The 122,889-nt window shown below is 45.4% G+C and overlaps 4 protein-coding genes across 7 annotated transcripts; 3 read left to right on the top strand and 1 right to left on the bottom strand.

Annotated features, from left to right (window-relative positions):
• Positions 1–5,442: 5,442 nt before the first annotated feature.
• On the bottom strand, positions 5,443–44,100 carry MORN5 (MORN repeat containing 5). 2 transcript variants are annotated; one of them, XM_068133775.2, is made up of 5 exons: positions 43,901–44,100; positions 43,475–43,622; positions 29,196–29,307; positions 14,730–14,861; positions 5,443–5,811 (listed from the first exon to the last, which is right to left on the bottom strand). In XM_068133775.2, exons 1-5 carry the CDS (start codon positions 43,945–43,947, stop codon positions 5,681–5,683), a joined length of 570 nt encoding a protein of 189 aa, XP_067989876.2. In that variant the 5' UTR covers positions 43,948–44,100; the 3' UTR covers positions 5,443–5,680. The 2 variants fall into 2 exon arrangements, with proteins under 2 accessions (XP_067989876.2, XP_078623201.1); XM_078767075.1 differs by having other exon boundaries at positions 5,562–5,814; positions 14,733–14,861; positions 43,901–44,037.
• Positions 44,101–47,959: 3,859 nt separating this feature from the next.
• On the top strand, positions 47,960–51,478 carry LOC144888594 (uncharacterized). The gene is made up of 3 exons (XM_078767074.1): positions 47,960–48,347; positions 48,655–49,150; positions 50,723–51,478. The coding sequence occupies exons 1-3, from the start codon at positions 48,212–48,214 to the stop codon at positions 50,754–50,756; spliced, it is 666 nt and encodes a 221-aa protein (XP_078623200.1). The 5' UTR covers positions 47,960–48,211; the 3' UTR covers positions 50,757–51,478.
• Positions 51,479–51,798: 320 nt separating this feature from the next.
• LOC137438594 (mitochondrial adenyl nucleotide antiporter SLC25A24-B) lies at positions 51,799–119,632 on the top strand. Of its 3 annotated transcripts, none has more exons than XM_068133774.2 (11): positions 51,799–51,989; positions 63,676–63,809; positions 63,957–64,083; positions 72,060–72,147; positions 82,955–83,066; positions 83,252–83,410; positions 86,414–86,566; positions 89,596–89,706; positions 96,656–96,823; positions 102,080–102,227; positions 118,290–119,632. In XM_068133774.2, the coding sequence occupies exons 2-11, from the start codon at positions 63,678–63,680 to the stop codon at positions 118,478–118,480; spliced, it is 1,389 nt and encodes a 462-aa protein (XP_067989875.2). In that variant the 5' UTR covers positions 51,799–51,989; positions 63,676–63,677; the 3' UTR covers positions 118,481–119,632. The 3 variants fall into 3 exon arrangements, with proteins under 3 accessions (XP_067989875.2, XP_067989874.2, XP_067989872.2); XM_068133773.2 differs by lacking the exon at positions 51,799–51,989 and adding an exon at positions 52,352–53,956; XM_068133771.2 differs by lacking the exon at positions 51,799–51,989 and adding an exon at positions 52,352–53,956 and having other exon boundaries at positions 63,580–63,809.
• LOC144888595 (uncharacterized) lies at positions 53,982–56,472 on the top strand. Its single transcript, XM_078767076.1, has one exon. The coding sequence runs from the start codon at positions 54,094–54,096 to the stop codon at positions 55,315–55,317; it is 1,224 nt and encodes a 407-aa protein (XP_078623202.1). The 5' UTR covers positions 53,982–54,093; the 3' UTR covers positions 55,318–56,472.
• Positions 119,633–122,889: the final 3,257 nt, after the last annotated feature.

The raw sequence follows: 122,889 nt of genomic DNA, 5'->3' as shown, positions 1-122,889 counted from the left end.
ATTATTTGAATAATTAATTATTTGAATAATAATTTTTAATAATAATTTTCAATATTATTTGCAATATTCAATATTATTTGAATAATTATTATTATTTGAATAATTATTTTCAATATTCAATATTATTTGCAAAATTCCATGACATTTGGCAAACCTGCAATATTCAGCCAGGTGGGAAAATGGGTTAACTTATCCAATCCAATGGCGAGCAATTGACGTTTTGTTGCTTTTAAATCAAGTAAGGTTGTCTTGCCTCCAGTCCATGTCTTCCCAACTTCCTTTTCTTTTGCCACTTATTCAACTCGCTTTTCCTCTTGTTTTTGTCACCAATCCACCCTCTTACCTTTCTTTTCTTACACTTTTTATGTCAACTTACCCTGTCCACATCCACCAATCTCACACAATAACTCACTTTTGTGCAGTCTATCCAGAGATTGAATCCATCTACTTTCTTAACAATCCTCTTGAAGTAGTTCAGTCAAACTTTTTTTTGGGCCTCACTATCAGCCGTGACTTTTCTTTGGCAAACCAAATATCTAAAAACCAAATATCTAAGTCATTAACTGGGCATCTTCCGTCGTACAAAGTCTTTCCTTGGTACATTTGAACACCTATCCACCTACAAGGCCTTCATCCGCAGCTGATGGAGTATGGCTGTCCCCTCTGGGCTGGCGCCCCTACCTCACATCGTGCTCAGCTTGACACCATGGAAAACAAGGGCTTCAGAATGGGAGATTCATTGAAATCTCCCACGATGAATGTGAATCTCTGGGCCTATCACTTTCACATTGTAGACACGTCGGTCGTCTGTCTTCTGCCATCTCCATTCTGGTCTTGCATCCTCTGGCCTCTCCATGCTCAGTCCCCACCCCACTCAACCCCAAGGTTTCTGTAGGGTGCATGCAGTCAGCCATTAGCCCTGTTTTCGTGAAACCCCCAAAATCCAGGTTCACTGCTCACCTTCTTTTTTTTTTTTTTAATACAAGATCGAGGCTCGTGTAAGAGCTAACATGAATCACAAAAAACAAGATGATAACTTAATGATGATGATGATGATGATGATGATGATGATGATGACAAAAACAAGATGATGATAACTGACATAAGATAAAGGGAGCGGGAAACAAGATGGGGAGAGAGGGGGAAGCACACAAGTGCAACAATTGAGATCAGAGACATCGGAAGATCTGTGGGAGGGAGAGGGCTTGGGGGGAGGAGGCACGGGAAGGGGGGGGGTGGGAGGTATAAAACATATGAACACTGCTAGGACTTCCAGGAAAGAAGTCGGAATTTCAAAATTGGATCTGGGGTGAATTGACGGGGGCAGAAAAGATCAAGGTTTTGGATGGGGGAAGATAAGAGATGGTGGTGGACAGGTGTTTTAAAGACCTGGTGGGAGGAGTGGGATTTAATAGAGCGAGGGAGATTGTTCCAGAGGCGGGAGAAAAGAGGAATGAAAGAGTGAAGGTGAATAAAGAGTCTTGATTTTGGCAGTTTAACCATGAGAGGGTTGCTGGCAGATCTTGTGCGACCTGCAGGAATATTTGGGGAACAGAGCACAGACAGAGCTGGGGGAGCAAGGCCGGAGAGGAGTCGGTAGAAGACAGAAAGACCACCAACCTGCCTGCGGGGAGTAAGTGAAAGGCCTTCAGAGTTAGCTTCATCACGGGAGATTCCAATGATTCTGAATGCTTTGGTTTCAACAGCGTGAAGACGAGCAAGGTGTGAGGCAGGAGCACCAGCCCAGAGGGGAGAGCAGTATTCCATTGAGCTGCGGATGAAAGCCTTGTATGTGGTGAGGAGCTCAGTACAGGTGTGCCAAGGAAGAACTTCGCACGATAGATGATGCCCAGTCGGCGACTGGCTTTGGAGGCCAGCTTGGAAATGTGGTTTTCCCAGGAAAGATCATGGCAGATAGTGAGACCCAAAAGCTTGAGCGACAGAACTTCTTGGAGAGGATTGTTCAGAAAGTAGATGGGAGGGTTTTCCAGACGATCTTTTCGGAGAGACATCGTAAGAGTGTGAGATTTGTCAGGATTGAAAGACATGTTCCACTTGTTTGCCCAGTCTGTGATTTTGTCCAGGTCTGCAGAGAGTGAGGAGGCTGCAGACTGCCTATCTGAGGGATGAGGAATGGAGCGGCAGAGAGTGGAGTCATCAGCAAAGAGATAGAGAGGATTTTCCAGAGTCGGAGAGATCATTGATGAAGACCAGAAAAAGCACAGGGCCCAGAACAATACCTTGTGGAACTCCAGCCTGAACAGGAAGGGGAGACGAGCGAAATCCATTGAGGGCCACACGTTGACTACGACCAGAGAGGAGGTCCGCAAGCCATGCGTGGAGATTTCCATGGATACCAAAGGAGGAGAGTTTGGTGAGCAGAGCGGGGTGCCAGACCGTATCGAAGGCACGTGATATGTCAAGGTAGACGGCTCTAATTTCCTGTTTGGCATTGAGGACCTCAATCCATTGTTGAGACAGCAGAAGCAGCATGTCCAGAGTAGAATGACCTCGTCTGAATCCAAATTGATGATCCAAGATCAAGCCATTGGAGAAGAGGAATGATTTAATATCAGAAGCGATGATGGATTCCATGACCTTGCTGATTATTGGGAGCAGGCTGATTGGTCTGTAGTTGCAAGGATATGTTTTTGCACCTTTTTGTGTAAAGCGGTAATGTTTGCTGATTTCCAAGCAGATGGCAGATGACCTTGAGCAAAAGAGAGGGTGAAGAGAACAGAGAGAGGGTGAGGTAGAGCGGAAGAGCAGGATTTTAGGACCCATGGGCTGATGCCGTGTGGTCCAGTTGCAGAATCAGAGTCGAGGTTTGACAAAAACTTCTCCACCTTGTCAGGAGAGAAGGACACAGAATCCTGGAGCAGTTGGGTTCGACTGGGAAAGGTGGGTACAGAGAGAGATGGGTTCAGGACACAAGATTTTGAGGCAAACACAGAGTTGAGGCATTCGGCTTTTTCACGTGCGGAGTCAACTGTGTAGCCATTTGAGGTGAGGGAGGGGATGGAGGGGGAACAAACACCAGAAACAGATTTGACCAGATGCCACCAGGATTGGAGGAGGGAGACAGGTTTGAGAGTAGAGAGATATTGTTTCCTGGCTCTCCTGAGGGTAGACACACACTTGTTCCGAGCTTTGTGAAAGGAACTGAGATTTCCTTCAGTTGGATTTGCCTTCCAAGAGGCAAAGGCAAGTTGTTTCAGGGCAACTGCCTCACCACAAGATTCCGTGTACCATGGATGGGAGGAAGGGTAAGACAACTGAAGACGAGATCGGATAAATCTGTGCATGAGAGAGAGCAATTTACTTTGGAACTCACTCACTCATTCAGGAAACTCATTAGTTCACCTCCACTCATTCAGTGCTCTTTTTTATTTCTTTTTTTTTCTCTTTTCTTTCTTTCTCTTTCTCTCTCTCTCTCTCTCTCTCTCTCTCTCTCTCTCTCTCATTCATTGCCTGTGGAACCAACTTCCTCAGGCTCTTCAATGTCATTTTTCCCTCCAGAGTTTCAAGACAGCTGTTCACCCCCATCTTCGGCATCCTCCACTTGCCCTCATTCTTTCCCACATCCCTTATTTCTCCAAGTCTCCCTCTATTTTATCCCACACCCTGGTATTGGTGTGCTCCTCCCCGTTCCCCCACCCCTCCTTCTCTGTTATTCTTCTCGTATGTCCTGATCCGACTGTATTCTCGCTCTTCCATGAGCCTCATCACTGTATACAAAAATACAGTATTTACGTGCAGATTATATTCAGAAATACATTTGAATAATGGACTCTTTTGGGACGTATGAATACGATTTCGATTTCTTTTGTCCAATTTCTTGTTGTGCGTCTATGTTCAATACAGGAATTTACCCAGCAATCAATGGGATATTTTCTGCTTTGTAAACCAGCTGCAAAATTGTTGGTGCTTATTCTGAGAGGGTGCAGGTGTTTCTCTTCCCCTGTCGCTCCTTTACCCGACCACTTGATCTCCCCTGAATGGTTTTGATCTGCTTTCGTCGAAGCAAGACGACTACCTTGATACATTTGTGATTCTGTTTGTTTTTGTAACGCTCGAGTTGGTATACAATGGCTGAGACGAAACCATAATGGGTCAAACAGCCTTCTCTATAATCTTGTTATATATTTTTTTATTTTTCATTGTCATGATCTTTTTCAGTGCCAGATGATGTAATCGTGAAGATATTATTGTTATATCTTGTATATTGTCCGTTTTGAAAACGTTTTTCTGGTAACACCATGTATTGTGCTACAATGTTCCGAATTAAAAATGTAGTTCAATTCTAACTGGGATAAACAGTTTACATGGTGTGTGTATCTGTGTATACCGTCCATATGTCTATATCTAATAGGTTTCAACTGCCAGACTCTAAAGCATCAAAGAAACCAAAATCAACCACGTCATACTAAAATACGCCATTTCTGTCTGTCTGATGAATTTTTGACCCCGATACATTCCGTCGTTACTTATCCAATCTCAACCAAACTTGACAGGATGACGTAGGGTTACATAATGAAGGTTGTAGCGTATTCATTTGCCCCCCTCCCCAAGGGGGTTTTCTCCCCCGAGCGGGTTTTCCCCACCATTGCCGTCAATGGGGTTGCGTGTTGAGGTGTATTGCCATATTAAGTTAGCTTTATCGTGGCGTTTTTCCAAGGCCGCTTCGAATAACAAAACTAACGATAATAGCGTAATATTGTTATTACAAAACAATATTAATACCATTAATATCCCACCTCCCCAAAGTATTTTCCTGCTTGAACAAACATCGAGTCAACGTTTATAAATAGCTTATCATGGCGTTTTCGTGGGAGCAACGTCCCAACGGCCTCCACCGTAAGTACAAAAATATTATAAACCACAAAAACGTATGATTAGCTTTTTAAACAGTCGCTAATGTTGTTTATAACACTAAACAAAGAATTTTGGAGGAATCCCGACATCCGTGAGGTAAGTTTTACTTCCAGACCTGAGCGAAGATCTACTGTACTCTATATACTCCACAAGGGTTGGGATAACATGACAATTTCTGGTGATAACATGGCGTTTTTCATGGGAGCCCTTTGAATCTCGCTCCTGCTGTTCAACACCAAACCAAAAGGGAGGAGCTCAGGTTGTGCTCCTTTACCAAGCAGCTAGCTAGCGCTTGCCAAGCCAGCCGTCCCTTAACGGTTTTGAATGGAGTGCTTGCTCAAATGCTTAAACCACTTGGCGATCTCTCCACAAGAAACCTGGTAAATGAACACACACCAAATGTTATTGAGACCCGACCATAGATCGACTGTAATCTATGTACCCCAAAGAGGAATGAACCTTCCTGCCGTTCCCGTAGTGTGCAGGTGTACTTGTAACCTAAAAAATCCAGCACGAACTGGAAAGGGACACTTGAAGATGAAGATAGAGGATATGGAATCCGCAGACCAAGGTCATGTATCGTTTATAAAGTATGTCTATACAAATCGAGAGTAACGAACAATTGCTATTACTGTATATCTAAAGTAATTAATCGTATACATTGCTTTAAACTGAAAGGACAAGCTTCTTTACCTTTCTCAACAAAAATTGAAAAGCCCAGGTAAACATAAATAAGTAATTTACACTGTGCAGCAAAACCGTGGGTTTCCCCAAGAGTGCACATGTGCACGTGCTCCAGCGTGTATCATTCCAACTTCGTGAGAACCGCCTCAAGATCCCGCACTTCCTGAATGCTGGTCTGACGAGGCTTGAAGGGAACAATCTCATCCCAGGACTTGCGGCAGAAGCGCAGAATCCACCGATGTTCAGTTTCACCTGGTGCAAAGGAAAAATGGATCAAAGTGTAAAGGGAGAGCGCGTTCGCATAGACGTAGGATGCTTAGAGTGTATTTACAAACATACAAAATGCCTGCGCACAACATCCATAGGTTTCACACAGGATATGTTATATATAGAGTGTCCTGTGGTTCACTTTATTTATGGGAACACAGACCACAGTTCCATCTCCAACTTGGTTCCATTTCAGAGAGGCTTGCCCTTGACTAGTGCAAACAAGGCCTACTCATTATGGTCCCCCCTTCGTTTATCCATCTCCATCTACCTTCTCCCTCCGCTTTGCTATTGGCGTTTTCCCTTTCTCCTTCTGTTCCCTTTGCTATGTTGTGTCCTGATCTGTTCTGTGTCCTCCCTCTTCCACTGGCCTAGACCATGTATTAAAAAAACTGTTTTTAAATATCTAATCAGCTAGACTACGGATTTTTATGTTAAGAAAATAGGCCTTTTATGTTTTGAAAAGCGGATTTTTTTTTTTAATGTGAAAAAATCCCGAAATATTTTTTTCCCCCGTTTTATTCATTTTTTATTATTACCAAGTTTTTCAGAAATCAGTCAAAAAAAGAACAAAAAATGGTAAGCTTTTTCCTGCACAACATTAAGCACTCTGGGCTAGTAAACAGGTAAAAAATGACATTCAGGTACCTTTATTGCAACCGCATTGTTTGATAAGTAGAGGACTAGAAGAAATTGACAAGACCCTTTTAGGAACGGTTAAAGTAGGTGTTTGAAATCATTATCTTGGTAATGTTCTCCTTGGTGAGGCGGTGTCGGCGGTCGGTGAGGACGTTTCTGTAGACGGAGAAGGACCTTTCCACGTCGACGCTGACGATGGGGCAGTACCTCAAGAGGGGGATGTCGGCAAGCTTGACTCCAGCCGGCACACCAACCTCAGATCCGTGCTGATCTCCATCCAGGATCAAAGCCACTGTCCTCAGCACACCAATGTCGGGATTGCGCTGCAGCACCGCCTTGAACTTGGTGAGCAGGATCTCCTTACGGCAGCCTCGGATCTTTGCGAGCTCCTCCTTGGCCTGATCAAGGAGCTGGAAGGCCTTGGCCAGCTCCATGCCGGCCTCCTCCAGCTGCTTAAGGATCTTCGGGATGAACGACACGTGGGCATTTAAGAAGACCAAACTGAGCTTGATGTCCGCCTTTCCGAACAGGTCCTTGGCACTCCGGATTGCCATCGCGTCGTCATCGTTCAGCTGGTCCACAATGTCCTTGACGGCCTCGAAGTGCTCGGCGTAAAACACCGCGGCGTCGATCCACGTCCCCCACCGAGTCAGAATGGGCTCCGGGGGGAGAGAAAGATTGGGCTGCTGCTCCTTCCAAAAGACGACACGCGACGGGGCTTTGACGAACACCTTCTTCGTCGTGGCAATCAGGTCGTTGACGTCCTTGAACATTTCTCGGACTGTCTCGCAGACACGGTGGAGCGCGTGGGCAACGCAAGTCACATGCAGCAAGTCCGGGAAGAAATCCTTCAGGGCATGGCCGGCCTTGATCATATAGGCCGCGGCGTCGCTGACGAGGACCTTGAGGCACTCCGGCTTGAAATCAGGCCAAAGATAGCGCAGCGTGTCATTGACTGCACGCACGATCTCCCCGGAGTTGGTCTTCTCCAGAAACATGCACTGGACGAGGTGGGGACGAAAGTACCCCTCCTTGGACAAGCGTCCCGCGATGATGTTGGCCACATATCGACCTGCCGAATCGGTCGTCTCGTCGACGGACAGCCAGATGGGCTGCTGTCCGAGGTCGGCACGGATCCCCGCCAAGGCCTCGTCGTAGCACTTGTCGAGGTAGTGCTTTCGAATCCAGCTTTCATCGGGGATCTGGAGAGTGATGTGCTTCTCCAGGAACTACTGGAGGGCAGGGTTTTCCAATTTCGACCATGGGATGCCAGCGGCCAGCATGGCCTGGCACAGCTCCTGAGCCACGACGTCGCACTTGTGCCTCTTTCCGCCACCAAAGTCCTCCAAGGTGGCTTGCGTGACCGTCCTCTTCTTCTTCAAGCCAAGTTGCTCTTGTGGCGGTCTCCTCGGACATGTTGGGCCAGCTCAGACTTCTGCTTCGCCCGGAAAGTCTTTTCACAAGCTCGACAGAAAGCCGTGTCACTCGACACGTACTTGAAGGTGGCCCCATCGCCGCCAGCGTTGAATTCCTTCAGCCACTTGTCACGAAGAGCAGCACTCATCTTGATAGGAGACTTGTTCACACTTTGTGTACACTCTCTCACTGTAGTACACCGCCTCACTGCTGTACACGCTGGGGACGCAACGCACGCAAGTGGACGCAACGTTTTGTTTTTGAGATCGATCGCAGTTAAAAATTTCGATCGCAGTTTAAAATTTCGAAAAATTCCCTAATTTTTTTTAGCGTTGCCAGACATTTTCGACCAAAAAGGGCATTTTATTTTATTTTTCCCGAAAAAGGGCGAAATTCTTTTTTTCTCCGAAAATAGCAAAATAATTTTTTTGCGTGCAAAAAAGCCGTTTTATGTGAAAATTTTTTTTTTATTTTTTCACATAAAAATCCGATGTGCACTAATCACATATATAAACAAGAAAAAGAGCAATCAGAGATTGCAAACCCTCGCCAGGATGTATTTTCAGTGGTTTTTAAGGATTTTGTGTTAAAACGAATATGGCGGCCGAACCACGTGGCCGATGACGTCATCATTAATTTTTTCTGAACTAATTTATTCCTAGAATATGCTCAAGAAATTTCATCTTGATCGGATGAAGTTTTGTACTTGTCGAATTATGACGTCATAATGGAGGCACCTATGACATCATCATTAACATATTTTATTCCCCATGGAGAGTTCTTTACAATGAGCCATGCCTCAATTTTTTCTATTCAGCACTTTCAGAGATAGAGGTGCAATGTTTTTCGGTTTTTTCAAGATGGCAGCCAAACCACGTGACCTATGACGTCATAATTATCATTAAAACATTCTACAGGTGGAGCTGCACCTATGGTGAAAATTTCCTGTCGATCGGACCAACCGTTGCAGAGAAAATCATATTTATTCTGTGCGGACAAACAGACAGATAAATAAACAGACAAACAAATGAAAAATCGGTCAGAGACCGAGGACTTGCTGGAATGTACTTTTTAAAATCGGCCATTTTGGACAAATATGGCGGCCGAACCACGTGACCGATGACGTCATCATTATTTGTTTTCTAAACTAATTTATTCCTAGATTATGCTCAGGAAATTTCATCTTGATCGGATGAAGTTTTGTACTTGTCGAATTATGACGCCATAATGGAGGCACCTATGACATCATGAACATATTTTATTCCCCCTGGAGAGTTCTTTACAATGAGCCATGTCTCAATTTTTTTCTATTCAGCGCTTTCGGAGATATAGAGGTGCAAAGTTTTTCGGTTTTTCCAAGATGGCGGCCAAACCACGTGACCGATGACATCATCATTTTTTTTTCCCCACTAGTTTATGCGGACATGGCGCTCAGGAAATTGCATCTTGATTGGATGAAGTTTTGCACTTGTCGAATTATCGAATTATGACACGTCATAATGGGGGCCTTGGGCCTAGAGATTTAAAAATTGGGCACAGTCTATTCCAGGGCAAGACAAATATGTGTGTAAAGTATGGCGATGCTGTGTGCAACGATGCAGACGTAGTACTGCGAACAAACAGACAGACAGACAGACAAACAGACAGACCAACCAACCAACATACTTGCCAGAATCTTTTCCGGCAAGTAACAAATGGCCTCAAATGCAATACCCTCTCCTGTGGCGCGGGTAATAAACAATCACAGCCTCGGCTGCCTCGGCCTAAATACATCTTGGAATGCCCCCAACCCTTTGGCCAAGCTGTTTCTGGAACACAGTATCTGTCCTGTATAGGAAAGGCCTTCCGTCACATCTCCGGCTGGACAGGCCCAGAAAATATGGGCGAAAAAGAAGAAATTAGAGATTTAAAAAACTGTTGGCTGGGACAAATAACAAAGATGGCGAGCTATTCGACAGCCTGTATGTGAAGTGGTCGATAGCCAGTGTTACTCCAGGAAGTATCCAAAATAACATTTTAGAAAACTAGGGCATGCCCGTACGTGGGTGCCCGTTCCTTGCCAAAAAAAAAAAAAAACGCTACCCGTACGCTCTACCCCGCCCGTACGCCCGTAAACAAAAAAAACAACGCTCTTCGCTTCCGCCCTTCGCTCTGACTGAATTGGGAGAAATAATGCGCATAAGAAATCGAGAAATTATTATTTTCTCCGGAAGAAATCGAATTACGAACCGTAATGGCGCACGCGCTCGGCTCGGCTCGCTCTCACAACCGCAACAACGCGTTCTGTGATTGGCTGCCGGAAGTGCAGTCTTCACTGTCCGGAAGGTCGCAAATCGCAGTTACGATGAATCGCAAATTAGTTTTAATTAGTTTTAAAACATAGTTTAACGGCAACATAGTTTTCCAACGTGAAATAAATGAATACGCTCTCAAATGTGCCGTCCGAGGCAGAGTCTGTTCGCCACGTTCGGCACACGTGATAGCTCGCTGCTCTCTGATTGGTTGAATCGTTTTTTGGACATAGCTCGGTAACTACTTCTCCGATTAATATGAAACCTTGAAAAGGCACATCCTCGGGTCCCCAGCAATATACCTGGCAAGTTTCAAGTATATCGGACCGGTAGTTGTCGAGAAACAGCGGTCACAGACAAACATACATACATACATACATACATACAAACATACAAACATACAAACATACACACAGAGATTACTGGAATTATAGATAGATGCAATACCATCCTGGGGAGAGGTGCAAAGTTGATTTCATTCCACAACAAAACCTGATGAGCTTCCGGTCATCAGTGCGCATTGTTGATGAATGATAAAAAACACACCTGGCTCAGAATTATTCCGCACAAGGAAAGAAGCGCTAATTAAACAAACATACTTAAGCATCCATTCCTGATTTCACTTATTATTCATGTACATTTGCATGATCAAGCTGATTTCTAGGCACCGTTCGAAGGGCAATGGCCCACGCGGTTTTGGCACGGTGTGCCAACAGAACAACAATGATTGTGTCGCTCGCCATGCCAATGAGGCAGCACGAGTCGAGGATGGAATGACCAGATCACACAGACGAACATGCTAATGGATCTTCACAATGAGGTGCAAAACAGTGATTTATGTTCAGCAGCCACGGAAATCCATCCCAGGCAGTGAAGGAAATGCACCAAGGCTTTACCTACTCCACCACCAATAATCCACTCTTATTTAAAGGAACTCAAAACTGGCTCGATTGAATGGAAGGTCCACGACCATCAGTTTGGATCATGTCCCAATTTGATAATTTTCAATGTTCACAGAACCTAAATCTCAAACAAGAGGGCAAGACTATCTAATGGGACACATGTCGAGTATGTGACAGTCTGGCATCCTGCTTTGCTTGTTAAGCGCACGGTCTACGGCATTAAAAGGTCACCTAGCTTCCTGCAGGATTCCTGGCTTCCACCACTGTTGTCATCAATGGAACCCTCTCCTCCCTTCTCCCAGTGGAGGCTGGAGTTCCCCAAAGCAGTCCATTGGGCCAAGTCCTGTTCTTCATCTATAATAATGACCTCTCACATGCTCTCTAAAAACCCTATTACTTTTTGCAGATGGCGCCACATTGTGTCATGTATTACTCCATCTCCCCATCCCACATTTTGTAGATGCTTTCACATCACAGACACGTCAGACACATCTGTGTTCGTTGCTGATTTTCCTCTTCCTCTCCTCTATCAGCCCTTTGATCACCTCAACTCCTCCAGTATTCTTCATGTCCTTCCAGTAACACCTTCCTGCTTAAACTCTCAAAATCCAGGCGTATTGCACACCTCAACTCTTTTGTTCTTTCCTGTTTCTGGAACAGCCTTCCTGATGTTGCTCAATCCCACTCTTCCCTCCAGGACTTGGGGCAGCAGTGCACCTCCATCTCTTGTCATCTCCAATTCTGATCCTTCATCTTTATTACCACCATTAACCTTTCCTAACCCAACCCTCTTACTCGCAGGTCACTGTGGTTTCTTCCCTCCGCTCTCTCCTCTTTTTATGTTTGTTCATCCTTTACATTTCTATTTTCCATCAGTTTACTCTTCCCTGAGCCTCAATCTTTTATTGAAAAAAGTTTAAATACTGAAGTATAAATATTAAAGTCCTGGCGCCCTGCCAATTCTTTCAGCCTCGTGAGTCTCAAATCGAGTTCCGGATTATAAATAAATGATAAGTCTGACTTCAGTAGTCTGCATCGCCAACAGTAAAGTACTGTATAGTCAATAGAGAATAGATATTAGGATCGTCATGAGTATACAGTGCATTCAGAAAGTATTCAGACCCCTTCACTTTTTTCACATTTTGTTATGTTGTAGCCTTATGCTGAAATCGTTTAAATTCATTTTTTCCTTCATCAATCTACACTCAATACTCCATAATGACAAAGAGAAAACAGGATTTTAGAAAGTTTTGCAAATTTATTAAAAAGAAAAAACTAAAATATCACATTGACATAAGTATTCATACCCTTTGCTATGACACTTGCAATTTAGCCCAGGTGCCTCCCATTTCTCTTGATCATCTTTGAGATGTTTCTTCACCTTTATTGGAGTCCACCTGTGGTAAATTCTATTGATTGGACATGATTTGGAAAGGCACACACCTGTCTATATAAGGTGTCACAGCTGATAATGCATATCGGAGCAAAAACCAGGCCATGAGGTCGAAGGAACTGTCTGCAGAGCTCAGACACAGGATTGTGTCGAGGCACAGATCTGGGGAAGCAGACCAAAAAATCTCCGCTGCATTGAAGGTTCCCAAGAGCACAGCGGCCTCCATAATTCTTACATGGAAGAAGTTTGGAACAACCAGGACTCTTCCTAGAGCTGGCCGCCCGGCCAAACTGAGCAATCGGGGGAGAAGGACCTTGGCAAGAGAGGTGACCAAGAACCCGATGGTCACTCTGGCTGAGCACCAGAGATCCTGTGTGGAGATGGGAGAAACTTCCAGAAGGACAACCATCACTGCAACACTCCACCGATCTGGGTTTTATGGCACAGTGGCCAGATGGAAGCCTCTCCTCAGTGAAAGACTAAACTCCTTCTCCCTGACTCTCCCTAAACTCCCTCACTCTCTTCAATCCCACTCCTCCCTCCAGGTCTTTAAAACAGCTGTTCACCACCATCTCTTATCTTCCCCCATCCAAAACCTTGATCTCTTCTACCCCCGCTAATTTCACCCAAAATCCACTTTTTTAAAATACCAACTTCTGTCCTGGAAGTCCTTGGTGTCCTTGTGTTTTATACTTCTCCCACCCCCCCCCCCCCCCCTTCCCACGTCTCCTCCCCCCAAGCCCTCTCCCCCCCACACATCTCCCGATGTCCCTGCTCTCAAATGTTGTGTTTGTGTGCTTCCCCTTCTATCCCCATCTTGTCTACCGCTCCCTCCTTTTATATATTTTGTTTGTCTGTTTGATTTGTTTGTGAAATAAATGTTAGCTCTTTCACGAGCCTCGATTCTGTATACAAAAAAAAAAAAAAAAAACATGAAAGCCCTCTTGGAGTTTGCAAAAAAGCACCTAAAGGACACTCAGACTGTGAGAAACAAGATTCTGTGGTCTGATGAAAACAAGATTGAACTGTTTGGCTTCCGTCTGACAGAGAGAGGAGATGAAAGGATTCCGATGAAAGCCACACGTTGGTGACGAGAGTAGAGGAAGTCAGTATTATGCATATGTGGAGTTGGCCTTGGATTCCATAGGCAGAGAGCATGGAGAGAAAGACAGAATGCCAGACTGTATCAAAAGCACGAGATATGTCCAGAGAGACGATCCAGATTTAATGTCTCACATTGCAGGTCTCCATCCATTGTTGGGTGAGTAGAAGCAAAATGTCCAAGGTGAAGTGACCTGGTGTGAAACCAAATTGGTGATCTGAGATGAGGTTATTGGAGAAAAGGAATGATTTCATATCAACTGCGATGATGGATTCCATGACCTTGCCGATGATTGGAAGTATGCTGATCGGTCTGTAGTTAAGGGGATCCGTTTTTGCACCTTGTTTATGTAATGCTGTGATGTTGTCTGATTTCCAAGCAGATTGCAGATGACCTTGAGCAAAAGAGAGAGTGAAAAGGGCAGAGAGAGGGAGTGCAAGACCAGCAGAGTAGGATTTTAGGACACATGAGCTGATGCCGTCCGGTCCAGTTGCAGAATCAGAGTCGAGGGTTAAAGAACCTTATCCACCTTCTCAGGTACAAAAGGCAGAGTCCATGAGCAGTTGGGTATGACAGGGAAGGAACAGTACCGAGAATGAAGGGACGGGCACACAAGATTTGGAAGCAAACACATAATTGAGGCATTCGACCTTCTCACGAGTGGAGTCGGCTGTGGTGCCATTTGAAGAGAGGAGCATACTCCAGAAACAGACTTTAGATGGATGGAATTCCCAAAGCATCTCATTTTGTACACATTTGATGGGGTGGTCATTTTTTCCCACCCCATCATTACATATTTAGTGCTTCCGTACTCCGTGCTATGCTGACCCCCTTACATTATGCTGCATAAATGACAAAGAAAAGAATTCATTTCCGAATGCTAAAATTCTGTTAGCACCGCAAGACACAGGAATTATTTATTTTGTACACTAGTATTTATTTATTTAGTATACTATGAATTGCAATATCAATGCCTTTTACTGACCGTTGGGTTTGCAAACATTTTGTAAAATGATAAAAAGGTATCTGCACATGAGGCCAACAACAAGTATGTTTCTGCTAAAGTTTTGATTGGGTACCCAATAAAATAAGTTTGGGTTGGAATTTAATTGGGAATGTGAGGTTTGTGCAAACGTGTTTGCTGAAGCTACAGTACGCACCAGCGTATCGCAATAACTTGTGTTCGTACGTGCTGACTTCCCGGGTTTTGGGGTCGTAGAAGCCATCCTGGCACTCGTAGCAACCTTCGGGAATTTCTCGCACCGATGGTGAATTCGTCAGCTGGGTCAAACCTGTCCATGGATGAAATAGACGTGGAATACATAAGATGTGAACAGTCATACGTTTTTCTTTCAATTACCGACCAAAAGGTTTACGTTTATCTTTTCGCTGCGTGGTTATTCGAGGGGGGAATGCTGGTGTAACAAGAAAGACTCCTCTGGGAGAATCCCAGAAGTGACTTTTCAGACATCTATTCACCATTGGACAAATGTGGCTAATCATGTACAGTCAAGTGAAAAAGTAAGTACACCCCATGTAAAGTTTTGACTTTTTCAACATATTTCAACATACAGCTATTTGATCTTCATTTCAACAATATTGACAGATAAATGTGATATTATATAACAAATATCATGAAACATTTACATTTTGTAGTCAATTGTATAATTTAAATAAACATAAATGCAAATTTCGAATGTGGAAAAAGTAAGTACACCCCGACATTTATCACTACTTCAAATACCTAAAATTAGAATCAGGTACACCAGCTCAGGTGCAAATGATTAGAACATCGTTAGAGAGGATCTTGGAGGAACCTGTCTTATTTAAACCTCAGACATTTACTTTGGTTTGCTCTTTGTTGTTGAAGTGTGCGGCGTCACCATGCCTAGATCAAAAGAGCTCTCTGAGGCCTTCAGAAAGAAGGTTATAGATGCCTACGAGTCTGGGAAGGGATTTAAAAAGATCTCCAAACAAATTGAAATCAATCATTCGACTGTCTGGAAGATCATCTACAAGTGGAGAAGATTCCAAGCAACTGCCAACTTGTTCTAGCCAGGCCGCCCCAGCAAGTTCAGCCTGAGAGCAGACCGCAAAATGCTGAAAGAAGTCTCTAAGAACCACAGAATGTCATCACGGGACCTACAGGTAGCTCTTGCCACTGTTGATGTCAAAGTGCACGAGTCTACCATTAGAAAGAGGCTGCACAAATTTGATCTACATGGGAGGTGTGCCAGGAGGAAACCTTTGCTGTCCAGAAAGAACATCAGGGAAAGACTAAAGTTTGCCATTGAACACCTCGGCAAAGACCAGCACTTCTGCAACAATGTGCTCTGGACAGATGAGTCAAAGGTAGAGCTATTTGGCCACAGTACCAGAAGACATGTTTGGCGAAAACCAAAGACAGCATTTGACCACAAGAACCTGATACCAACTGTAAAGCATGGTGGTGGAAATATTATGGTTTGGGGCAGCTTTGCTGCATCAGGGCCTGGGCAGCTCACCATCATAGAATCCACTATGAATTCTTCATTGTACCAGAGGGTGCTTGAGGACAATGTGAGGCCATCTGTCGGAAAGTTGAAGCTCAACCGAAGGTGGACCTTGCAACATGACAATGACCCTAAACATACCACTAAATCCACCAAGGAATGGCTGAAAAGAAAGAAATGGAGGGTTCTGGAATGGCTAAGTCAAAGCCCGGACCTAAATCCCATCGAGATGTTGTGGGGGGATTTGAAACGAGCTGTGCATGCAAGAAACCCCTCAAACATCGCACAGCTGAAATAATTCTGCATGGAGGAGTGGGCAAAAATTTCTCCCAGTCGATGTCAGAGACTGGTAGACAGTAAAAAGAAACGCCTACTTGAGGTTGTTTCTGCCAAACGGGGCAATACCACCTATTAGAGCCAAGGGTGTACTTACTTTTTCCACATGCAAAATTTGCATTTATGTTTATTTAAATTATACAATGGACAACAAAATGTAAATGTTTCATGATATTTGTTATATTATATCACCTTTATCTGTCAATAATGTTGAAATGAAGATCAAATAGCTGTATGTTGAAATATGTTGAAAAAGTCAAAACTTTACATGGGGTGAACTTACTTTTTCACGTGACTGTATCTAAGCATATGGTACTACCCCCACTTGTATATTAGAGACATAACAATATACCATCCCTATAGTAAGCTATACCACAAAAAACCATTGTGTTTAAGTGTTGCTGTGGTGATTATATGCGATACCCACAAAATATCATGAAAATTTGTGTGTTTGTGTGTTTATTTGTTTGATTTACATGCACTCCTCCAGCACTGTATGGAATGAGGAGTTGAAAACTGCTTTATTCCCTGTTGGAAACATTCTCTACCCTGTTGGAAACATTCTCTTCCCTGTTGGAAACATTCTCTACCCTGTTGGAAACATTCTCTTCCCTGTTGGAAACATTCTCTACCCTGTTGGAAACATTCTCTTCCCTGTTGGAAACATTCTCTACCCTGTTGGAAACATTCTCTTCCCTGTTGGAAACATTCTCTTCCCTGTTGGAAACATTCTCTTCCCTGTTGGAAACATTCTCTTCCCTGTTGGAAACATTCTCTTCCCTGTTGGAAACATTCTCTTCCCTGTTGGAAACATTCTCTTCCCTGTTGGAAACATTCTCTTCCCTGTTGGAAACATTCTCTTCCCTGTTGGAAACATTCTCTTCCCTGTTGGAAACATTCTCTACCCTGTTGGAAACATTCTCTTCCCTGTTGGAAACATTCTCTTCCCTGTTGGAAACATTCTCTTCCCTGTTGGAAACATTCTCTACCCTGTTGGAAACATCCTCTTCCCTGTTGGAAACATTCTCTACCCTGTTGGAAACATTCTCTACCCTGTTGGAAACATTCTCTTCCCTGTTGGAAACATTCTCTTCCCTGTTGGAAACATTCTCTTCCCTGTTGGAAACATTCTCTTCCCTGTTGGAAACATTCTCTTCCCTGTTGGAAACATTCTCTTCCCTGTTGGAAACATTCTCTTCCCTGTTGGAAACATTCTCTTCCCTGTTGGAAACATTCTCTTCCCTGTTGGAAACATTCTCTTCCCTGTTGGAAACATTCTCTACCCTGTTGGAAACATTCTCTTCCCTGTTGGAAACATTCTCTACCCTGTTGGAAACATTCTCTTCCCTGTTGGAAACATTCTCTTCCCTGTTGGAAACATTCTCTTCCCTGTTGGAAACATTCTCTTCCCTGTTGGAAACATTCTCTTCCCTGTTGGAAACATTCTCTACCCTGTTGGAAACATTCTCTACCCTGTTGGAAACATTCTCTACCCTGTTGGAAACATTCTCTTCCCTGTTGGAAACATTCTCTACCCTGTTGGAAACATTCTCTTCCCTGTTGGAAACATTCTCTTCCCTGTTGGAAACATTCTCTTCCCTGTTGGAAACATTCTCTTCCCTGTTGGAAACATTCTCTTCCCTGTTGGAAACATTCTCTACCCTGTTGGAAACATTCTCTACCCTGTTGGAAACATTCTCTACCCTGTTGGAAACATTCTCTTCCCTGTTGGAAACATTCTCTACCCTGTTGGAAACATTCTCTTCCCTGTTGGAAACATTCTCTACCCTGTTGGAAACATTCTCTTCCCTGTTGGAAACATTCTCTTCCCTGTTGGAAACATTCTCTACCCTGTTGGAAACATTCTCTACCCTGTTGGAAACATTCTCTACCCTGTTGGAAACATTCTCTACCCTGTTGGAAACATTCTCTACCCTGTTGGAAACATTCTCTACCCTGTTGGAAACATTCTCTTCCCTGTTGGAAACATTCTCTACCCTGTTGGAAACATTCTCTTCCCTGTTGGAAACATTCTCTTCCCTGTTGGAAACATTCTCTTCCCTGTTGGAAACATTCTCTACCCTGTTGGAAACATTCTCTACCCTGTTGGAAACATTCTCTACCCTGTTGGAAACATTCTCTTCCCTGTTGGAAACATTCTCTACCCTGTTGGAAACATTCTCTACCCTGTTGGAAACATTCTCTACCCTGTTGGAAACATTCTCTTCCCTGTTGGAAACATTCTCTACCCTGTTGGAAACATTCTCTACCCTGTTGGAAACATTCTCTACCCTGTTGGAAACATTCTCTACCCTGTTGGAAACATTCTCTACCCTGTTGGAAACATTCTCTACCCTGTTGGAAACATTCTCTACCCTGTTGGAAACATTCTCTACCCTGTTGGAAACATTCTCTTCCCTGTTGGAAACATTCTCTACCCTGTTGGAAACATTCTCTTCCCTGTTGGAAACATTCTCTACCCTGTTGGAAACATTCTCTACCCTGTTGGAAACATTCTCTTCCCTGTTGGAAACATTCTCTACCCTGTTGGAAACATTCTCTACCCTGTTGGAAACATTCTCTACCCTGTTGGAAACATTCTCTTCCCTGTTGGAAACATTCTCTACCCTGTTGGAAACATTCTCTTCCCTGTTGGAAACATTCTCTACCCTGTTGGAAACATTCTCTACCCTGTTGGAAACATTCTCTACCCTGTTGGAAACATTCTCTACCCTGTTGGAAACATTCTCTTCCCTGTTGGAAACATTCTCTACCCTGTTGGAAACATTCTCTTCCCTGTTGGAAACATTCTCTTCCCTGTTGGAAACATTCTCTTCCCTGTTGGAAACATTCTCTACCCTGTTGGAAACATTCTCTACCCTGTTGGAAACATTCTCTACCCTGTTGGAAACATTCTCTTCCCTGTTGGAAACATTCTCTACCCTGTTGGAAACATTCTCTTCCCTGTTGGAAACATTCTCTTCCCTGTTGGAAACATTCTCTTCCCTGTTGGAAACATTCTCTTCCCTGTTGGAAACATTCTCTTCCCTGTTGGAAACATTCTCTTCCCTGTTGGAAACATTCTCTACCCTGTTGGAGACATTCTCTTCCCTGTTGGAAACATTCTCTTCCCTGTTGGAGACATTCTCTTCCCTGTTGGAAACATTCTCTTCCCTGTTGGAAACATTCTCTTCCCTGTTGGAAACATTCTCTTCCCTGTTGGAAACATTCTCTTCCCTGTTGGAAACATTCTCTTCCCTGTTGGAAACATTCTCTTCCCTGTTGGAAACATTCTCTTCCCTGTTGGAAACATTCTCTACCCTGTTGGAAACATTCTCTACCCTGTTGGAAACATTCTCTTCCCTGTTGGAAACATTCTCTTCCCTGTTGGAAACATTCTCTTCCCTGTTGGAAACATTCTCTTCCATGTTGGAAACATTCTCTTCCCTGTTGGAGACATTCTCTTCCCTGTTGGAAACATTCTCTTCCCTGTTGGAAACATTCTCTTCCCTGTTGGAAACATTCTCTTCCCTGTTGGAAACATTCTCTTCCCTGTTGGAAACATTCTCTTCCCTGTTGGAAACATTCTCTTCCCTGTTGGAAACATTCTCTACCCTGTTGGAAACATTCTCTACCCTGTTGGAAACATTCTCTTCCCTGTTGGAAACATTCTCTTCCCTGTTGGAAACATTCTCTTCCCTGTTGGAAACATTCTCTTCCCTGTTGGAAACATTCTCTACCCTGTTGGAAACATTCTCTTCCCTGTTGGAAACATTCTCTTCCCTGTTGGAAACATTCTCTTCCCTGTTGGAAACATTCTCTTCCCTGTTGGAAACATTCTCTTCCCTGTTGGAAACATTCTCTTCCCTGTTGGAAACATTCTCTTCCCTGTTGGAAACATTCTCTTCCCTGTTGGAAACATTCTCTTCCCTGTTGGAAACATTCTCTTCCCTGTTGGAAACATTCTCTTCCCTGTTGGAAACATTCTCTACCCTGTTGGAAACATTCTCTACCCTGTTGGAAACATTCTCTTCCCTGTTGGAAACATTCTCTTCCCTGTTGGAAACATTCTCTTCCCTGTTGGAAACATTCTCTTCCATGTTGGAAACATTCTCTTCCCTGTTGGAGACATTCTCTTCCCTGTTGGAGACATTCTCTTCCCTGTTGGAGACATTCTCTTCCCTGTTGGAGACATTCTCTTCCCTGTTGGAGACATTCTCTTCCCTGATGGAGACATTCTCTTCCCTGTTGGAGACATTCTCTTCCCTGTTGGAGACATTCTCTTTCCTGTTGGAGACATTCTCTTCCCTGTTGGAGACATTCTCTTCCCTGTTGGAGACATTCTCTTCCCTGTTGGAGACATTCTCTTCCCTGTTGGAGACATTCTCTTCCCTGTTGGAGACATTCTCTACCCTGTTGGAAACATTCTCTTCCCAGTTGGAGACATTCTCTTCCCTGTTGGAGACATTCTCTTCCCAGTTGGAGACATTCTCTTCCCTGTTGGAGACATTCTCTTCCCAGTTGGAGACATTCTCTTCCCAGTTGGAGATATTCTCTTCCCTGTTGAAAACATTCTCTTCCCAGTTGGAGACATTCTCTTCCCAGTTGGAGACATTCTCTTCCCTGTTGGAGACATTCTCTTCCCTGTTGGAGACATTCTCTTCCCTGTTGGAGACATTCTCTTCCCTGTTGGAGACATTCTCTTCCCTGTTGGAGACATTCTCTTCCCAGTTGGAGACATTCTCTTCCCAGTTGGAGACATACTCTTCCCAGTTGGAGACATTCTCTTCCCAGTTGGAGACATTCTCTTCCCTGTTGGAGACATTCTCTTCCCTGTTGGAGACATTCTCTTCCCTGTTGGAGACATTCTCTTCCCTGTTGGAGACATTCTCTTCCCTGTTGGAGACATTCTCTTCCCTGTTGGAGACATTCTCTTCCCAGTTGGAGACATTCTCTTCCCAGTTAGAGACATTCTCTTCCCTGTTGGAGACATTCTCTTCCCTGATGGAGACATTCTCTTCCCTGTTGGAGACATTCTCTTCCCTGTTGGAGACATTCTCTTTCCTGTTGGAGACATTCTCTTCCCTGTTGGAGACATTCTCTTCCCTGTTGGAGACATTCTCTTCCCTGTTGGAGACATTCTCTTCCCTGTTGGAGACATTCTCTTCCCTGTTGGAGACATTCTCTTCCCTGTTGGAGACATTCTCTTCCCTGTTGGAGACATTCTCTTCCCTGTTGGAGGCATTCTCTTCCCAGTTGGAGACATTCTCTTCCCAGTTGGAGACATTCTCTTCCCAGTTGGAGACATTCTCTTCCCTGTTGGAGACATTCTCTTCCCAGTTGGAGACATTCTCTTCCCAGTTGGAAACATTCTCTTCCCAGTTGGAGACATTCTCTTCCCAGTTGGAGACATTCTCTTCCCAGTTGGAGACATTCTCTTCCCAGTTGGAGACATTCTCTTCCCAGTTGGAGACATTCTCTTCCCTGTTGGAGACATTCTCTTCCCTGTTGGAGACATTCTCTTCCCTGTTGGAGACATTCTCTTCCCAGTTGGAGACATTCCCTTCCCTGTTGGAGACATTCCCTTCCCTGTTGGAGACATTCTCTTCCCTGTTGGAGACATTCTCTTCCCTGTTGGAGACATTCTCTTCCCTGTTGGAGACATTCTCTTCCCTGTTGGAGACATTCTCTTCCCTGTTGGAGACATTCTCTTCCCATTTGGAGACATTCCCTTCCCTGTTGGAGACATTCCCTTCCCTGTTGGAGACATTCTCTTCCCTGTTGGAGACATTCTCTTCCCTGTTGGAGACATTCTCTTCCCTGTTGGAGACATTCTCTTCCCTGTTGGAGACATTCTCTTCCCTGTTGGAGACATTCCCTTCCCTGTTGGAGACATTCCCTTCCCTGTTGGAGACATTCCCTTCCCTGTTGGAGACATTCCCTTCCCAGTTGGAGACATTCTCTTCCCTGTTGGAGACATTCTCTTCCCAGTTGGAGACATTCTCTTCCCTGTTGGAGACATTCTCTTCCCTGTTGGAGACATTCTCTTCCCTGTTGGAGACATTCTCTTCCCTGTTGGAGACATTCTCTTCCCTGTTGGAGACATTCTCTTCCCTGTTGGAGACATTCTCTTCCCTGTTGGAGACATTCTCTTCCCTGTTGGAGACATTCTCTTCCCTGTTGGAGACATTCTCTTCCATGTTGGAGACATTCTCTTCCCTGTTGGAGACATTCTCTTCCCTGTTGGAGACATTCTCTTCCCTGTTGGAGACATTCTCTTCCCTGTTGGAGACATTCTCTTCCCTGTTGGAGACATTCCCTTCCCTGTTGGAGACATTCCCTTCCCTGTTGGAGACATTCCATTCCCAGTTGGAGACATTCTCTTCCCAGTTGGAGACATTCTCTTCCCTATTGGAGACATTCTCTTCCCAGTTGAAGACATTCTCTTCCCAGTTGGAGACATTCTCTTCCCTGTTGGAGACATTCTCTTCCCAGTTGGAGACATTCTCTTCCCTGTTGGAGACATTCTCTTCCCAGTTGGAGACATTCTCTTCCCAGTTGGAGACATTCTCTTCCCTGTTGGAGACATTCTCTTCCCAGTTGGTGACATTCTCTTCCCAGTTGAAGACATTCTCTTCCCAGTTGGAGACATTCTCTTCCCAGTTGGAGACATTCTCTTCCCAGTTGGAGACATTCTCTTCCCTGTTGGAGACATTCTCTTCCCTGTTGAAGACATTCTCTTCCCTGTTGGAGACATTCTCTTCCCTTGTGGAGACATTCTCTTCCCTGTTGGAGACATTCTCTTCCCTGTTGGAGACATTCTCTTCCCTGTTGGAGACATTCTCTTCCCTGTTTGAGACATTCTCTTCCCTGTTGGAGACATTCTCTTCCCTGTTGGAGACATTCTCTTCCCAGTTGGAGACATTCTCTTCCCAGTTGGAGACATTCCCTTCCCTGTTGGAGACATTCCCTTCCCAGTTGGAGACATTCTCTTCCCTGTTGGAGACATTCCCTTCCCAGTTGGAGACATTCCCTTCCCAGTTGGAGACATTCCCTTCCCTGTTGGAGACATTCCCTTCCCAGTTGGAGACATTCCCTTCCCTGTTGGAGACATTCCCTTCCCAGTTGGAGACATTCTCTTCCCTGTTGGAGACATTCCCTTCCCTGTTGGAAACATTCCCTTCCCTGTTGGAAACATTCCCTTCCCTGCTGGAAGCATTCCCTTCCCTGTTGGAAACATTCTCTTCCCTGTTGGAGACATTCTCTTCCCTGTTGGAGACATTCTCTTCCCTGTTGGAGACATTCTCTTCCCTGTTGGAAACATTCCCTTCCCTGTTGGAAACATTCCCTTCCCTGTTGGAAACATTCCCTTCCCTGTTGGAAACATTCTCTTCCCAGTTGGAGATATTCTCTTCCCAGTTGGAGACATTCTCTTCCCTGTTGGAGACATTCTCTTCCCTGTTGGAGACATTCCCTTCCCAGTGGAGACATTTCCTTCCCAGTTGGAGACATTCTCTTCCCTGTTGGAAACATTCTCTTCCCTGTTGGAAACATTCTCTTCCCTGTTGGAGACATTCTCTTCCTTGTTGGAGACATTCTCTTCCCTGTTGGAGACATTCTCTTCCCTGTTGGAGATATTCCCTTCCCTGTTGGAGACATTCCCTTCCCAGTTGGAGACATTCTCTTCCCTGTTGGAGACATTCTCTTCCCTGTTGGAAACATTCTCTTCCCTGTTGGAGACATTCCCTTCCCAGTTGGAGAGATTCTCTTCCCTGTTGGAGACATTCTCTTCCCTGTTGGAAACATTCTCTTCCCTGTAGGAGACATCCTCTTCCCTGTTGGAGACATTCTCTTCCCTGTTGGAGACATTCTCTTCCCTGTTGGAGACATTCTCTTCCCAGTTGGAAACATTCTCTTCCCTGTTGGAAACATTCTCTTCCCAGTTGGAGACATTCTCTTCCCAGTTGGAGACATTCTCTTCCCTGTTGGAGACATTCCCTTCCCTGTTGGAGACATTCTCTTCCCAGTTGGAGACATTCTCTTCCCAGTTGGAAACATTCTCTTCCCAGTTGGAGACATTCCCTTCCCAGTTGGAGACATTCTCTTCCCTGTTGGAAACATTCTCTTCCCTATTGGAGACATCCTCTTCCCAGTTGGAGACATTCTCTTCCCAGTTGGAGACATTCTCTTCCCTGTTGAAAACATTCTCTTCCCAGTTGGAGACACTCTCTTCCCAGTTGGAGACATTCTCTTCCCTGTTGAAAACATTCTCTTCCCAGTTGGAGACACTCTCTTCCCTGTTGGAGACATTCTCTTCCCTGTTGGAGACATTCTCTTCCCTGTTGGAGACATTCTCTTCCCTGTTGGAGACATTCCCTTCCCTGTTGGAAATATTCCCTTCCCTGTTGGAAACATTCCCTTCCCTGCTGGAAACATTCCCTTCCCTGTTGGAAACATTCCCTTCCCTGTTGGAAACATTCCCTTCCCTGTTGGAAACATTCCCTTCCCTGTTGGAAACATTCCCTTCCCTGTTGGAAATATTCCCTTCCCTGTTGGAAACATTCCCTTCCCTGTTGGAAATATTCCCTTCCCTGTTGGAGACATTCTCTTCCCTGTTGGAGACATTCCCTTCCCTGTTGGAGACATTCCCTTCCCTGTTGGAAATATTCACTTCCCTGTTGGAAACATTCCCTTCCCTGCTGGAAACATTCCCTTCCCTGTTGGAAATATTCCCTTTCCTGTTGGAAACATTCCCTTCCCTGTTGGAAACATTCCCTTCCCTGTTGGAAACATTCCCTTCCCTGTTGGAAATATTCCCTTCCCTGTTGGAAACATTCCCTTCCCTGATGGAGACATTCTCTTCTCTGCCAAAATTATTGAGATGCACTTCATTGAATTCCAGTTAAAGACTACCATCATGTGATATATCTGTCAGATTCTCCGTTTGCTTACCTGATAAGTCACCTGACAAGGTGTTTTACTTCAATTGGCTCACTATCAACAGACTAAAAGAGATTGTCCCAGCCATACAAGTGAAAATATTAAGTCAGCTCACCACCCTTGTGGGGATAGAGGGGCAAATTGGGGGATATTTTGCCCACGACCAGACACTGGGCACGTATGCAAAATTTGGAGGAGATTGGCCCAGCCGTGATTTTTTTGGATGATTTTCGGACGTACACACACACATACACCTTATTGCACAACACATCACACTCACTGAACAACATCCCTATCCCACACACACACCAGAAAAAGTAGGCGTCACTTTTAACACATCCATGTCATTCTCATATCACATCACAAACATTAAACCAGAACATTGTGATTTTGTCGCCAATATGCCTCCGCATAGTCCAACAACGGGTAGATTCCCTCGTCCACTGTCCTAAAAATAAACAAGTTTGATTTAAATCCCTTCAGCCGTTTTCAAGCATCACATTTTCACCAGCCATGACAGGTTTCACATCGATCGGTGAAGCTGTTTCAGAGAAGGGAATTTTTTAAATATCGGCTTTCAAGCTAAAATGCTGCCATAACCACATGACATGTGACCTTAAAAATGTACACTCTGCATATGTATGGGTAGGGGATCACGTTTGTGAAGTTTCATAATGATCGGATAAGGTTCGTTTTTCTATCCAAGATGGCTGCCAAATCACGTGACCTACGACATCATTTTCAAACTATATGCAACAATGTTGTTAGATGATATTTGTAAAATTTCGCATCAATAGGGTAAGCTGTTTCAGAGATATAATTATTTAATATTTTCCTTCAATCCAATATGGCTGCCACACCATGTGACCAATTCATGTTTTCGTGATCATCCTTTAATCGCCATGCCTAGTCAATGACACACGTAAAGTTTTGAGTCAATTGATTTGGTGGATTGAGAGAAGATGTTTTTTAAAGGTTTTAGGTTAAATCCAATATGGCTGCCAAGCCATGTGACCTATGATGTCATAAATTTAATATTTCAATACAAATGGGTCATAGATTATGTACATGAAATTTCAGATTTTTAGGATATGGAATTAAATTAAAAAAATTATAGCTGGTATACCACTTCACCTATGATATCATTATCATGCTTTTGTTCCCCGTTGGGAGTACTTCACAATGTGCCAAGTTTCTAATTTTTCCATTCAGCGGTTTCTGAGAAATCTTTTTTTAATTATTTGCGTTTAATCCAAGATGGCTGCCATACCACGTGACCTATGACATCACAATTATCATAAAAACATTCTGCATGGATGTCACTCTTACCCTGAAAGTTTTGTCTCAATCGGACATATGGTTGCTGAGAAAAAACGAGGTTTAGCCCGTACGGACGGACGGACGGACGGACAACCCAAAAACATAATGCCTCCGGCCACCTTCGGGGGCGGAGGCATAAAAAACATGCACACTCAGGATGAACACACTTCAGGCACTCACAGGCACCGACTTCGGACACCACGAAGAAACAACATCACTAACGTACAAACAGCGCATTAGATCAGGCATCAACTACATCAGCTCATCTTGAACCTCCAGGCTATCAAACACACATCTCAACACCTGCAGACCGACCATACAAAACAAAGCCCTTCGCATAATCACAGGTTACACATTAACAGCATCCATCGAGCACCTACACACAGAAGTAAAAATGCTAAAAATCAAAGAACACTTGGATTTGCAGCTGCAAAATGCCAACCACAATCACCCATGCCACAACATGTACAACCACCTCCAGGCTCCTATTCACATTAAAACTCCACCACAAAGACACTACAGTGACATCCTTCGTAACATCCCCCCACCAAACAAGGGAAACTACAAAAAACACATCCACACCCAAATCACCATAAACGCAATAAACAACCTGGGCCCAATCAGTACCTTGGGCACCAAACCCCCACCCATCGATGACACAGAGAAACTACTCCCCAGGTCTGATCATGTTCACCTTTCATGCCTTCGCTGTGGACACTACCCACAACGTTTACACAACAAGATGTTTTACAATTTTATCTCCATGAATCGATGATACCTGGTGTTTTGTTATAGGTAACTCGAGGGTCTTGCCGATTGAACGTGCATTCTCAGTTGAAGCAAATCTTAAGCGTACTTTGTGCGATGCATTCAGAGCCTGAAAATGAGTGCGGTTGTTGTTTTCCCACCATCTTGGAAGTGTTTCCGTTGTGTTGTGACTAAATTGAGACAGTTGTCTTGTTCAGAGTTGTGCTTTATATCGTCCACAAAAGGTTTAGCAACAACTCTTAGATGGTGAAATTAACTATGCACTCATTATTCAGAATTCTCTTAGTGGTATGTCTGCATTTCATAGCTATTGAGGAAAGAAACTTCACTTCATTCCTTCACTTCATTCCTTCAAAGATTCATCACTTCATTCCTCATCAAGCCTCTGTTTGGCCTCAGTGCGTTTTATATTTTAAGAACCAAAAGTGATAAACTCATCCATCGTAAATAATTCAAAATTATCAACTCGTATGGTCAATGTTCAATCTTGGAATCTCTTGATACAGGAACTCAAAGTTTTCTTTATTTTCAGGTCTGGCGGTTTAATGCAAAAGAAAATGGCGACTCTACAGGAGAAAGCTTAGTGCGTCGAATGGTTCATAGAGACCAGATCCGACACGCAAGTTCAGCGTAATTTCCGTACAAGGTGTGAAGGAATCCGCCATCGCGGACGAGTATCGGAGAGTGGTACGAGAGGTTTAAGGAGACGAGGTTTAGCCTCGTGGTCAGAAACATAAAAGTACCGATCGACCAAGCACAAGTGCAGCAGACGTTGAACAAGTGTGTGAATCATTTTAACAAAGTCCCAGAAAAATCAATCAGACGCTCATCCAGCGAACTGGCACTACCAACCATCACTGCACACAGGATTTGCATCCAGAGAACTGGGAATACCAACCACCACTGTACACAGGATTTGCATCCAGAGAACTGGGACTACAAACCACCACTGTACACAGGATTTGCATTCAGAGAACTGGGACTACCAACCACCACTGTACACAGGATTTGCATCCAGAGAACTGGGAATACCAAGCACCACTGTACACAGGAATTCCATCCAGAGAACTGGGACTACCAACCACCACTGTACACAGGATTTGCATCCAGAGAACTGGGACTACCAACCACCACTGCACACAGGATTTGCATCCAGAGAGCTGGGACTACCAACCACCACTGTACACAGGATTTGCATCCAGAGAACTGGGACTACCAACCACCACTGTACACAGGATTTGCATCCAGAGAGCTGGGACTACCAACCACCACTGTACACAGGATTTTGCATAAAAGACGGAAGCTTTTTACCTATAAGGTGCACATTCTGTAGGAACTCAAACCAAATGACGGACCCAAACACAAGTCGTTTGTCTTGGAAATGCTCAGTTGCATAGAGAATGACGAAGATTACCTGAAAAAGGTCATGTTCACAGAGGAAGCTTGCTTTCATATATCGGAGAAGGTCAACCAGCACAATGTGAGTATCTGGGGCTCTGAAAACCCCCATGTGGTCATTGAACACATTCGTGACAGTCCAAAGGTTAATGTGTGGTGTGGCCTCTCCATGGCCGCTTGGTGGGCCCGTTTTTCACAACATTATTGTATTCCTTGGCCGCATGCACTCCGCTATGGTATATGATGGAACTGGGATTATAAAATGGAGAATCAGAATTGTTAAGTTATCAAAATGCTGAAATTCACCACTTGTATGTATCGTACCGAATATGAAACTCAATGTGTGGGAAGGATTGACTCATCCAGGCATACCTGCCGGCTTAAACCCATCGCATATCTCGGAGTAATATTGACGTTGGCGGCCGTCGCAATATGTCCAGTCACTCTCGTCATACACGAGGCCATCTGCAAATATGTGCACGCCCTGCAAAACCAGAGTCAGATAATTATTGTATACAAGTTCAACCTTATGACAAATGTATTTGCTTTAACTTATTGTAACAAATATAAACTAGAATGGCACTCGTAGAGCGCATAGTGAAGCCTCACGCGCAAATACCATCGTTAACTGAGCTGTAACATACGTTCCCATTATCCGTAGCTTTATTGATAATTATCGATTGATTATTAGGATATTTAACAACCACTTTTGTGCACATTAAGGCTAAATTGCATCAATGAAGGTGAATATGAAAAAAAAAATTCAAACTATATTCCCCATGGTGAGTCGATCATATGCATGAAGTTTAGTCTCAATCTATGAAGCAGTTCTGGAGAAGAAGATTTTCTCACGTTTTTATTTTCCATCCATATGGCCACCAGACCACGTGACCGATGACATCATAAATTTAACTCATCACACACATCAGATATATTAGGTTAAGCATTTGGATTCAACCAATTATGGCTGGAATACCACTTCACTGATGATGTCATAGTTATCACCCGATATGCCCCATGGGGAGTTGATGACATATGCCAAGTTTCATTTTTTTTTGTTGAGCGGTTTCAGAGAAAAATATGTCCAATTTTTTTCCTTTACTTCAATATAGCTGCCATACAATGGAACCCATGATATCAGTTATCAATTAAATAATCTCCATGAGGAGTCCCTTCTATGTTTAAAGCTCCACATCGATCGGACAAGTGGTTGCAGAGAAAAAAGTTTTTAAAGGGAAAACTTTAAAAGAATATTGTTGCGGATATGAGATTGGCATCCATCCATATCCGCTTGTAAATATTCCCCTATTTCCTCAGTACTTCCCAACTATCCCCAATTCCCCATTCCCTAGTCCCATTTTCTGTAAACAACACTCTGTAGACCCGACCTTCCCCTATTTCCCCCATTAAATGTCGCATCCAGGTCCACCGCATCTCACGTAGACAACTATAGGACATCTTGCTAGTTATTCTTAGTCTATGTCAGTTAAGGACTCGTTTCCATTAATTCTGACTCTTCGTTGCACCAGAATGTGATTGTATGGCACCGTTAGGAAGTTTAGGACCTCCCAATACCTCCCCGCAGCTCTTCCTCATGGTACAACAACAACAACATCAACAACAACAACAGCGGCGGCGGCGCGGGGAGTGTGCGTCCTCACTCCGGCTTGGTTGGTAGGGGGAGTTGAAAGGGCACCAAGCCTTTCCAACGAGCCGCCATCGAGCATGTGCTCGACGGGGTTACCACGTAGGGGCTCGCTGTCAGCCCCTCGTCAAGGGCGGAGCCCGGTAACCCCCCGCACCCAATAGAAGCGGCGGACCGCTCCCATCTTGGGCGGAGCCAACGAGCCGAGGGCGTGTCACTCCCCGCTGAGCATGCGCAGGAAGAGGGAGGTGACGTCAGATGCGCCCTCAGCTTGGGGAGATAAGACGCCACCTCCGAGCGCGGCAATACCTCCCCGCATCTCTGGACTGGACCGAGCTGTATCCTGTCCCTGAGCCAAGGTGCACCTTGTGCTATCGACTGCCTGTCCTTCCCTGCCATCAATCCCTGTGTAAGTCAGTCTTGTTCCGTTTGTCTGTGGTCTGTCGGGAATAAGATAAGACTGTGTCTAAGTGCCCATCTTTTCTGTGCTTTACCTCTTACCTTGTAATCTACCCCTTTTCTGCATCACCAATTATATCCTCCTCCGGAGGTCTTGAGAACTGTACCCCTTGTGTCGTTTCATTTATCCCAGCCGTTGTGTCCTTTCCTTCATTGATTTAGCATAGCGCGATTTGGTCAACGTCGGGTGGAATCGGGTAAACTGTGCGAACACGGCGGCCATTCCGCTCGGCCCATCATAACATCTTAATCAGCCGTGTCCGTAACAATTGGTGTCGGGAAGTGGGATTGGACCCGAAGCGCGCTTCACGCGCTCGAAATTATTAACGGCGAAATTTGATTTTGTTTTACAAAAATAAAAACCCGAATTTTGAAAGTCGCGCTATGGCGGATCAAGACGGCTGGGTTCCGGTAGAGGAGTGTGAGGCAGGGTCGATCCAGGACCAAATTGAGGGACTAGAGGAGAGCGAAGCAGTGAGGGCGGCAGGTTCACAAAATGGCGCCTCGCACATGGCTGCGGCGGCCGCACCCGCTGCACAAGTGGGAGGGATGGCCCAAATGCAGGCCCTCATGGAGCAATTTATGGCGCAAATGCAGGCGTCCCTCAACCTGCAGAAGGACGATATGAGGGCTAATAGTGAGCAAATGAGGGCTGATAGTGAGCGATTGGGTGAGCGATTGGAGGGCCAAATGGGGGTAATGGGGAACCGGATGGATGCTCAGGGTGAGCGATTGGAGGGCCAAATGGGGGTAATGAGGGACGAAGCGAGGAGTACCGGTGAGGGGTTAGAACAAAGGATGGGGGCCCAGATCGGAGGGTTAGGGAGTAGAATAGAGGGATTAGACAATAGATTAGGGGAAATACAGGACGGGTTAATGGGGGTAGAAAACAGAATGGCCGCTCAAGAGAATCAAATGGAAGGGATGCAAAAGGGGTTAGAGGGGTTAGAAAACAGTATGGAAGGCAAATTGAGGGACATGAGGGACCAAGCGGAAAGGGAAGTTAAACAAATGGGGCAGCAGATAGAGGGGGTCAGAATGGGGGTAGAAACTAAATTGGATGCTCACAGGGAGGAAATGGAGCAGATGAGGGTGGCATCTGGGCAGGAGATGCAAGTGATGGGAGAAGAGATCAGAAGAGGTGTGAGTGAGGAGGTCGGAGGAGTGCGCGAGGAGGTGAGGCACTGTAAGGAGCGCATGGAGAAGGAGGTGAGAAAGGGGACTGTAAAATTGCAAGGTGGTATAGAGGAGTTGACGCTGGGAGTAGAACAACTGACAGTGGGACAAAAGGAGTTGGGGGACCAGGTAAAGAAGAACACAGCGGTAATAGAGGGTTTTAAATCGACACAGAAGGAGATGAAAAAGGACGTAGGGGTAATTAAAAAAGAGTGTCAGACGGTACATGAGGACCTGACGAGGAAAATGAACAAGGTGGTAGAGGTGATGGAGGTTAAAGAGCGGGAGGTGCGGGAGCACATAGAAAAAAATAAGGTGGAGTTAGAGGAAGAACTTAAGGGGGCGCACGAGGAGATGAAGGAGGTGAAGCAGAAATTAGAAGAAGTGGAAGAAGGGGTGAGCGAAATTAAGAAGCGACGGAGAGAGGATAAGAAAGAGATAAAGGAGGAAGTAAAAGAATTGGTCCAAAGTCTGTGTTCGGATTGTGATGATGTGCTCATTAACCGGATGAGGGATTCGCAGGTGATGGAGGAGAAGCGAAGAGGAAGAGGACCCGGTGTAAGTGGTGACCAATATGGTCGTGCGTATGATGCGCCAGGTGATTTAATAAGCTTGGGGGTCGAGATAGACCCGGATGTTCGTGAGAGGCCAAGAGTGAGGTGTATGGCTGGTCCGGAGGGTATGGAACGAGGATGCGAGCGAGAGGGTCCGGTGATGGGAGAGGTGCGAGGTGTGAGTGAGCAAGGTTGTGGTGGTATGGAATGGGTAGCGGGTTGCGGAAGTGTGACCCATGCATCGACACCAACAGGGGTAGTTTTTAGAGGGACAGGGGAGGCACGGGAGCCCCTTGGGGGTAATGTACTGTGGGGGCCCGGCCGGTTCGGCCCCGCGCTGACTCCGCAAGGGGCGACGCACGGGGTCCGGCAGGCGGGCAACGACTCGCATACGAGGTGGTCCCACAAGGTCCCACTCGCGCCGTATGATGGTGGCTAAGGGTGGCATCCCTGCCACCCTTCCCATGAGGTGGGGCAAATGCGCTATAGATTATGGGGTTGATGGCAGTGAAAACTAGCCCGGGTGGGTTAGGATATTGTGTGTAGGGCCCTAGAAGATGACATTAGGTAACGTTAAGGTTTAGATAGTGACTGATACCTGTAGTGGGGACGCAGGTAGATTAGAGTGGATGATAATGACGAGGGAGCGCAATAGTTTAAAGGGACGACTGGGAAGCGCAAGTTTCAGAGGGGAGTAGTTAGATGAGATGATGCTGTGTGGGAACTGGACAGGTGTGTGGAGCAGTGTGTGAGTAGTGAGTGTTGTGGATCAGCGCGAATGCGCTTGGTGGAGAGAAGGGTGCAGGCGGCACCAAGTATGAGAGCACAGGTGTGCAAGTACAGGTGTGTGGAATATATGGAGCAGAGAATGACTGGTGTGGAGAGAGTTGGAGTAAGTGGTACGGAGTGGTGTGCATGGTGCGAAGGTGTGGATGGGGGAAGAGTGGACCCCTTTTCACGAGTACCCGGGGCGGGTAGTGTAAGTGTTAGGTAGAGGGTATAGGTAAATTGTGGTTGGATATTGGCATTTGTGGTGCGGTTGCAGAATGGTATTGTGGATGGGTGCATTAGTGTTGTGGAAATGGCTGGGCGTGTAGCCTGTTAGTGTGTGTAGTTGGTTTGGGCACTCCACCACTGTGAGGATGTCGGCCAGGTGAGGCCGCAGGTGGGCTCTGGGAGCCGTTAGTGTCAGTGGGTGCCTGAGGATCCCGGGTGTGGATCGGGCAGCCCGTGCCAGAGAGGGCACTGAGGGGTGAGAGTGCGAGAGGGCCTTCCCCAGTTAGTTAGGTTAGGGTGAGGAGCAGGTAAGCTCGGGTGGCACCTACAGTGGTGGAGGTGTGCAGGTGGGTAGACCTGCTGGGAGAGCTACACGTCACAGCCCAGAAATTGTGCGAGGGCACCGAGAGATGAATCGGGGGAGTGAGACCCCAAATTGAGAGGCACCACAGTTTGGTCAATGGGAATTGGTTTTTAGAACCCATAGTGTAAGTTGGCCAATGGATTGGCAGGGAAAGACCCCGGGTAATGTAAAGTTGTTAAAGTCATTTAGGAAATAGTTAGGATTGATGAACCTGTCGCACCATACGCAGCCACTTACCTGTGGTGATGATGACTCCACACCTGTGTTCCTTTGTTCTGTGTTGCAGGAAGGGAGAATTGCTGTGTGGATTTGTGAGACGCATCACGACGTGGATGAGACATTGGGGTGATTCCATCTCTCCCTCCTTAGGAGGGACTGATGATGAATTGGTGATGGCAAATTTGGATGTTGAGTTGGAGATGGCAAATTTTGATGAGAGTTGGAAATGGCAAATTTGATTGGTTAGGAGGGAGAGAAGACGAATTTGGTTTATGGGAGGAACGGGGAAGACAGTAGGGACGTTTGTTGATGTGTAAAGTAGATGTTTATGGGTAGTGTTGTGTTTTGTGGCTACAGTAAGGGGTAAGGGAGGGGCAATGTAGGTTACCTGGTGGGGGGGGGGGGGGCGTACGGTAGGAACGTACCTGTCTCACCTGGTTCCCATGTGCCCCTAGTGTGCATTACCTAATATTGCGTGCACTTTTGCGCCCTTACCACCTTACTCACTTGTCTTTTCTTTTGTCTCCCACCTCCGAGGATCTGGCTTTGGGGCAGAGAGAGAGGAGAGAGAGGTGCTGGCTCCGCAGTTGTGGGCCTGTACTTTCGCTGCTTGCTGCCTGGATCGATACACCATATGGACCGCAATTTTTGTGGCCGCCCACAATGGACCGCAGTTCTTTTGCGGTCAAGCACCACCCGTGGATGGACCTCTGGGTCAACGTGGCACCTATGCCATCCAGGTGAACCACTTTTAGTTGGCCCCCCTGACGGCCACAGTTTAGAAATGGACGCGGTTGGCGCCTTTCTTTATTTCTAAAGAAGCCAGAAGGCCAAGGCACTCCAAGAAGGCAAGACCAGCGGCAGAACATCGGCCGGCTGCGACACCACCGGTGACTATGAACACTTTATTGGTGCACCGGATGGTGCTGACTGTACATGATGGGGTGGTGCTTTTGGTGCTTGGATGGGGGTGCTCTGCACATTATTAAAGGCCGTAAGGCCAAAGAGCACTCGTGGGTTGGTGTATCGATGCTGGCATGCGTGCTCTCTCTCTATGCATAACATCTGCATGTGTTCCTCAAAGAACAGGTCCTGGATCGTAGTGTAAATATCAGTCTTGTATAAATAATGCTCCCTACCAGCTGTATGTTTAGTTTGAGGATTCTTTCCGCAATTCGGTTATCCTGTGGGTGTGTTTCTGTGAGGAGAAGGGTGCAACGTCGCAGGGGGACATATTTACTCATTTGTGAACATCTGTAAAACTGTCGCACTCAGGGTTGAGTTAATAGTAGAGGGAACTACATCTGAGTGCCACACTAACGTAGGTAAAAATTTATCGGGTCGGAACGCCCCGAGGTAGAGAAGGGTGCAATGTTGCGGATATGAGATTGGCATCCATCCATATCCGCTTGTAAATATTCCCCTATTTCCTCAGTACTTCCCAACTATCCCCAATTCCCCATTCCCTAGTCCCATTTTCTGTAAACAACACTCTGTAGACCCGACCTTCCCCTATTTCCCCCATTAAATGTCGCATCCAGGTCCACCGCATCTCACGTAGACAACTATAGGACATCTTGCTAGTTATTCTTAGTCTATGTCAGTTAAGGACTCGTTTCCATTAATTCTGACTCTTCGTTGCACCAGAATGTGATTGTATGGCACCGTTAGGAAGTTTAGGACCTCCCAATACCTCCCCGCAGCTCTTCCTCATGGTACAACAACAACAACAACAACAGCGGCGGCGGCGCGGGGAGTGTGCGTCCTCACTCTGGCTTGGTTGGTAGGGGGAGTTGAAAGGGCACCAAGCCTTTCCAACGAGCCACCATCGAGCATGTGCTCGACGGGGTTACCACGTAGGGGCTCGCTGTCAGCCCCTCGTCAAGGGCGGAGCCCGGTAACCCCCCGCACCCAATAGAAGCGGCGGACCACTCCCATCTGGAGCGGAGCCAACGAGCCGAGGGCGTGTCACTCCCCGCTGAGCATGCGCAGGAAGAGGGAGGTGACGTCAGATGCGCCCTCAGCTTGGGGAGAGAAGACGCCACCTCCGAGCGCAGCAATACCTCCCCGCATCTCTGGACTGGACCGAGCTGTATCCTGTCCCTGAGCCAAGGTGCACCTTGTGCTATCGACTGCCTGTCCTTCCCTGCCATCAATCCCTGTGTAAGTCAGTCTTGTTCCGTTTGTCTGTGGTCTGTCGGGGATAAGATAAGACTGTGTCTAAGTGCCCATCTTTTCTGTGCTTTACCTCTTACCTTGTAATCTACCCCTTTTCTGCATCACCAATTATATCCTCCTCCGGAGGTCTTGAGAACTGTACCCCTTGTGTCGTTTCATTTATCCCAGCCGTTGTGTCCTTTCCTTCATTGATTTAGCATAGCGCGATTTGGTCAACGTCGGGTGGAATCGGGTAAACTGTGCGAACACGGCGGCCATTCCGCTCGGCCCATCATAACATCTTAATCAGCCGTGTCGGTAACAATATTATCGTGTGACTACCCTGTAGTGAACACCGCAGGGCGACACGGACGACCAAACAAGCTTTACTCCCAGGCGTTCAATCCAAATGACCATATTCATTACACGCGAGGGAAAAGAGGATGACGAACTTACCTGGTCGGCTTCCACCCGACTTCTCCGCACCTGGATAAATTAACTCAAACCACACAGAAGTAAAATGTACAAAAATACCGGCTTTAATAAAGAAAATGCCGGTCACAATGAATGCACGATAAAATAAAGTCCTAACTGGAGTGACCCCATACAGACTCAAATACAAACAATGGAAAAAATAACTGGAAAATGAATGTGTGATTTGTGGCACTTCGCTCTTCGTTGCTCTTGAACCCCGTCAGGAATCGTCAAAGCCCCCACGACCTTGGCGGGAACCGCACGCTTTACCGCACAGCTCGTGGGCGGGAAAACCAGGCCTCCGTGCACAGTTCGCTCCTTTGGCCGTCGAGCGCGCGGCTAGCAGGCCACACCCGTCCACTCGTCTCTGCTCCACCCAGCACCGCTACCTCTTGTTCACTCGGCATGGCCCTCGGCCATCACGAAACCACAGCCAAGCGCACCAGAGTCCACGAGCCGCGACTGCCGAAAAACCCAAAGTCAGGGATCTAAAATGCCGACTGCACGCGATCAATTTCCTGACGCAAGACGACAAAATGTGACTGCACAGTGCCAATGTCCCAATGCAAGTGCCAATAAGCAGCCGTTCGCTATGGAATCCAGAAGGAGAAGAAGAGCGATGTCGGGACACGACCGTTCACCACCTGATTCAGAACCCGAGAGAGAAAATGTCCGCCGTTCTAATTGTTTTGTACTTGAGGCTCTGATGTCATCCCACAACGTCTCCGTGTCCGCTCCTATCAGTGAGTCCCATCTTACCAGTCCTTGTGCCAATCAAATCCCGGACCAATCACTGCTCTTCGGGATGGGGCCTCGCAGACCTTTTGTGCCTGGTGTGCTCACCAGGTCGATGTTATCCACGGTAGTGGTCAATGTCCTGCTTCCGGTTGGTTTTTATTTCGTGTCACAAATCGGCTATTTCTTACTATGTGTGTGTGCTGCTGGTGTCATAAGGAACAGAGGAAAAATAACAGAAGCCATTACATACAGGGTATTAATTTTTATTTTTTATTTTTTTTATTTTTTTTGTATACAAGATCGAGGCTCGTGAAAGAGCGAAAATTAATCACACAGAAAGACAAACAGACACATAAAACAAATAACATCAGGAGCGGTAGACAAGATGGGGAGAGAGGGGGAAGGACACAAACACAACATTTGAGAGCAGGGACCGAGAGACATGGAGACATCGAGAGATCTGTGGGAGGGAGAGGGCTTTGGGGGGGAGGCATGTGAAGGGGGGAGGCATGTGAAGGGGGGGAGGCATGTGAAGGGAGGGGGGTGGGAGAGGTATAAACATATGGACACTGCCAGGATTTCCAGGAAATAAGTTGGAATTTCAAACAAGGTGGATCTGGGGTGAATTAGTGGGGGTAGAAAAGATCAAGGTTATGGATGGGGGAAGATAAGAGATGGTGGTGAACAGCTGTTTTAAAGACCTGGAGGGAGGAGAGGGATTGAAGGGAGTGTGGGAGTTTGTTCCACAGGCGGGAGAAAAGAGGAATGAAAGAGTGAAGGTGAGCAGAGAGCCGAGATTTCGGCAGTTTAACCATCAGAGGGTTGCTGGCAGATCTTGTGCGACCTGTAGGAATATTTGGGGGACAGAGCACGGAGAGAGCTGGGGGAGCAAGGCCGGAGAGGAGTCGGTAGAAGACAGAAAGACCACCTACCTGCCTGCGGTGAGTGAGTGAAAGGCCCTCAGAGATAGCTTCATCGCGGGAGATTCCAATGATTTTGAAAGCTTTGGATTCAACAGCGTGAAGCCGAGCCAGGTGTGAGGCAGGAGCACCAGCCCATAGGGGAGAACAGTATTCCATTGAGCTGCGGATGAAAGCCTTGTATGTGGTGAGGAGCTCAGGTGTGCCGAGGAAGGACTTCGCACGACGGAGGATGCCCAGTCGGCGACTGGCTTTGGAGGCCAGCTTGGAAATGTGGTTTTCCCAAGAAAGATCATGGCAGATAGTGAGACCCAAAAGCTTGAGTGACAGAACTTCTTGGAGAGGATTGTTGAGAAAGTAGATGGGAGGGTTGTCCAGTCGATCTTTTCGGAGAGACATAGTAAGAGAGTGAGATTTGGCACGATTGAAAGACATGAAAGAATTATCCATAATCCCTCGCTAATTAACAAACCCGACCCATCTCATGGGGACAAAGATATGCTCTTCCACGACATATGGTCTACACACATTTCCTAATTACATGTGGTTTCTTCTTCTTCTTCACGACAGTCAGAGCCCACTACCGATGCAATTTTACCTGGACTAAAGTATTGCCTACCCCCTACAAACGTAACAATATAAACGTGGAAGGACACACACACACACACATTCTGTCCAGACAGTGTACTCAGGAACAAAAAGGAAAAGACAGCATTGCTGATTGAGATATTAGTACCCAACGATTTTGGCCTAAACAATGCAGAAATCAAGAAAAAGACCAAATACCAGGACTTCAAAAACGAGGTCAAGAGATCTTGATTGCTGAAGAGCATCAAAATTGTACCAGTTATAATTGGAGCAACAAGAGTGATGAAGAACAACCTCACTGAGATTTTAAAAGCCATCCCCAGGAATATTTCCACAAATGAACGATAACTGGAGGCAATCCGTGGTTCGGTGACGATCCTCAAAAAAGAACTTAGAACAAAACTCTGTAAAAGTTGAGCAGCTTGGTACATGAACCGTGATCCATTACCGAAGAGGAGGTGGATACTTTGGGTTCTGGGAGGACTCCGTTGCACCTTCTGAAACCCACAAATGGAGATAACAACAATATATATATATATACAGTCACGGGAAGAAGTAAGTACACCCCATGTAAGGTTTTGACTTTTTCAACATATTTCAACATACAGCTATTTGATCTTCATTTCAACAATATTGATAGATAAAGGTGATATAATCTATCTATAATTCCAGTAATCTCTGTGTGTGTGTGTGTGTGTGTGTGTGTCTGTGTGTCTGTGTGTCTGTGTGTGTGTTTGTTTGTTTGTCTGTGACCGCTGTTTCTCGACAACCACGGGTCCGATATACTTGAAACTTGCCAGGTATATTGCTGGGGACCCGAGGATGTGCCTTTTCAAGGTTTGAAATTAATCGGACAAGTAGTTACCGAGCTATGTCCAAAAAACGATTCAACCAATCAGAGAGCAGCGAGCTATCACGTGTGCCGAACGTGCCGAACAGACTCTGCCTCGGACGGCACATTTGAGAGCGTATTCATTTATTTCACGTTGGCAAACTATGTTGGCGTTAAACTATGTTTTAAAACTAATTAAAACTAATTTGCGATTCTTTCGCTTTCCTGCGCGTTTGTGCACGCTATGGCGATTTCTTTACCAAACTCCGCAAGCCGTTCGCTTTGGACCAAACCATTTCATGTAAATAGAGGGGGGGGATTGTCACCGTACTCGCAAGCCGTTCGCTTTGGACCAAACCATTTCATGTAAATAGAGGGGGGGGGGGATTGTCACCGTACTCGCAAGCCGTTCGCTTTGGACCAAACCATTTCATGTAAATAGAGGGGGGGGATATAATTTTAGATATATATATAGTACGGGCATGCCCTAGTATAACAAATATCATGAAACATTTACATTTTGTAGTCCATTGTATAATTTAAATAAACATAAATGCAAATTTCGCATGTGGAAAAAGTAAGTACACCCTTGGCTCCAATAGGTGGTATTGCCCCCTTTGGCAGAAGCAACCTCAAGTAGGTGTTTCTTATAACTGTCGACCAGTCTCTGACATCGACTGGGAGAAATTTTTGCCCACTCCGCCATGCAGAATTCTTTCAGCTGTGCGATGTTTAGGGGTTTCTTGCATGCACAGCTCGTTTCAAATCCCCCCACAGCATCTCGATGGGATTTAGATCCGGGCTTTGACTCGGCCATTCCAGAACCCTCCATTTCTTTCTTTTCAGCCATTCCTTGGTGGATTTACTGGTATGTTTAGGGTCATTGCCATGTTGCAAGGTCCACCTTCGGTTGAGCTTCAACTTTCCGACAGATGGCCTCACATTATCCTCAAGCACCCTCTGGTACAATGAAGAATTCAGAGTGGATTCTATGATGGTGAGCTGCCCAGGCCCTGATGCAGCAAAGCTGCCCCAAACCATAATATTTCCACCACCATGCTTTACAGTTGGTATCAGGTTCTTGTGGTCAAATGCTGTCTTTTGTTTTCGCCAAACATGTCTTCTGGTACTGTGGCCAAATAGCTCTACCTTTGACTCATCTGTCCAGAGCACATTGTTCCAGAAGTGCTGGTCTTTGCCCAGGTGTTCATTGGCAAACTTTAGTCTTGCCCTGATGTTCTTTCTGGACAGCAAAGGTTTCCTCCTGGCACACCTCCCATGTAGATCAAATTTGTGCAGCCTCTTTCTAATGGTAGACTCTTGCACTTTGACATCAACAGTGGCAAGAGCTACCTGTCGGTCCCGTGATGACATTCTGGGGTTCTTAGAGACTTCTTTCAGCATCTTGCGGTCTGCTCTCGGGCTGAACTTGCTGGGGCGGCCTGGCCTGAACAAGTTGGCAGTTGTTGTTGAATCTTCTCCACTTGTAGATGATCTTCCGGACTGTCGAATGATTGATTTCAAATTGTTTGGAGATCTTTTTAAATCCCTTCCCAGACTCGTAGGCATCTATAACCTTCTTTCTGAAGGCCTCAGAGAGCTCTTTTGATCTCGGCATGGTGACGCCGCACACTTCAACAACAAAGAGCAAACCAAACTAAATGTCTGAGGTTTAAATAAGACAGGTTCCTACAAGATCCTCTCGAACGATGTTCTAATCATTTGCACCTGAGCTGGTGCACCTGATTCTAATTTTAGGTATTTGAAGTAGTGATAAATGTAGGGGTGTACTTACTTTTTCCACATGCGAAATTTGCATTTATGTTTATTTAAATTATACAATGGACTACAAAATGTAAATGTTTCATGATATTTGTTATATTATATCACATTTATCTGTCAATATTGTTGAAATGAAGATCAAATAGCTGTATGTTGAAATATGTTGAAAAAGTCAAAACTTTACATGGGGTGTACTTACTTTTTCACGTGACTGTATATATATATATATATATTGCTGAGGATATGAGGATGGCATTTTTTTTATTGTATTGTATTGGAAATTGTTGTGTAACATTGTTGGATATGGCCCCTCCTGCCTCCAGAGTTGTGTAAAGATAAAAAGGGCGTCTCGGTAGTTAATTCCATAAACACCACATTGCAGGACACGATAAAACCCTTGTTCAGTAGCTTATATCTTATTATGTGTTTTAGAGTAAGGCCTTGTCTTCCATTAGAATGACACTCCATTGCACCAAGTGAAAGAGATAGATTCCCTTTATTCCCATTCCCAAAAACCTCCATTTTCCCCTTTCGTCATTGCCAAGCCTCGATTGGCAATTACATCCCCTCCAAAGCCGCCATTGGCCACGAGGCAGGGTTGGGGAAGAAAGGCGGGTCCCCACCTCGTCAGAGAGGGGAGGAGTGAGTAAGCCCCACTCAACCAACCACAAACAAGGGGTTGGACTTCGAGAGGGTGTGGCAAGAAAGATCAAGGAGGTTCGCAAAGGTTGAGGGGCGGGGCATATATAACCCGCTGTGGGACGTTCCCCAAGCAGATGAGTTCTGAGTCTGAAAAGAGACGACCTTCAGAGAGACAAGTGCGCAAGGAGAGAAGGACGCGTCAGACGATTTGGGAGAAAGAAGGGGAGGACCCAAAAGAGCCCGAGACGTGGAGCGACAACCAGCCCCGGCCGCGTGCAGCGAGATACGCGTGTCGCCGTCGCCCTGCTCGCTCCCAGCCTGACGAGGCCCGGCTTGCTGTGCGCCCTGCCAAGCCTTCCAGCTTGTGGTCCGAGCTGAACATTCCTCCTTCCAGCCAATCCACTCTGCAATTCCCCGCGTGAGTCTGTGTCTTCGTTTGTTCTGTCCTGGGTATTAATTAAGTCTGTTAGGTAAGCTAGTCATTTGCACTGTGTCACCTGCGTCTCATGTCCCCTGTAAATAATCGTGACTGCTCTTTTTGCTTATGTGTGTAAATAATAATAAACCCCGTTACTCTTCTGTACGTCTCCTTCTTCCTCTTTGCATTCGTCGTCTTAGTCTTTTCCCGATTGAATAGCGGTGGCGCGATACGGCCAACGTCTGGGTGAATCGGGTGAGTCGGGGAAAAAACTGTTCGGCCGCGGTTACCTCCGCTCGGTAAAAGTAACATCTAATCCGCGGACCGTAACAATATATATATATATACACACACACACACACACACACACACACACACACACACACACACACACACACACACACACACACACACACACACACACACACACACACACACACACACACACACACACACTTTTATATTTATAGATCGATAGGTAGCATATCTGTATTCCATTAAATTATATATTATGCTTGTGCCGCCAACAGCGAATGTTATCACAGATGATATTGCAAAAAAATATTACGTACGAAAAAAAAGGTAAAACGTTTGCGTCCGTCCGTGTGGAAGCAATCCCAGAGGTGTAATGTGTACAAGAGAAAGGCCAATATTAATGGTAACATTGTGTAGCTGTGCTCGCCATACATCGTTCGCTACGCCGTGCGTCCAGGTGGCCTCGAAACGATCCCCGTGTGGGAAGCACAGGACCCCAGTTCCGTGGAAAAGTCCGTCCAGCAGCTCACCCTCGTACCGCGTCCCCGTGGGCAACGTGTAATGGCCCCGTCCCTCGATCCTGCACTCCAGCAGCGGCGGGACAGTGCACGTCACAATACATTTTCACGTCACAGTACATATACACGTCACCGTGCACGTACACGTCACAGTGCACGTACACGTCACAGTGCACGTCATGGTACATTTACACGTCACAGTACACATACACGTCACAGTACACATACACGTCACAGTACATATACACACAGTGACAGTATCTCGACTTGTGTTGTGGGAAGGAGAGGATACAACACTCAGGTATTCTGGTACATCCAGTAACATACCGGTACCACTCACCTTCCATTCACATAATCACCCTTGTAGCTGCTGCCCGTGTACTCCATCTTGGCGCGCAAATTGTTCCTGTTGTTCCGTGTCCTCGCAACCGATCTCCAGGTTCTTCTTCCTCTCTATATTCTGATGTTCTATATTCCGTAAAAGGCCAAAAATGACGGTTTCGAACAGTTTCTTGGACGATGCAGCATCGTGATCGTGTCAAAGTCTGAAGCCTCAGTCTAGTATCAGGTGTCATTATTATTATTATACACCGCTCCTTTCCCATTCCATCTCGAGATGCTGCATGACGTCATCGGCATCACCGAAGGGGGTCCGGCGATGACGCGCGCCAAAAAGGAGTACGTACTTAGTTTTCACTCCGTTTGTTACCCTCTCTGTCTTTCTTGTTACCCTCTCCTGATGAGACGGTATTGCATTTGAGTCCGTGTTACTTGCCGGAATAGATTCCGGCAAGTATGTTGGTTGTTTGGTTTATTACTTGGCAAAAAAATAATAAAATTGCAAGTTTGTTGATCACTCCGGTTTGTGTGTTTGTGTGTTTGTCTGTCCGCTCACTTATACTTGCCTACAGGTCACCATTTTAAACCGATCTTCACGAAACTTCACCAAATGGTAGAGTTCGTGGTCCGAGAAAATCCTATATATTTTGGGGGTCAAAAGGTCAACATAGACCAAAGGTCAACCACTTTTTTCAAATTTCTAAAATCCTCAATTTTCATCCGATTGACTTGAAATTTGAATAGGATAAACATATCGGCTAACTGAATTCAACCACCCTCTATTTTTGAGATCAGCATAGGCCAAAAGGTCAACATAGGCCAAAGGTCAACAACCATTTCAAATTTCTAAAATCCTCAATTTTCATCCGATTGACTTGAAATTTGAATAGGATTTACATATCGGCGAACTGAATTCAACCACCAACTATTTTTGAAATCTGTGTCGGTCAAAAGGTCAACCACCTTTTTCAAATTTCTAAAATCCTCAATTTTCATCCGATTGACTTGAAATTTGAATAGGATTTACATATCGGCTGACTGAATTCAACCACCAACTATTTTTGAAATCTGTGTAGGTCAAAAGGTCAACCACCTTTTTCAAATTTCTAAAATCCTCAATTTTTTATCCGATTGACTTGAATTTTGAATAGGATTTACATGTCGGCGAACTGAATTCAACCACAAACTATTTTTGAGATCAGCGTAGGCCAAAAGGTCAACATAGGTTAAAGGTCAACAATAATTTCAAATTTTAAAAATCCTCAATTATCATCCGATTAACTTAAACTTTGAAGACGATTTGCATATCAGGTCACTGAATTCCACCACAAATTATTTTTGAGGTCAAAAGTATTCTCTACTGAGTGGCATTCTACTTTGTACTGTTTTGCCAAGTGTCACTCTATGAGTGATCTTTCATCTGTCTGTTTGTCTGTCTGTCTGTTTGTCTGTCTGTCTGTTTGTGTGCAGTACTACGTCTACACCGTTGCACATAGAATCACCATACTTTACACACATATTTGTCTTGCCCTGCAATAGACTGTGCCCAATTATTAACTCTCTAGGCCCAAGGCCTCCATTATGACATCATAATTCGATAATTCGACAAGTACAAAACTTCATCCAATCAAGATGCAATTTATTGAGTGCCATGTCAGCATAAACTAGTGGAGAAAAATAAAATGATGATGTCATCGGTCACGTGGTTCGGCCGCCATCTTGGAAAAAACGAAAAACATTGCACCTCTATATCTCCGAAAGTGCTGAATGGAAAGAATGGAGACATGGCTCATTGTAAAGAACTCTTCATGGGGAATAAAATATGTTAATGATGATGTCATAGGTGCCTCCATTATGACATCATAATTTGACAAGTACAAAGCTTCATCCGATGAAGATGAAATTTCTTGAGCATAATTTAGAGAAGAAAAATAATGATGACGTCATTGGTCACGTGGTTCGGCGACCATATTTGTTTTAACACAAAAGCCTTAAAAACCACTAAAACACACCCTGGCGAGGGTCTGCAATTTCTGATTGCTCTTTCTTGTTTTCTTATGTGTTTTCTTGTTTGTAACTTGTAAAATCGAAGATTTTTGAAGTACATTGGTCGGTTGACTTATTTTGTTTGTTTGTCTGTGTTTGTTTGCTTGTTTGCCACTCGCCTACAGGTCACAATTCTAAACCAATCGTCATGAAACTTCACCAAGCTGTAGAGGTCGTCACAATTGAGAAGAAGCCTATTGCTTTTGAGGTCAAAGGTCATCTTGAGGTCAAATTCTTAAAATTGTCAATTTTCATCTGATTGACCAGAAAGTTAAACAGCATTTGTATGTTGATTCACTGAATTTGGAAACCAACCTTTTTTTGAGGTCAAAAGGTCAAAGGGCAACTTAAGGTCAAACCTCTAAAATCATCAATTTCCATCTGAAAAATCATAAAATGTCATCGTATTAACTTGAAAATTAAACAGCAATTACATATTGCATCACTGAATTTGGAAAGCAACTATTTTTGAGGTCAAAAGGTCAACGGTCAACTCAAGGTCAAACTTCTAAAGTCATACATTTTCATCTGAAATATAGTCAATTTTAATCTGATTGACCTGAGTTTTGATTCAAGATCAATTTTATTCTTAAGGTCAGTTATAATCTTAATGAAATGGACAATTTGATGTTTCCATGGAAACTTTTTGTGGGACTGGGGTGGATTTTGCAAGTATCGTGCACTGCATGACGTCTTCCTTGTTTGTTTGTCCGGGCGATATCTCAGCCATCCTTTGAGCTGGGAAGCTGAAATTTGGGCACAATAGTGAGCAGGTGCTTTGTTTTAATTTTTGGGATTAATCAATTAATTGATTAATTACTTAATTATTATCGATTAATTAAACACTTATTTATTTCCTTTCCCATCTGGGAAATATCTCACGCACCTTTTGAGCAAGGAGTATACAATTATTCAGCACATTAGACAATGATAGGACCAGGGGCTGTAGTCTCAGAGTAAAGAAGAGGGTTAAGATGGTAGTAAGGTAGTGGTCCTTCGCTCAGTCAGGGTAGTTAATGCATGGAATGGTCTGGAAAGGTCGTGGCAGCAGAAACAGCGGATAGTTTTCTATTTTAATTCGATAGGTACCTGGGGGGGAAAAAACCAACAAAATTTTTTTCCTTGCATTTTGCTTGTTTTAATATAAATTGATCTGGTGTTGATGTGGCGCAGGCACGATGGGCCGAATGGCCTCCTCCTGGGTCTCATTTCCTTGTGTGAACTCAAGACCCAAAGATCTCAAGCCAGACCGCTTTAACCGTCAAGCCAATGCATCCATTCTGTACATGGATGAGGTGTGTGTGTGTGTATGTGTGTGTGTGTGTGTATGTGTGTGTGTGTGTGTGTGTGTGTGTGTGTGTGTGTGTGTGTGTGTGTGTGTGTGTGTGTGTGTGTGAAGCATATATTTTGTGTCTATTAATTACGTACGCCTATTAATTAATTACTTATTACGTACTATTGAGATGTACCTTTTAACTCTTTGGTCAGCTGAGACCCCTTCCTCCTTTGAAGACCCTATAAGACCCTTAGATCCTTAAGACTCCAAAGACCCCTAAAGACCCAGAGGACCCAAACGTCCCCGAGTACCCAAAAGACTCCGAGGATCCAAAAGACCCCCTGAGTACGGCAGGAATGCTACAAGGCAGTGAAGACCAATGAAAATTTGGTCCAATGGACCAACGGGCCGGGCCCCCTAGTGTGGTGTCCAGAGGCACAAGGACACTGCTGTCACCACGCCAATTAACACGAAGAGGACACATAGACTGCCAGGTGTTCCAATTTTTCATTTCATTTCGTGACCTGAAAATCGGGTGGGCATCAAATTGGCATGATAATATAGAAAAAATTAAGAAACAATGTTCATGACTTTTCACAAGTCAGATTCTGGTACGTTAGTCTGTAATATAATGTTGAAATGTATAATTTTATTTCCAAAATCTCCGTTTAGCCTCGAACGCATTTCGATGTATTGACCAATGAGGATCGCGCTTATTCGCGCTACGAACGATGTCTGGGCTTCCGGCTGCGAGTAAACAAAATGGCGGCCTCCAGTAGCAGCGACGGTGACGAGGGTGGGAGCGAGAAACGCTGTTATATGTGCATTTCTCCAGCCAAAAGATCAAGTTTAATACCTTTTAGTGATAGAACATGGCCGCGATATTTGCAATTTGTTCTTACGTGGCAGAATTTATAAGGTGATCAAGCTGAAATTGCGAGAAATTTCGTGAAGAACCACGCTGACGAATTCGGCGAACGTGGCAACAGTATGGTAACAATACCTGCTTTAGCTATACCGCATGATGCAGCGTTTCATCAAGTGTGTTATTCACGATTTGCCGATAAACGAGTGAGCAGGGTGCAAAGCAGCATGAAAAAGAGAGAAGAAAATGCAGCCAATACTGGTAGGTTGAATAACTTGAATAATAAATCATGACAATGCTTCAAAACTTAGTTTGATTTTTTTTTTTGTGAGGTATATGTAAAATGATTTTGTGTGTAGTCGAACGATTTTGAATTGAAGGAACTGTCCAATATTTATGCAAGGAGGTAGGGCCGAGGTGAAACAAATAAATTTTTAAAAGGAAGTCTGAGGAAGGGGGGGTGGGGGGTGGGGGGGAGGAAATCTAGTCGGGCTAACCATGACTTGAGGTCTAGACATTTTTAACTCACATAATTTTAATTGTTTTCTTTTATGTGTATTTATTGCAGCTTCAACATGCAATGACATCAACGTCAACATTGACAAGGTGCATAAAGGCCCACAACCAGTCAAGAAACGTGCTCTACGCTCCAGCTTAGGCAAGCCCAAATGTTCAGCCAGATCCCAATATGTGTTGCCTAATATATGCATCCTTTGTCAGAAAGAGAGAACAATCAATACAGGCAAAAGGGGCCGAAGAAAAGAGCCTCTAACAAGGTGCTCAACAATTGAGGCACCAAGACTGCAGCAAGCCGCTAAAGACAACAACAATACAAACCTGCTGCTTCAAATTCAAGACCGCGATTGTGTTGCGATAGAGGTAAAATACCATGGTCGCTGCTACAAGGAGTATACCCGGTATTTAGGCAAGCTAGCAACAACACCTAATGCAGAGCAACAAGGAGACTCCAACTACTCAGAAGCATACACAGAAGCATACACTCAGAATGCCTCCCAACCAAGATGCCCTGAGACAGCACATCAAGAGAGCCAATTACCAAGCTGGTAAGTTAATTGGTTGTTTCTTTGAATATTGAACGTCACCTGTAATTTATGTTTGGACAGGAGTACTAGTATATGGTGCAGCATGTGTTAATGAAGATGATTATTTGGAAAGTTTATTGAATTGAAAACAAAATATTGAATGTCACAACAATGCTTTGTAAATGTTCAAAATTAACAGGTCTATTTGAAAGAGTAATTGAAGTAACTATCTGTACAGTTGAGTGGTTAAGATAACATGACATGTAGATGATCCAGAGATTTTTTTGCTCCACACTTAGTCAGAGCAGGATGTTTTGGATTTCGCATGTTTCTCTACACAGAATTTCCCAATAATATTGTTATGGACACGGCTCAAGATGTTGCTTGACCGAGCGGAATGGCCGCCGTGTTCGCACAGTTTACCCGATTACCCCCAACTCACCCGATTCCACTCAAACGTTGGCCAAATCGCGCTACGCTAAATCAATGATGGAAAGGACACAACGACTGGGATAAATGAAACGACGCAAGGGGGTACAGTTCTCAAGACCTCCGGAGGAGGATATAATTAGTGGTGGAGAAAAGGGGGTAGATTACAAGGTAGAGTGAGGTAAAAGACACAAGAGATAGGCACTTAGATACAATCTTATCTATCCCAGACAGACCACAGACAAACGGAACAAGACTGACTTACACAGGGATTGATGGCAGGGAAGGACAGGCAGTCGATAGCACAAGGTGCACCTTGGCTCAGGGACAGGATAAAGCACGGTCCAGTCCAGAGATGCGGGGAGGTGTCACAGCGCTCGGAGGTGGCGTCCTTCTCTCTCCAAGCTCAGCGCGCATCTGACGTCACCTCCCTCTTCCTGCGCATGCTCAGCGGGGAGTCACACGCCCTCGGCTCGTTGGCTCCGCCCCAGATGGGACCGGTCCGCCGCTTCTATTGGGTGCGGGGGTTACCGGGCTCCGCCCTTGACGAGGAGCTGACAGCGAGCCCCTACTTGGTAACCCCGTCGAGCACATGTGCGATGGCGGCTCGTTGGAAAGGCCTGGCGCCCTCCCAACACCCCCCACCAACCAAGCCGGAGTGAGGACGCGCACTCCCCGCGCCGCCGCCGTTGTTGTTGTTGTTGTTGTTGTTGCTGAACCGTGAGGAAGAGCTGCGGGGAGGTATTGGGAGGTCCTAAACTTCCTAACGGTGCCATACAATCACATTCTGGTGCAACGAAGAGTCAGAATTAATGGAAACGAGTCCTTAACTGACATAGACTAAGAATAACTAGCAAGATGTCCTATAGTTGTCTACGTGAGATGCGGTGGACCTGGATGCGACATTTAATGGGGGAAATAGGGGAAGGTCGGGTCTACAGAGTGTTGTTTACAGAAAATGGGACTAGGGAATGGGGGATTGGGGATAGTTGGGAAGTATTGAGGAAATAGGGGAATATTTACAAGCGGATATGGATGGATGTAAATCCCATATCTGCAACAATATGATTGTACTGTTATTAGTGTTAATGATATACCTCTGATGTTGTTTTGGAAATATGTATATCTCCATTCTTAATGTTATTGATCACTTCAATATTTCAGGAATTTACAAGAGGAGCCTGCAGCCCATCCCTGACATTTCCGACCCTGATGGCTATGGATGGATGATGGAAGAGGAACTTGCCATAGACTGGATGACACTTCCACCTGCACCAGACAGCGTGATGGAGCTTGCTAACTGCACTGAAAGCTGCAAGAAGACACGATACAGCAACGAAACTACATGCACTTGCCTACAGAATAACATTCCGTGCACAGATTTGTGCAAGTGCGGCAGGAACGACTGCTCAAACATAACTGGCCATGTTGACTTTGATGATAAGAATGATGATAAAGACTCCAGATCTGAAGATGAGGAAGACTCTGATGCTGAAGAGGATGAAATAACTGCACTATTTGTATGATGTTTTGGACAAGTTTCAACATGACCAAGCCGAAGAGACAAATTGTGGCTATAGTTCAGCCCATCTCGAGTTTATCATGACGTCAATGCGCACTGGTTCGCTTGTACGCCACGTAATTGTCTTTGATGGGTTAAAATATCACCCCTTACACACTTATTGGACCTATTAACAGTTTCAAAATAGCATTGGTAAACCACCATGGATCGTAGTAGCAACACCGATCACAAATATTGTACAAAAATTTAAAATTATGCAGGTTTTAAGGTCCAAAAACATGACTTTCTGATAAATGCATCAACAGCATGTTATTTTACCAAGTCGTTAAAACAACATTTTTACTACTTTTGGGGGTCTGAATTAATAAATATTGCTGCCAAGACCAATGTGAACATGACATCATATAGTTTGTGTTGTTTTTTTACTGTGTAAATGGGTATTTCAAATGTAACATACAATTGGTGTATACTGGTGTTTTGGGGCAGCGGTTCTCGGTAACGTACCACGATATCGCTTGTGAAAAAAAACAAGATGTTTTGGAGGTCATAAGGCTTCATCCCACACCCTTCTTGCCAAATCCCTAGGTTCAGGTCATGAAATCCAAAAACAGAATAGATATCCACCCTATGGCCCTGTGTCTAACAGGTCACGTTGTCATGAGGAGGTTTTATTAGGTAAAACATCTCGACCCACCGAGCAGCTCCCGACTAACCACGCGCATGCGCAAAGCGGGTGGATAACGGCAGGCCGTGGTCGCTTGCATGTGGATGGGTGATCGTGTTGGGTGTGGCTGTGGCGTGTTGGTGTAGCGCAGGCATTGTGGGCCGAATGGCCTTCTCCTCCTGCGCCAAGGTTCCTCGTTGTTGAAAGACGCCGTACAGCTCGTACTTTACCGTCTTTACGACACAGTACGTCTCCAACTAAAACCAACAGGACTGTGTCATCGTCTCATCCAATCCATTTTTTCTAAGCTGAAATCCTTCCTGAAGTAAATTTGAATTGTATTTGAATGTATGTATTTAATATCAAACTAAGGGAGCAGTGCTGCTGCTGGTCAGTTGGGGCTTTTCAACGTCAATATATAATTCTTGCGCATTGACAGAGAAACCAATTTGATTAATTTTTGGATTTAATATATCTTCCCATTTATTTTGGTTGAGAAACTGACGTGTATAAAATCTTAGTGTTAACTTTTATTAAGATAGAATACGATTTGCCTTTCACTTATTTTTTATGCCGTTAAAAAAACCCCAAAAAAACCAACAACAACAACAACAGCACTCGTAACCGCGGAATGTGGGCATTTGCGCGGCTCGATACGAGTTACGGAGGAGTCGATCTACACTCCACTGAGCCCGGAAGAGGCCATCTGCTCTCCACTCAGCCCAGAAGAGGCCATCTGCCCTCTACTGAGTCTGGAGGAGGCCATCTGCTCTCCACTGAGCCCGGAGGAGGCCATCTGCACTCCACTGAGCCCGGAGGAGGCCATCTGCTCTCCACTGAGCCCGGAGGAGGCCATCTGCACTCCACTGAGCCCGGAGGAGGCCATCTGCACTCCACTGAGCCCGGAGGAGGCCATCTGCACTCCACTGAGCCCGGAGGAGGCCATCTGCACTCCACTGAGCCCGGAGGAGGCCATCTGCACTCCACTGAGCCCGGAGGAGGCCATCTGCACTCCACTGAGCCCGGAAGAGGCCATCTGCACTCCACTGAGCCCGGAGGAGGCCATCTGCACTCCACTGAGCCCGGAAGAGGCCATCTGCACTCCACTGAGCCCGGAAGAGGCCATCTGCTCTCCACTGATCCCAGAGGAGTCGATTTGCTCTCCACTGACCCCAGAGGAGTCGATTTGCTGTCCACTGATCCAAGAGGAGCCGATTCGCTCTCCACTGATCCCAGAGGAGTCGATTCGCTCTCCACTGATCCCAGAGGAGTCGATTTGCTCTCCACTGATCCCAGAGGAGTCGATTTTCTCTCCACAAATCCCAGAGGAGTCGATTTGCTCTCCACAGATCCCAGAGGAGTCGATTTGCTCTCCACAGATCCCAGAGGAGTCGATTTGCTCTCCACAGATCCCAGAGGAGTCGATTTGCTCTCCACTAATCCCAGAGGAGTTGATTTGCTCTCCATTGATCCCAGAGGAGTCGATTTGCTCTCCACTGATCCCAGAGGAGTCGATTTGCTCTCTTCTGATCCCAGAGGAGTCGATTTGCTCTCGACTGAGCCCAGAGGAGTCTATCAGCTGTGGGCGGAGCCCAGAGTAGTCCATCCACTGTCTGTGCAGTCCAGAGGAGTCGATTTGCTGTGCTCGGAGGTTAGAGGAGTCGACTTGCTGTGCGCGGAGCCAAGAGGAGTCAACTTGCTGTGCGTGGAGCACAGAGGAGTCGACTTGCTGTGCGCTGAGCCCAGAGGAGTCGACTTGCAGTGCGTGGAGCCCAGAGGAGTCGACGTGCAGTGCACAGAGCCCAGAGGAGTCGACTTGCAGTGCGCGGAGCCCAGAGGAGTCGACTTGCATTGCGCGGAGCCCAGAGGAGTCGACCTGTGTGCGGAGCACAGAGGAGTCGACTTGCTGTGTGCGGAGCACAGAGGAGTCGACTTGCTGTACGCGGAGCCCAGAGGAGTCGACTTGCTGTGCACAGAGCCCAGAGGAGTCGACTTGCTGTGCACAGAGCCCAGAGGAGTCGACTTGCTGCGCGCAGAGCCCAGAGGAGTCGACTTGCTGTGTGCAGAGCCCAGAGGAGTCGACTTGCTGTGTGTGGAGCCCAGAGGAGTCGATTTGCTGTGAGCGGAGCCCAGAGGAGTCGACTTGCAGTGCGCGGAGCCCAGAGGAGTCTCCCTTCTGCTGTAAACTAATTACCCAATCGTATTGTTTCAGGTAGGCTACTGAAGGCTGGAAGTTGTCGACATTTAATATAGGATTGGGGTTGGGCGTGATGCAGCGGTGTTGAAGGTAACACTGCCCTTCCTAAAAGGAAAATTTTGAGGAGTTGTGAAGATAAGTTGGAGGAATTGATGAAGAGTGAAAGTAAGCAGGAGGAATTGAGGAAGAGTGAAGGGAAGCAGGAGGAATTGAGGAAGAGTGAAGGGAAGCAGGAGGAATTGAGGAAGAGTGAAGGGAAGCAGGAGGAATTGAGGAAGAGTGAAGGGAAGCAGGAGGAATTGAGGAAGAGTGAAGGGAAGCAGGAGGAGTTGAGGAAGAGTGAAGGGAAGCAGGAGGAATTGAAGAGTGAAGGGAAGCAGGAGGAATTGAGGAAGAGTGAAGTGAAGCAGGAGGTATTGAGGACGAGTGAAGGGAAGCTAGAGGAATTGAGGACGAGTGAAGGGAAGCTAGAGGAATTGAGGACGAGTGAAGGGAAGCTAGAGGAATTGAGGATGAGTGAAGGGAAACTAGAGGAATTGAGGACGAGTGAAGGGAAGCTAGAGGAATTGAGGACGAGTGAAGGGAAACTAGAGGAATTGAGGACGAGTGAAGGGAAGCTAGAGGAATTGAGGACGAGTGAAGGGAAACTAGAGGAATTGAGGACGAGTGAAGGGAAGATAGAGGAATTGAGGACGAGTGAAGGGAAGCTCGTGGAAATGAGGACGAGTGAAGGGAAGCGAGAGGAATTGAGGACGAGTGAAGGGAAGCGAGAGGAATTGAGGACGAGTGAAGGGAAGCAAGAGGAATTGAGGATGAGTGAAGGGAAGCTAGAGGAATTGAGGATGAGTGAAGGGAATCTAGAGGAATTGAGGATGAGTGAAGGGAATCTAGAGGAATTGAGGAAGAGTGAAGTGAAGCTAGAGGAATTGAGGACGAGTGAAGGGAAGCAAGAGGAATTGAGGACGAGTGAAGGGAAGCAAGAGGAATTGAGGACGAGTGAAGGGAAGCAAGAGGAATTGAGGATGAGTGAAGGGAAGCAAGAGGAATTGAGGATGAGTGAAGGGAAGCAAGAGGAATTGAGGACGAGTGAAGGGAAGCTAGAGGAATTGAGGACGAGTGAAGGGAAGCTGGAGGAATTGAGGAAGAGCGAAGTGAAGCTAGAGGAATTGAGGACGAGTGAAGGGAAGCAAGAGGAATTGAGGACGAGTGAAGGGAAGCTAGAGGAATTGAGGACGAGTGAAGGGAAGCAAGAGGAATTGAGGACGAGTGAAGGGAAGCAAGAGGAATTGAGGACGAGTGAAGGGAAGCAAGATGAATTGAGGACGAGTGAAGGGAAGCAAGAGGAATTGAGGAAGAGAGAAGGGAAGGAAGAGTAATACAACCTCAGTATCTTTGTTGTTATTTATTTATCAATAGAATTTGTTGGAATCATAACTTCGTTCGATTTCTAAATAATTATTTTCCATATTTTAATTATAATTTTTATTTGTATTTCCATTTTATGCTGTGACAGCTCATGAAGAAGGTTTGTTAATGCTACCTGTATGAAAAAGTACGATAAGAATACATACCATGTATGTGCAGTACCTTCAGAAAGTATTTACACCCCTTGACTTTTTTCACGTTTTGTTGTTACAGCCTGAATTTAAAATACATTAAGTTGAGATTTGCGTCACTGATCTGCACATAAAACCCCATAATGTCAAAGTGGAATTTTTTTTTCGAAATTATGACAAAATAATTAAAAATGAAATGAGGAAATATCTAATTTACATAAGTATTCAACCCTTGAATCAATCAATACTTTGGTGAATCGCTTTTAGCAGCGATTACAGCCTTGAGTTTTCTTGGGTATGTCTATCAGATTTGCACATCTGGATTTGGGGAGTTTGTCCCATTATTCCTTGTGGATTTGCTCAAGCTCTGTCAAGTTGGATGGGGAACGTCGGTGAACAGCAATCGCCAAGTCTTTCCACAGATTCTCAATGGGATTCCACTCTGGGCTTTGACTGGGCCACTCATGGACTTTCAGATTCTTGTTCTGAAGCCATTCCAGTGTTGCTTTGGCTGTATGCTTGGGGTCATTGTCCTGTTGGAATGTAAATCTTCACCTCAGTCTGAGGGGTTTTGCACCATGAAGCAGGTTCTCTTCAAGGATTTGCCTGTATTTGGCTCCATTTATTGTTCCCTCTATCCCTATAAGTCTCCCATTACCTGCCGCTGAAAAGCATCCCCATAGCATAATGCTGCCACACCATGCTTCATGGTAGGGATGGTGTTACATGGGTGATGAGCTGTCATCTGTTTTTTCCAGGTGTAGCACTTTGTATTCAGGCCAAATAATTCAATTTTTCTCTCATCAGACCACATACAGTGCATTCAGAAAGTATTCAGACCCCTTCACTTTTTTCACATTTTGTTATGTTGCAGCCTTATGCTGAAATCGTTTAAATTCATTTTTCCCTCATCAATCTACACTCAATACTCCATAATGACAAAGAGAAAACAGGATTTTAGAAAGTTTTGCAAATTTATTTAAAAAAAAAAACTGAAATATCACATTGACATAAGTATTCATATCCTTTGCTATGACACTTTCAATTTAGCTCAGGTGCCTCCCATTTCTCTTGATCATCTTTGAGATGTTTCTACACCTTGATTGGAGTCCACCTGTGGTAAATTCAATTGATTGGACATGATTTTGAAAGGCACACACCTGTCTATATAAGGTCTCACAGCTGACAATGCTTATCAGAGCAAAAACCAAGCCGTGAGGTCAAAGGAACTGCCTGCAGAGCTCAGAGACAGGATTGTGTCGAGGCACAGATCTGGGGAAGCCTACAAAAAATCTCTGCTGCATTGAAGGTTCCCAAGAGCACAGTGGCCTCCATAATCTATCTATAATTCCAGTAATCTCTGTGTGTGTGTGTGTGTGTGTGTGTGTGTGTGTGTCTGTGTGTCTGTGTGTGTGTTTGTTTGTTTGTCTGTGACCGCTGTTTCTCGACAACCACGGGTCCGATATACTTGCAACTTGCCAGGTATATTGCTGGGGACCCGAGGATGTGCCTTTTCAAGGTTTGAAATTAATCGGACAAGTAGTTACCGAGCTATGTCCAAAAAACGATTCAACCAATCAGAGAGCAGCGAGCTATCACGTGTGCCGAACGTGGCGAACAGACTCTGCCTCGGACGGCACATTTGAGAGCGTATTCATTTATTTCACGTTGGCAAACTATGTTGGCGTTAAACTATGTTTTAAAACTAATTAAAACTAATTTGCGATTCTTTCGCTTTCCTGCGCGTTTGTGCACGCTATGGCGATTTCTTTACCAAACTCCGCAAGCCGTTCACTTTGGACCAAACCATTTCATGTAAATAGAGGGGGGGGGGGGGGATTGTCACCGTACTCGCAAGCCGTTCGCTTTGGACCAAACCATTTCATGTAAATAGAGGGGGGGGGATTGTCACCGTACTCGCAAGCCGTTCGCTTTGGACCAAACCATTTCATGTAAATAGATGGGGGGGGGATTGTCACCGTACTCGCAAGCCGTTCGCTTTGGACCAAACCATTTCATGTAAATAGAGGGGGGGGATTGTCACCGTACTCGCAAGCCGTTCGCTTTGGACCAAACCATTTCATGTAAATAGAGGGGGGGGGATATAATTTTAGATATATATATAGTACGGGCATGCCCTAGTCTATCTATAATTCCAGTAATCTCTGTGTGTGTGTGTGTGTGTGTATGTGTGTATGTCTGTGTGTTTGTCTGTGACCGCTGTTTCTCGACAACCACGGGTCCGATATACTTGAAACTTGCCAGGTATATTGCTGGGGACCCGAGGATGTGCCTTTTCAAGGTTTCATATTAATCGGACAAGTAGTTACCGAGCTATGTCCAAAAAACGATTCAACCAATCAGAGAGCAGCGAGTTATCACGTGTGCCGAACGTGGCGAACAGACTCTGCCTCGGACGGCACATTTGAGAGCGTATTCATTTATTTCACGTTGGCAAACTATGTTGGCGTTAAACTATGTTTTAAAACTAATTAAAACTAATTGCGATTCTTTCGCTTTCCTGCGCGTTTGTGCACGCTATGGCGATTTCTTTACCAAACTCCGCAAGCCGTTCGCTTTGGACCAAACCATTTCATGTAAATAGAGGGGGGGGATTGTCACCGTACTCGCAAGCCGTTCGCTTTGGACCAAACCATTCCATGTAAATAGAGGGGGGGGATTGTCACCGTACTCGCAAGCCGTTCGCTTTGGACCAAACCATTTCATGTAAATAGAGGGGGGGGATATAATTTTAGATATATATATAGTACGGGCATGCCCTAGTATTCTTAAATGGAAGAAGTTTGGAACAACCAGGACTCTTCCTAGAGCTGGCGGCCCGGCCAAACTGAGCAATCGGGGGAGAAGGGACTTGGTAAGAGAGCTGATCAAGAACCCGATGGTCACTCTGGCTGAGCTCCAGAGATCCTGTGTGGAGATGGGAGAAACTTCCAGAAGGACAACCATCACTGCAACACTCCACCGATCTGGGCTTTAAGGCAGAGTGGCCAGACGGAAGCCTCTCCTCAGTGAAAGACACATGAAAGCCCGCTTGGAGTTTGCAAAAAAGCACCTAAAGGACTCTCAGACTGTGAGAAACAACTGTGAGAAACAACTTTGCCATATTCTGTGAGAAACAAGAAACAAGATTCAAAGACTGTTGTCCTTCCAGCATGTTCTCCCAGCTCAACCAAGGAACTCTGTAGTTTTGTCAGTGGTCATTGGGTTCTTGGTCACCTCCCTGACCAAGGTCCTTTGGACCCGGTTGCTCTGTTTGGTCGGACGGTCAGCTCCGGGAAGAGTCTGGGTAGTTCCATATTCTTTCCATTTCCTAATAATGGAGCTCACTGCTCTCTTGGGAACTTTCAACACTCAAAATTGTTGTATACCCTTTGAGTACCAGTTCACTGGTAATTCCCTGTTTGTCGTTAAAGGCGGCAAAAAGGGTTGGCGTCAGGAAGGGCATCCGGCCGTAAAACATTGCTTTAAAAAGGGGACCAAAAAAACAAAACAACAACCACCACGGTCCCCGAAAAAGGCCAACCCCCGCTTGCGGGGAAAAATGGCCTCTAAAGGTGGTTATATATATTTTACGCTTCCACAGATCTTTGCCTCCTCACGATTATATCTTGGAGTTCTATGGACAGTTCCTTTGACTTCATGGTAGAGTTTCTGCTCTGATATGCACTGTCACCTGTGGAACCCCATATAGAAAGGTGTGTTTTTATATAAATCATGTCCTATCAATTGAATTGGCCACAGGTGGACTCCAATCAAGTTGTAGAAACATCTCAAGGAAGATCACAGGAAATTGGATGCACTTGAGCTTAATTTGAAGTGTCATAGAAAAGGGGTTGAATACCGATTGATGCAAGATTTTCATTTTTGATTATTTTGTAAACATTTCTGAAATAATAATTCCACTTTGACATTATGGGGCATTATGTGTAGATCAGTGACAAAAACTTCTCAATTCTCAATCTCAATACCCAAGAAGACTCGAAGCTGTAATCGCTGCCAAAGGCGCTTCTGCAAAGTATTGACTCACGGGTTTGAATACTTATGTAAATTATTTTTACATAATTATTTTGAAATTATCTCAAAAATATTCCACTGAAACATTATGTGTTATTATGTGTAGATCTGTGACAGAAAAAATTCCCATTTTAAATTCAGGCTGTAACACAACAAAATGTGGAAAAAAGTCGAGGGGCGTGAATACTTTCTGAAGTCGCTGTACATACATGGTATGTAATATTATCGTACATACTCATATCTGAGGGGGAGCGCCAATTCTCTATGTAAATATGTACTGTGTAGCGCCCGCCACCTGGTGGTGGTGGCAGAGTGTATTACAATTTCCTTCTTCACCTGGGCAACACTGAGGTTAAAGCAATATTTCTCCACCCCAACCCCCCAAAATGGAGGGGCCTGTCAAAGCCTCCCCATAAGATGTATATGCAGTATATCTCTCCCCCATCCCCCCCGCAGCCCCTCCCCTCTCTAGCACAGCAAGGGAGGTGACGACGAATTGGTTCATCAGCGAAGTGACGGGTAGGATCTTCTAGTCTCTTAATCGGCTGGCTTTGCCAACCCTCGGTAATGAAGACATGCCACTGGTTTATTCATGGCGGTCTACCTCGCCATCATATGACGTAGACATGAGGTAGTAAGACCAAATTGTGTCTGCAATAACGTTGGTACTATCTCCGCTGAGGTTGAGATGAACTATTGCTTTGATCTCATCAGAATTGAGATGCCTGTATTTCCGATGGCATACCTTTCTAGAGTTTGTGAAAATCCTTGCACATTCAAATCAACAATTCAGGACTTTGCGGAGGCTCGTTCAATTACCTGGTTCAGGGGAACTGTAAAACCCCTCTTTTTATAGCTTATCGTGTGGGCATATCATTATCACCGACAGCCAATTCTACTAAGCTCTACTATGCTATTTAAATAAACATTTTAAAAGTTTGGTTTCTGCATCCCAACTGATGTTACAAAACCAAAAAACGGGAGGGGCGGAGTGGCGGGGCGATTACCCAACTGAAAATTGCTCAATGAAATGAACAGTTTCTGTGGCCATCTGTATTAAACAATGATGTGGAGGCAATTCGGGAAAAAAAACCTAAACTTGCTCTTACTAAAAAAGATCAAACCCCCTCCCCTTACGTGTGCCCGTGCACACACACACGCACACGCACACGCACACACACACGCACATATATATACACACACACACACACACACACACACGCACACACACATATATATATATATACACACACACACACACACACACACACACACACATATATATATATATACACACACACATACACCCACACACATACACACACAATCCTTCAATCATCTAATGTGACTTTATCCGAAATAACTATCGAACCTTTATTCGTGTCGATAAAGATGAATGAGATGCTTTACAAATGAAAACAAAGTGCCTTTTATTTTTATATTTTTTACCAATTGCCACTTTGAGATGATTGGTTTATTTTTGGTAGTGACCGTATTTATTGGTTTCTGCAAAAACGATTGAAAGGTCATATCCTAAGTTAGGGATCCTGAGAACGATGCCGGCGGGGGCCCTGGACAAAACAACAACAACAACAGGCATTTTAAGGCCATTTTCTCTGCAAGAGCGGGGGTTAGCCTTGCGGTCCCCATGACTTGCGGTCCTTGCGGGCCCTGGACCTTGGCAGGTTTAACCAAGCCGGACAGGTTTCAGGTGAAGGGCCAGACTAAAGACAGCAACTGGTCCTTCAGGTTGCACGTACGCACTTTTTGTGGCGCTGATGCCAACAGTGATCACTATTTAGTTGCAGCAACTATGAAGCTGAAGCTCCGAAAGGCAGAAACACAGAGTCAAAGTAGTAAACATCTAGACATTGCCAAACTCAAGTCTCAAGACAACAGAAGAGATTTTGTCATAGTGCTGAGGAAGCATATTAGTGCACTAGCAACTGAAAAAGAGGAAGAAGACCAAGATGTCACGAAGAAATTGGGCACCATTAAAGAGGTATACAAAGAAACCATCGTTGGTTTTAGAAAGAAAAAATGTAGAGAATGGTTAACACTTGGAACATGGAAGAAAATTGAGGAAAGGAAGCAATTGAAGGAAAATATGTTGAGCACAAAGCTACCGAGGCTGGTGGAGGAAGAAGAGTGCATGCAAAGACAAGAGGTCATTTTTAGAGGAGTTAGCTGGTGAAGCTGACCAGGCCGCAGTAAGGGGAGAGATGAGCACGGTGTATAAGATCACCAATCAACTGTCTGGCAAAAACACCAATCACTGCCCCTGTGAAAGATAAAATACGGAATGTTATACCAACAGAGGGGCAGGAAGCAGCAAGATGGGTTCAACATTTCCATGATGTCCTGAACAGCCCAGATCCAGATGAACCAGCTGATCATCTACCAGCAGAGGATATCCTTGGGTTCAACATTGAGCCACCTTCTGAAGAAGAAGTCAGAGTTGCCATCAAAGCCATGAAGAGTGGAAAAGCCCCTGGCATCGATTCCATCCACGTGGAAATGCTTAAAGCTGACATCAGTACTGCGACGAGGGTGCTCACTGACCTCTTCAAAGTAGTTTGGACCAAGGATATTATCCCTGCTGACTGGACAAAAGGCCTCATTGTCAAGCTACCCAAGAAAGGCGATCTTGGTAACTGTGACAACTGGCGGGGGATAACACTACTTTCAATCCCCAGCAAGGTTTTTCTGTAGGATACTCCTCAACAGAATCGGCAAGGTTATTGACACCAAGTTGAGACCATGAGCAAGCAAGATTCAGAGCAGGAAGAGGGTGCATCGACCAAATCTTTGCATTATGTAACATTACGGAACAATGCTTAGACTGGAATACACCTCTTTATATCAACTTCATTGACTTCAAGAAGCCTTTCGGTAATGTACATAAAGCGAGCCTGTGGAAGATTCCGAGATCTTATGGAATTCCACAGAAGATGTTCACTCTAATAAGCAAATTATATGAACATTTTCAATGTGGTGTCATCATGAACAACTCCTTATCGGAGTGGGGCCCGGTGGAGTTTGGAGTTCGCCAAGGTTGTATTATATCACCTATCCTCGTTCTGATTATTATCGACTGGATCACGAGGAACACCACATCATATAGGCCCAGAGGCATCCAGTGGACCCTTTCCACCCAACATGAAGATCTTGACTTTGATGATGATTTAGCTGTTTTGTCATCAAGGAACACGCATTTGCAAGAAAAAACTGACAGGCTAGCGAGCTTCGCCAGAAGGACAGGCCTTAATATTAATACCACCAAGACCAAGGTGATGAACATCAACACCTCACCTTCGGAACCCATTACTGTAGATGGAGAAGCCCTAGAGACTGCAGATGAATTTACATACCTCGGCAGTCTCATCAACAAAGACAATGGAGCCAAGAAAGACATTGAGGCCAGACTCCGCAATGCTTGTAACGCATTCGCTCAACTCCATCCTGCCTGGAAGTCGAAGCAGTACTGCCTGAAGACAAAGATAAGACTTTATAACAGCAATGTCAAGTCTGTTCTTCTGTATAGCAATGAGTGCTGGCAGGTGAGTAAGTCAGATATGAGCAAGGTGGAATCTTTCCACAATGGATGACTTAGGAAAATCTGCCATATCTTCTGGCCCAATAAGATATCCAACAGAGACTTGCATGAAAACGCCGGTTGCCACAGCATTGCCCTTGAAATCAAGTGTCACCTCCGATGGCTTGGCCACTTGCTTAGAATGTCCCCTGACTGAATTCCCAATGTTGCTTTGGGATGGACACAGCCAGGAAAGAGGAAACAGGCAGGCCAATAACAACTTGGCGTAGGAGAATAGTAGCTGATCTGGAGGGGAAGGGCCTATCATGGTATGAGGTACAGAATATCGCTCAGGATAGAAATAAATGGCGAAAGCTTGTAGCAGCCTTATGTTCCATTGGGACGGAGAGGATAAGTAAGTAAGTAAGTAATCCTAAGTTAATTATTTTCTCGTATGCCAATGGTGCTTCCCTCATTATTCCTTCAGTTTAATGTCCTTATTCATTTTGCAGTGACGAATGAAGCAACACCTGGAGTGATTGCCTTGGTTCCGTGTCACCAATTCCCATCTATCTCTTGTGTCTGACTGTTGGCCATGGGGCCGCCAGCTATGACAAGCGAGGAGCGCATGCGGGAACTCTTTGAGCGCCTCGACACCGATGGCAACGGCCAAATTGATATTGAGGAGTTGCGGGCCGGGCTGCAGCTTCTCGGGACGCCTGTTCAGGAGAACGCCGGAGAGGTAGGTGTTTGTTTTTATATCTGTTTATTTTAATTTTTTTGCTGCCGTATATAATTTATCGGAAGTGTGATGCTACTAAAAGCTATGCTACTCCTGGAGGTACAAGTTTTGTCGCAGCAAGATGATGCTCAGCCTGACTTACCGCAGGTGATACTCCGTGCTGGCGATACCAACAAGGATGGGAAGCTGGACCTTGAGGAGTTCACACGCTATTTGAAGGAACACGAAAAGAAACTGAGGTTAACTTTCAAGAGCCTGGACCGGAATAACGATGGTGAGGCCTGCTTTTCACCAAAAATCACCACTAAACTTTCAACATTTTCCAAAGTCCTTTAATGTGTTCAGGAACCCTCACTTGCAAGGTGCTAAAGCAGCAAACACCTGTACAGGTGGAGATTTAAAAAAAAAAGGAGAAGTGGACGAAATAGAAAAAGGAAATCGGTAACACGGAAGCCGGTAGAAGGAAGTTTAGCAGCGATGAATGTTTTATAGCTCCACCATGATGAGCCAATTAATCATGTCCACAGTTGGGGTTTCTCTTTCTTCGTGAAGAGGATTCCACGCACGCGCGTATTGCGTTAATGACGAATGTCACTCTGAGGAGTAGAAGTGAGTGAGGAAAGGGAGCCAAACCAGACAAGGCACCCAACTTTGTTCATCTCTTACTCATCCTATAAATCTATATTCTTCTGTTTATCTTTGCTTTGAGATGCTTATACACACAAAACTTATTCAAGGAAACTTTGACACCGGAGGAGGCCATTTGGACCATCATGCCCATGCTTTGGCCTATCACAGCACGTATAGGGCAAAATTTTGGAATTTGCCCAGAAAGCGCTGGCAATCATGTGCCTACTCTTCTTTGAAAGATATTAACAGCTTTAGCGTCTACCACATAACGCTCGCGATACCTTATGTGGTAGATGTTACAGGTAAGTGACTGTGCACTCGAGGTAATGCCCTACCTGTAAAATGCTAAGGTGAATTGTTGTCAGGTGAAGAACCGAACCCAGACTAGACAGCTCAAAGTTGAGTACCCTTCCTCTGAGCTGTTCCTCTCCTGCCATTGGTTCTTCCTGTTCCTGTTACCTTACATTTCCCTCAATTAAAATTTCCCTCAATTTACATTTCCCTAAAAAATGAGCTCCGTCCGACCGACCGACCGAACATCTGTCCATTTACTTTTGTGTACGCGATATTTGAAAATCTGGTGAACATTTAGCTTTCATATTGCAGATATCTATTCCTCATGACATTATCTCAACCTGATTAGATCACGGTGGTGATTGGCTGAATTATGTTGCCATGGCAACCATTTCGGTAACTTGGCTTGTGCATGAGATATTCCAAAAACCATTGAACATTTAGCTTTCATATTGCACAGATCTATTCCTCATACCACCCAAAAGGCGGGGGATCTAGAGTATCAGCTCCTTGTTCCAATGTATTTTCCTCTTCCTCTAAAGTTTCCAAGTTATTCTGCTCCTGTCTCATTTTGCTCCAGTTATTTGCTTTCACCACTCGCTTTGTGTGCAAATTTAACTGAAACAATATCCACTCCTTCACTGAGATTATTTGTATAAAAATTACAAATAGCAGAACTGGAGACTCAAATGCTTTGGGAAACCTGGTCTTCCTTTTTGCAGATGAGTTCACATACAGTCCACCCAATCGACTCGCAGGCAGACAGGAACTGCTTCACTCTTTGCTGATGTGGAATTGATTAGATGCTGGTCTCATAAATGGAACGTGTCCTTCAATTGTGGCAAATCTCTTGGTCTCACCTCGTCGGCCCAGAAGGATTGTCAAATGGAACTATTAACATATCTATTTCCATGGTCAGCTGCTCGAAGAGGTTGAATCTCTTGAACCTCTGGGCCTTTAACCATTAGTCATAACCTCTCCCATCCACCTGTACAGTATAGCAAATCTGGACTACAAAGCCAAAACCACAACTGAAAAATCACAACTACTCACAACCTACATGGCCTTTGACCGTAGCTCAATGGGTGGAGTACATCTCTTCCCTATGGGCTGGCACCACAGCATCACATCATCACATCTGTTTCTCCTGGATTCTGTGGAATTTATTATTGGCCTCTCCCATGATGAGGTGGTTGGTAGAACAGAGTCTGTCGCCCTCACGTCGCAGACAAGTCAGTGGCCCCTCTCTTCTTTCTTTTTTTTTACCTCCTCTTCTCTGGTCTAGCTCCTTCTGTTTTCTGAGCACCACAACTCGCCTCAGCTCCTCCAGTACACGTGTGTTGTTCTAGTAATCTCCACTTGGTTAAACTGCAAAAATCCAGACCTATTCCACTCACCTCCACTCTTTGCTTCCTTTCTTCTCCTGTTTGTGGAGATGGTACTCTTCATTCCAGGTCTTCAAGCACACGGTCCACCACCATCTCATGTCACCCCTACTCGTGACATACTGTGTTTCCTCCCTTCCTGTCTTTCTTCTTTTCCTGTTCATTCATTGCCTCGTTTGTCTTGTATGGACATCTGTTGGTTGCCCCATTGCCCCACCGGTCAGTATGTTGGGTTGTTTTTAACCATCTGTCATCGCACTTTTCCATGAGCCTTGATTCTTTATTCCAAAAAAAAACTGACTCCTGTGGACCAACAGCCTGTTTCTTGATACTTTCCTGTTACCTGTTTTTTTGAGTCTCTTTTCACTCGGCTTGCGTACCTTGTATCCCATTTGCCTTGAGCTTAGCTAGGTACTCTCTGTATAAAAACTAGTCAAAAGCTTCCAGAAAATATTCAAAAGCCAAATCTACTGTATTTCCTTTATCGACTTGGAAAGTTATTGAAAAAAAAAAAAGGTGGTTTAAAAAATTTAAAAACACAAATACGTTTTATGATTACCTGCTGTCTACCTCTAATCATAATCAACATTTCTAAGTGCCACCTGATTAAGTCCTTACTGAGAGTTTCACTTACTTTGTACAATCTTCAAAGAAAACGTACTGCAATGTAATGTCTGAATGTCCAACTGCTTCCCTTAATCCTTTTTTTGTGCCGAAAGGATAGCTCCAAGGTAGTGCACTCCCCTTTGAGCTGTCTCGTCTGTGTGTGAATCCAAGCCCAACTCCAATCTGCCATCCTGGTGCTTCACACACCTGGCGTTTCATCACCGATTTCACCGTCCTTTAGGGGGACATTAAGCCAGGTGTTCCATCCCGCAGGTCATCGTGTGCTAACATCCTGGCCCAATTCCAAATATCTGCAAGAATGGACACGGCCACTGCGTTAAAGGCACAACTGCGCCGCAGTAATGATGCAACCAGCAGGGCAAAGTCGCAATAGAATCGTGATCAAATATGCATTCATTAGAAGAATAAGAAATCCTTAATATTCATACTACATTTGCCATATTCTAATCTTCTGATTACTATCCTAATTTTAACTAGAACTGCACTCAGTAGAGAGCATGCCTGGTGAACAGTTTACGTTTTGTATCCCACTGATAGGCCGGATCTGGATTCGGACCTGAACCAAAATCTAATCGGCTTGTCCTAGTCACCTACCCAACTCATCCACCAAGTTTAGTCATAACTCGTCCATAACTTTTATTAATTATCATGTTATATATCGCTTTTTGGAGTTTGCTGATGGAGTTTGTGTTTGCTGATGATTGGAGTTTGCAAAAAGCATTTTGGAGTTTGCTGATGGAGCTGATTTGTTGATTTGTAATACTCAGTTCCAGAAAGAGGATAATAAGCTTGTTACATACACGTCAGGTGGGTCGACGACAACCGTTGACTACCTGATGGTGCATAGGCGAGATAGGGGGCACCTCCGAGACACAAAGGTGATCCCGGGGGAGGAGGCTGTTTCACAGCACCACTTGGTTGTCTGCGACGTAAGGGTGAAAGGTGCGAGGAGAGCTCGGCGGGTGAAGTACCAACCGAGAATGAAGGTGTGGAGGTTGAAAGAGGTGACAGTAAGGGAGGCATTAAAAGAGAGGCTGAGTAGGGTCGAGGATGATGTGGTTGAGCTTGAAAGTGGTTGGATGTCAATGAAAGCTAGTCTGTTGGGAGCCGTTGGTGAGGTATGTGGATGGACAAAAGGACCACCGAGGCACTCGGAAACATGGTGGTGGGATGATGAAGTTGGAAAGAGGATTGACGAGAAGAGGAAGAAGTTCAAGGAGTGGCAGAAGGCGAAGGGTACGGGAGCAGAAACAGCAGAGCATGAAAGTTATAAGGCAGCCAGGAAGGCTGCAAAGAAAGAGGTAGCAAAGGCGCAGGAGGCATGTATGTAGGAAAATGTTCGGAGAACACTTGGATTCGGAAGAGGGTCAGAAAGCAGTATTCAGGATTGCAAAGCAGATAGCGAAAGAGAGGTGTGATGTGATGGGGGTGAGCTGCTTGAAGGATGAAGTGGGACAAATCGTTGTGGACCCAGATGGAATTAAAGGAAGATGGAAAAGATATATGGAAATGCTGTTGAATACAGAGAATAAATGGGATGGCAACATAGAGAGTAGCCCAGTTTTAGGACCGGCAGAGAAGATAACTGAGAAGGAAGTTGAGGAAGCGATAAAAGCAATGAAGGGTAGAAAAGCGGGAGGGCCGACGGGAGTTGTGGGAGATATGTTGAAGGCAGCAGGAAGTTGGGGTGTGAAGAGAATGACAGAGATCTGTAATCTGGTGGTGAAAGAAGGCCGCATTCCAGTGGATTGGGAACTGAGTACCCTCGTCCCTCTATACAAGGGGAAAGGTGACCCTCTGGAGTGTGGCTCGTACCGAGCGATAAAGTTATTGGAGCATGGAATGAAGGTATTGGAAAGGGTGTTGGAGAGGAGGATAAGGAAGAAAGTGAAGATCGACGAAATGCAGTTTGGATTTATGCCAGGAAGAGGAACGACAGACGCGCTTTTCATTGTGAGGCAGTTGCAGGAGAAGTACATGGAGAAGAGGAAGAAGTTGTTTCTTGGGTTTGTTGATCTGGAGAAAGCATTCGATCGGGTTCCACGCAAAGTATTGACATGGGCATTGAGGAAGTTAGGAGTGGAGGAATGGTTGATCAGAGTAGTGATGGCAATGTACAAAAGAGCGCGCACAGCTGTAAGGACGAAGGACGGGAACAGTGGTGAGTTTGAGGTGAAGGTGGGAGTGCATCAGGGGTCGGTACTAAGTCCACTACTATTTGTAGCTGTGATGGAGGTGCTGGCTCAGAACGTAAAGGAGGGTTTACCGTGGGAGTTGTTGTATGCAGATGATCTGGTGTTGATTGTGGAAAGTATGGATGGACTGAAGGAAAAGATGAACACGTGGAAGGAATGTATGGAGACAAAAGGTCTGAAGGCGAATATCGGAAAGACGAAGGTGATGGCAAGTGGTGAAGCATGTGGTGAGGTGGAAAGAACTGGGAAGTGGCCCTGTGCTGTGTGTAGGAAGGGTGTCGGAGTGAACTCCATTCAGTGTACAATGTGTGCTGAGTGGGTTCATCAAAAATGTAGTGGTCTGAGAGGGTCATTAACCAGTGTGGCCGCTACATTCAAATGTAAGGTGTGCACAGAGGGAGCTGCAGATGGAGGAAATGTTGAGTTGGATCTTGGAGACGGCGTGAAGCTGGAAGGTGTGAAAACATTTTGCTACCTCGGAGACATGCTGAATGGAGAAGGTGGATCAGACTCGGCAACGGTTGCTCGAGTGAGATGTGCATGGAAGAAGTTTCGGGAATTGAGTGGCGTGCTGATGATGAGCGGAGTGTCGTTGAAGCTGAAGGGAAAGGTGTATGCTGCATGTGTGAGAAGTGTTATGATTTATGGGAGCGAGACATGGGTAATGAACGTAGAGCAGCAACGAAGGTTGGAAAGGGTGGAAATGCGAATGGTTCGACGGATGTGCGGAGTATCGTTGAGAGAGAGAAGACAAATGATGAATTGCGAAAGATGATGGGAATCGAGCCTGTGATTGACGCTGTGAAGAGGAACAGGGTGAGATGGTTTGGTCATGTGTTGAGGAAGGATGAAAGTGACTGGTTGAGAAGAGTGATGGAAATGAATGTAGAAGGAAGTAGAAGACGGTGAAGACCGAGAAAGACTTGGCTAAAGATGGTGGAAGAAGAAATGCGGGCAAGGGGGTTAACAAGGAGAGATGCAGAAAATAGGGCAAAATGGAGAAGATTGTCATGGGGACCGCAAGGCTAACCCCCGCTCTAGCAGGGAAAATGGCCTTTAAAATGCATGTTGTTGTTGTTATATATCGCTTTTCACCCGATCTCTCAATGGTGAAGAATCACTTTAAAATTAAATAATTATTGTAGCCTTATCCTTATTCAGATCTTCACCAAAATCGAAACGATTAGTCGTTTTCACACGCACACCCTCTCCACCAAGTTTCGTCCAAGTCCGTTCACAACTTTTTGAGATATCCTGCTATATATCGTTTTTGGCCATATCACTCAATGGTGAAGAATCACTTAAAAAATTATACTAGCTGGATCCGGATCCGGATCTTCACCAAAATTGAAATGATTCTTCCTTGTCACAAACCCAACCGGTCCATCAGGTTTCGTCCAAATCCGTCCATAACTTTTTGAGATATCCTGCTATGTATCATTTTTGGCCCTATCTCCCAATGGTGAAGAATCACTTTTAAAATTAAATAATTCTCATATCCGAATCCATATTCAGATCTTCACCAAAATCGAATCGTCCTTGTCAGACACCCAACCAAGCGGTCCACCAAATTTCGTCAGAATCTGTCGGCAACTTTTTGAGATATCTTGTTCACAAACGGACAGACAAACAGACAGACAGGGGTGAAAACATAACCTCCATCCACCTTTGGTGGCGGAGGTAATAAACTCTCAAAGAGTCAATGCTCACCTCCACTCATTATTTCCTCTTTTTCCCCACCTGTGGGACCAACGTTAGCTAACTCGCGTATTTAGTTGACATTTCTGGATATGGCTGCGTGACTGCAATTGTCATTTGGCCTGATGATCCTGGACAGTTTTTGTAAAGTTGCAAATACAATGAACTTGGGGAGACGTGACGATTCTGTTCCGCATGATCTATATGCTTCTCCAAAATGTCCATTCTCACAAGTTGGGCCGCCATTTAGACCGGACATCGGAGACCCGGATGTTGTATCCTTTTGATGATTCTATCTGCACACGTTGTAAAAGAAGGAATTTAAAATCAAGTATTTCTGGAGACTTACCTGTGCGAGTAATCTGTGAATTTGGTTATGAATTGAGTTTTCCCTTGACTGATGTTTCAAATGCATCATTTGAACAGGTGAAACTTCCGGATCGTTGAAAGTACGCAGGAGTGACACCTATTCCAAAGTCACAGCCACCCACTTTGTGGGAATTGAGACCGATAGCACTGATGTACTATTCCACAAAAGTTGTGGAATCATTTATTACCTCCGCCACCGAAGGTGGATGGAGGTTATGTTTTCACCCCTGTCTGTTTGTCCGTTTGTGAACAAGATATCTCACAAAGTTGTGGATGGATTCGGACGAAATTTGGCAGAGATGTAGTGTATGTGACGAGGATGAAATTATTAGATTTTGGTTAAGATCCGGATCCGGATCCGGCTGCTAGAATGTGTTAAGTGATTCTTCACCATTGGGAGATAGGGCCAAAAACGATACATAACGGGATATCTCAACAAGTTGTGGAGGGATTCGGACGAAACTTTGGGGACAGGTTGGATGTGTGCAGAATGTGTGCAGAAAGAGCGTGCAGAATTATGTCAGGACAATGTAACCCATCTTACCATCTTGCTTTAGAAACATGGAAATTACGAACACTGGAGGAACGATGATACTAGTTGTGGAAAGGTATTTCACTTGCTATTGCGACCCATCATTAGAAGGTGGTTGAATGAATGAATGATCGTTTCAAGGCCATTTTCCCCGCTAGAGCGGGGGTTAGCCTTGCGGGCCCCATGACAATCATGGTTCCCTGTTTGAGGCAATGTTTTTACGCCAGATGCCCTTCCTGGTGCCAACCCTTGGTCGCCTCTTACGATGCGCAGGGATACGGTGTACCTATTCTAAACCGGGGTACACACCGGGAACCATGGTAATAAGAGATATACGTTTCAATATATGATTTATATTTTTTTTATTTATCTTGTAAGCAATCTTTGATTGTAAATGATGAATATGTATGTGTGTGTGTAATTCAGCCATTGGCTGCCAGACATGCTTTTAATAAACCATTTTTGATTGATTGACCGTTTGCAATACCTGTGTGATGATGATTGTTTCCTTGTGTCTCAGGTCGGATTGATGCTTCAGAGATTCTGCACGCAATGGAGCATCTAGGTCTGCACATCACTTTGACTCAGGCAGAAAATATCTTGAAAAGGTGACTGATTGGTCGTGCAAGGAGACTGTCTTGTCATTCACCTGGGTAGGTGCCCAGGTAGTTGCAATGCCAGCAGAACTGAGCAAGTTCACTATTGACTATTTCCAAAGCTGCTCTTTTCTACAGGTATTTATGATCATGGAAGAGTTGAAAATCTCTGAAACTTATTACCTCTGCCTCCTAGGGTGGACAAAGGTTATTTTTTCCACGTCTGTCTGTTTGTCTGCGAGCAGGATATCTCAAAAAGTTACGGCGCATTCGGACGAAACTTGGTGGACAGGTAGGGTATGTGACAAGGACAAAGTGATTCGATTTTGGTGAAGATCAGGGTCCGGATACGATCATTTTCTAAGTGATTTTTCACCATTAAGAGACGGACAAAAACGATATGTACTGTATATATCAGTTTGATATCGTCTCTTTGAGATCACGATATCTCAAACAGTCATAGACAGATTCAGGCAAAACTTGGTGGATGAGTTGGTTGGGTGACAAGAACAAACCGATTATATTTTGGTTCAGGTTCGAATCCAGATCCTCCGCCAGGTTGAACAGATCCGGCCTATCAGTGGTATACAAAACGTTGACTGTTGCGCCTGATGGAGGTATGCGCTCTACCGAGTACCGTTGTAGTTAAAACCATGCTTTTCAACTTTCATTTTGCAAAATAGCACATAGTTCTTCATCCCAACCACATTTCCTTCCTATATACCTGAACTAGTACAGCCTGGTGTTGGCTTAGCGGTTAGGGTGCAGGCTTGGGATCGTAGGATCCTGGGTTCGAATCCCGATTGATTGCTGAATTAATACCTGGGGGTTGACCCAGCCTGTCATCCTTCCGAGGTCGGCAAATTGAGTACCAGTTCACTGGTAATTCCCTGTGTGTGTCGCAAGGGGCGACTAACAGGGTTGGCGGCAGGAAGGGCATCCGGCCATAAGACTGCTTCATAAAGGGGACCACGGTGCCCAAAAAAGGCCAACCCCTGCCCTGCAGGGAAAAATGGCCTCTAAAGGCGGTATACCTGAACTAGTACATAAAGGTCCACAGACTCAGAAAATAAATAAATAAATTTTTTGATATGATTATGTCGATTTATAAGTAATTTCTCATCAACGTGTGGCCCTAAATGGATTTCTCTCATCTCCCCTTCCTGTTCAGGCTGGAGTTCCCCAAGGCAGTGTGCTGGGCCCTGTGCTTTTTCTGGTCTTTATCAATGATCTCTCCGACTCTCTGGAAAATCCTCTCTATCTCTTTGCTGATGACTGCACTCTCTGCCGCTCCATTCCTCTTCCCTCAGATCGGCAGTCTGCAGCCTCCTCACTCTCTGAAGACCTGGACAAAATCACAGACTGGTCAAACAAGTGGAACATGTCTTTCAATCCTGACAAATCTCACTCTCTTACTATGTCTCTCCGAAAAGATCGACTGGACAACCCTCCCATCTACTTTCTCAACAATCCTCTCCAAGAAGTTCTGTCGCTCAAGCTTTTGGGTCTCACTATCTGCCATGATCTTTCTTGGGAAAACCACATTTCCAAGCTGGCCTCCAAAGCCAGTCGCCTACTGGGCATCCTCCGTCGTGCGAAGTCCTTCCTCGGCACACCTGAGCTCCTCACCACATACAAGGCTTTCATCCGCAGCTCAATGGAATACTGTTCTCCCCTATGGGCTGGTGCTCCTGCCTCACACCTGGCTCGGCTTCACGCTGTTGAATCCAAAGCTTTCAAAATCATTGGAATCTCCCGCGATGAAGCTACCTCTGAGGGCCTTTCACTCACTCACCGCAGGCAGGTAGGTGGTCTTTCTGTCTTCTACCGACTCCTCTCCGGTCTTGCTCCCCCAGCTCTCTCTGTGCTCTGTCCCCCAAATATTCCTACAGGTCGCACAAGATCTGCCAGCAACCCTCTGATGGTTAATCTGCCGAAATCTCGGCTTTCTGCTCACCTTCACTCTTTCATTCCTCTTTTCTCCCGCGTCTGGAACAAACTCCCACACTCCCTTCAATCCCACTCCTCCCTCCAGGTCTTTAAAACAGCTGTTCACCACCATGTCTTATCTTCCCCCATCCAAAACCTTGATCTTTTCTACCCCCGCTAATTCACCCCAGATCCACCTTGTTTGAAATTCCAACTTCTTTCCTGGAAGTCCTGGCAGTGTCCATATGTTTATACCTCTCCCCCCCCCCCCTTCACATGCCTCCCCCCCAAAGCCTTCTCCCTCCCACAGATCTCTCGATGTCTCCATGTCTCTCGGTCCCTGCTCTCAAATGTTGTGTTTGTGTCCTTCCCCCTCTCTCCCCATCTTGTCTACCACTCCCGATGTTATTTGTTTTGTGTGTCTGTTTGTCTTTCTGTGTGATTAATGTTCGCTCTTTCACGAGCCTCGATCTTGTATACAACCAAAAAAAAAAAAAAAAAAAATCCCCCTGTAACACTCCATATAGCGCTTTGATGCCGATATCATATCATACCCCTGTAACACTCCATATACCGCTTTGATGCCGATATCATCCCCCTGTAACACTGCATATAACGCTTTGATGCCGATATCATATCATCTCCCTGTAACACTCCATATAGCACTTTGATGCCGATATCATATCATCCCCCTGTAACACTGCATATAATGCTTTGATGCCGATATCATATCATCTCCCTGTAACACTGCATATAACGCTTTGATGCCGATATCATATCATCCCCCTGTAACACTCCATACAGCGCTTTGATGCCGATATCATATCATCCCCCTGTAACACTCCACATCGCGCTTTGATGCCGATATCATATCATCCCCCTGTAACACTCCACATCGCGCTTTGATGCCGATATCATATCATCCCCCTGTAACACTGCATATAACACTTTGATGCCAATATCATGTCATCCCCCTGTAACACTGCATATAACGCTTTGATGCCGATATCATATCATCCCCCTGTAACACTCCATATAATGCTTTGATGCCGATATCATATCATCCCCCTGTAACACTGCATATAACGCTTTGATGCCGATATCATATCATCCCCCTGTAACACTCCATATCGCGCTTTGATGCCGATATCATATCATCCCCCTGTAACACTCCATATAGCGCTTTGATGCCGATATCATATCATCCCCCTGTAACACTCCATATCGCGCTTTGATGCCGATATCATATCATCCCCCTGTAACACTCCATATAGCGCTTTGATGCCGATATCATATCATCCCCCTGTAACACTCCATATAGCGCTTTGATGCCGATATCATCAATGTATTGAATATGTGCCATTACAAACTTGCATGTTTTAATAAAGGGTGCATGGAACAAAGTTATCATTGATTAAGTAGCATTACGTAGCGACACTGGAAACACCCCCTCCCTTCCCCATCCTCCTGTGACACTCTGTATAATGCTTGGACATACACCCCACCCTCTGTAACACTCTGTATAACACTTGGACATACACCCCACCCTCTGTAACAACACTGTATAATGCTTGGACATACACCCCCACCCCCTGTAACACTCTGTATAACGCTTGGACATACACCCCCTCCCTCTGTAACAACACTCTAAATAATGCTTGGACATAAACCCCACCCCCTGTAACACTCTGTATAATGCTTGGACATACACCCCACCCTCTGTAACACTCTGTATAACACTTGGACATACACCCACCCTCTGTAACAACACTGTATAATGCTTGGACATACACCCCCACCCCCTGTAACACTCCGTATAACGCTTGGACATACACCCCCACCCTCAGTAACACTCCATATAACACTTGGACATACACCCACCCTCTGTAACAACACTGTATAATGCTTGGACATACACCCCCACCCCCTGTAACACTCCGTATAACGCTTGGACATACACCCCCACCCCCTGTAACACTCCGTATAACGCTTGGACATACACCCCCACCCTCAGTAACACTCCATATAATGCTTGGAATAAATGCAAATTTCGCATGTGGAAAAAGTAAGTACACCCTTGGCTCTAATAGGTGGTATTGCCCCCTTTGGCAGAAACAACCTCAAGTAGGCGTTTCTTATAACTGTCTACCAGTCTCTGACATCGACTGGGAGAAATTTTTGCCCACTCCTCCATGCAGAATTCTTTCAGCTGTGCGATGTTTGAGGGGTTTCTTGCATGCACAGCTCGTTTCAAATCCCCCCACAACATCTCGATGGGATTTAGATCCGGGCTTTGACTTGGCCATTCCAGAACCCTCCATTTCTTTCTTTTCACCATTCCTTTTTTTTTTTTTTTTTTTTTTTTTTGTATACAAGATCGAGGCTCGTGAAAGAGCTAACATTAATCACACAAAAAGACAAACCGACACACAAAACACAAAAAACAAGGGGAGCGGCAGACAAGATGGGGAGAGAGGGGGAAGGACACAAAAGAGAGGGGGAAGAGGGCGAAGGACACAAACACAACATTTGAGAGCAGGGACATCGGGAGGACTTGGGGGGAGGTGGGAGAGGAATAAAACATATGAACACTGCAAGGACTCTGGGGTGAATTACCGGGGGTAGAAAAGATCAAGGTTATTGATGGGGGAAGATAAGAGATGGTGGTGAACAGCTGTTTTAAAGACCTGGAGGGAGGAGTGGGATTGAAGGGAGTGGGGGAGTTTGTTCCAGAGGCGGGAGAAAAGGGGAATGAAAGAGTGAAGGTGAGCAGAGAGCCTAGATTTTGGCAGTTTAACCATAAGAGGGTTGCAGGCAGATCTTGTGCGACCTGAAGGAATATTGGGGGGACAGAGCACAGAGAGAGCTTGGGGAGCAAGGCCGGAGAGGACTCGGTAGAAGACAGAAAGACCACCAACCTGACTGCGGTGAGTGAGTGAAAGGCCCTCGGTGTTGACTACATCGCAGGAGATTCCAATGATTCTGAAAGCTTTGGCCTCAACAGCGTGAATCCGAGCAAGGTGTGAGGCAGGAGCACCAGCCCAGAGGGGGGAACAGTATTCCATTGAGCTGCGGATGAAAGCCTTGTATGTGGTGAGGAGCTCAGGTGTGCCAAGGAAGGACTTCGCACGACGGAGGATGCCCAGTCGGCGACTGGCTTTGGAGGCCAGCTTGGAAATGTGGTTTTCCCAAGAAAGATCATGGCAGATAGTGAGACCCAAAAGCTTGAGCGACAGAACTTCTTGGAGAGGATTGTTGAGAAAGTAGATGGGAGGGTTGTCCAGTCGGTCCTTTCGGAGAGACATTGTAAGAGTGTGAGATTTGTCAAGATTGAAAGACATGTTCCACTTGTTTGACCAGTCTGTGATTTTGTCCAGGTCTGCAGAGAGTGAGGAGGCTGCAGACTGCTGATCTGAGGGATGAGGAATGGAGCGACAGAGAGTAGAGTCGTCAGCAAAGAGATAGAGAGGATTTTCAAGAGAGTCAGAGAGATCATTGATGAAGACCAGAAAAAGCACAGGGCCCAGAACACTACCTTGGGGAACTCCAGCCTGAACAGGAAGAGGAGATGAGAGAAACCCATTCAGGGCCACACGTTGACTACGACCAGAGAGGAAGTCCGCCAGCCATGCGTGGAGATTTCCATGGATACCAAAGGAGGAGAGTTTGGTGAGCAGAGCAGGGTGCCAGACCGTATCGAAGGCACGTGAAATGTCAAGGGAGACCGCTCTAATTTCCTGTTTGGTGTTGAGGACCTCCATCCATTGTTGAGAAAGCAGAAGCAGCATGTCCAGAGTAGAGTGACCAGGTCTGAAACCAAATTGATGATCAGAGATCAAGCCATTGGAGAAGAGGAAAGATTTAATATCTGAAGCAATGATGGATTCCATGACTTTGCTGATAATTGGGAGAAGGCTGATTGGTCTGTAGTTGCTGGGATCTGTTTTTGCACCTTTTTTGTGCAAACCGGTGATGTTGGCTGATTTCCAAGCAGATGGCAGATGACCTTGAGCAAAAGAGAGGGTGAAGAGAACAGAAAGAGGGAGTGAAAGAGCAGAAGAACATGATTTTAGGACCCGTGGGCTGATGCCGGCAGGACCAGTTGCAGAATCAGAGTCGAGGGTTGACAGAAACTTTTCCACCTTGTCAGGAGAAAAGGACACAGAGTCCAGGAGCAGCTGGGTACGACTGGGTACGGTGGGTACAGAGAGGGATGGGTTTGGGACACAAGATTTAGAGGCAAACACAGAGTTGAGGCATTCAGCTTTTTCACGTGCGGAGTCAGCCGTTAAGCCCTTTGTGGTGAGGGAGGGGATGGAGGGGGAACAAACACCAGAAACAGATTTGACCAGCCGCCACCAGGATTTGGAAGAGGGAGACAGATAAGAGAGTTCGGTCTTGAGAATGGTGAGATATTGTTTCCTGGCTCTCCTGAGGGTGGACACACACTTGTTTCGGGCTTTGTGAAAGGAAATGAGATTTCCTTCCGTTGGATTTGCTTTCCAGGAGACTAAAGCAAGTTGTTTCAGGGCAACAGCCTCACCACAAGATTCCGTGTACCATGGACGGGAGGAAGGGTATGACAACTGAAGACGAGATGGTATAAATCTGTGCATGAGAGAGAGCAATTTACTTTGAAAGAATTCCCAGGATGAGTTGATGTCAGAGGCGGTAGAGATGGGAGACCAGTCCAGATGATTGATGGCTGCTTGAAGACCGTGCCAGTTGGCCTGAGTGAAATGCCAGACTCGTCGACGCTGAGGAGGCTCTCTGAGAATGGTCAGAGAGATGTCCACTTTGACAAGCACATGATCAGATGAGCCGATTGGAGCAGAAGAAGAGCAGCAGACATTTTCAGGGAAGTTTGTCATAACCAAATCCAGAAGAGAAGATACTCCGTTGACTGAGATCCGGGTCGGGAAATTGACAGATTGTGTCAGTCCCAGTGAGTCGCAGAAGTCCTTTGCTGAAGAGCCATGGCTGGTGAGAGAGGTACCCACACCCAGCCAACTGTCATGGTGACAATTGAAATCACCACATATGAGGAAGAGAGATTTGGGATGGGTAGATAGAAGTTGGTCCATACTATCAGACAGTGAGATGTCGATGGAGTCATCGCTGTTTGGTGGACGGTACAACACACATCTATCTATAATTCCAGTAATCTCTGTGTGAATGTCTGTGTGTCTGTGTGTCTGTGTGTTTGTCTGTGACCGCTGTTTCTCGACAACCACGGGTCCGATATACTTGAAACTTGCCAGGTATATTGCTGGGGACCCGAGGATGTGCCTTTTCAAGGTTTCATATTAATCGGACAAGTAGTTACCGAGCTATGGCGATTTCTTTACCAAACTCCGCAAGCCGTTCGCTTTGGACCAAACCATTTCATGTAAATAGAGGGGGGGGGTTCTGTGGTCGTTGCGAATGGACCAAACCATTCATGTAAATAGAGGGGGGGGGGGGTTCTGTGGTCGTTACTGCCACGTGGTTTCAAAGTTTTTTTTTGTTGTTGTTGTTTGCACGCATGTTTTTTTGCACCCACGTACGGGCACGCCCTAGGATGTTTACACACACACACACCCCTACACAAATTTTTTTTTTTTTTTTTTTTTTGGCAAGGAACGGGCACCCACGTACGGGCACGTCCTAGTATGAACAAAAGGTGGGAGCGAAGGGGAAGCCGTAGCCAAAGGTATTCCTGGGGGTGAGGTGGAGAGAGGGCAGTGGAGGGCGAGTGAGGAAGAGAGTTTTTTATAAAGATAGCAACCCCACCTCCAGGACGAGGCTCAGGTCTATCATACCGGAGGAGGGAGTAACCTGGGAGAGATACCAAGGCATCAGAGACATCATGAAGGAGGAAAGTTTCTGTTAAGCAGATCACATCTGGTTTGTCAGAAGCAACCTGTATGGAGAGGTCAGTCAAGTTTGAGCGAAGGCCCCGGATGTTTGAGGTCCATACCGTTAATGAAGAGGAAGGGGGAGCATCGGGTCCAGAACAGGGGGGGGGGGGGAGGGGTAGGGTAAGATGTGGAAGAGGAGGAAGAGGTAGGGAGAGCTGTTGAAGGTGTGTCAGAGATTTCAGAGATTTCAGAATAGCTTGGAGAAAGGGAAGAATGGGGCGGACAAAAGGTTTGATGGAGATTGGGTGAGGCACAGTGAGGTGTTATTTGAGGAGGGGGAAGAGCGAGGCAGAAGGTTTGGGGAGATGAAGGTGAAAGTTGGAAGGGGGAAGAAGCAGGGAGGATGCTTTGAGGAGGAGGGGTGAGAGGGGAGTCTAGGAGGGGAGGAGCGAGGGAGAGTCTCTGAGGGGAGAGGTGTGGGGGGAGTTTAGGAGGGAGGGGAGGGAAGGGGCAAGGTGGGAGATTTGAAAGGGATGGGTGATGGGGATTGTTTAGGGAATGTAGAAAGGAGGAACTGTAAGAGATGGTATTATATATATTTTTTGGAATGAATAGATTTGGTGAGCAAGACGAAAGCATCCTTTTGTAGGAAAAGAAGAAAAGGGTGTTATAATATATGAGAGAAAATAGTTGTTCAGGGGAGAGATTATACATTTCTAAACCGCGTGATCGCGAACGAAGAACGAACGAACAAAAAGAACAACAAATAAACGAATAAGACCTGGGAAGGAAATATTTTTTTGGGGGGTTTTTTTTTTTTTGTTTGTGAGTACAGATATTAAACAAGGAGGTACGGGGTGAACGACTGGTACGAAACAGAGAACGAAAAATAATTTCAGCGCATTCGACGAATCGCTGAGAGAAAAACGAAACCACAAGGTCGGAGACGGTACGGTAGTCTAAGCCTACGAGTACTAGGCCGCAGAATACTCGATACCATTAACCGACGATTGTGTATACATGTACGAAAAATTAGCACCGAAAATTTTCCAAAAGATACGCTATAGGTACACACACCGAAAGATAGATACAGTCTCGACAAAAACACGATTTTGATAGATCACTTAGCTTCGAGAGCGTGAGCGCATGGAGCAGCTTCGAAAAGACGTGACCTCGCCGTGATCTCGCGAGATCTCCCTATCAAATTCCTTGGTGGATTTACTGGTATGTTTGGGGTCCTTGTCATGTTGCAAGGTCCACCTTCGGTTGAGCTTCAACTTTCCGACAGATGACCTCACATTATCCTCAAGCACCCTCTGGAACAATGAAGAATTAATAGTGGATTCTATGATGGTGAGCTGCCCAGGCCCTGATGCAGCAAAGCTGCCCCAAGCCATAATATTTCCACCACCATGCTTTACAGTTGGTATCAGGTTCTTGTGGTCAAATGCTGTCTTTGGTTTTCGCCAAACATGCCTTCTGGTACTGTGGACAAACAGCTCTACCTTTGACTCATCTGTCCAGAGCACATTGTTCCAGAAGTGCAGGTCTTTGCCTTGGTGTTCATTGGTAAACTTTAGTCTTGCCCTGATGTTCTTTCTGGACAGCAAAGGTTTCCACCTGGCACACCTCCCATGTAGATCAAATTTGTGCAGCCTCTTTCTAATGGTAGACTCGTGCACTTTGACATCAACAGTGGCAAGAGCTACCTGTAGGTCCCGTGATAACATTCTGGGGGTTCTTAGAGACTTCTTTCAGCATCTTGCGGTCTGCTCTCGGGCTGAACTTGCTGGGGCGGCCTGGCCTGAACAAGTTGGCAGTTGTTTGGAATCTTCTCCACTTGTAGATGATCTTCCGGACAGTCGAATGATTGATTTCAAATTGTTTGGAGATCTTTTTAAATCCCTTCCCAGACTCGTAGGCATCTATAACCTTCTTTCTGAAGGCCTCAGAGAGCTCTTTTGATCTCGGCATGGTGATGCCGCACACTTCAACAACAAAGAGCAAACCAAACTAAATGTCTGAGGTTTAAATAAGACAGGTTCCTCCAAGATCCTCTCTAACGACGTTCTAATCATTTGCACCTGAGCTGGTGCACCTGATTCTAATTTTACGTATTTGAAGTAGTGATAAATGTCGGGGTGTACTTACTTTTTCCACATTCGAAATTTGCATTTATGTTTATTTAAATTATACAATGGACTACAAAATGTAAATGTTTCATGATATTTGTTATATTATATCACCTTTATCTATCAATATTGTTGAAATGAAGATCAAATAGCTGTATGTTGAAATATGTTGAAAAAGTCAAAACTTTACATGGGGTGTACTTACTTTTTCACGTGACTGTACATGGGATCGCATCGGCTTTTAGTTGCTTCAATTCACCCGTCACAAACTGGGAATACAGGCCGTTGTCGTATGAATTATCTTCAAAATGAGTGCTGCAAATGAAGCTTGAAGCAGTTAGGCCATGCCACTTTCCTCTGGTCAGTTTTACCTTGGTTATCCATATTCTCCTTAGAAGTGGATCTTTTGGGAAAACGTGTACCCTCACACCATCTTTGATTGTGTTGCTTCAATGAGCAACTATACATATAGCTGCCATTCCGAGTACTTTTTCACGTATGTAGGCCACATGAAAACAACTCACGCAGCAAAAGTATCCTCAAGATGACGTGGTGGGTCACATGATACATGACGTAATCAAATTGCCATTTTTTTGTGGGGCAGGGATACAGCCAATCGAGCATAAAAGGACAACGAAAACATAGGTACATAGGTATGTACATAGGTATGTACAAACATAGGTATGTACATAGGTACATAGGTACCTTCCTTCCAAGATATTTATTCAAGAAAAGAACAACGATTAAGTATTAAGTGAAGCCATATGTAATCGTTAAACCAAACATTGGTTTAATGATTGAGAAACAAAAATTGAGAAACAAAAATGAAACGTTTTTTTCATGCTGATAGTAAAATGATTGCGGGTGTTGGAAACATTTCAGTGTATTATGTGATGTTCTTTCTCCCCACTTCCTTAGTATGGATAAAGATAACACAATTCAAGTGGATTGGAATGAATGGAGAGATTTCTACCTGTTAAACCCGGCGTCGAGCGTACAGGAGATTCTCCAGTATTGGAAACACACGACTGTGAGGCCTGCACTCGGTCTGCACTCTTCATGTTAACATTGCATTGTCGTCTTGTCTAACTTTGTACAAATGTTGAGCCTTTTGGAACGTTTAATGCTTCCTCGAGTGTATACCATAGGTATTACACTACCTTATTACTGGTAGTGAGAGAATTGAGCGAGAAGGTTTTTTTTGACCGGCCTCAGGTCTTGGACGTGGGAGACAGTCTTACTGTGCCAGATGAGTTCACGGAGGAGGAGCGCACGACGGGGTTGTGGTGGCGCCAGTTGGTGGCGGGTGGGGGCGCCGGGGCTGTCTCGCGTACCTGTACAGCTCCACTGGACCGTCTCAAAGTGATCATGCAGGTGAAGCTCATGACTTCCAATGCGTAATAGCTTGGGTGGACCCCATTTCCATTTGATAGCAAATTCTGAGAGACGGAAAAGACAGACGTCATTCCAATGCTTTTGAATTTTCATTTTGTTAATTGTGGATGGAAGATTATAAATAAATTATGACGTAGGGAATGCGGTTGCTTGGTTCTTGCATAATTATTACCTCTGCCACCAGAGGTGGTTGGAGCTTATGTTTTCACCCCTGTCTCTTTGTCTGTCTGTCTGTTTGTTTGTCTGTGAACAAGATATCTCAAAAAGTTATGGACAGATTTGGACGAAACGTGGTGGACCGGTTTGATATGAGACAGGGACAAATAGATTCGATCTTGGTGAAGATCTGATTATGCATTCGGATACGAGAATTATTTAATTTCTAAGTGATTCTTCACCATTGAGTGATAGAGCCAACATCGATAAATAACATGATATTTATAAAAGTTATGGATATTTATAAAAGTTATGACTAAACTTGGTGGATGAGTTAGTTAGATGACCAGAACAAGCGATTTGATTTTGGTTCAAGTTCGAATCCAGATCGGGCCTATCATTGGGATAGAAGCCATAAACTGTTCAGCCTGGTGGAGGTATGCGCTCTACTGAGTGTCGTTCTAGTTTTATCATTTATTTTTGATCAGGAACCACGAGTGATTATTTAATTATATACACTGTGTTCAAAAAGTATCCGACCTTTATTTTTCGTGCGTAAAAAAGAAGAAGCTAGGGAGGCGTTGATTGGTGCACGTATGTAGGCGATCCTAATGCACACGCGTGAATTTTTTCCCACCTGCAGAAGCTGTCATTCGACGGCAGACCGCCGATGAGTGAGGACATGTAAGTGCGCGCCGTCGGATTTTCGTTTTTGACAAAATGACGGAAAAACTTGAACAACGCTACTGCATCAAATTTTGTGTAAAGCTTGGCGATTCCCAAGTGGAAACGATCCGCAAGATTCAACACCGTTCATTCCATTATGAAGGAGGATTTGGGCTTCAGGAGAATCTCAAGCGAAGTTCGTACCAAAGCTGCTAACGATTGAGCAGAAGCAACTCCGTTTGGAGATCGCACAGGACATGCTGGAGACTGTGAACAGCGATCCCAGCTTCCTCAACACAGTGATCACTGGCGATGAGTCCTGGGTTTATGGGTACGACCCAGAAACCAAGTTGCAGTCATCACAATGGAAGCATCCAACATCCCCGAGGCCAAAAAACACAAAATTTGATGCAGTAGCGAGCGTTGTTCAAGTTTTTCCGTCATTTTGTCAAAAACGAAAATCCGACGGCGCTCACTTACATGTCCTCACTCATCGGCGGTCTGCCGTCGAATGACAGCTTCTGCAGGTGGGAAAAAATTCACGCGTGCGCATTAGGATCGCCTACATACGTGCACCAATCAACGCCTCCCTAGCTTCTTTTTTTTTACGTACGAAAAATAAAGGTCGGATACTTTTTGAACACACTACGTAGCTGTTGTTTCGTTTTAAGTCTCGTGATTCCTTCAGTCGCGCACACGATTAAAGTGTATTACATGGTGTAAGTCTCACGCCGATCAGCATAGCTGGTTCATGGTAAGTGAAAATGAACATTTATTTTTAATCTAAAATAAAATTAAATTCTTACTTAAGGACCGTGATGCCAGGACATTTAGAATTTTGCAACTTACACTCAACTTCTATCTTCATAAGATAATACAGAATACCGTATCATCCTTCAAGCTTTATCTCTGAGGAGTTAAAACGGAAAATATTTCCGGGATCAAGACGCGCTTTAGGGATCACACAATATCGAAACAAAACAAACCGTTCGTTTCCGTTAAAATAACATGACACTCGTGGCAAGAGTGAGCTATTCCTTTTGGAATTGCTTTTAGTATTTTTATTTGTAAACGTTTTTATTGAAACTGTAAATATGTGCATTCATGTTCTTAAACTTTTAAAAACTTATCTTATGAATCACAAGCCTGGTGTTGGCTTAGTGGTTAGGGTGCTGGCTTGGGATCCCAGGATCCTGGGTTCAAATCCTGGTCGATCGCTGAATTAACACCAGGGGGGTTGACTCAGCCTGTCATCCTTCCGAGGTGGGCAAATTGAGTACCAGCTTGCTGGGATGAATGATCCTGGTGTGTACCCCGGTTTAGAATAGGTACACCGTATCCCTGCGCATCGTAAGAGGCGACTAAGGGTTGGCGCCAGGAAGGGCATCCGGCCATAAAAACATTGCCTCAAACAGGGAACCATGATTGTCATGGGGCCCGCAAGGCTAACCCCTGCTCCAGCGGGGAAAATGGCCTTAAAACGATCATTCATTCATTTATTCTTATGAATCACAAACCGCCCGGAACCGATCCCCCTTTTTCCCCATTGAAACATTACACCAGCATTCCCGGATTCGACATTCGCAACATTTTTCAGGAACGTTTCCCCCACGAATGTCGGGCTCCGACTGTACTTTCATTCCAAGTGTTCAAGCCTGGATGTTTGTCCTGCAGGTGAAATCTGGTGTTGGGCTAGCGGCTAGGGTGCCGGCTTGGGATCCTAGGATCCTGGGTTCGAATCCCGGTCGATCGCTGAATTAACGCCAGGGGGGTTGACTCAGCCTGTCATCCTTCCGAGGTCGGCTAATTGAGTACCAGTTCACTGGTAATTCCCTGTTTGTCATTAAAGGCGGCAAAAAGGGTTGGCGTCAGGAAGGGCATCCGGCCGTAAAACATTGCTTCAAAAAGGTGACCAAAAAAAAACAACCACGGTTCCCGAAAAAGGCCAACCCCCGCTTGCGGGGAAAAATGGCCTCTAAAGGTGGTTATTTATAATCACAAACCGCCCGGAACCGATCCACCTTTTTCCCCATTGAAACATTACACCAGCATTCCCGGATTCGACATTCGCAACATTTTTCAGGAACGTTTCCCCCACGAATGTCGGGCTCCGACTGTACTTTCATTCCAAGTGTTCAAGCCTGGATGTTTGTCCTGCAGGTGAAATCTTCACGGTCCAATCATATAGGCCTGATTGGCGGTCTACGTACGATGGTGAGAGAAGGAGGCCTAAAGTCACTTTGGCGGGGAAATGGAGTGAATGTGGTGAAGATTGCGCCAGAGACCGCCATTAAGTTCACGTCCTATGAGCAGGCAAGGCTTCTTCTTGTTCCTTTGTATTGTCAAAAACTTTTTTTGTGTATAATGTATATAATATGTAGATAGACTCCTCTGACAAATTAAAAGGACCTGACATTGATTCTTCATCACAAAATGCTTAGAATCAAGAAATTGATTTCTTGCGTCATAATTTGTAGAATGTTTATTTATTAGTCCCCTACCGGTGTACACCGTAGGGGACTACAGGTTTGCACTCCGTCCCTCCGTCTGTTCGTCTGTCGGTCCATCAGTCCGTCACTCAAAGAACAGCTTTCCGGACTTTTTTCCTAAACTCTTAATGCTAATGATTTCAAACCTGGCACATGGTTTCCTCATGATAAGTTACAGATCAAGTTCGAACTTCACGACGTTTCGATCATTTTTGACAAAGTTATGGCACTTTGAACTTTGGTAATTTCCCCAACAGTTTTCCGGACTATAATTTGGAGTGCGGTAAGTCATAATACTGTCTTCTATGACAGTGCTACCCAATGCCGGTAGGGGACATGTATTGCAGCGCAATACTCAGAATGCTTGTTTATCTGGTCATTATAAGTAAGACAGATGCTTTTTTTTTTCTTTTTTCTTTTTTTTTGTATACAGAGTCTAGGCTCGTGAAAGAGCTAACATTTATCAAACAAACAAATCAAACAAACAAGTAAACAAAGTATATAAAAATGGGAGCGGTCGACAAGATGGGGAGAGAAGGGGAGGAAGCACACAAACACAACATTTGTATCCTCAACATCCTCAACATCAACATCCTCAACAACAACATCAACATCCTCAACAATGTGCAACAACATAAATATTTAGTTACATTCGCACAGCTCCTCGTAATATCAATAGAAGATTGAAATTAATTGGTGAACGACTTGGCATGCCTTTATTTATTTATTTATTTATTTATTTAAACATGGTCTGCGTCATGGGCGCATCAGCAGGTAGACAGACGTATCTGTGTGTTGGTAGTGGATTGTTTAGGTGATGTGTTTGGCTTCATCATTGGTGCTGGTGTTGTATATATCCTTCACATCACCAATTGCGTGCCATAAAATGAATCTTTGACTGCCGTTGTGAAGCAGAAAAATTGTATCGTTAGTTTGGCATCAGGAAGGGCATCCTAGTAGGGTCAATATACAAAAAAAAACTCACCTAACCCCAAAAAAATTGATACAAAAGGTTTTTCAATGGATTCTGGTACCATTGGGCATGCTAAATAACATCCTAAAAATCTAGTAACATCTGACTTCCGGAAAGGGGTCATTTTCAAGATGGCGTCCAAGATGGCCGCCGGGAGCTTAAAATGGCCATATCTCAATTATTATTCAATCTAGAAAGGTGGTTTTGGTGTCTAACCCTAGGTTTTAGGGCCCAAGGAATCCAATTGAATCAATAAAATTACCATCAGGTAATTATTTATTGACAAGTCCAAGATGGCATCCCAAGGTGACATCCTGATCCACTAAAATGGCTCTGTCGAATAGTAGTCGACCTAGAGAGATTTTTTCAGTGTGTATACCTAGGTTTAAGGCACCCAGGAAATCATCAAAATTACTTAAATAAGCACAAAGTAATCAGGTAATCCAGTAAGCCAGGCTTACCAGCCCATTAGGCATTTGTTGTCTTATACAGTTAGTCGCTATTCATCGTCATCCTCCGACTCCTCTGGAAGAAACTTGTTATGTGGATTGTCACATTCTTCAAGTTGGCACGGTCCACAGGCAGTAGTACATGGTAGTCCATATCGTCTACAAGAGCAGCGGAGTGTCTTGCAGGCAGTGGAGCAGTTACAATGAATGACCTTCAAGAGACTGTCTGGAGCATTACAAGTGTACATTTCTTTTGGAAATGTCTAAAAAATATGGATTTTGTTTATGCATACATGTACCAAATAATATACGTATTCCTTTTGAGATGAAAATAAATTGTTTGTCAGATTTTTCATTCCCCCACCCCCCCCCCCCCCCCCCCCCTCCCCAATATAAAATAGTCTGTCCCTTGTCATAACCTCTCAAGCTTTGTACAAACCTTTGTCTGTAATGATCACTGAATACTGTGGACTGGAGTCACAGGTGGCAGTGGTGTAGACACATTACACTCTTATCTCCAATCTGAAACACACACTTGGTTCATTAGCTGGTGAGTCGGAGGATGACGATGAATAGCGACTAACTGTATAAGACAACAAATGCCTAATGGGCTGGTAAACCTGGCTTACTGGATTACCTGATTACTTTGTGCTTATTTAAGTAATTTTGATGATTTCCTGGGTGCCTTAAACCTGGGTATACACACTGAAAAAATCTCTCTAGGTCGACTACTATTCGACAGAGCCATTTTAGTGGATCAGGATGTCACCTTGGGATACCATCTTGGACTTGTCAATAAATAATTAACTGATGGTAATTTTATTGATTCAATTGGATTCCTTGGGCCCTAAAACCTAGGGTTAGACACCAAAACCACCTTTCTAGGTTGAATAATAATTGAGATATGGCCATTTTAAGCTCCCGGTGGCCATCTTGGACGCCATCTTGAAAATGACCCCTTTCCGGAAGTCAGATGTTACTAGATTTTTAGTATGTTATTTAGCATGCCCAATGGTACCAGAATCCATTGAAAAACCTTTTGTATCAATTGTTTTGGGGTTCAACCATATATTGACCCCTCTACGGCTACAAAAAAAACATGCCTCAAATATGCCTTTTGGCGAAGCAGCCATTAGGTGAATCACGGCTTGCTTACACGTGCAAGCTTGGAAACGGCCGTAAAACGACGACGACGATGAGGACGAGTTTGGCAGTAGGGCATCTGTCTAGATGGGCAAAATAATGTCTTTTTCTGCATCTCTCCTTCTTTGTATTTAGTTGTCACAACCTTATATGCTTATTGTAGTCGGTTCCTATGACAACATGTCAATAATATGTTTACGTAGTATAACATAACCTTTTTTTGCCTATTATTGAATATTTCTGGATGTGCTTAATGGAGTTATTGAATGTTATATCCTGCGTGTGCAGATAAAGAAGCTAATTGGCTCGGAGAGCGGGAAGCCCCTCGGTATCGCTGAAAGATTCATGTCTGGCTCATTGGCTGGTGCAACTGCGCAGACTGTCATCTATCCCATGGAGGTGTGTGCTCGGTCAGGTTGACAGAAAGTTGGCAGCAAGAAAAGATGACATGGTTGGCGATTCTGAATGCCGTAATAACTCGTGTACAAGCCGCACTTTTTCCCTTGAAATATCTGATCAAAATTTGGGGTGCGTATTATGCAGGAGAACTAAACTGGGTGCCGCCATCTTATAAATGCACTGCATTGTGGGCTATCTTGTGCAACATTGAACGAATGTTTTTGTCCTGAATAACAATTACAGTTGGACCCCGACATTCGTGGTCCCAACATTTGTGGGTACCACGTATTCGCGGTTGATAAAATGTGACCTGCTTCTACATTTGCGACCCTGTGTCCCACATATTCGCGGTTTTTGAAGGGTGCAAAAAAATTCCCGCCCACCCACGGACTTACTTGATACTTGGTTGATTATCCTTTTTCACCGATGGATAGGGATCTCAGGTTAATATTGTTCGTGTTTTCTGTTGAAGGAAAAAGCCTGGTTCACAGAGATTATCACAAACTCTCTGCACGGGGAGGAGAGGGAAATGGGGAAGAAGATTATAGAATATCGATGGAATATGACATGGGGAGTGGGGTTGCTTTGTTTCTTAAATAATTATTTTATCATTTATTTTTGATCAGGAACTGCGAATGATTATTTAATTATCTAGTTTTTTAAGTCTCACGATTCCTTTAGTCTGTACACAATTAATGTGTAACTCTCTCCCCTGTAATGTGGTGTAAATCTTGCGCCAATCAGCGAGGCTGGTTCATGGAATGCAAGTAAAAATGAACTTTTATTTTTAATAATCTAAAATCAAATGAAATTCTAACACAAGACAATGACACGAGTTCATTTAAAATTATGCAATTTTATCTCAACGCCTACCTTCGTAATATAATACAGAATACCATATCATCCTTCAAGCTGAAACTCCAAGCAGTTAAAACAGAAATTATTTCCGGGATCAAGATACGCTTTGGCGACAACACAAGATCGAAGCACAAAGGGTTCGTTGTCGATTTTAAAAAAACATTCCCCACCAGCCGCGCACATCACTTCGAAAAGCATCTTCCACACATCATGCATAAAATCACTTCCGGCCACGGATAAACTGTTTCCCAGCAGCTATGCACATTGCAGTTCTAAAAACAACTTCCACACGTCCATCACACATAAAACAGCTGTACGAGCACATAAGCCACCCCCCATCACACCATTTTACAATTGTGGTTTTTCGTGGGTGTGTTCGCAGTTTGCTTTGACATTCACAGTCCTGTTTTCCATGTATTTGTGGTTTTTCAAGGGATTTTTTATTTTCCCTTATGAACCACGAACCACAGGAACCTATCACCCCTTTTTTCATTGAAACAGTGGCCCCACATTTGCGGATTCAACATTTGTGGCATTTTCCAGGAACATATCCCCCACGAATATCAGGGTCCGACTGTATTTCGATAGAAGAATTAAAATTGATCGGTTTTAATACAACATACGTGAATCACGTAACATAGAGCAACAAAGATTCACGTAAAGCAACATAGAGAGTAACCCAGTTTTAGGACCGGCAGAGAAGATAACTGAGAAGGAAGTTGAGGAAGCGATAAAAGCAATGAAGAGTAGAAAAGCGGGAGGGCCGACGGGAGTTGTGGGAGATATGTTGAAGGCAGCGGGAAATTGGGGTGTGAAGAGAATGACAGAGATCTGCAATCTGGTGGTGAAAGAAGGCCGCATTCCAGTGGATTAGGAACTGAGTACTCTCGTCCCTCTATACAAGGGGAAAGGTGACCCTCTGGACTGTGGCTCGTATCGAGCGATAAAGTTATTGGAGCATGGAATGAAGGTATTGGAAAGGGTGTTGGAGAGGAGGATAAGGAGGAAGTGAAGATTGACGAAATGCAGTTTGGATTTATGCCAGGAAGAGGAACGACAGACGTGCTTTTTATTGTGAGGCAGTTGTAGGAGAAGTATATGGAGAAGAGGAAGAAGTTGTTTCTTGGGTTTGTTGATCTGGAGAAAGCTTTCGATAGGGTTCCACGTGAAGTAGTGACATGGGCATTGAGGAAGTTAGGAGTGGAGGAATGGTTGATCAGAGTAGTGATGGCAATGTACAAAAGAGCATGCACAGCTGTAAGGCCGAAGGACGGGAACAGTGGTGAGTTTGAGGTGAAGGTGGGAGTGCATCAGGGGTCGGTACTAAGTCCACTACTATTTGTAGGTGTGATGGAGGTGCTGGCTCGGAACGTAAAGGAGGGTTTACCGTGGGAGTTGTTGTATGCAGATGATCTGGTGTTGATTGTAGAAAGCATGGATGGACTGAAGGAGAAGATGAATAAGTGGAAGGAATGTATGGAGACAAAAGGTCTGAAGGTGAATATCAGAAAAATGAAGGTGATGGCAAGTGGTAAAGCATGTGGTTAGGTGGAAAGAACTGGGAAGTGGCCATGTGCTGTGTGCAGGAAGGGTGTCGGAGTGAACTCCATTCAATGTACAATGTGCGCTGAGTGGGTTCATCAAAAATGTAGTGGTTTGAGAGGGTCATTAACCAGTGTGGCAGCTACATTCAAGTGTAAGGTGTGCACAGAGGGAGCTGCAGATGGAGGAAATGTCGAGTTGGATCTTGGAGACGGTGTGAAGCTGGAAGGTGTGAAAACATTTTGTTACCTCGGAGACATGCTGAATGGAGAAGGTGGATCAGACTCGGCAACGGTTGCTAGAGTGAGATCTGCATGGAAGAAGTTTTGGGAACTGAGTGGCGTGCTGACGAGGAGGGGAGTGTCTTTGATGCTGCATGTGTGAGAAGTGTTATGATTTATGGGAGCGAGACATGGGTAATGAACGTAGAGCAGCAACGAAGGCTGGAAAGGGTGGAAATGCGAATGGTTCGGTGGATGTGTGGAGTATCGTTGAGAGAGAGGAAGACAAATGATGAATTGCGAAAGATGATGGGAATAGAGCCTGTGATTGATGCTGTGAAGAGAAACAGTTTGAGATGCTTTGGTCATGTGTTGAGGAAGGATGAAAGTGACTGGTTGAGAAGAGTGATGGAAATGAATGTGGAAGGAAGTAGAGGACAGGGAAGACCGAGAAAGACTTGGCTAAAGATGGTGGAAGAAGAAATGCGGGCAAGGGGGTTAACAAGGAGAGATGCAGAAAAAGGGCAAAATGGAGAAGATTGTCATGGGGACCGCAAGGCTAATCCCCGCTCTAGCAGGGAAAATGACCTTAAAATGCATGTTGTTGTTGTTGTTGTATACGTGAATCGCACGTATCGCAACAATGTTGTTGTTGTTGTTGTATACGTGAATCGCAGTACAACAGACTTTGAAAATTATCATAAGCGAATGACTCGCTGGAGACGTGAGAGTTACTAATGAGCTCTTCCTGTGCTATCTGATAGATGTGTCATATCACTCAGGAAGAGTAGAGGTACATTCAACACATCAGATTGGTTCATACAAGTTAGAAGTCATCCGTTATGATGAATTAAACACCATCTCAAATGGCTCTCTCCAGATATTGACAAAACACTGCTTCTAAGTTTACCAAGTTTCCAGTCCTGAGTTGGAATTCATTTTTGTCGGAGTTAACTTTTGGGGTGTGGATTATCATACTAAAATACTGTCGCGTGATTCCCTTAGGTGAACACCACAAGGATCACGAATAGCCAAAGACAGCTTTAACTCCGAGGCGACGATCAAATGCGGACTTTATCTATATATATGCGCTGGAGGAAGAAAGAGAAGAAGAGGAAGCTGAAGAGCTTACCTGTGGTCCCGCCGGCAATTCCCGAACCTGTGGAAAATAATTCAAACAAAACGGATTTATAAATTTACAGAAAATAACGAAAGGGTTTATTAAATGAAAAATACAGATAACAAGAAAATGCACGCTAACTATAATCCTAAACGGGAAATCCCCCACACCAGACTTACACACAGACGAAGGATAAAAATAAACTGGAAAATAAAATACAATACGTGTGGCTTATCGTGCACTTAGCTCAATCGGCTGTCCCGGCACCTCGTCAAGACCCGGTCTCAGGCTCCCCTTCCTGCGCGAGAATCCGGATGCGATCCCTGCCTTGGCGGGAAGTAGGCCTCAGTCCACCTCGCTCTCGCGGTGCTAGGCCTCACCGGGCGTCTCGCTCACCCCGGCCTCGTGGTGTTCCAGTGGCAAGCCGCCCTCGTCCACGCGGAGAACCGCTGTTCTTGGGCCGCGCTCTTCCTGCTGCCTCTGCACATCTCCTGATGGTGTCTCTGAACACGGTCGGTCCGATCGCTTCCTGGAGCCCTTCGTCCATGCACAACCGCTCGCGAGGTCTGGAACATGAACAGGCACAAGGGCGCGAGGGAGAAGAAGCAAGGGAGCAAGAGGTCGTCGAGGGCAAAAGGAAAGAGAGAAAATGTCGGTCCGAGAGTTCTTTTTATTGACTGTCTCGTGACGTCATCTGTGCCTCTCCACCAATACCCGCAGGCCACAACTACATTGTCCAGCTCTCCACCAATCAGCGTGCCGCTTCTTGCTCGCCCTTCTCTCTGCCAATCAGTGAGTGCCTTCTTACTCCGCCCTGGCCAATCACGGCTCCTCGGGGCGTGTCTTCAGCCTGCTCAACCTCGATGTGTGCTTCCCAATGGTGTAATTAGCGGCAGCACTCAATGTCCTGGCTTCCTGGTCGTTTTTATTGTTATTTAGTGAGTTTAAATGCGGGCGATTGCATGGCTTGGCTATGTGTCTATGGTGTGGTGCCAAAAGGGACATAGGAAATAAATCACTGAGGTTTGACGAACAGGGGAATTAACATAATCCCTACAACTAGTTAACACAAGGGCCTCCTCGTATGGCCACAATTATTCACTCTTACGCGACAACCGGCTAAACAAAACTTGCTACATGGTGATGGTTCTTACCCGACATCTGGAGCATGTTAATTTATACATCCTTCCTGTTCTAAGGTAATCCCTACCCCACTGACATAACAATACGCAATTTGGTGTCTGTTTGTCTGTGACCACAATACATTGTCATTACTAATCCAATATCAACCAAACTTGACAGGAGGACCAAGGATTACATAATGGAGGTTGTAGCGAATTCATTTACCCCCCTCCCCAAGGGAGTTTAGCGCCTTGGGTGAAATCCATGTTAAGGTGTATATCCTTGTTAAGATAGCTAATCATGGCGTTTTTCCAAAGCCGTTTCTAATTACAACAGTAACTAGAATGACACTCGGTAGAGCACATACCTCCGCCAGGCTAAACAGTTTGTTTTCTATCCACTGAAAGGCCGGATCTGAATCCAGACATTATGCAAAATCGAATCAGCTTATTCTTGACATTGTCATGGGGACCGCAAGGCTAATATTTGTGTGTGCGTGCAAAATGTGTGTGCAAAATCGAATCGGCTTGTTCTTGACATCCAGCCAACTCATCCATCTAGTTTTGTCATAATTGGTCCACAACTCTTTGCAATATCGTGCTGTATATCGTTTTTAGCCCCAGCTCTCAATAGTGAAGAATAATTTTAAAATTTCTCATATCCGGATTCGGATTCCGATCTTCACCAAAATCGAATCGATTCTCCTTGTCACACACCCGACCTGCCCAGCAAGTTTTGTCTGAATCTGTCCACAACTTTATCAGATATCATACTATATATAGGTTTTAGCCCTATCACACAGTGATGAAGAATTAAAAATTATCTGATCCGAATTCGAATATTCACCAAAATTGATTGAAATCTTCCTCGTCACACACCCAACCTGTCCACCAGGTTTCATCCAAATCTGTCAAAATTGTCTGAATCCGTCCAAAACTTTGAGACATCGTTATATACATTGTTTTTGGCCCTATCTCTCAATGGTGAAGATTTACTTAAAAAATTATCAGATCCAGTTCCAAATATGGTTCGTCACCAAAATGTAATCATTTTGTCCTTGTCACATACGCTACCTCTCCACCAAATTTCAGCCGAATCCGTCCAAAACTTTTTGAGATATCTTGTTCACAGACAGACAAACAGACATGGGTGAAAACATAACCTGCATCCACCTCCTGTGGCGGAGGTAATAAAAACGATAATAGTATATTGTTAATGTTATTACAAAACAATATTAATACTAATAATATCCCCTCTCCCTAATAGGTTTTTCCCCCTTAGCGTTTCGTGGGGCACGCGTACCTGAAGTAAAAATTTTTTTAAATGAACCACAAACACATTTGATTACCTTTTTAAACAGTCGCTACTGCTGTTTAACACTAAACTGAAAGAAATCTGGAGGAATCCCGATGTCTTTGAGGCATTATATGCTTGTCGCGTCCCCCACAAATTAACAGACCCGAGCTTAGATCTACTATAATCTATATACCCAAGAGAGGATAATAACATGACACTTCCTGCTGCTCCTTTTGGGAGCAGATGTACTAGTACATATAAACTGATATTTTCCTGAGAATTTTATCTGAAAAGATCCCTACGGATTATAAACGAGTGATTACGCTATGTCTATTGTGTTTGGAGAAGTTCTGATCTGATGAATTAAGCACCCCAGCAAAGAGAAGACTTGCATGATTATAATTATAGTGCTAATTGTTAATTTCATCATCGCAGCAGACATCTTGTTTTATTCGATAATGAGAATGTAAAAAGGTATTTGTAAATGGAATGTACCATAAACCACCAAATCTGCAGTAATTGGTTCTTCTTATTCTTGATGGAAATGCACGCATATGACACATCCGCATGTATGCATGTTTCACACATGTGTGCACGCTTTTTTTGCTTTTTGCAAGATGCCTATGGAAATATCTCCCTAGTTATGTGGATTTGTTTTATACATTTTGAATGAAATGTGGTTTTAGTCGACCGTTTAGCCTGGAAATCCATCCCGTTGAGAGACATTTCTTTTGCACGTCAGCACGCTGTGGAAACCAAGCAATTTCCCATTGTATCACACCTTTCACAGGTCGTGAAGACACGCCTGGCACTGGGTCAGACAGGAGAATACACCAGTATAGTAGATTGTGGACGAAAGATATTGCAAAGGCAGGGACTACGCGCTTTCTACAAGGGTTACATGCCCAACATTTTGGGGATCATTCCATATGCAGGCATTGACCTCGCCATCTACGAGGTATGGCCAAAAGCTGGTCCTTTCCCTTTATGTCATGAACAAGTTTTGTTTTGTTATTTGAAAATGTCTTGATAGATCTCAGATGTGCATTTCCTCTCTCCAGCCTCCTTTTAACACCTTCACCATTCTTTTTTTTCTTTTTTTATCTATTAACTACTTCACTCTTTTTCTTTCCTCTTTGGCACAACATGCTCTCCCGCTCATCCTCGGTGTCTTTTCAACCTCTCCCTCACTTCACCCCTCCTAATCCCTTTCACTTATCTTCCGTCCAAATCCGTATTCACAAAAAGATGAAAATAAAACGTTCTCTGGTCATTCCCAATTACTAATTCATTATTGCAATGCGTCATAACTACCTATTCCAAATCCATTAGACTATTGGTGCTTGTGTATGTGTTTTTTTTTTTCACAGGGCAGGTGTACGCGTCTAGTGCTGTAGTAGGGTGCGATGTGATTTACCACTCGTTGCTTTTAGCTACGGTCACCGGATAGCTCTGTAAGTGAAAAGAAGGCCGAGTGTGTAAACCCTTACTTCCGGTACATAGCCTCTATTCTTTCCAAAACTTTCAGACTCCCTCCTAGTGATGCATCATGGTAACAGTGCTCTTCAGGGCACTGGCTAAATGTCTGGAGGATCTCAGAATAGGTTGGTACCCGAGAGGTGTAGTGTGCATTGCCCTCCATTGTGCAGACTTGCTGTGACACTCACCAATCCAACCAGGGTAGGTGGATCTTTTCAGCCTTGGTAGGCATTCCACCTAGGAGAAGAAAATTCTGATTGCAAATCTTCCTGCTGCCTTGCACGGTATGTCTCTTTTGACAAAGGCTAGGTCCACAGCTGATTCTGCGGTGGCGTCAGGAAGGGTATCTGGCCACAAAAAACATGCCTCAAATGTGCAAAAAATATGCCTTTTGGCGAAGCAGCCATTAGGTGAATCACGGCTTACACATGCAAGCATGGATATGCCCGTAAAACGATGATGATGAATGCGCACACTGGCCTCCATGATTTTCATGGCTGCTCACGCTAACTTCGGGTGAATTAAGAATAAACTTAGTGCATCCTCTCTCTCTGTCTCTACTTTACCTCCTCTGTAATTTCTCCTTAAGCCCCTTTCCCTCCATCCTTTCTGCTTTGTTTCCAAATCCATATAACTATGACTTGCCATGTTCAATTTGTTCATCCATCTCTGCTTTTCTTTGTGCTTTCAACAGCTCGTTTCTTCACCCTGGCTCTGATGAGAGTATTCATGTTGCTGCACTTGAGATTTGGAAATAAACCAGCTGTGAGCCGCTCCATGTCTGCTTTTCCCACCCACCTCTTTGCTTGCACTCCTTATCCACTCGCTTATGTTTCCTGGCCATGCTGTCCATGTTCCTCACCCTTCCTTAACAGCATGGACCTCCAACAGTAGGGTGGAGTTATTTTTCATCAAGACATCGATACACACATCCATTGCTCTGCAATAACTCGTCATAACCCGTTGAACACTGCTGGTGTTACATTATTCTCCACAACCACCTGATGTTAATCTGTGTGGTGCATCATCCATATTACAATGATGACTCCATGAATGACTCTTGGACTGATAACATTGATGAACCATTCACCATCCACACCAGCTCTTTTCTTCACCTGTGGGGATTTCACCTGCCAACATGCCAATTGTCTGGGAGTGGGCTTTACTACTACCAGTCACGGCATTGTTATGAAGGCTTCGGTGGGTATAGAGGTCTTTCCCAATCAGTGAACATCTCAACTCAGTTCTCTGCAAATGGTACATCATCTGTCCTTGAGTAAGTAATAACTCTTCCTCCAACCTCTTCTGCACCTCCTCTGCTCCACTTGGCTCCATTGACCATGTTTTTGGAAAAGTCTACATCTCTTTTGCCTTGTAGTTGTGGAGCTGCCTCAATGCCATAAGAGTCTGGTAGATTGTTCAGGCATACCGGCAGGGACTGCAATATGCTTTTTCTCTGAAAGAGTGGTTTGCACTCACCTTTCTACCTCTGCCACTGAAGGTGGGCGGACGTTCTGCTTTCACCTTTGTCTCTGTCTATTTGTCTGTGAGCAAGCTATCTCAAAAAAGTTGTGGACGGATTCGGACGAAATTTGCTGGATAGGTTGGATGTGTGACGAGTACTAATTGATTCGAGTTTGGAGAATATCTGGATCCGGATACGATAAATATTTCGGTGATTCTTCACCATTAACTGATAGGGTTATAAACAATATATATATGTAGCACTATATCTCAAAAAGTTGTGGACGTATTCGGACAGAACTTAGTGGATAGGTTCGGTGTATGACACAGACAAAGTGATTCAATTTTATTGGACTTATTCATGGATAACAATGGTGGACTTATTCTGGGATAACAATGGTTGACTTATTCTGGTATAACAATCGTGGTCTTATTCTGGGATAACAATGGATGACTTATTCTGGCATAACAATCGTGGTCTTATTCTGATATAACAATAGTGGACTTATTCTGTTATAACAATGGTGGTCTCATTCTGGGATAACAATGGTGGACTTATTCTGGGATAACAATGGTGGACTTATTCTGGGATAACAATGGTAGACTTATTATGGGATAACAATGGTGGACTTATTATGGGATAACAATAGTTGACTTATTCTGGGATAACAATGGTGGTGAAGGAGCTGTGCTCCAACTCGAATCGAAAGAATGAACGCGACAAAAAGCTGGAATTCGTCCGAGTTTTTTTATTGCATCAAATCAACTCGGGTACTCTGAAAAGCCCGTTTATCGGGCAGCATTATATACAAGCACTCGAATATCTCATGCCGGAGCGTTTGCCCTTAAAAGGCGCGACTGGGCGTGTCCGGGAGACCTGGGCGAGTCTGGACATGCCCGGGAACGGCGAGACTGGGTGTCGCCGGACGGGCCGGGCGTGCCTGGACATGCCCGGGAACGGCGAGACTGGGTGTCGCCGGACGGGCCGGGCGAGCCAGGGAAAGGCAAGTCCGGGCATGCCCGGGAAAGGCGAGACTGAGCGTCTCCGGGCGGTCTGGGCGAGCCCGGCACAGCGATCGCTGCTGCTACCACATGATGAAAGCGGGTGTCGTCAGCGGTGATGCCTCGCAGGGCGAACCAAACCGCCGCATGAGCCTCCCAGAAGGTAGGCAGTTTGAGGGCAACTGCCGTGTCCATGTCGGTCGGTCACCAATGAAGGAGCTGTGCTCCAACTCGAATCGAAAGAATGGACGCGACAAAAAGCTGGAATTCGTCCGAGTTTCTTTATTGCATCAAATCAACTCGGGTACTCTGAAAAGCCCGTTTATCGGGCAGCATTATATACAAGCACTCGAATATCTCATGCCGGAGCGTTTGCCCTTAAAAGGCGCGACTGGGCGTGTCCGGGAGACCTGGGCGAGTCTGGACATGCCCGGGAACGGCGAGACTGGGTGTCGCCGGACGGGCCGGGCGTGCCTGGACATGCCCGGGAACGGCGAGACTGGGTGTCGCCGGACGGGCCGGGCGAGCCCGGGAAAGGCGAGTCCGGGCATGCCCGGGAAAGGCGAGACTGAGCGTCTCCGGGCGGTCTGGGCGAGCCCGGCACAGCGATTGCTCCGTGGTTGCGTCCTCGGCAGGTGTAAGGCGATTGTGTATGTTCAGCGGCAACCGCTACAGTGGACTTATTATGGGATAACAATAGTTGACTTATTCTGGGATAACAATGGTGGACTTATTCTGGGATAACAATGGTGGACTTATTCTGGGATAACAATGGTAGACTTATTATGGGATAACAATGGTGGACTTATTATGGGATAACAATAGTGGTCTTATTCTTGGATAACAATGGTGGACTTATTATGGGATAACAATAGTTGACTTATTCTGGTATAACAATAGTGGTCTTATTCTTGGATAACAATGGTGGACTTATTATGGGATAACAATGGTGGACTTATTATGGGATAACAATGGTGGACTTATTATGGGATAACAATGGTGGACTTATTCTGGTATAACAATGGTGGACTTATTCTGGGATAACAATGGTGGACTTATTATGGGATAACAATGGTGGACTTATTCTGGTATAACAATGGTGGACTTATTATGGGATAACAATGGTGGACTTATTATGGGATAACAATGGTGGACTTATTATGGGATAACAATGGTGGACTTATTATGGGATAACAATGGTGGACTTATTCTGGTATAACAATGGTGGACTTATTCTGGTATAACAATGGTGGACTTATTCTGGTATAACAATGGTGGACTTATTCTGGTATAACAATAGTGGACTTATTCTGGGATAACAATGGTGGACTTATTCTGGGATAACAATGGTGGACTTATTCTGGTATAACAATGGTGGACTTATTCTGGTATAACAATGGTGGACTTATGATGGGATAACAATGGTGGACTTATTATGGGATAACAATGGTGGACTTATTCTGGTATAACAATGGTGGACTTATTCTGGTATAACAATGGTGGACTTATTCTGGTATAACAATGGTGGACTTATTCTGGTATAACAATGGTGGACTTATTATGGGATAACAATGGTGGACTTATTCTGGTATAACAATGGTGGACTTATTCTGGTATAACAATGGTGGACTTATTCTGGTATAACAATGGTGGACTTATTCTGGGATAACAATGGTGGTCTTATTATGGGATAACAATGGTGGACTTATTCTGGTATAACAATAGTGGACTTATTCTGGTATAACAATACAGTAGTGGTCTTATTCTTGGATAACAATGATGGACTTATTGTGGTATAACAATGGTGGAGTTATTCTGGTATAACAATAGTGGACTTATTCTGGGATAACAATGGTGGACCTATTCTGGTATAACAATGGTGGACTTATTCTGGTATAACAATGGTGGACTTATTCTGGTATAACAATGGTGGACTTATTCTGGGACAACAATAATGGACTTATTCTGGGATAACAATGGTCGCCTTATTCTGGTATAACAATGGTGGACTTATTCTGGATCCCTGATGTACACCAACCCTTACACCTTACATCATAATCAAAGGATTGTATACGTCCTTATTTTGTTCACTGCTGTTTTCCAACTTTGATACGTTCAGATTACTACCCATACAAGCACTTTATCACTTTCTGCCTCCTTCGTGCCCATTCAACAAATTTTCTTGTTAATCTTGGTGTTGGGGAAGACATAACGATGTCTATCAGTCATTTTCAGGCAGCCCCCACCCTCTTCCCCATGTCCTACACAGACGCTCAAGAACCGGTGGCTTCAAAAGCACAACGAGCGTGTAAACCCTGGTGTTTTTGTGCTCTTGGGCTGTGCTACAGCATCTAGCACCTGCGGTCAGCTGGCAAGCTATCCGTTAGTACTGGTGCGCACTCGAATGCAGGCTGCCGGTAAGCTTCCGAATTTTAATTGCCCGTTGTTCATCTTTAATAATGCAAAAGTATAATGCAAAAGCCTCTACGAGTGTCCTTCCTTTCACACATTTCAGCAGTTTTCAGTTTTAGCATGCAAGTTCTTGCCAAAGCAGTTAATAACTCATTACCCGATGGTCAATGTCAGGCACTCCATTGTGCAGGTCATTATCTCCATTATCAATACTAGGGCATGCCCGTACTATATATATGCCCGTACTATATATCTATCTAAAATTATATCCCCCCCCTCTATTTACATGAAATGGTTTGGTCCATTCGCAACGCCAAAGCGAACGGCGAACGGCTTGCGAGTACAGTGACAATCCCCCCCCTCTATTTACATGAATGGTTTGGTCCATTCGCAACGACCACAGAACCCCCCCCCTCTATTTACATGCAATGGTTTGGTCCAAAGCGAACGGCTTCCGGAGTTTGGTAAAGAAATCGCCATCGCGTGCACAAACGCGCAGGAAAGCGAATGAATCGCAAATTCGTTTTTATTAGTTGTAAAACATAGTTTAACGCCAACATAGTTTGCAAACGTGAAATAAATGAATACGCTCTCAAATGTGCCATCCGAGGCAGAGTGTGCCCGCCACGTTCGGCACACGCGATCGTTCGCTGCTCTCTGATTGGTTGAATCGTTTTTTGGACATAGCTCGGTAAGTAATTGTCCGATTAATATGAAACCTTGAAAAGGCACATCCTCGGGTCCCCAGCAATATACCTGGCAAGTTAAAAGTATATCGGACCCGTGGTTGTCGAGAAACAGCGGTCACAGACAAACAAACGTACAGACGTACAGACGTACAGACAGAGATTACTGGAATTATAGATAGACTAGGGCATGCCCGTACTATATATAAGCTAGGACGTGCCCGTACGTGGGTGCCCGTTCCTTGCCAAAAAAAAAAAAAAAAAAACATGAATGGTTTGGTCCATTCGCAACGACCACAGAACCCCCCCCCTCTATTTACATGCAATGGTTTGGTCCAAAGCGAACGGTTTGGTCCATTCGATGTGATTCGATGATTCGATGTGAATGGTTTGGTCCATTCGCAACGACCACAGAACCCCCCCCCCCCCTCTATTTACATGAATGGTTTGGTCCATTCGCAAAGCCAAAGCGAACGACCACAGAACCCCCCCCCTCTATTTACATGAATGGTTTGGTCCATTCGCAAAGCCAAAGCGAACGACCACAGAACCCCCCCCCCCCCCCCCTCTATTTACATGAATGGTTTGGTCCATTCGCAACGGCAAAGCGAACGGCGAACGGCTAAATCGGCATAGCTCGGTAAGTACTTGTCCGATTAATTTCAAACCTTGAAAAGGCACATCCTCGGGTCCCCAGCAATATACCTGGCAAGTTTCAAGTATATCGGACCGGTAGTTGTCGAGAAACAGCGGTCACAGACAAACAGACAAACGTACAAACGTACAGACAGAGATTACTGGAATTATAGATAGATGATGTACATGCAGAATTTTGATCATAGCCTCAAGAAGCCGATGTTCACAGGTTGATGTCTAATGTCTGTGTACAATTTCCATTTGGAATTATATTGGCAAATATAATTCCAAATGGAAATTGTACACAGACATTAGACATCAACCTGTGAACATCGGCTTCTTGAGGCTATGATCAAAATTCTGCATGTACATCATCTATCTATAATTCCAGTAATCTCTGTCTGTACGTCTGTACGTCTGTACGTTTGGTTTTCTAGGGCTTGTATCAGGATATTAACTTATATCAAAAAAGTGTTTTAAGGTGAAAGCGCGATGACGTCGCCACGTCACGCGGCACGAATGCGCGCCTGTGTCGTTGGAGGTATTGACTGGTATAGGATTAGTTTTCTAAGGCTGAGGGCCGCACCTCATTTTGTCGAATAGGGTGGTATGCGGGTGGTTCCGGTATTTGGGACCGTAGGGACGGAGGGTGCAGGTACGGGGTGCTTGGCACTCCCCAGCCGGCCCGCTCTGAAGGTTCGGATCGGGACACCGGGATTCATTCCGGTCGCCCGGTCGGCCCGGAGGTGGGGGTGCGTCGCCTGTCGCGGAACGTCGGGGCAGACTCCTCCCTCCCATCCCATCACCCTCCCATCGCCCTCCCGTCGCCCTCCCATCACCCTGCCCCATCACCCTGCCCCATCACCCTCCCCCATCACCCTCCCCCATCACCCTGCCATCACCCTCCCATCACCCGGCCATCACCCTGCCATCGCCCTGCCATCACCCTCCCATCGCCCTTTGTTGGACCATTTGACTTCTGTGGGGTTGGTTTTCTAAGGCTTATATCAGGATATTAACTTATATCAAAAAAGTATTTTAAGGTGAAAGCGCGATGACGTCACCACGTCACGCGGCACGAATACGCGCCTGTATCGTTGGAGGTATTGACTGATATAGGATTAGTTTTCTAAGGCTGTAGGCCGCACCTCATTTTGTCGAATAAAGTGGTATGCGGGTGGTTCCGGTATTTGGGACCGTAGGGACGGAAAGTGCAGGTACGGGGTGCTTGGCACTCCCCAGCCGGCCCGCTCTGAAGGTTCGGATCGGGACACCGGGATTCATTCCGGTCGCCCGGTCGGCCCTGAGGTGGGGGTGCGGGGCCTGTCACGGAACGTCTAAACAAAAGGCCTGCCGGGGCCGCCCAAAAGTCGGGCGTGAGGGGCGCGTCCACTAATGGAACGCCTCTCGCTTCCCAGATCGAGGGCCACGTGGTCAGGAGAACCTCGTCCCTTCTGGTTGCCCTGCCGTCCCACCGGGAGCGCCGGCAGGGTGTACTTCAAACTAAGCTTAAGTGTCAAGTGTTAAGTTCCTCCTTGCCCTCGCAAGGGAAAGGCTAGGGTCAAGCTACTCCAAATTTCCAAACACTAGAAATCGGACGTCTCAAATTAATTAATTATTTGTTAAAACATCTCAGTCGCCCGCGACCTCTCTAGCGCGGGCGTCGAACCAGTTCATTTCCGGTGCGACCGGGCCGAGTATCGGCCCGGCCGTGGCCGAAGCCGTTGATTCCGCCGTAGCACGCTAACGCGTAGGCTCGCGCGCCCCTGGCCCGCCGGGGCTCCGCGGGTGTCCTACCGTGCCTGGCTTGCCGGTGCCCGGGGACGGATCTCGCTGTCTAAACATGGTAGCGCTAGGCCAGTGGGACCGCCGGGACCCACGTGCACTCACATGGTGTTGTGCGCGTGGGCGGCAGTATCAGACCGGGGCGCCCAAAGGCGCCACGCACCCAAACGCTCCCCGGCTAAAGTTCATCCTGAAGGCGCCCACATTGTGCGGACAAACCAAGTCAAGGGCCACGTGGTCAGGAGAACCACACTGTGCCTATCGGCCGGCCTCAAAGACCGAAATTGTGACGGTGTCACCCGTATCGGTCTTTGAGGCCGGCCGATAGGCACAGTGTGACCGGAAGGGACGAGGTTCTCCTGACCACGTGGCCCTTGACTTGGTTTGTCCGCACAATGTGGGCGCTTTCAGGATGAACTTTAGCCGGGGAGCGTTTGGGCGCCCCAGTCTGATACTGCCGCCCACGCACAGAACAACTTGTGAGTGCACGTGGGTCCCGGCGGTCCCACTGGCCTAGCGCTACCATGTTTAGACAGCGAACGTCCGTCCCCGGGCACCACGCCTGGCTCGCTTATTCAGCGAGCATGGCGACGTGGGCACGGTAGGACACCCGCGGAGCCCAGGCGGACCGGGGACGCGCGAGCCTACGCGTTAGCGGGCTACGGCGGAATCAATGGCTTCAGCCACGTCCGGGCCGATATTCGGCCCGGCCTCACCGGGAATGAACTGGTTCGACGCCCGCGCTAGAGAGGTCGCGGGCGACTGAGATGTGTTAACAAATTAATTAATTAATTTGAGATGTCCGATTCCTAGTGTTTGGAAATTTGGAAGAGCTTGACCCTAGCCTTTCCCTTGCGAGGGCAAGGAGGAACTTAACACTTGACACTTAAGCTTAGTTTGAAGTACACCCTGCCAGCGCCCACGGCGGGACGGCAGGGCAACCAGAAGGGACGAGGTTCTCCTGACCACGTGGCCCTCGATCTGGGAAGCGAGAGGCGTTCCCTTAGTGGACGCGCCCCTCACGCCCGACTTTTGGGCGGCCCCGGCAGGCCGTTTGTTTTGACGTTCCGTGACAGGCCCCGCACCCCCACCTCCGGGCCGACCGGGCGACCGGAATGAATCCCGGTGTCCCGATCCGAGCCTTCAGAGCGGGCCGGCTGCACTTTCCGTCCCTGCGGTCCCAAATACCGGAACCACCCGAATACCACTTTATTCGACAAAATGAGGTGCGGCCTACAGCCTTAGAAAACCAACCCTATATAAGTCAATACCTCCAACGATACAGGCGCGCATTCGTGCCGCGTGACGTGGTGACGTCATCGCGCTTTCACCTTAAAAGATTTATTTGATATAAATTGATATTTTGATATAAGCCTTAGAAAACCAACCCTATAGAAGTCAAATGGTCCAATAAAGGGTGATGGGAGGGTGATGGGAGGGTGATGGGAGGGTGATGGCAGGGTGATGGCAGGGTGATGGGAGGGTGATGGCAGGGTGATGGGGGAGGGTGATGGGGGAGGGTGATGGGGCCTCCCTATAGAAGTCAGTACCTCCAACGACACAGGCGCGCATTCGTGCCGCGTGACGTGGTGACGTCATCGCGCTTTCACCTTAAAAGATTTATTTGATATAAATTGATATTTTGATATAAGCCTTAGAAAACCAACCCTATAGAAGTCAAATGGTCCAATAAAGGGTGATGGGAGGGTGATGGCAGGGTGATGGGAGGGTGATGGCAGGGTGATGGGAGGGTGATGGGAGGGTGATGGCAGGGTGATGGGAGGGTGATGGCAGGGTGATGGGGGAGGGTGATGGGGGAGGGTGATGGGGGAGGGTGATGGGGCCTCCCTATAGAAGTCAAATGGTCCAATAAAGGGTGATGGGAGGGTGATGGCAGGGCGATGGGAGGGTGATGGCAGGGTGATGGGAGGGTGATGGGGGAGGGTGATGGGGGAGGGTGATGGGGCCTCCCTATAGAAGTCAGTACCTCCAACGACACAGGCGCGCATTCGTGCCGCGTGACGTGGTGACGTCATCACACTTTCACCTCAAAAGACCCATTTGATATAAGTTAATATTCTGATATAAGCTTTAGAAAACCAACCCTATAGAAGTCAAATGGTCCAATAAAGGGTGATGGGAGGGTGATGGCAGGGTGATGGGAGGGTGATGGCAGGGTGATGGGAGGGTGATGGCAGGGTGATGGGAGGGTGATGGCAGGGTGATGGGGGAGGGTGATGGGGGAGGGTGATGGGGCCTCCCTCTAGAAGTCAAATGGTCCAATAAAGGGTGATGGGAGGGTGATGGCAGGGTGATGGGAGGGTGATGGCAGGGTGATGGGAGGGTGATGGCAGGGTGATGGCATTTTATTTTCACCACTTCAAATCGACCGAATTTCACCAAATAAGATACCACACTCGCTGCACTGATGTCATTTTTACGGCAAAAGTGAAAACAGATTTTAATTTGGAAATAAAACGAAAGCGTGCACAATGGAATCATTCGTGCCGCGTGACACGGTGACGTCATCGCGTTTCCACCTTAAAAGACTTATTTGATATAAGTTAATCTTTTGATATAAGCCTTAGAAAACCAACCCTATAGAAGTCAAATGGTCCAATAAAGGGTGTTGGGAGGGTGATGGGAGGGTGATGGCAGGGTGATGGCAGGGTGATGGCAGGGTGATGGCAGGGTGATGGGGGAGGGTGATGGGGGAGGGTGATGGGGCCTCCCTATAGAAGTCAGTACCTCCAACGACACAGGCGCGCATTCGTGCCACGTGACGTGGTGACGTCATCACACTTTCACCTCAAAAGACCCATTTGATATAAGTTAATATTCTGATATAAGCCTTAGAAAACCAACCCTATATAAGCAATACCTCCAACGATATAGGTGCGCATTCGTGCCGCGTGACGTGGTGACGTCATCGCGCTTTCACCTCAAAAGATTTATTTGATATAAGTTAATATTTTGAATAACTCGGTCAATATCAGTCCGAATTTCGCCAAATAAAGGTTCCCGTTATCCACAGATACCCCTGTATCCTCCTAGAGGCGAAGTCAGGATGAATTTCGCAAAAAATAAAGTCCTTCGGCAACGAAAATTTAACATGGGGCTTTCCTATGTAACTTTACCCCGAGGTAATTCCACCAAAAATCCCCGAAATTTCGCGGGTCCCGTTCTATTGAGTGTTAAGCTAATCTAGCGACTGCAAAATCTGAAAACAGAATTAAGATCCGAGTCCCCGTTCACTCTCGAGGGCCTCCAAGAGCAAATCGCATATATTCCTAATGAAAAAACCCCGGAGTTCCTAAATCCCAAATCCCATGCCATCCGATGTCAATCCATATATCTATACCTCACTACGAACGTTATGCATCTAATGATAAGCATTAAAACCATCAAAAAATATTTTGTGACCACTTTATTTAACAAAATGAGGTGCGGCCTAGCATCTAGTCGAGACGAAGTCACCCAGGCCTACCACCCATTCCGACCCCAAATTCCTCATCGACGATAACTAAACAATATATTATATGAATCGCACCGTACATACCTCCTTCTAGATCTTGTTCTTGTCTTGATATACTCACTCAGGCTCACCCTATCACGACTGAGTCCTCTCAGCTCTTCCAAATGGCGTCCGCTCCGCCTCGTGTCGTGTCCAGTCCACCTCCGAGCTCTTCTTCTTCGAAAGACCTTCGACACTCATGGCGGGGGCGTGATGACGTCACTGCGCTTCAGTCTTAGAAAACTAAGGGCGTGATGACGTCACTGCGCTTCAGTCTTAGAAAACTAATTTTTATATAAGTTAATATTTTCAATAACTCCTTGAGGCGAAGTCTTAGAGAATTTCGCAATAAGAAATAGAGTCCTTCGGCGACGGAAATTTAACACGGTGTTTTCCTATGTAACTTTACCCTGAGGTAATTTTACCAAAAATCCCCGAAATTTCACGGGTCCAGCCCTATTGAGTGCCTGCGGCCTCTCAAGTCCCTTCACAGAGTCGGGCTAGAGTCAAGCTCAAAAGGGGTTTTCTTTCCCCACTGATTCCGCCAAGCCCGATCCCTTGGCTGTGGGTTCGCTGGATAGTAGATAGGGACAGTGAGGATCTCGTTCATCCATTCATGCGCGTCACTGTTTAGATGACGAAATGAATGAGTTCATTCATTTTCGCTGCATGATTTTTCGGGTGACACCGTCACAATTTCGGTCTTCGAGGCCGGCCGATAGGCACAGTGTGACCGGAAGGGACGAGGTTCTCCTGACCACGTGGCCCTTGACTTGGTTTGTCCGCACAATGTGGGCACTTTCAGGATGAACTTTAGCCGGGGAGCGTTTGGGCGCCCCAGTCTGATACTGCCGCCCACGCGCAGAACAACTTGTGAGTGCACGTGGGTCCCGGCGGTCCCACTGGCCTAGCGCTACCATGTTTAGACAGCGAAAGTCCGTCCCCGGGCACCATGCCTGGCTTGCTTATTCAGCGAGCATGGCGACGTGGGCACGGTAGAACACCCGCGGAGCCCAGGCGGACCGGGGACGCGCGAGCCTACGCGTTAGCGGGCTACGGCGGAATCAATGGCTTCAGCCACGTCCGGGCCGATATTCGGCCCGGCCGCACCGGGAATGAACTGGTTCGACGCCAGTTCGCGGGCGACTAGAGAGGTCGCGGGCGACTGAGATGTGTTAACAAATTAATTAATTAATTTGAGATGTCCGATTCCTAGTGTTTGGAAATTTGGAAGAGCTTGACCCTAGCCTTTCCCTTGCGAGGGCAAGGAGGAACTTAACACTTGACACTTAAGCTTAGTTTGAAGTACACCCTGCCAGCACCCACGGCGGGACGGCAGGGCAACCAGAAGGGACGAGGTTCTCCTGACCACGTGGCCCTCGATCTGGGAAGCGAGAGGCGTTCCATTAGTGGACGCGCCCCTCACGCCCGACTTTTGGGCGGCCCCGGCAGGCCGTTTGTTTTGACGTTCCGTGACAGGCCCCGCACCCCCACCTCCGGGCCGACCGGAATGAATCCCGGTGTCCCGATCCGAGCCTTCAGAGCGGGCCGGCTGCACTTTCCGTCCCTGCGGTCCCAAATACCGGAACCAACCGCATACCACTTTATTCGACAAAATGAGGTGCGGCCTACAGCCTTAGAAAACCAACCCTATATAAGTCAATACCTCCAACGATACAGGCGCGCATTCGTGCCGCGTGACGTGGTGACGTCAACGCACTTTCACCTTAAAAGACTTATTTGATACAAGTTAATATCCTGATATAAGCCTTAGAAAACCAACCCTATAGAAGTCAAATGGTCCAATAAAGGGTGATGGGAGGGTGATGGGAGGGTGATGGCAGGGTGATGGGGGAGGGTGATGGCAGGGTGATGGGGGAGGGTGATGGGGGAGGGTGATGGGGCCTCCCTATAGAAGTCAAATGGTCCAATAAAGAGTGATGGGAGGGTGATGGGAGGGTGATGGGAGGGTGATGGCAGGGTGATGGGAGGGTGATGGCAGGGTGATGGGAGGGTGATGGCAGGGTGGTGGGAGGGTGATGGGGCAGGGTGATGGGGCAGGGTGATGGGAGGGTGATGGGAGGGTGATGGTGATGGGATGAGAGGGAGGAGTTTGTTTTGACGTTCCGTGTACATGCAGAATTTTGATCATAGCCTCAAGAAGCCGATGTTCACAGGTTGATGTCTAATGTCTGTGTACAATTTCCATTTGGAATTATATTGGCAAATGAACCATCTATATATTGTGTACGCAAGTTACAAAGAAGATTTCACCTTTCTCCCTGCTCTTATCCTGTATATCCCATTAATTTGCCCTTCATTATCCTCTTCCTGATCCTTCCTCCTATAAACCTTATTTCCTGTCTTTTTTTCCATATCCTCCCACTTTCCCTGTTTTCAATTTCCTTTCATACCCTCTCCTCCTAAATCACTTACACAATGTGAAGAGGTCCCCATATTGTCTAATAATGAGAACTATACAAGTTGCTGATTTTGATCACAGGTGAGAAACGAGTACATACGAGTACTGTACATAACACATTAAGTGAAACATGCAAAAAAAGGATTTTTTTTTTATTACAAGTGATTATTATTGTTGTTGTTGCTGTTGTCATGGTTGTTGTTGGTCATGTGCTACTTCCATGTACTTTTATATATTTTTTAGGAGAAAAGGCTTGTATTTCTTTTTGCCCATGACCTGTCTCTAGGTACCTGAGCACATATGAAAAATCTGATGGAGATTTGCCGACCCGTTTTCAATTATATGATGATATCAGACATACAGATAATTTCCTTGTTTTATATAGGAATAGAATGTAAGGCCTGTCACTTCGCTGATGGGAATACCAGACTTTGTGAAATTGCAAAAAAAAAAACAACTATGTTTTGTTGAAAAAAACTAGAAAAATTAAATTACGCAGTGTATAGTTACTGACCTACTTAGAGACTTTTCCCAGATTATTTTGCATGGTTTTGTTTAAATATTATTTAAATATGTTTAAACCGCAGCTGTGATGCTGACGCCGCCCTCTCCCCCCCCCCCTCCACCCCCCACCTCCCCGCCCCCAGCCCCCAAAATTTCCATATTTTAAACGTTTCCCAATGTATACCCTGGATTAGAATAGGTACACCGTATCCCTGCGTGTCTAAGAGATGACTAAGAGGATTGGCATCAAGAAGGGCATCCGGCCATAAAAACATTGCCTCAAAAAGAGAACCATGACAATTACAACTACATATGGGCAGGGTACAGCCCGAAGTGGAGATCGGTTTCTGAGGTTTGGGACATGGAATGTAGGGACAATGACAGGGAGATCAGGAGAAGTGGTGGAAGTATTGGTCAGAAGAAGAGTGGACATATGTTGTGTGCAAGAGACGAGATGGAAGGGAAGTGGTGTGAGAATGGTGAAGGGTAGGCAGGGACAGAAATACAAGTTTGTGTGGCAAGGGTGCCCGGAGGGCGTGAATGGTGTTGGTGTCCTGTTTTCTGAGGAATTTGTAGACAGTGTGGTGAGTGTGACTAGAGTGAGTGATAGGTTGATGATGGCGAAAATGATGATTGGAAAGCTCTTGGTGAACGTCATCTCGGGATATGCTCCGCAGTTTGGTCGGAGCGATGAAGAGAAGGACGAGTTCTGGTGTGCGATAGAGAAGCTGATGGAAAACGTGAAAGATGAGGAAGTTGTTGTGGTAGGAGGAGACCTAAATGGACATGTGGGAAGTAGTATGGACGGTTTTGAGGGAGTTCATGGGGGTTATGGATATGGTGTGAGAAATGGAGAATGTGAAAGGATTTTGGATTTTGCTGATGGAGCTGATTTGTTGATTTGTAATACTCAGTTCCAGAAAGAGGATAATAAGCTTGTTACATACACGTCAGGTGGGTCGACGACAACCGTTGACCACCTGATGGTGCGTAGGCGAGATAGGGGGCACCTCCGGGACACAAAGGTGATCCTGGGGGAGGAGGCTGTTTCACAGCACCACTTGGTTGTCTGCGACATAAGGGTGAAAGGTGCGAGGAGAGCTCGGCGGGTGAAGTACCAACCAAGAATGAAGGTGTGGAGGTTGAAAGAGGTGACACTAAGGGAGGCATTAAAAGAGAGGCTGAGTAGGGTAGAGGATGATGTGGTTGAGCTTGAAAGTGGTTGGATGTTAATGAAAGCTAGTCTGTTGGGAGCCGTTGGTAAGGTATGTGGATGGACAAAAGGACCACCGAGGCACTCGGAAACATGGTGGTGGGATGATAAAGTTGGAAATAGGATTGACGAGAAGAGGAGGAAGTTCAAGGAGTGGCAGAAGGCGAAGGGTACGGGAGCAGAAACAGCAGAGCATGAAAGTTATAAGGCAGCCAAGAAGGCTACAAAGAAAGAGGTAGCAAAGGCGCAGGAGGCATGTAGGAAAATGTTCGGAGAACGCTTGGATTCGGAAGAGGGTCAGAGAGCAGTATTCAGGATTGCAAAGCAGATAGCGAAAGAGAGGTGTGATGTGATGGGGGTGAGTTGCTTGAAGGATGAAGTGGGACAAATCGTTGTCGACCCAGATGGAATTAAAGGAAGATGGAAAAGATATATGGAAATACTGTTGAATACAGAGAATGAATGGGATGGCAACATAGAGAGTAACCCAGTTTTAGGACCGGCAGAGAAGATATCTGAGAAGGAAGTTAAAAAAACCTGAGAAGGTCTTGGTACCTTCTGAGAAGATTTCTGAGAAGAAGAGAAGGTCCTGAGAAGGAAAAAACCTTTCCTGAGAAGGAAGTTGAGGAAGCGATAAAAGCAATGAAGAGTAGAAAAGCGGGACGGCCGACGGGAGTTGTGGGAGACATGTTGAAGGCAGCAGGAAGTTGGGGTGTGAAGAGAATGACAGAGATCTGTAATCTGGTGGTGAAAGAAGGCCGCATTCCAGTGGATTGGGAACTGAGTACCCTCGTCCCTCTATACAAGGGGAAAGGTGACCCTCTGGAGTGTGGCTCGTACCAAGCGATAAAGTTATTGGAGCATGGAATGAAGGTATTGGAAAGGGTGTTGGAGAGGAGGATAAGGAAGAAAGTGAAGATCGACGAAATGCAGTTTGGATTTATGCCAGGAAGAGTAACGACAGACGCGCTTTTCATTGTGAGGCAGTTGCAGGAGAAGTACATGGAGAAGAGGAAGAAGTTGTTTCTTGGGTTTGTTGATCTGGAGAAAGCATTCGATAGGGTTCCACGCAAAGTATTGACATGGGCATTGAGGAAGTTAGGAGTGGAGGAATGGTTGATCAGAGTAGTGGTGGCAATGTACAAAAGAGCGCGTACAGCTGTAAGGACGAAGGACGGGAACAGTGGTGAGTTTGAGGTGAAGGTGGGAGTGCATCAGGGGTCGGTACTAAGTCCACTACTATTTGTAGCTGTGATGGAGGTGCTGGCTCAGAACGTAAAGGAGGGTTTACCGTGGGAGTTGTTGTATGCAGATGATCTGGTGTTGATTGCGGAAAGTATGGATGTACTGAAGGAAAAGATGACCAAGTGGAAGGAATGTATGGAGACAAAAGGTCTGAAGGTGAATATTGGAAAGACGAAGGTGATGGCAAGTGGTAAAGCATGTGGTGAGGTGGAAAGAACTGGGAAGTGGCCCTGTGCTGTGTGTAGGAAGGGTGTCGGAGTGAACTCAATTCAATGTACAATGTGCGCTAAGTGGGTTCATCAAAAATGTAGTTGGCTGAGAGGGTCATTAACCAGTGTGGCAGCTACATTCAAGTGTAAGGTGTGCACAGAGGGAGCTGCAGATGGAGGAAATGTTGAGTTGGATCTTGGAGACGGCATGAAGCTGGAAGGTGTGAAAACATTTTGCTACCTCGGAGACATGCTGAATGGAGAAGGTGGATCAGACTCGGCAACGGTTGCTTGAGTGAGATGTGCATGGAAGAAGTTTCGGGAACTGAGTGGCGTGCTGATGATGAGGGGAGTGTCGTTGAAGCTGAAGGGAAAGGTGTATGCTGCATGTGTGAGAAGTGTTATGATTTATGGGAGCGAGACATGGGTAATGAACGTAGAGCAGCAACGAAGGTTGGAAAGGCGAATGGTTCGATGGATGTGCGGAGTATCGTTGAGAGAGAGGAAGACAAATGATGAATTGCGAAAGATGATGGGAATAGAGCCTGTGATTGATGCTGTGAAGAGGAACAGGTTGAGATGGTTTGGTCATGTGTTGAGGAAGGATGAAAGTGACTGGTTGAGAAGAGTGATGGAAATGAAGGTAGAAGGAAGTAGAGGACGGGGAAGACCGAGAAAGTCTTGGCTAAAGATGATGGAAGAAGAAATGCGGGCAAGGGGGTTAACAAGGAGAGATGCAGAAAATAGGGCAAAATGGAGAAGATTGTCATGGGGACCGCAAGGCTAACCCCCGCTCTAGCAGGGAAAATGGCCTTTAAAATGCATGTTGTTATAGATCTGACCTAGCTATACACTCAGGGAGCGAGGAGATTGTTAATTGGATATGAATCACGGCCTTTTCGATGCTGAATTGCGAATAATATACAACACACAAAGAAGAAGATCAAAATAAAAATAATTTCTCACTCTCCCTCTCTCTTCTTTTTATTGATCAAACTGTCTAGGGTAGGCCTACATATTTGGCACGAGCCATGGCAGGACTCTGAAGCCTCCTTGTCTCAGCGTTGGCGAATCTGCTAAAAAAAATGGGGTTTTCGTTTCCTCAGCATAATCTGCTGTGAAAGGGGCTAATCTGAGGAGCAAGAACAAAAAAGGATTCCTGAGAGACCTTGCCCTCCGTGCAGAGATAACCAGTGTGTCACAAGTTTGGCATTTGCAGTTTCGCCACATGTGCCTGCATGTACCCATGTGTGTCCATGTACCCACACACAGAGAAATGTTTGAGGTCACGTACCTCCTCCCCTCTGTGAAGCACAATGCCACATCAGTCCTCCACACCTCACGTATGGTGTGCAGAGGGGAAGAGAGAAATGCTTACGTAATAAATAGATAGTGTTTTGACCGACATGTTTTTAAGTAGATAATAAATAAAAATTAACTTTCACCCTTTAATAATCGTGCAAATAAATTATTGAAATATCAGCTGCTTTTTTGTTCTTATCCTTTTCTCATCTGTGTTGCAAGTAGAGCGACCTGCTTTGTGATGCTTTAAAAGGTGTGTATAATCAGAAATACTGTTTTATAGGACAATATTAAAATGGGAAATTTTGGAGAAAGAAATGTATTGAATATAGCAAGCGTTTGCTGAATCTCGTGGATATGAGAAACAGTATTGAATGAGACTCATCATTATTGTAAGTGAAGAATAAGATGAAGAAGGAAGAGTTTTAATGCGAATGAGCAGTTTGGAATGACGCTGGTTATCCCCGCACGGAGGGCAGGATCTCCGAAGAATCATTTTTTGTAATAACACAGGCTTTGATGGGCCTAATGGCCTCCGCCTGCGTTGTAGTTCCTTGTAACGGAGCTCGTATTATTATTACTAGGACGTGCCCGTACGTGGGTGCCCGTTCGGAAAAACATTCCAAACCGCGTGGCAGTAACGACCACAGAACCCCCCCCCCCCCCTCTATTTACATGAAATGGTTTGGTCCATTCGCAAAGCCAAAGCGAACGACCACAGAACCCCCCCCCCCCCCCCTCTATTTACATGAATGGTTTGGTCCATTCGCAAAGCCAAAGCGAACGGCGAACGGCTAAATCGCCATAGCTCGGTAACTACTTCTCCGATTAATATGAAACCTTGAAAAGGCACATCCTCAGGTCCCCAGCAATATACCTGGCAAGTTTCAAGTATATCGGACCCGTGGTTGTCGAGAAACAGCGGTCACAGACAAACACACACACACACAGACACACACACACACACACAGACACACACACACACACACACACAGAGATTGCTGGAATTATAGATAGATAAACACACAAAACAGTATGATATTTATTATGATAATTTCCCCACTTCTATGACTATACTTGACTATGCTTATGAACTTTTTTTTATTTTATTTTTATTTTTTTATGACTATATGTGGATTTAGTTCAGGGAATTGCAGTATTCATTGTGACTTGTAATATCCCATCTTACCGGGAGCGGCGCTATATGATGCACATTTACAACGTTTGCATTACAAAATCATTAGAAATTGCATCACATAAGAGAAACCATAAGAAAAGAAATAGACATCGCAATTAAATTATTAGACAACATTAGAAAAAGCATCACAAGAGGGGTTTTGAAATCAAACCTTTATGTGTTGTATCTTGTGTATGCTTTAACGTCGGTCTAAATTGTTTCTTTAACGTCAAAATGCCAAGGATTGCAATGTTTTATTTTCACGTTTACATGACACCGGTACTATGTACTCGTACAGTACTACTACAATTTGAATACCATAAGAACATAGCTTTACACATATTTTGCATGAAACTGAGGCTTTGGTCAGAGCCAGCGGTATTGATTCCTTTTATATATTTACCTCTGTGACCGAAGGTAGATGGAGGTTATGTTTTCACCCCTCCTGTCTGTTTGTCTGTCTCTTTGTCTGTCTGTGGACAAAATATCTCAAAAAGTTGTGGACGGATTCGGACGAAATTTGGCAGAGAGGTAGTGTATTGTGACTAGGAAGAATTGATACAATTTTGGTGAAGATTCGAATCTGGATCCGGATAAGAGAATTTTAAAGTGATTCTTCACCATTTAGTGATCGGGCTAAAACCGATACATAGCAGGATATCTCAAAAAGTTTAGGACGGATTTGAACGAAACTTGGTGGACAGGTTGTGTGTGTTACAAGGGCGAATTGATTAGATTTTGATGAAAATCTGAATATGGATTCGGATACAATAATTATTTAATTTTTAAGTGATTCTTCACCATTGAGAGATCGGGTGAAAAGCGATATATAACATGATATTTCAAAAAGTTATGGACGAGTTATGACTAAACTTTGGGGACGCGTTGGTTAGGTGTCAAGAACAAGACGATGAGATTTTGGTTCAGGTCCGAATCCAGATCCGGCCTATTAGTGGGATGCAAAACATAAACTGTTCATTCTGGCGGAGGTGTGCGCTCTACCGAGTGCTGTTCTCGTGTTAAATGTTCTTATGGCTAGAAAGAAAAAGAAAAAAAGAACCGCCTTTAGAGGCCATTTTTCCCCTTCAACCCCCCTGGCGTTAATTCAGCAATCAACCGGGATTAGAAACCAGGATCCCAGCCAGCACCCTAACAACTAAGCCAACACCAGGCTTTGCTAGAATAAGGCAAATTCTGATTGAATCCTAAATTTTGAAGGAAACTTTGAGTTTGTTGCACATCGATGTCTTCGATGATCCGTGCAGGTCTGGCTGCACATGTTGATAATTTTGCATAAAGTAATGAAAAAGAGAGGGATGTGTTGTACATTATGACATCATAATAAATCCGCTGCCTTTCTGCATTTTTTTTCAGCCTCCCAACAGCCATTTGACGCGAAGCAGGTGAGCATGTCAAACCTGTTCCGCTCGATCTGGCGTAACGAGGGCTTCTCAGGTCTTTACCGTGGCCTGGTTCCCAACTTCATGAAGGTTATCCCGGCGGTCGGAATCAGCTACGTCGTTTACGAGAACATAAAGAGGACGCTGGGAGTGGGTTCACATTGACTCTGTTAACGCTGGATTTTGTTGAGTTTAGAATACACTTTTTTGGTTTGATGTCATTGATTACTTTAGCCTCCTCACAGGGTTGCAAAGTTGCATCAGGTCGGAATGCATGCAGGCTCTGCATTGTTGCCTTTTTTTCCTAATGATACTTATTTCCTTCTCGTCTCAACATGGTTCTCACTTTGGAGATCCCTTGGAGAGGAAATGCACTTTTGTTCACCTCGTCCGGGACAACCCAAGTTTACAAAACATCACTGACTGCAATTTTTACATCAGAACATCCCGTTATACATCTTGGGTCTCTTATTGACCTGTACCCTCTTCCGGACATGTTAACTGAATTGCACGATTTAGCATTTGCTTGCATTCATCATGGTTTGAATGAGTACTTTTTTGCCGTGGTGGAGGTATTTTTTGCAGTATGCTTGGTACATAATCTTGCATCAACTATTAAATGAAACTATCCCTGGATAGTTGTGTATTTTGGCTTGCGTAACTGTTATTTATTGCCCAATGCCAGGCAAAGGCTGTTGTTATAGGCCTCCTGTGAATGTAGGTGGTGATTGATTACCTAACCTTAATAGGATGTCCCTGGGATCTCTTAAACATATATAATCATGTGTGCATTTTAAGCTTAATTTCGGCATTCCACTTTACGTTTATGTTCAACACGGGACGACGAGCGGCCTCTCTCCGATGGGTGTGGAAGGCACGGTCTCGATGGCTGTTGATTAATCACTGGCTGAGTATCGTAGAAAGTGATATAAAGAAGATAACCAAAGCAGGAGAGGAAATGTAAATGGTTTTCATGCTTCCGCCTTTGTCATGCTGCTGCTACTACTTGCAAGTCAGGCATGAGATTGTGCTTATTGCTGATACATAGCACTTTGATGGTGTCTCTGGTGGGTTCACGCAACACACAAATGAATGCCTGTTTGTTTGTTTTTTATTCTTGTTTTCTTTAATTTACACGCAATTGCAGTTTTGTTTTTTTGGCAAAGCGTAGTTTTAGGGTTTAGCCCTTCATTGTGCTGAAAGAGAAATTTTCACTCATTCAACTTTATACTGAAAGTTGCATTTGTTATCATGTTTTTCATAATGCTGTGAATGCTGTTCTGGCTAACCTCTGATTAAAAACCACCAATGATTTTATCAATTCTGTGGTGAGGATAGTGGAGAAAAGGCTCCAGATGGTAATTATTGTGTCGATAGTTTGATCGGATTTATCATTGAAACTTTTTGTCAAGTGGTTAGCGTGACCAAAGTATCTTTTGACCTAGCCTGTAAGTGTAGGGCAATGCCGTCTAGAACAGTGTCTGTCTGTCCGTATGTATGTCCCTCACAAACGTCCACCAATCAGAGCTGAGGATCTCATCACATAGCATGGGGACAGCGTTAAGTAACAATTACAGTTGCATATTGATACGGCCATGGGTTTCGGGTCTACAAAGAGGGGGGTATCCTTGGTTCCCCTCAGGCTCAGACTTAACGAGCCTGAGGCTACTACGCACCAATAACTTTGTGCCGCAGCAGGATGCTAGTCAACCACAAGCACCAATCAGTTAACCACGTGCTTCAGTGTCCACCGTCTAATACAGTTTAACCGAATGTCACGTGGCCTTCTGGCCGGGGCACGTGCCCTCAGATATGCACCAACCTTATCTTTATTAGATCTTTATTCAGGGCGGCCGAGTAACGGCTGGTGCATACCGGACCGTAATGAGCCAATTAGTCAGGGAATTATAATCTCCTTGGCTAAACTAAGTGCGAACAGCGCTGGATCAATGGAGGAAAAGACAGGCATGGACAGATTGGAAATGAACGTCAATAAAGGATTTATTATAATTATTTACAAGGCACAAGCGGGATCATGCAAAAAGGGGGGAAAGAACTCAAGGATTTTCATGTTCAGGGAGAAGGGGTGAAAGGTGCACGCAATGGGAACAATGGGGGAATGCATAGCAAAAGGTACAGTGATCGCAGGTAATAAAGAGTGCAGCGGTATTCACATGCAGGAAAGAAAATGAACGAGATGCCCAACTTCGGCCTTACCTACCGGCTATTGCACAATACAGGGCGCCCATCAAACATTCACGAGAAAGTAAGATGAGATTGGAAAGACAGAGAGTACGAGGATCACGGTCTCTTGCTTAATGGGCAGAAGCAGTCGTGCTTCCGTGACACAACACTAAAGGGAGGGGTAAAGGTGGGAGGAATTTATGTGGTGTCTACTGGTGCGGGTTGGGGACTATATGAGTCATGGTGCATGTAAGCATGTCTAGGTGCAGGAGAGAAAATGCGAAAATGTGTTATCAATCGTTGGCCGCTCCAGAGGAGTTGGGCTGTTGCTCTGAAAAGAACAGTTGGTGGCATACTGCCTCTTCGTTGAGCTATTTTGAGTTAAATCAGACCGATCTTTATACTACAAAAGCTGCGAAAAGATGTGTAAGGTAATGGCCTGCTGTGTGAGAACTGCAAGATATATGCAGCATGGCTTGGTTTCGGTCAAATGATCTGTTCACTCTGTCCGTCCGAGTCCCTCGACCCCCAGCTCGCCCTGCCAACACTTGCATCACCTCTTGAGCGTCCTTTCGCCAGTGATGAACCCGTACAAGACCTCCGACAACACCAAGCCCAGAACCAGTCACACTCAACCGAAGCCAAAACCAGCACAGCCTCAGATCCTGCCCTGCGGGTCTTTTAAACCAGAATATCAAGGGCGGAGCCTAAAGCCCGATCAAAACGAGCTCTTGGTGAAAATACGGCTGTCCATTGGTACACTGCACTTTGGCCCCGCCCACACCAGCTTTTGCAACGGATTTTCTCAGTCGATCGGGAAATCGCGGCATGGAGAAGACATCTCCGCACTTAACATGGGGCTTGACTCGTAGCATGTTACAGGCTCGGGGAGAACTCTGAGAGCTTGTAACTGTTTGTGGGAACAAACAGAGTGATTGATTTTATCCACAGGATGTCACCGGCGAGTCAACTGTCTGCTTTTTACTGAGGTGTTTTATGGTTTGTATAGCTCCTGCCGCCGCGCGTATTTCTTGTGCTCCCAGGCTGGTGTCACCCGTGATGATGGAGGTTTGTAAAGGGGGTTGAACTGTGACGAAGGAGGTAATGATGAGGTATGTGGATATTAGAGGCGAGGTTGTGGTGAGTGGGTCGTGAGGCTTTCCATGTCGGAGAGCAATGACCAGAGTGTATAATGACTTAATGCAATGGAATGTAACGTGTGCGTAGGAAGGAAGTGTAACTTAAAAAATCTGTATTAATAACAGTCATTGTGATGTACTTACGTGTATAAAAGAAAGATCTGGGGGAAATAGAGTGGGTGACAGTTTGATTTTAGTGCGCCATTCAAATGAGCTGTTGGCGCAATGCGGGATACACTCGCAGCTCACGAACCTTCCAGATTAAAACACGAACTGCACATACATCACGAGACGCCGCTGCACACATGGAACGAATACCCCGAGGAAAAACAGAGAAAAAGCCTCTCTACCCTTCACCAACGCATTGTATAACACTCCAACCCACCACACGAGGGGAAGGAGCTATTCTAATCTTGCTCTACGGAAATAGCTACACTTAGGGACCTGTATGGTGGTTGCCATTGCTTCTGAGTGGTTTCCTAAAACCACAGCAATATTTTACTAAAAGGAAATATAATAACCTTCTGTGGAACATTTTAGGGTCCCAGCAGGTGTCTTAAGGTAAGTAGATGGTTTCAGAAATTCCTCAATACAATTTTGACTGAAATGCGATTGACACGGACCTTGCTCTCAAATCTGGAAGTGAATAGATGACGACGGTTCGCTGATTTGATATCTCGATACAATTGTGATTTAACATTATATTTTGATAATTATATTACCACTACATTATTAATTTATGATTGCAATGATGCTGTTTGGAATGAAAATATAGAGATATTGAGTTAAAAGCAGAATGAGGTAATGACTTAAGGGTTTCCATCCATGACATTTGCGGATTCACCATTTGCAGTTTCGCCAGACGGAAGCCTCTCCTCAGTGAAAGACACATGAAAGCCCACTTGGAGTTTGCAAAAAAGCACCTAAAGGACTCTCAGACTGAGAAACAAGATGCTGTGGTCTGATGAAACCAAGATTGAACTGTTTGGCTTCCGTCTGGCCACTCTGCCATAAAGCCCAGATCGGTGGAGTGTTGCAGTGATGGTTGTCCTTCTGGAAGTTTCTCCCATCTCCACACAGGATCTCTGGAGCTCAGCCAGAGTGACTATCGGTTTATTGGTCACCTCTCTTACCAAGGCCCTTCTCCCCCGATTGCTCAGTTTGGCCGGGCGGCCAGCTCTAGGAAGAGTCCTGGTTGTTCCAAACTTCTACCTTTTAAGAATTATGGAGGCCACTGTGCTCTTGGGAACC

This window comes from Myxine glutinosa, chromosome 13 (assembly GCF_964187855.1).
Source record: "Myxine glutinosa chromosome 13, kmMyxGlut1.1, whole genome shotgun sequence".
In the NCBI taxonomy this organism is placed as follows: domain Eukaryota; kingdom Metazoa; phylum Chordata; class Myxini; order Myxiniformes; family Myxinidae; genus Myxine; species Myxine glutinosa.
This window is presented reverse-complemented; position numbering and strand designations above follow the sequence as displayed.

Coding starts and splice junctions, on each gene's coding strand:
- MORN5 (XM_068133775.2), bottom strand. CDS start 43,947: ATGGAGTACACGGGCAGCAGCTACAAGGGTGATTATGTGAATGGAAG. Junction 43,623..43,900: donor GGTGATTATGTGAATGGAAG/GTGAGTGGTACC, acceptor GCTGGAGTGCAG/GATCGAGGGACGGGGCCATT. Junction 29,308..43,474: donor CGCACGGCGTAGCGAACGAT/GTATGGCGAGCA, acceptor CTGGTTTTGCAG/GGCGTGCACATATTTGCAGA.
- LOC137438594 (XM_068133771.2), top strand. CDS start 63,663: ATGGGGCCGCCAGCTATGACAAGCGAGGAGCGCATGCGGGAACTCTTT. Junction 64,084..72,059: donor CCTGGACCGGAATAACGATG/GTGAGGCCTGCT, acceptor CTTGTGTCTCAG/GTCGGATTGATGCTTCAGAG. Junction 86,567..89,595: donor AGTTCACGTCCTATGAGCAG/GCAAGGCTTCTT, acceptor CTGCGTGTGCAG/ATAAAGAAGCTAATTGGCTC.
- LOC144888595 (XM_078767076.1), top strand. CDS start 54,094: ATGAAGAGTGAAAGTAAGCAGGAGGAATTGAGGAAGAGTGAAGGGAAG.
- LOC144888594 (XM_078767074.1), top strand. CDS start 48,212: ATGGTAACAATACCTGCTTTAGCTATACCGCATGATGCAGCGTTTCAT. Junction 48,348..48,654: donor AGAAAATGCAGCCAATACTG/GTAGGTTGAATA, acceptor TATTTATTGCAG/CTTCAACATGCAATGACATC. Junction 49,151..50,722: donor GAGAGCCAATTACCAAGCTG/GTAAGTTAATTG, acceptor TCAATATTTCAG/GAATTTACAAGAGGAGCCTG.